This window comes from Podarcis bocagei (genome assembly GCF_964188305.1).
Source record: "Podarcis bocagei genome assembly, chromosome: 16".
NCBI classification, from domain to species: Eukaryota; Metazoa; Chordata; class Lepidosauria; order Squamata; family Lacertidae; genus Podarcis; species Podarcis bocagei.
The window spans coordinates 25,902,842-26,024,737 of NC_138142.1; the positions used below are offsets into that span (position 1 = coordinate 25,902,842).

At 43.8% G+C, this 121,896-nt stretch overlaps 3 protein-coding genes, 1 long non-coding RNA gene and 1 pseudogene across 13 annotated transcripts; 4 read left to right on the forward strand and 1 right to left on the reverse strand.

Annotated features, from left to right (window-relative positions):
- Nucleotides 1-1,243: 1,243 nt before the first annotated feature.
- Nucleotides 1,244-17,117, forward strand: LOC308576335 (arylacetamide deacetylase-like 4; annotated as a pseudogene). The gene is made up of 4 exons (XR_014013442.1): nucleotides 1,244-1,445; nucleotides 4,369-4,585; nucleotides 6,607-6,670; nucleotides 16,343-17,117. The product of XR_014013442.1 is annotated as an arylacetamide deacetylase-like 4 (transcript).
- Nucleotides 17,118-25,220: 8,103 nt separating this feature from the next.
- Nucleotides 25,221-86,310, forward strand: LOC308576323 (arylacetamide deacetylase-like 4). 7 transcript variants are annotated; one of them, XM_081175567.1, is made up of 8 exons: nucleotides 25,324-25,480; nucleotides 28,367-28,583; nucleotides 30,118-30,181; nucleotides 52,022-52,128; nucleotides 54,905-55,121; nucleotides 57,082-57,145; nucleotides 58,907-59,607; nucleotides 85,564-86,310. In XM_081175567.1, exons 2-8 carry the CDS (start codon nucleotides 28,554-28,556, stop codon nucleotides 85,638-85,640), a joined length of 1,260 nt encoding a protein of 419 aa, XP_081031693.1. In that variant the 5' UTR covers nucleotides 25,324-25,480; nucleotides 28,367-28,553; the 3' UTR covers nucleotides 85,641-86,310. The 7 variants fall into 7 exon arrangements, with proteins under 7 accessions (XP_081031698.1, XP_081031699.1, XP_081031695.1 ...); XM_081175568.1 differs by having other exon boundaries at nucleotides 25,325-25,480; nucleotides 28,440-28,583; XM_081175570.1 differs by lacking the exons at nucleotides 25,324-25,480; nucleotides 57,082-57,145 and adding an exon at nucleotides 56,805-56,841 and having other exon boundaries at nucleotides 28,401-28,583.
- Nucleotides 86,311-86,452: 142 nt separating this feature from the next.
- LOC308576357 lies at nucleotides 86,453-88,278 on the reverse strand. The gene is made up of 2 exons (XR_014003187.1): nucleotides 87,881-88,278; nucleotides 86,453-86,645 (listed from the first exon to the last, which is right to left on the reverse strand). It is a non-coding gene; the product is annotated as an uncharacterized lncRNA (long non-coding RNA).
- Nucleotides 88,279-91,630: 3,352 nt separating this feature from the next.
- On the forward strand, nucleotides 91,631-102,071 carry LOC308576347 (arylacetamide deacetylase-like 4). 3 transcript variants are annotated; one of them, XM_081175621.1, is made up of 3 exons: nucleotides 91,631-91,646; nucleotides 92,874-92,937; nucleotides 100,648-102,071. In XM_081175621.1, exons 2-3 carry the CDS (start codon nucleotides 92,885-92,887, stop codon nucleotides 101,420-101,422), a joined length of 828 nt encoding a protein of 275 aa, XP_081031747.1. In that variant the 5' UTR covers nucleotides 91,631-91,646; nucleotides 92,874-92,884; the 3' UTR covers nucleotides 101,423-102,071. The 3 variants fall into 3 exon arrangements, with proteins under 3 accessions (XP_081031747.1, XP_081031746.1, XP_081031745.1); XM_081175620.1 differs by lacking the exon at nucleotides 91,631-91,646 and adding an exon at nucleotides 91,668-91,682; XM_081175619.1 differs by lacking the exon at nucleotides 91,631-91,646 and having other exon boundaries at nucleotides 92,535-92,937.
- An 8,447-nt stretch (nucleotides 102,072-110,518) lies between these two features.
- Nucleotides 110,519-119,991, forward strand: LOC308576333 (arylacetamide deacetylase-like 4). The gene is made up of 4 exons (XM_081175588.1): nucleotides 110,519-110,793; nucleotides 113,303-113,519; nucleotides 115,057-115,120; nucleotides 119,123-119,991. The coding sequence occupies exons 1-4, from the start codon at nucleotides 110,617-110,619 to the stop codon at nucleotides 119,895-119,897; spliced, it is 1,233 nt and encodes a 410-aa protein (XP_081031714.1). The 5' UTR covers nucleotides 110,519-110,616; the 3' UTR covers nucleotides 119,898-119,991.
- The last annotated feature ends 1,905 nt before the right edge of the window (nucleotides 119,992-121,896 follow it).

Consider the following 121,896-nt stretch of genomic DNA (forward strand, 5'->3'; position numbering starts at 1 on the left):
TTAAGTTTTCTGTATCCATTCTTCCTTTGCTGGGACTTCTACTTCTGTCCCGATAATTCCCAAAAGAAAAGCTTCTGGGCTTTTTACAAACATTATTTTAAACATCCTTTTCTATTCATGATATATCATTTCCCAGTAAGCTTTAACCTTACTACAAGACCACCACATGATAAAAAGAACCTTCTTTCTTTTTACATTTCCAACACTTATTTGATTTAGATTTATACATTTTTGCCATTTTTGCCAGTGGTTAGGTACATTGATAGATCGTTTTCTCTTAAACCATAACATGCTATAAATTTTATATCCATATTTCACAATCGTCCCCATGCTTCCATGTCTATATTATGACCAATTTCTATTGCACAATGTATCATTGGGGATTTTACTTTCTCACCCTTTGTCTCCCATTCCAATAATATTTTATACATTATAGACAGCACTTTTACATTCCATTCCAACAGGTCTCTCTCCAGTTGTGATATTTGTTCCCCAGTCCCTTGTAGCCTTTCTTTCTTAAATACTCCATTCAAATGATGATATTGTATCCATGTTGTTAGTTTTCCTGATAATTCCTTATTTTTTATAAATTTATACTTTCCTCCCACTTGTTTTAATAAATTTTTGTAAGTTGTCCACCATTCTATCATATTGTAATCCTTTTATGTGAACCGCCTTGGACCTCTGGGTATAGGGTGGTATATAAATTCAATTATTATTAATTTCTCCATAAGATTTCTTCATAATCCAGCGGATGTTTGCAATTTGGTCCCTGGTTCCTCTGCCCCTTCGAAATTCGTCAGCCTGCACAGCGCCAAACCTCTTTCCTCACCACACTGTTCTGGAAAGTTGCAGTGACCCTCCTGTTGGGAGGCTGCCATTGCAGTGTCGTGCAAGCCAGCCCCACCTGCATTGATGTGCAGTCCCTTTTAATTACCCCTGATAAACTCCTCAGGGAGGGAAGAGGCACAATGTGGGAGGGCAGGCAAACTCCTATGCACGACTTCCCTTGGGAGGAGAAGATAGGCAAATTCACACCCACCAATGTGTATCCACACCCTATGCGAGGAACAACAGTGTCTTTCAGGAATCCAGGATAGCTGCAATGTTTTACTCAATTACTAAACTATTTGTTTTATTCTCAACTGAGAACTATATGGGTTGGCCTAGGGTGTTCTTTTCCACATGGCATAGATTGTTCTCCTATTAAAGCCACTAGCTTTGTCCAAGGCGAAGTCCTTGTCTCTGTGCCTCTGAGTTTAAGGGAAATGGCGTTTGGTGAAACTCTGTGGATGCTGATATTATATACAACAATTTTCATTCATTTCTTGCTGTTAGTGTGGGGAGTTTCTTATCGTCTTACCAGGACCCACCTGCCTCGAGGACTGTCCTATCGCCCAATAATGCTGCTTCACGATTTCTTAGTGGGATATGGATTGGCACTAGTAAGTATATTTTACATATATCATGGGGATGAAGACACCTCTATAAAAGGGGCTGCAGCCCTTTAGAGTCAATAAAATAATTTAGAATAATTCTTTTAAAAAATGCTCATTAATTTGAAAATATTGAAAAATGCTCATTAATTTGAAAATATTGAAACCAATCTGATACCCATTCTTGAATTTCTTCTAACTTTTTCATTTTACATGCATTACCAGAAAAACACAGTATGTCTCTATAAGTACCCCAATTCTCTTGAATGTTTAATTTCCTTAGTGCACTGGCTTCAATAGGAGATAATCATAAAAGTGATTTCCGTTCAAGTAAATTTTGATATCTGGTCCACTTTCCACAGTGTTTTTATCTCCCGCCCTCTGCTGCCCACTACTTTCTTTCTCTTATAAAAGAAAATCACCAAGCTGCTTTATTGCTTCCAGTACCTTAACCACATTTTTCATCAGGTTTTCCATGAACAGTACCACATCATCCGCAAATGCCCTCAGTTTGTAAGTTTGAAGACTCACTTGGAGGCTTCGTATATCATTTTCTCTAATAACCCCACACAACACTTCTAAAACCAAAATAAACAATAATGGTGAAAGTAGATAACCTTCTCTTGTTTCCTTGCCAATAATGCATTTTTCCTATAAAATTCTGTTTACTGTTTGCAAATCGCTCTGTATATAATGTATTTATTCCTCTCACAAATTTCTCCCTGAACCCCATTTTATCTAGTAATTCCCACCCCCAACCCCAAGAAGCATTACACTGGGTAACAATTTTTTACTTTTTGAATGTTGTCTAGATTTCTACAACTGATTTAGGGTATTTTTGCACTGCTGAATCAGGAAATGGCATCCGTTTCTCTCCATCAGGTCAGGTTTACTGTAAACTGAATGATGGGCATTGATAAAGGTAAGTACACGTAAATTGCATGTTGCTTCACCATTTTTCAAACTTCAGGGCTTGAACTTCCGTTTCTTGGAACTCCTGGAATGCTCAGCAGCAGGGAGATTTCTCTTCAGAGTCCAACAGTACTCAGCCATCATGACTGTCCCAGCGACCCTGATACCTGGTCTCCATCTCTTTCATGTCCTGATGGAATCTCTCCCCCTGCTCGTCATTGAACCCAGTTTCTCAGGAAACTGGTCCATATGTGAAAATAGGTGCATCTTGACGCTCATGTTGCAGCCCAGGTTTCTGAAAGCAGTCAGCATGCTGCTGTCAATGAACAGTCTCCAATCTTTGGGTTCGTACTGTGGCACTCCAAGCTTGAGCAGAAGCTGCGCAATATCTGCACAGTACACCACGTCTTTCTCTTCCGAGAAAAAACGGAGGTACTCTTGATGCCTGTTGCGGAAGAAGCTGATGCAAGCACTGTCAGAGAGGAGGTTTTTTTCCTTCAATCTGGATGCCAACAGTTCGGCAGAGTCCTTTACAAGCTGAAGTCGCGAACTAGATCATTCAATTCCTTTTGTGAAAATGGATGTGGGAGCATCATCTTCAAGAACCACTTCTTCTTCTTCATGTCCTTCAACACTGGAGGTATCTTCGTCACTAATGTCAGGAAGATCTCCGAAGATAGGCACTGGAATTTCATCACAATGAGCTACAGGACGATGTGCTGATTGAAGATCAGGATACTTGAGGCTGCTCCAGTTCTTTCTGTTGATCCCAGCCGCACCAATTTATGGAAGATTTCGAGGTTTTATGACTTCAAACTGAACCCTTTTCCAAATAATCACCCAGAACTATCGGACCTGAATACTTCTTGTCATTAAAATAATCATTTCCAATCAAAACAATTATTCAACATGGCATTTTACCCCCACCAACTTCTTCTAAAATGCTCCACACAAGCGTACATGTGAACAAAAACATAAAAAGACATGTGGCCATAGCTCAAAAACTTGACCTGATTGAGCAAAACCAATGTGATTTTTGGATTCAGCGCATCTGATTCGTCCTAAATCAACTAAAAAAATGCAGACAACAAATTTGTTGTAGACCAGTGAATTATCAAACACTTTCTCTGCATCTAGAAAAACCATGGGTAATTGCTAATCATTTCTTTTTTCAAAATATTCAGTAGCATTTAATGCAATTGCAACATTATCTTTTAACTGCCTCATTGGCAGAAATGCTGTCTGGTCTTCATGTATTAAGTTTCCTAACACTTGTTTGAGACTTCTTGCTAATATTGCTGCAAACCATTTATAATTATAATAAAGCAAAATAATAGGTCTATAATTATTGACTTGGGCTGGGTCATGATCTTGTTTTGCTCTCAATGTGATATTGGCATACTAATAATAATACAAATTTTATTATTTGTATCCCGCCCATCTGGTTGGGTTTACCCAGCCACTCTGGGTGGCTTACAGCATATATAAGCATAATAAAACATCAAACATTAACAAACAGAATATCTTATACAGACTAAAATAAACCTATAAATCAATATATAATAATAATAATAATAATAATAATAATAATAATAATAATAATAATAACAATAATAATAATAATAATAATAATAATAATAATAATAACCAAATTAAAATAGCTGCCAATCCCAACAAAACAAAAACAAAACAGGGGAACTAAAATGAAAGATTTAAAAAAATTTTGGCCAATTGCCACATCCCAAGAGTTGTTCCAGCAATGCCCCTCTGGCCTCCCAGCATCCCCTTTTAGCTGTTCAAGGTGAGTCTGGGCCCTGCCCCCTAGGCCAGGTAGAAATGGGCCTTTCAGCAGGGAATGGTCTTACAAGTATCAGGTATCTCACCCTGTGTCAAAGTACTGGTCATGATCATTTCTTAAGGCTGGATTAGACGGTCCCAAAATACTTTTTTAAGTATTAAAAAATTGCAAGTGGAAAATGCTAATGCTAATTATGCATGCTAAATGTTTTGTTTTAAACAGGCAGGAATTCTGGAAAAAATGGGCATCTGCCATAGATATTCCATAATCAGGGCCATGTGCCTATTCATTCCGATAATGAAGGACTCCAAACTGATCATAAAGGACCTGGTTTTTGATGGGGTGCCTGTGAGGGTGTACTGGCCCAAGACATCACCTGCTGGGAACAGGAAAGGAATCACCTTTCTTCATGGAGGTGCTGCGGTGGCTGGAAGCATTCGTAAGTTCTGTGAAATGTGTTGGAAATGGTAGAACCTCTTTACAACCGCCACCACTCGCGGACATTCTAAGTTGCGACCACAGCAAACCCGGAAGTAAGCGGTGGTTTGCTGCCGTTCGCGCCTGCACAGAAGCGGGCAATTGTCGTCCGTGCCTGCGCACAATGGCGCCTCTCCCAGTGACCCGTTTCGCCATAAGGACGGTGTGGCGATCACACAGGGCCCCCGGACGTTTCACGGTCTATTGACCCTGTGCCACCACTGTGGTTGCTTTCTTCGCTGCCACCACCCCGCTTCTCACGGGGACACACGGAGTCCAGACAGTTGTTAACATAAACAAATAATCAAGTTTATTTTTAAGAGCAGGAATTATTCCCAACTATCTATCTAACTCCCTAACAATTCCTCTCACTCTCTCACAATACAATTCAACCAACCCACTGCTAATCCACCCTCTTCCTTCTCCAACACCCAAGCCTCAACTCCCAACTGACAAACCTCAACTCCCAACTCCCAAACCTCAACCGACAACCCCCAGACCTCAACTGACTTTTCAAAACCTCCCACTCTATCTTTTAATCCCCCCTTGCATTCTCACTGGCCAATCACCTCACACCCATTTTAACCCTTTCCTTCACACATTCTAGGGGGCAAACGCCACAGACGGGCCTCCAGAACGGATTGTGGTCACTAGTAGAGGTTCCACTGTATTGTTAGAAGACAATTTGTCATTGTAATTTAATGTAAAGATCCTGCAATGTTTGCCGTGGACGGGGGTGAGGTGGGGGTGATTTGTGCAGCCTATACATGGTTGTTGTTGTTATTTTCTACGAGAAAGTAGCATACATATATTATGAAATAATAATAATAATAATAATAATAATAATAATAATAATAATAATAATAATAATATATTTATACCCTGCCCATCTGGCTGGGTTTCCTTAGCTACTCTGGGGGGCTTCCAATAAAATATTAAAATACAATAGTCCTTCAGATATTAAAAGCTTCCCTAAACAGGGCTGCCTTCAGATGTCTTCTAAAAATCTGGTAGGTGTCTTTTCCTTTGACATTTGGTGGGAGGGCATTCATAGAATCATAGAATCATAGAGTTGGAAGAGACCACAAGGGCCATCGAGTCCAACCCCCTGCCAAGCAGGAAATACCATATAGAATCATAGAGTTGGAAGAGGGTGGGCACTACTACAGATAAGGCCCTCTGCCTGGTTCCCTGTAACTTTGCTTCTTGCAGTGAGGGAACTGCAAGAAGGCCCTCGGTGCTGCACCTCAGTGTCTAGGCAGAACTATAGGGGTGGAGATGCTCCTTCAGGTATACTGGATGGAGGCCGGTTAGGGCATTAAAGGTCAGCACCAACACTTTGAATTGTGCTTGGAAACGTACTGGGAGCCAATTTAGGTCTTTCAAGACCGGTGTTATGTGGTCTCGGCGGCTGCTCCCAGTCACCAGTCTAGTGGCTGCATTCTGGATTAGTTGTAGTTTCCGGGTCACCTTGAAAGGTAGCCCCACATAGAGCGCATTGCGGTAGTCCAAGCAGGAGATAACTAGAGCATGCACCACTCTGGCGAGACAGTCTGCGGGCAGGTAGGGTCTCAGCCTGCATTCCAGATGGAGCTGGTAAACAGTTGCCCTGGACGCAGAATTGACCTGTGCCTCCATGGACATTAAAAACAGACATTTATGACACAGCAATATTAGTCATATCCAGTCCTTTTTTTTCTAGAAAAAGAGGTGCCAGTACTCACCATGAAGTTGTTAAGGTAACTGCCACACTTTTAAACAACAACAACAAAGAGGTGCCGGTACTGCATACCCTTGTGTACCCCCTGGGGGGGAAAGTATTGGTCATATCTGTTAATTTCAACTGTTTTACTTTCAGTAGGACTAACTCACAGTGGATTCAACTCACAGTGATTTCAATGTGAACGACCAAGGAAATGTGTAATGGAGCGTAACAAATAATTGCTCACAGCAGGCAGTATGTGATGTGTTTTCCCCCCCTAGGAACCTCTGAAATGATCTGCCGTTCCATTGCCCACCAAACTGACTCAGTGGTTATGTGTACTGAGTAAGTATCTTCATGCTTGTTGTAGCAGAAAAAAGAGTATTTCCCCTCAGTTTCTAACTCTTATGGCGGCCAAGAGGGCCAAAATGGAGCCCAGCAGGCTTTCGCTGCGCATGCAGCTCCTTGCCGATCACCAAAACATCCTCCTGCCTCTTTGGCCGGTTAGCAGAGCGATCACAGCGGTCAGAAGCGATTGCAGTGTGTGGGTAATAAACCAGAACACACACAAGGTGTTCTCTTATCTTCTTAGCCTTTAATCGTGTAGCATAACATTGTAAATTACACCCGGCGAAAGCTCGCACATCTTTCCTCTCGCAGAGCGTACGAGAATGAAACACTCAGAGTAAACCACTCCCGTATGTGTCTTGCAGCCCCGCCTCAAGATGTGAGACGTCACTCAGAACTCTTTAACCCTGTAAGTTCTGAAACCCTTAACACCCCCTCTCGTCTTGCATCTTGAGGGAAACTGTGAACATCTATTTACAGACCTCTTTGAGTTCAACTCACCTCCCATTGCCTTTTGCTTTCCTCTGGCATCTGTCCCAGGCAACTGTTGAACCCCTTCAACACTCCCAGAATCACACTGTGCGAAACCAACCCACGCACTGGTGACCTCAAACCTCTCAGGTGGAATCCCCTTTGTGGTGCGTGTTGACCGTCTGAGCATGAACTCAGGTGCTCCTCCTGACCCACTGGGGTCAGCAAGCGTGTCTCCTACATCAGAAGACTCCCCCTCTGACTTGCTGCGTCTTCAGGCCTTCTGGACTTCGCTAACAGGAGATGAAGGCTCACTCTTGGGTTCTCTCTTAACAGCCTGCGAAGAAACCCAACCCTGTTCCTGACCCTCATCAGAGACTTGGTCCTCAGCAACAGGTTCAGCCTCTGCCTCTCCTTCCTCAGAATCAGACAGACATTCTGAGAGAACGTCAGGACCATCACTAAGTCTTGACCAACCATCCTGCTCACAGAACTCAGCTTGCTTACTGACCAGAAGCTTGGTCTGATCACCCCCTGGGTATGCAAACTTCCACCCATTTGTCGCAGGTTCATACCCACAGAAGATCATTTCCTGGTACCTTGGACCACCTTCCTTCCGTTGAGCTGTTGGTATAGGCACCCAAGCCCTGGAACCATACACACGGAAGAAATGCACCTGTGGCTTTTTCCGGTGCAACAGAAAAAACGGTGTGTCACCTATAACATGGTTATAGGATCTGTTAAATGTAAAGCTGGCAGCTTTCCAAGCTTCACTCCAAAAGCTCTGAGGCAACCCAGAGTCACACAGTAGAACCCTGACAGCTTCAGCCAGTGTTTTACTCCTGTGCTCTGCCACGCCTCTCTCTTGAGGAGACTTAGCACCCGTCACCTGGTGACGAATTTGTTAGAGTCGGAACTTAAGAGGTTAAGTTGTTCCCATGATGCCTCAACATTCTGACGTCAGCTTTGGAAGCTGGGAGGAGTTTTCTCTGTTGTTCCTCTCGGTCTTTGAGGGAGAAGGACGCAGTTTGTCATGGCTGCGAGAAGTCCTGGAGTTTTCTGAGAAATGGCGCAATAAACAACTGTAAATGGACAATCTGGTACTCTGTGTATTTGTCTGAAGCTAAGTGACAGCTTTGCCGCTGTGTTTTACTCTGCTAGGCGTGACTGAACGGAGCAGAATGCGCAGCTGATTGGAAGCGCGCCGGACCGCTGTAAAGAGCTAAGTTGGATCGTAAATCAATTAGCAGGTCACGCCCTAATCAATAAATCCCACAGGTTATGGAGCCTTAATTACCGCTTGTAAAGCTGTCGCTGGAGGCTGCCGGAATGCTTTGAAGTCTGCGTTCTGAGGCAGTGGAGCTGGCGGAGGCGGAGGTCTGACTCTGAGGCAAGCAGCTAGCTGAAAGAAGCAAATGTTTGCCTGTGCTGGAATGCAGCAGTGCTGAGGGCAGCAAGGAATCGTTTCTCCACGGACAGGAGCCGGAAGAGCTGGTGATCAGTGAGTACAGCTTGGGGCGCCTTGGGAGAACGGGAGACCATGGCAGAAGGCCACGATTCATATTCCGTCCCTTTCGAAAAATTGGACGGCAAGAATTGGCAAGAATACAGCAGGAGGCTGAAGGCATGGCTGGTGGCGAAGGGTCTGTGGGACGCTGTCCAGGGACCCCCACTTCCCACACCAGGGGCTGGAGCTACAGCAGCTGAGATAGCAGATGCCCATAATTCTCAGAGGAGAAATCAAAAGGCCCTGGGAGCAATCGTGCTTAGCCTGGATGGCTCGCAGCTTCCTTTGGTTGAGGGGCTGGAGAATGCATGTGAGGCCTATCAAGCGTTGGAACGGGTGCACTACAGAACCACGGCTGGGGCAAAGATCCACACCACCAGACGCTTGTTTGAGATGAAGTTACGTCCTGGGGATAGCATCAGGAAGCATGTAACTGATATGCTGGCCGTGTTTAACCAGCTGCGACTATTACAGGTTGACTTTTCAGAAGAGCTGAAAGTGTACATTTTGCTCAGCTCTCTGGACAAGAGTTATGACAATCTGTGTCTAACTCTGGAGTCTATGGATCCGCAACAGCTGACGCTGAATTACGTGGCGGGTCGCTTGCAGGACGAACAAGAACGACGCCAGGAAGAGGGCAGAGCTGGCACCGGGAGCTCTGGGTGTAAGGGCGGAGCCAAGCGAGCAGAATGCACGGTCCAGGCTTTTTCCGTTCGTCGCTGTTACGTTTGTAATTCGACGGAACATCTGCGTCGCAATTGCCCCCACCGGAGCAAGGAGGCAAGGCAGGATGTTGTCAAGGTCAACTCCCATGGGAACCAGTCGGGTTTCCATGGCAACCAGCCTGGGAGAACAGCCAGGCGTGGGACTGAATCAGGTGGACGTGACAAACACCATGAGGAGACTTATCAACTCACAGCCAGTCTGGCATTGTTTGAGGACAGCGCATTGTTTGAGAAAGGCTCAGAGCTTTGTTTTGTAATAGACTCTGCAGCTAATTGCAATTTGATTCCAGAGACCCCTGCTGTCGAGATGTGGAATTGCAGGGCAGTTCCGGCCGGAAAAACTGTATTTTTCGCAAATGGACAGAAACGAAATGTAACTAACGTTGCAAATGTATATGTTTCTGTTTTGCAGGAGCAGTTGGAGTGTTGTACCGTCCCAGGGATACACCACTGTCTTTTGTCTGTCCCTTATTTGTTAAAGAAGGGGTTTAAGGTTTGCTTCGAGGATGATGTCTGCACAATCTCCAAAGGAGAAAGGATACTTGCCAAGGTTAAAAAGGAGCAGAATGATCTCTTCATTCTTAAAACGCCTTTGGAGGGTGAGGGGAAGGTTGAGAAAGCACAAGCCCTGTGTGCTACAGTTCCCACTCATGTGTCATGTGCCCATGTTTGGCATGCTAGGACAGCTCATGGTTCTTTAGAAGAACTACAGGCGCTGCCTGAGGTCGCCAAAGGTTGTAACATTATAGAATGTGGATGTGCCATAAAATGTGAAGCATGCAGACAGGCAAAGGTAAAAGGGTGCAGTTACCCAAAGGTGGAGAGGGTACACACCAAACCCTTTGAACTGGTTCACATAGATCTATTGGATCCCGTAAAGGAACCAAGTCTGGGAGGGTCCAGGTTTCTGCTGACGATGCAGGATAGCTTTACGCAGAACACCTGGACTCATGGTCTCAAATCCAAGGAAGATGCAGCACAGCTGATCAAAGGTTGGGTTGAGGAGGTGGAACTAAGGTTCTCCACCAAAGTGCAAGCAGTCACCAGGGACAGAGGTGCTCAGTTTACAGGATCTGCTTTGCAGAAGTTCTTTCGCAAGAAAGGGATACGTCACACAGTGACTTCACCCAATCAGAGGGGGGTGGCAGAGCTTAGATGTGAGGCTCTGGTCAAGGCTGCAAAGGTGTTGCTGGCAGATTCTGGGTTGCCACCAAAGTTTTGGCTGGAGGCAATCAGGTATGTGGGCTTCACCTGGAATCGTACCTACAATTCAATGATAGGTGACACACCCTTTGGTTTGTTGCATGGCAGGAAACCCCAGATTCATTTTCTGCGCACGTTTGGTTCGAATGCATCTGTGCCGGTGCCTAAGGCTTTGCAAGGGCCAGATGGATCCAAGTTCCGGAAAATGATCTTCTGTGGGTATGAGCCAGCAGCGCGTGCATGGAGGTTTGCGTTCCCATCAGGTGATCAGAGTAAGGTGCTGATCAGCAAACACGCTGAGTTCTACGAACAGGAAAGGTCAAAGAATCCTGTCAAGCGTGATGTTCTATCAGAATGTCTTTCTGATTCAGTGCAGGAAGGTTCTGAGGAGGAGGAAGGAGAGGCTGAGTCTGCTGATGACGATCAGGTCACTGACCAAGGTCTGGAGCAGGGTGGGGCATCTCCACAAGTTGTTAAAAGAGTGGCCAAGAGTGAGCCTAGTTCTCCGGTGAGTGTGATGGAGAGGATTCGAAGTCGTTTTAAGTCAGAGGGGGAATCCCGCGATGCTGAGGACACACCTGCTGGTGATGGTGTGTCAGGGGAAACATCTGGGTTTGTGCCCAGACGGTCAAGTCGCACAACGAAGGGTATTCCACCTGAAAGGTATCAGGCCACAGGTGCGTGGGTAAGTTTCGCGCAGTGTGAATCTGAGAGTTATGTGGATGTTCCACAGGTCTTGTCAGAATGTGATGCAAGAGGGGGTGTTAGAGTCGGAACTTAAGAGGTTAAGTTGTTCCCATGATGCCTCAACATTCTGACGTCAGCTTTGGAAGCTGGGAGGAGTTTTCTCTGTTGTTCCTCTCGGTCTTTGAGGGAGAAGGACGCAGTTTGTCATGGCTGCGAGAAGTCCTGGAGTTTTCTGAGAAATGGCGCAATAAACAACTGTAAATGGACAATCTGGTACTCTGTGTATTTGTCTGAAGCTAAGTGACAGCTTTGCCGCTGTGTTTTACTCTGCTAGGCGTGACTGAACGGAGCAGAATGCGCAGCTGATTGGAAGCGCGCCGGATCGCTGTAAAGAGCTAAGTTGGATCGTAAACCAATTAGCAGGTCACGCCCTAATCAATAAATCCCACAGAATTCCCTTTTGCTTGAAAAACTCCTTCAGAGCAGACCCAGTAAACTGTGACCCACGGTCGCTCTTGAACCCTTGCACCTTGGTGGAGAACCTCAGTTCCACCTCCGCAACCCAATCTTTGATCAGTTGCGCCGCCTCCCCTTGGGTTCTCAGCGAGAAAAACCAACCGTTCTGACTAAAATCGTCTGTCAGCGTCAGCACAAACCTGGCCCCTCCCAGACTTGGACACTCCATGGGTCCTGCAAGGTCTGTGTGTACAAGCTCAAAAGGTTTTGTGGTTACCCTCTCCACCCTGGGATAACTGCACCTTTGTACCTTTGCCCTTTTGCATGCCCTGCACTCTAGGGACTTTCCACATGCTTAGAGTTTGCAACCCTTAGTGCAGCTGGGCAACTTTTGAACATCTTCCAAACTGCTGTGCAACATTCTCTTGTGCCATAAGTGAACACAAGAATCATGGCTGGGAACACTAGCACACTGCGCCTGTGCTCTTCCGGCATTCCCCCCACCCTCCAGAGGTGTCTCCAGAACAAAGAGATTGTTCTTGCATTCCACGTTGACAAGCTGTTTCCCCCCTCTGGAAATGGAACAGACATCATTTTCAAAGCAAACCGTATACTGTAGGAATGAAAAATCACGGGAGACGAGAGAGGCAGGTGTAACATGAGGCGTCTGTCAGGGCGGACCTTGAGAGCCTCTTTTATTGAATATTACAAGCATTGCCACAGGTGGGCCTGTGGCTGATTGGTTGACACATACACAAAGAAACTTGTGATTGGTTAACATAACTACTAAGGCGGGAATTACATGTGAGAGGTGGGGATTACATGTGATCATTTATCATTGATGGAGTAAAGGCTGGGAATCGGAGCTAGAACTAGACAGGCATGAAGCCTCCTAATTAAATTGTAACTAGAGATTAATATGGCACGAAACAATATAACAATCAAGTTCTGTAGATGTGGTCAGCTAGGCATGGAGAGCAGGTACAGTTTGTTTTCCATGAGCTTAGGATGTCTGTTACTAATGATTGATCATAGCATGAAACAATGTAACAATCAAGTTCTGTAGATGTGGTCAGCTAGGCATGAAGAGCAGGTTCGTACAGTGTGTGCAAAAGCAGGGAAAAGCCTACAAGCAAAACTTCTCAGAAAGCAAGAGAAAGGAGGAACAAGGCTTCCCCATAATGGAGCAGTTCTGTGCAGAAAGAAGACTTCCCTTTAGTATACCCTTCCTTTACAAGAGCAGGTACAGATAACAGACAACAATGCATCTCTGGCACAACGTAGACTTCCAGCTCCGCCTGTAAAAAGGAAACATAAACATTTGCAACGTTAGACACTGGCCTTTGTGACCCATTAGCAAACAGAACAGTTTTCCCAGCTGAAACCACCCTGCAGTTCCGCAGCTCGCCAGCAGGTGGCGCTCTAATCAGGTGATGACTCGCTCCCGAATCTATTATCCAGCGCACCATTGTGTCCTTGCTGGAGTTGTTCTTAAGCGTTGCCATGGCAACAAACTTCTCGCTGCCCCTGTCCTTGGCAGCTTCCGTAGCCGCAACTCTCTCAGTTGCCCTGAAGACTGGACTTATCTCAGCGTTCTCACACAGCTCTGCAGCACTTATCTCCATATGCTGCAGGTGGCTGACCTTGAAGCCTCCAGCTCTATCCAGCTTCCCAGGCTTCGACTCACGACGCAAACAACTCTTGGCAGCCTTTGGAAAAAGAGGCTTCTCAGAGCTTTTACTGCTCACTGCCCCCCCCACTTCTCTCAGGGCTCCCAGGACGCTTTCCTGCACCCCCTCTGATGGGTAAAGGGCTCCCAGCACTTTGCCTCTTTCCAGGCTCCTCACGCAGACACGTTGCAGCCTCACAGCAGCTCTCAGACTCTGCAAACGTAGCAGCAGCAGCAGCAGCAACAGTCCCTTCACCCCCCTCAGGGGCCCCACAGCTTTTCCCAGCTGTGCACCGGCTTTCACGAAGGTGGCCAGCGCCATCTTGCCTCTCCTGTTCTGATGCAGCCATTTCCTGGCCCTTGCTTCCGACCCCAGCTTCACAAGCTTCTTGGAGTGCTAGCCAAGCAGCCTCTGGCCTCTTTGCACCCAGAACAACAGGCACCAGATCAGCATTCACGTTCTCAGCCAAAAACGCAAGCACACGCTTCTCAGCTTCACGTTGCTCTGCAACCGTCCCAGCTGCCTTAGGTGCCGGCTGGACAACCTCCCACAGCCTGGCTCCGACTAAAAACAGCTCTGCTTCGAAGCTCCACTCCAACCACGTTTGGCTAGTCAGCTTCTGACATGGCAGCTTAAGCTCAAAGCCATGAGCCTGGGACTGAGCCATTTCCTCCCCCGGGGCTGAGCGTACTCACGAACAACAGCAGCTCCCTCCGGCTCCCGGTAGATCAGCTTCTCCTCCCAGCGAGCTCCTTTCAGCATCAAAGAAAGCAAAGCTCTAGCTGGCTCCAGCGTCTCCCCAGCTGGCTCCCCCACACATGGGACGTCTCTCCTGCAACAGCTTCAAAGCTTTGGCTAGCTTCCATAACCTATGGCGGCCAAGAGGGCCAAAATGGAGCCCAGCAGGCTTTCGCTGCGCATGCAGCTCCTTGCCGATCACCAAAACGTCCTCCTGCCTCTTTGGCCGGTTAGCAGAGCGATCACAGCGGTCAGAAGCGATTGCAGTGTGTGGGTAATAAACCAGAACACACACAAGGCGTTCTCTTATCTTCTTAGCCTTTAATCGTGTAGCATAACATTGTAAATTACACCCGGCGAAAGCTCACACATCTTTCCTCTCGCAGAGCGTACGAGAATGAAACACTCAGAGTAAACCACTCCCGTATGTGTCTTGCAGCCCCGCCTCAAGATGTGAGACGTCACTCAGAACTCTTTAACCCTGTAAGTTCTGAAACCCTTAACAGCTCTTCCACATGAGCCCAGAAAAAAGCTGATTTTGCCAACATGGTGAATTTGCCAACCTTTAGAATGGGTGTTCACCTTTGTATTTTGATTTTTATGCCTTTGGACCCAATCCCTCTGGCTTTAATGATAAGAAGAGCTCTGCTGGATCAGGCCATTAAACTACTTTTACAGAAAACCACCACATCAACCCATAAAAAGCCATTAGGATTCTTCTCCTAAGGCAAAATGGCCCTGTGGTTAAGAGGGAAAGTGCAGCTGGAGTTAAGGTGAACTTCTCTTTGGCAAATAAGCTCAAGCTGTTCCCAACTGTCCCGTCAGCCACACTTACTATCCAATGAGAGCAGTGGTACATTGGGCAATGGGAGAAGTGTCATTTGCCAGGGCTTCAGAGCCCTTTACAAGGCAAGCCTTCCTGACAGTAATGGACATCATCTCTCCCAATGGCTGCCCTCACTGCCTTAATGCACCTTTGGTGCATGATCTGAAGCCTCCTGGCCAAGGTGGGTGAACTGGAGTTCTTGGCTTTAAGGCCATATGGTTTAAAGTGGGCAGAAAGAGTGGGAAGCACTGATCTCAAGAAGGCATGGTGGGACATACTGGAGGTGATTCAGAACTGGGGTTGTTTTCCTGAGATGGAAAAGGAAATCAAGGAAACATTCAAAATATAGAAGTTGGTTATATTAGGCATGTCATGTGGAAAGTGGCCTGGGGAAATGTGTTTGTCGCTCTCTCTGAACTCTAGAACATGTGGACATTCAATGAAGCTGAATGCTAGAAGATTCAGATAAAAGAAAGTACTTATCCATACAGTGCAAAGTTAAACTACGGAACCAATTCCCACAGAAAGCAGAGATAGCTTCCAATGTGGATGGCTTTGAAAAGGGATTAAATAATTGGGCAGAGTATAAGGCTACCAGTGGCTCCTAGCTATGCTGGCTATAGTCTGCCTCTATGGTCGGAATCAGATTTGACCAGTGGCTACTGAGAATGGGATGCTGAACGTGCTAGTTTATATTTGGGTGCAGAGCATCAGCCACAGGGGCTGAATGTTGCACTCTGGGCCTCTTCATTTCCCCTCTGACCCCAGACCCCACCCCTGCACCATTGCCCCTCTTTTGCACCATCCTTGAGTGGCATCAGACTGGTGTGAATGTGTCTTGCTTGGTTGGTTGGAGAGTAGAGAAAGGTGTGTGGCTGTGTGTAGGAACCAACCTACTTGTCCAGTGGGAAAGTTCGCATTTGCTTTCCATTTAGCTCTCTGGTCCCACCCACAGCTGATATGTGGCCCCCAGGAAGGTTGCATAGAAAGGAATGTGGCCCTAGGGGTGCCACCCTTGCAATATGCCATTGCAGGAAAATGCTGCAAAGTGTATGATGTGTTATGTACTGAAGTTCTCACCCTGGGCCAGCAGGGGGATACTGTAGATAGTTATGCAAATGAAGGATTGAATGTGACGTTCAGTGATTGGATAGTTTGTATGCAAATGAAGGATTGAAAGTGACGTTCAGTGATTGGCTAGTTACAGAAAATGGTTACTGTTGCATTCTAGTGGAGCTCTATATATGCAGGCTGACCGGGAACCTCAGTTCAGTTCTGTTCCAGCTTACTAATAAAGAGCTGCTTTGGAAGAATCGCTGTGTCGTCTGATATGTTCGCCCACGACTTAACATGATGAATGCTGATGACATCTTGCCTTCTCTTTAGGTATCGCTTAGCTCCTGAGCATCCGTATCCAGTCCCTGTACTGGACTGTTTAACTGCTGTAATATACTTTATGAAAAATGCAAAGGAATATGGAGTGGACCCCAGCCGCATTGCCATTGCTGGGGAGAGTAGTGGAGGCACTTTTACTGCAGCCATTTGCCAAGAACTGGTGACCAGAGAGGACCTCCCAAGAGTGCGAGCTCAGGTCCTCATTTACCCATTCCTCCAAGGAATGGACTTCAATCTGCCATCCTATCAGCAAAACCATTCAGTTCCTCCTATGTTCCAGAAAAGAACTGTCAGTTGGTTTGACATATCTCACTGGGAAGACAATGAATGTAGATGGAGTTCTGAAAGGCGCCCATGTCCCTCCTGATTTGAGAGAGAAATACCAAAAATGGATAAGTGCTGATAACATTCCAGAAAAATTTAAAGCTAGGGGCTATGTTCCTGTAGCACCTGCTCCATTTTCAGAAGAACTTTATGAACAAGTTAAAAGAGGTACTGAGACAATGTTTGCCCCCCTTCTAGCAGAGGATGACATAATCCGCCAGCTCCCGGGGACTTTCATTCTAACCTGTGAATATGATGGATTCCGGGACGATGGGCTGTTGTACAAGAAGCGGCTAGAGGACCACGGTGTGCCAGTGACATGGTATCATGTTCAAGATGGATACCACGGAATAATGGCCTTGGCTGGTTGGGGGCCACTTGCATTCCTGAACACACAGAAATGTTTGCAGAGTGTAATACAGTTCTTAAAAGGTTTATAGAAATGAATCCAGTAGTAGATAGGTAGCCGTGTTGGTCTGCCATAGTCAAAATAAAAAAATTCCTTCCAGTAGCACCTTAAAGACCAACTAAGTTAGTTCTTGGTATGAGCTTTCGTGTGCATGCACACTGTGTATCTGAAGAAGTGTGCATGCACACGAAAGCTCATACCAAGAACTAACTTAGTTGGTCTTTAAGGTGCTACTGGAAGGAATTTTTTTATTTTGACTATAGAAATGAATGACCTTGCTGGAGTGCAAATATCCAGAGTGTGGGGTCAGGTGGGACTACCATGAAGTATTATAAAATATGCATCAAGTCATTGTGTCCACGATGAATGCATTGTGTTGACTGGGTTTAATTCATTGACAATAATTTCTGACCAAATCCCACAACCCTCTGCATCTCTGGCCATTTCCTCTACTGCTCATCTCTCTTGCTTGACAAGTCACTTACACAGCCCAGTTGCTTCGCCAGGCAGGCATCCTGGGTCATTAAAGACAGTGGGCAGTTTCTTTGATGTAGCTTTTCTAATGTTAATCTTAGGATGTTAATCTTATGGCCAGGAAACAGATCTCACCTGAAGGTTATAATGATCGCTGTCTTCCTGGCCATCCTCCTTATCATGTATATTGCTTGTTTATGACCTCAGGGGTTGCCAAATGTACTCCTTTGTAGTTCTGTTTTGTTTCCCCCAGAAATATGTGTGCTTAATTAGTTTTGGTAGATTAATTTTGTCCCCATATGGGGTTTGCTGAAATGCTCAGAGGAAATCTGATTGGTTCTTACGAACACTCTGTAAAAGTTCTTTTGTGAATAAAACGACCTGGGCCGAGGGGTGGACGCATGCAGAGATTATTATACGCACCCTTTCCCAGAGTCATGCTGGTTCAAGCCTCTGTGTATTCTTATTAATCAGAGTTCAATCCTTCCTTTACTTTGAGAACACCTCAAGTGGTGCTCCAGGTGAGGCAAACCTAAAAGGGAAACGTGTGAGGCTTGGGGGGACGGGGGACGGGACCTCAGCATGTGAGGCAAAGCTAAAAAGAAAACCTCAGCATTTGAGGCACAGCAAAAGGAAACCTCAGCAAAAGGAAACCCCCATGATTGGACTCTCCTCGGAGCTAGCAACCTGCTATCCCTCAGTCGCGGTGGATCATCTCCTGCAAAACGATTCTTGGACTTAGGATCTCATTTGCTGGGAATGAGCCCCAAAGACGCGCGCCTATTACCCTTCAGGTGAGATCATGAGAAGCAAGTTTTCACATGTGCAGGAAAAGCATAGGAATAATTCTTCCGATAGATTTATTGCTTTATTGTTTGGCGCCCAGCCACGCTTCCCCTGCGGGCCTCTACAGCTTCTGTTTACGCAGTGTGGCTTTGGAGCGGTCGTAAAGCAATTAGCAGAATTACACAGCATCTGTGTGTCGAAAGCGCAGTAAATAAGACCAAACGTTTCTTCTATCCTAATATCTCTTTATTGGGAACAAAATAGCATATTTACAATGCATAACAGCCATCAGAGTGGAGCTGCATTTTCTCTGCGTCCTTCTCTCTCAGTGCAGCGACGCAACAACCTGCTTTCGATTTTCACTCAGCTCACAGCATTCCAAGCTGCTTTCGTCACGTCCTGGCGTACTTCCCTTGTACGCGCCTCCTCTCAGGCTCGAGACACAAAAGGTTAACCCTTCACTACACCCAACAATAATTTATTATTTTTTGCTAGCTCAGGAAGGGCATGATAAGCATTTAGCACCCCAGTAGAATAAATGTTGTTAGAGATTGCTAGACTTTGCCCCTGGTTTCCAGAGGGGGGTACTTATGACATTAACAAATGGAATGAGCTGGGAGATGCACTCCATAGACATCCTGAGGCATCTCTACAAGTCTTGCACACCTGGCATTTGTGTAGAGATGCAGCTGGAAGGCTCTCTAACCCTTTGCTCCAGCCACCAGCTGTCTCTGTGAATGCTCCCACATTGTTGTAACCCCTAGCTGCTTTTAAAAATGCCATAATATTGTTACCTCCATCTCAGCCTCTAGATTTCAAACCTCTCTCCTCTGAGGTCATGACAAAGGTAATTCCATTGGCACCTTCCTTTGCCAAAGATTTGCCTGGGTCGAATGTAAATTCCATGCCACCTTCTTTGGTGGACCAATGCCTGCAAGGGGCTCAGACCACAGTGCAAAAATTGACTATTCCAAATATAGCAGAAGGAAGCAGTGAAGAAAAAACAGCTGACACCTTACCATTATTAGCAGTCTCTCCTGTTGTTCAGAATGCACAGGAACAGAGAGCCCATGAATCATTGCCCTTTGCAGTTTTTTAAAAATTGAAGCGAAGTGTGACAGAAAATGGCTTGCATGGTATTCTTGATGGGCTAGGAGCAGCCAGTACTTTAATTCCAAACCTTGACGCCTCTGAAGTTTCAATGAAACAATTGGCTTATGAAAATGAAAATGCTGATTGCAAGACTGCTCTTAAAGCGATGTACCAGAAGCCAGAAACAGATGTTGCTCAAATGAGTAAGCCTTGCCAGAATATTGACACCGAGACTCACAAATCTGCCCTCCTAGCAGCAGCTTTGTCTCCTTCAGTGCATCCTGCTAAAGACAGGCAATGCCACAATGGATGGCCTTCCAGCCTGAGTTTAAATGGGAAAACAAAGACTGTTGTGCCAGCTGCTTGTCAGTCTTTTATTGAAGCTAAATTAGCAGAGCCAGCTATTGCTTCTAACACAGTTGCTTTGAACACACAGTCTCCTGTGACAAATCTGCGCCATGCCGCTAAGGGCAGTGCTGGTTTGAATCTAATGAGAGCAGAACTTGCTACTTTTCCGTTCCAGTTCCCTATGGTGGTGTATACAATTAAGACATAGCACACAGGTCTGATTCCACCTCAGACAGTGAGACTCATTCTTAATCGCTTTTTGCAGACTGTTTTTTCTCCTTTCCTCCCTGACTTAAAATTCCTAATGACATTACTTTACAGCAGTTGCAGAGTTTGGGGGTTACTTCATACGCATGATTCTTTTAATACAATGCTTTCACCTACAGGACTACTTTTTCCCCAGACACTGCTGACAGAATAGTGATTTTAGAGTGGCTACACTCTGAATTGCCTAACACTGGATTTGATATTGCTGCTTGTTATTTGCTTTTTTCTAAACAGGATCAGGAGTCCCTAATGAGTTCTTTTCTTTCCTATCTGTTTGCATTTACTGATTAACTTGGGTTAGTTTATTTTAACCCTCCTAAAGATTCACGCCTAGTTTAATTCAACAGGTACCCTGAAAATTGGTTTCTGTCCAAAAACAGGTTCCTATTCAACACCTCTAGAGTGTTTTAACGCATAAAGATTCTGAAAATAACTAGCATTTTTTTTTTTTGCAGCTAATCAGAAAACTGACAGAGACCAGCCTACACTTCCACTGCATTTTGTGATTTTTGTGTGAAGTGGGATATCTTTTTATCACATTTGGCTAATTCCTGTCTTTCTCCTATGCTAGATTTTAATCTACTCTTTGATCTCAACACTGAAATATCTCTTAATGCATAGAACTATCCCTTTCTATGCTGCTCACATTTTGCTCCCATACAGAATTCAAGGATATATATATATATATTTAAATAATCTTTATTGCTTTTAAAACTTACGAGAAAAGAAAAAAGAAGAAAATAAGCGAAAGAAAAAGACAAAATAGAGCAGAGAAGAAAAAAAAGAGAGAGAAAAGAAAAAACAATACAATAAACAATACAAAACACAACCTTAACACACTAAACTAAACAAAGCAAAAGAACAGCAATTTAAAAACATATACCATACCATTTCATTACTCTATCTTTCATTCCCTTATTTCATCGACCTCCTCTCACCTCCCTTTTTGTATTCCACTTCTATTACTTGTTTCAGCAATTCCTTTCCATCTTTCTCTATTTTTATCATTATGAATATCTTCACATATTTTGTACCTTATTTTCCATTAATACTGAAATACTTATTTATACCTAACTCCTTATAACATTTCTGCTAAAGCCATAAAATTTCATTCCAACAATTTTCTAACACTCACTAAATTTACAATATTTCTATAAATAAACTTTAAACTTTCCCAATCTTCTACCACCATCTCTTCTCCCTGGTCTCGGATTCTGCCAGTCATTTCCGTCCATTCCATACAGTTCATCAACCTGGAGATCTTCCGTCCGAGGCTCTTAAATCTTTTCCAAGTCCCTTCTGCAGTTTTTCTTCATGTTCTTTGATGCTGAGGGTGCTGAAGTGCAGGTCTTGGGGAGGGGGGCTCAAGGATATAATTTCAGAAGGAAATCAACATGCTGATTCTGCTCTGAAATCCTTCTGTCCATTGTTTTCTAATCCAATTGACAGCCATGCATTTTTACACCAGGGAGCTAAACAGCTGGTTTTAAACTATTTTTTCATTTCTCTGACACAAGCTAAGGATATTGTTGATGGATGTCCTTCCTGCGCTTTAACTTCTGTCAACTTTACCTTAAATTAACTGTTTCCTTTCCTAATAAATTTTCTCCTATGGATCGCCATTGTAGGGAAGAGGTACCTCTGGAATGCCCTCTGGAATGCCCTCTAGTGATGTACCAGCAGCTCCCCAACCCGAAGTGAGAGGAACCTGTTCCTTTGCTTACCTAGGGGCAGGGGTGCACTACTGTTCTTACTTTCTCAGGTCCTGTGTGGATTCCAAGTCGCTGTATCCATCCCTATTGGCCAAGACATGAGCTGGCACCAAGGCCTGCAGAATCCCCTTCCAGACTTTGCAAGGACCATGACCCTGACTCCGCATCTACAGGCTCAGCAGCCCCGTGCGAAAGTCCATTGCACCCATCCTCATCCTTGAAAGGCTGAGGGATGCCCGGAGGTGACATGGGGAATGCTGAAGACCTTGACCTCTGATGCCAAGACACAATTTCAGCATTATGATGTTCCAACGGAATCAGAGACCTTTTTAGTAGCTCTAATTACTCAGCCACGTATGAACCCTATGCTGATTTTAACATGTATATTATTTGTTTTCTTGATACCTAGTACTCACTGTATCTATCTTCCTCCTGACACTTCTTCTAGTCATAGCTATAATATGTGGATGCATTTAGCTGCAGTTGCTAATGTCTCTCATTTTTGTCTGAGTGAAACTGCCTTAGGACATTGTATAATCCCAGTTTGTACACAGCCTTTCACATGCCACATGCCACACACATGGGAAAGTGGTTTTCTAAATGGATTTCTAAAGGTATCATTAGTTGGGGAAAGGTAACACAAAAGATACCCCTGGATACAATACACACCTAGAGTTGCAGCACCGCCAGACACCTCTTGTGCTCAGATTGTGAATTGCAGTAAGGAAGCAACTCGCTGTCTGAACACAGGAAGGCCAACTTGGAATTGTTCACGTGTTCAGCAGATTACTTTTAATTATGCTCATGTGCACTTACCAGATGGCTGGTTTTTTACATGTAATCAAAGAAGTTATAACTACATTTCTGCCAATTTATCTGATGCTCAATGCTGCCTTAGCCGATTGACGTTAGTTATGCCTAGTCGCTCAATTTTTGAAAAAAACAGGCAGCAGCATTCAAAAGCGCCCTCAACCTCATGCTGAAAGATTAACTAACATGTGTGACTCCAATCTACAGGTTTTTTTTCCAAAGCAGAGTATATTTCCTTGGCTTCTTCCTTAGTGGGAGTCCCTGCTTTGGCTATATACAATGCTTGCATGGGTGCTCACCTGGCCTGTTCTTTGACAAAATCTATAAATCATACCTCACGTGCTTTAGCTCTTTTAAATCAAGAACAGAAGATTTTAAGAGAAGCTGTTATTACACTGAAAGCTTCTGTAAGACTATCTCTTGCTACACCAGCATCTAGGATGTCAAGTTGTGTCTAATCTTTGCTGTTTTAATTTGACTGATGATAGTTACCATGTGCAAACTCAAATTGATCAATTGAGAGCACTAGCACACAACATCACACAGGATGTTCTTCCTTCCTGATGGGACACTCTGTGGTCTTGGTTATCACAGACTGGGTGGTTTCGAACCCAGCTCATGTATGGGTTGCTAATCATTGTTGTCTTAATTGGAACATCTTGTTTTTTACAATGTATCCCTTCCTTGTTCTCTCTCTGCACTACATTTTTTCCACGCCCTGCTTCAGGAATGTCTGATAAAGAAACACATGCAGGAAGATTATGAGGACACAATGCCTCTCCTCTCTTAAGCTTCTCTGTACACAATAAAATAAAAAATAAAAAAAAATGGTGAGATGTAGGAATGCAAATATCCAGAGATGTAGTGATCAGGTAGGATTGCTATGAGGAATTATAACAGATATAGAGTAAGCCATCTGCGTCAGCAATGAAAGCATTGCGTTGACTGGGTTTAAACTATTTTGATATCATTCTTGATCAATCTACACCCCTGCATCCCTGTTCAATTCCTCTCTTCCTCACATGTCACGTACACAGCAGTTGCTTTGCCAGGCAGGCATCCTGGGCCATAAAGACAGTGGGCAAGTTCCTTTGAAGTAGTTTCTTATATATTAATATTGGGATGTTAATCTTAGGGCCTGGAAATAGTTTCACAGGAAGGTGATAATGATGCCTATCTCCTTGCCATCCTTCCATCCTCTCTGTCTTACTCCTGTTTGTGATCTCCGGAGTTTCTCTAGTCCTCTTTTATTTACTCTCAGATTAGGTATGCATGCTCAGAGTAGTAGTCTTTGTAGTTAAAAGAATTTCTTTTGATTTAACTTTGTCCCAACATAGGTTTGTGGAAATGCTCAGAAGAAATCTGATTGGTTCTTAGGAACACTCTGTAAAAAGCTTTTTTGTGAATAAAACTACCTGGGCCGCGGGGGGGGGGGGATTATACGTACCCTTCCCAGAGTCTTGCTGGTTCAAGCCACTGTGTGTATTCTTATTAATCAGAGTTCAATCCTTCCTTTACTTTGCAAACGCAACACCACAGGAATGTTGGCTTTCCTTCCTTGACCCCATCACCTCCACCCTATGGTGTCATGTCATTAGGTGCTGGCCTGCAGCATTATCTTGAGGACAAATCAACACTGATTACTTTCCATTTGGATTACTGCAACAGTTATGCAAGGAGTTGAATTTGGAAATGGTCTGGAAACCTGAGTTAGTGCTAATAATGACTACAGGGACATTGATTGGCACTTGACGGGAGTTTAGGCAAATTCACACCAACGAACATGCACCCACACCCTGTGTGAGAAATGTTAGAAGTGGGTGTGAGACTCAAAATCTGAACAAAATTGATGAAGCAGCAGAGAGTTTATCGATTACAAAATAACGTACTTGCAACATCAGGTGTCCAAAAGCAGACACATTAACAGAAGTGGAATACAAAAAGGGAGGTGTGAGGAGGTCGTGGAAATAAGTGAATGAAAGATAAGATATTGAAGTTGTTTGATTTACTTTAAACTGTTTTTGTTTTGTTTTGTTAGTTTAATGTGTTTAATGTGTTTATGTTATGTAGTGTTTTTGTACTGTATTGTATTGTATTGTATTGTATTGTTTTTGTAGTGTTTAAATTGTTGGAAAAGTAATAAATATTAATTTTAAAAGAAACAAAAGCAGACACACCCAAAAATAGTAAGACCAAAGCTTATATCCCTTATACCCGAGGCAGGTTCCCTCCTGTTTCCCCATTGGCTGGGTATGTGCAGGGTTTACAGCCTATCACATCCGCCCAATTAAAATACTAAATCCCCCCCTTTGTTGACATCTCCCATTACTCTGAATTTGATGACCATTCCTCCTAATTTCTTTCCTCCTCCTTTGGTCAGTGTTCCTATGCTTTTACACATTGACTCAAGCAATAAAGCCACATACTGACAACCCTTAGGCTTAAGCAAGCTCTATATTTGCTGAAGCATGCGTCCATTTCAGCTGTCAGCCAACCTGTTTTCGGGCATTCTAATCACGAGTCATTCTAAAGATAAGCTGTTAAGCCAGTCTATGGTTAGCCTGCACTATATCACCACATTCCTAAACAATTTGTTTTATTCTCAGCTGAGAGATTAAGTGGGTTGGCCGAGGATGTTCTCTTGCAGGTGACACGGAGTGTTATTGTATAAAAGCCACCAGCATTGGCTAAGGCGAAGTCCTTGTCTCTGTGCCTCTGAGTTGAAGGGAAATGGCATTTGGTGGAACTCTGTGGATGCTGATATTATATATGACCATCTTCATTCATCTCTTGCTGTTGGTATGGGGAGTTTCTTATACTCTTGCCAGGACCCACCTGCCTCGAGTAATGGGCCGTCCTACATCATTGATAATTTTAAATCTCTTAGTGGGGTATGGATTTGTACTGGTAAGTTCATTTTACATATATTACAGGGATGAAGCGACACCTCTATAAAAAGGGCTGCAACATTTGAAATAGTTTAGAGAAAAGGCAAGTAAGAGGTGACGTGATAGAAATGCTTAAGATTATGGAGGAAATAGAGAGAGAAAGGTTTTCCTCCGTCTCTCACAACAGTAGAACTTGTAGACAACCCAATGAAGCTGAATGTTGGAAGATTCAGGACAGATAGAAGAAAGGACTTCTTCACACATAATATGTTCAATCCATTGAAGTCACTCTCACAAGAGGCAGTGATGGCTGCCAAGTTGAATAGCTTCCAACGAGAAATAGAGAAATTCCTGGAGGCAATAGCTATGGATGCTTATTAACCATTGTTTGCCCTTGCAAACAATCGCGGCACCCTCTTTTCATGTTTCAGTAATTTTGCTTCGGTCTCTTGTAATGTGCTGCCACCCACTGGCCTTCCTGGCAAATTGCATCAGGTAATTCAGAGGTGGATCCCAACATAACCTTTCCTTGCTTCTCCTTGTGTCCCGCTGACCGTTGCTTTGTAAGTGCTGCAGTTACTTTCCATAAGCAGACCTTTCTCCTTTCCCCAGACCAGCTCCGTCAGGGCTATTGCTCACTTCCAAGCCTCAATATTACCACACTGTCACCTCTCCGCTGGGAAGCGCTGAGCAATGGCGAGTCCCCAGGCAACGCGGCCGATTTAATCGGCACAAGGCCAATTCCAAATCACATTAGTTTCAAATTATACAGCCAAATTTTTAAAATTTTATTGGGGGTACCCATACTTCGCGCTCCGAAAGGGATCCAAACATCGCTCTTGCTGCTGCTTTGATTTCACAGTGCTATCCAGTTCTGTCCAGATAGTCTCCTTATTATTTTCCTCATCTTCTTATTGTAATCATATATTCCTTTCTTTGTGAACTCTGATAATCTTCACAAGCGGGTTGAAAACAAACATATCCTGTGTGGATTTTACACTCTCCAGGAGCCATATCACATAAAGGACAGCCACCATTTCCACACCTCCATAAAAAACATTCATACAGTCTGTCTGTGATTTCCACCGGCCTGCGAATCTGTATCTCAGGGGGCTCTGCCGGGTCAAATTCACATTCCGATAACCATACATTCACATTCCGATGACCACGGTCCCCCCCCATCCTCCTGTGGGCAAGCCGACTTGACGAATCTCCATTTGAAACTGCGTCACAAAGCTTTCCTTCCATTCCCGATATTCCCACCAGCCTCTCTTTGATCAATAATTCATTTCCACACAGCTTTTAATCTCCAGTTTGTGATTATTAATTTACAACGAATCTTACTCTCTGGGAGGGAGGATGATTGGGTACTCACATAAGACCAAAAAAGTTTTTTCCTCCCCCCCCCTTTCCATTTCAGTCCGACATATCAGTCTTTTAATGATGAGTCTTCACTTGATTTATTGTCCAGCCCGTCGCTCCTCACACAGAGATCCCATTAATCAGCAGTCTTTACACCCGATCTTCACATGAAGTATGTGCATTTGCTTCTTTATCGAATTATATATTTCAAAGTAATGCAAACCAGTGCGCGATCAGAGACAGTGTCCGGGAGAGCGGCCCCACCCGAGGGCTTTGTGCCAAAGTGCCCGTTCACCCCCTTCTTTCGAATCCGGGGGTGAATTATGGGCACAGCTGGCAAGGCAGTCCCCCCCATTCCCTTGGGGGGGCAAGGGAAGCTGCATACTCCCATATCAGCCTCTTAATTGCCTCGTGTGGGTCGGAGAGATGTTATTGTCAGCCATCTTCCAATGTGCCCCCTGGTGGCCCCCAACCTTTCCCTTTCCTTGCTTCTCATTCCGCCCCCCTGACTGTCTCTTGTAATGTGCTGCCACCCACTGGCCTTCCTGGCAAATTGCATCAGGTAATTCAGAGGTGGATCCCAACATAACCTTTCCTTGCTTCTCATTGTGTCCCGCTGACTGTTGCTTGGTAAGTCCTGCAGTTACTTTCCATAAGCAGACCTTTCTCCTTTCCCCAGACCAGCTCCGTCAGGGCTATTGCTCACTTCCAAGCCTCAATATTACCACACTGTCACCTCTCCGCTGGGAAGCGCTGAGCAAGTGCGAGTCCCCAGGCAACGCGGCCGATTTGATCGGCACAAGGCATGCAAGCTCCATCCCACAGTCGTTCTTAGACTCCTTACTGGGTGAGCAACGGAGCCAGGCAACACAGCTGGAGCCGCCCTCCTCCCTGGCTGGCAGGGAGGGAGGGAGAGGAGCTGCTTCTTTGGAAACCTGGGAAATTTAAGGGACATCATCAATCCAGGACAGCAGCGGGAAGCGGCGCTGGGATAAGGGAGTTTCCCGCTGCGATGCCTGGCAAAGCAACGGGCAGCTGGGCTGTGTACGCAAGCAGAGAGAAATGGACAGTAGAGGAAATGGCCAGAGATGCAGAGGGTTGTGGGATTTGATCGGAAATTACTGTCAATGAATTAAACCCAATCAACACCATGCTTTCACAGCTGACACAATGGCTTGATGCATATTTTATAATTCCTCATAGTAATCCCATCTGATCCCCACACTCTGGATATTTGTACTCCTACACTGCTTAGGTTCTTATGCACTCCAGTGGATTTATCCTGAGTAGTACTAGCACTGAATACCCCCAATTTGTGTTGCATCTTAAGGTTTGAAATAACAGGAAGCGTACTAGGAAAGGGGAGTGGGCAGGGGCTTCACTTCTGGGCTGCTCAAAGAGAATAAGTTTCCATCCCAAGAGGAAGGAAAGGATAAACAGCACAGTCATCTCCCATGCACGGTTTCTGTTCCATAGGCAATACATATATGCAATACATATATCTAATGCTGATTTAAAATGCTAAATGTTTTGGTTTAAACAGGGAGGAATTCTGGAAAAACTGGGCATCTGCCATAGATATACCACACTCAGGATCCTAAACCTATTAATTCCAGAAGTGAAGGACCCAAAAATGATCACAAGGGACCTGGTTTTTGATGGGGTGCCTGTGAGGCTGTACTGGCCCAAGACATCACCTGCTGGGAACAGGAAAGGAATCATCTTTCTTCATGGAGGGGTTGCACTATTTGGAAGCATCCGTAAGTTCTTTGAAATGTTTTTGAAATGTTTGTTGTTTGTGGAGAATTTGGGGTGATACTTTAATGTAAAGGTCATGAAATGTTTGCTATGGAGGGGTGGGGGTGGTTTGTGCTGCCTCCGGGTATTTATTTTTATCTTTATGAATACTGCTACAAAAGTTGGGTACCGCCTCTCTGCCAAACCAGTAGGATGGGATGATGAGAATTGTAGTTTAAGAACAGTTGGAGACCCAAGCTTGGGAAACACTGCTCTAAAGACACTCTTTTCCTGAAAACTCAACCCCCCCCCCCATTGCCATGAGTCTGACAACCTCTTTCTGCTCAGGCCCAAGGATTCCTCGCATATGTGCCAACAACCCCTTTTGTCAAGTTAAGGCCTCTATCCAATTGAGGCACTGACTTGGAAAGTGTTTTTTCCGCTGGCCTCCAATCTTCCCTTCAATACTCCAAATCAGGTATAGGCAAACTCCGGCCCTCCAGATGTTTGGGACTACAATTCCCATATCCCTAGCTAACAGGAGCAGTGATCAGGGAGGATGGGAATTGTAGTCCCAAACATCTGGAGGGCCGGAGTTTGCCTATGCCTGCTCCAAATAATAATCAAAATCCTACCACTTACTAATTTCTAAGGTTTAGGGTGGTCTCCCCCCAAATCTATAACAATACAAAGAATAACAACAAACAATGTCAATAACCTGTGGCTACACACAGTTTAAAAGGCCGTCTATTGGTTAATTAGCCAAAGGCACCTGACAATATGAAACGAAAGGCGCCAGGTGGGTCTCCTGGGGGAGAGCATTCCACAAACGGGGAGCCACAACAGTTCTGGGCTTGGGCCCAGAAACAAATTGGCAGCCAATGCAGTCACACCAGGATTGGCATTATATACCCAAACCACGGTGGGCAACCTGGCTGCTGAATTCTGCACCAGCTGAAGTTTCTGAACTGTAGGCAGCTTAACATGGCAGGATGGGATTGTGTGGTAAGAAAACAGGGCTGAGCCTTCCTGTTCCAGAGATGTCTGGTTCTGTATTAATTCCTAATGTCAAGGTCAATGAAAAATGCCAAAGAAGGTATTTGTGCTTCGTACTTCAATGGACTTCTATGAAAGGTCTTCCAGAGATGGTCAGAATTAATTTGAAAAAAGCCAAAAAATGTGGTCTGAGGTTTGTTAGGTCCTGTTCTGACTTATTCACGTATTTACACGTTCATTCTGCATGGAGGGAGTCCATGGTCATCTCAAGGAGGGCTTGTTCCCACAGCTGTGCAGCACTGGAGTCAAGGCATCTTTCCCAGCCAGCCTTTAGCTAGCCAGTCTAAAATGGATCCCAGTCTTCGTTCTTCCTAGCACACCTTGCTTTAAAAGTATGGATTTTTTGGTTCTATTCTGAGTTTTACCCATTGAAACTGCTGATCAGGAGGGAACAAAATGTACATAATGGTTTTCAACTAGTGATGCCCCATTTATAAAGGGTTCAGTTCAACTTAGTTGTTGCCAAAGGAGACTCGTTAAAGGTTATGTGCCCTTTTCCAGGAACTTCTGAAAGGATCTGCCATTCGCTTGCCCACGGAACCGACTCAGTGGTTATGTGTGTTGAGTAAGTGTCTCCACGCTTCAGTTTCTAACCCTTCCACATGAGCCCAGAAAACGGCTGATTTTGCCAACATCGTGAATTTGCCAACCTTTAGAATGGGTGTTCACCTTTGTATTTTGATTTTTATGCCTTTGGACCCAATCCCTCTGGCTTTAAGCATAAGAAGCTGGATCAGGCCAAAGGGGGCCCAACATCCTGTTCTCACGGTGGCCAACCAAATATCCCAATGAAAAGCCCACAAGCTGGACCCAGACACAGGGACGCGGACTTAGAAAAAATATTGGGGGGGGGGGCGGGAAAGCTCATGAATAATAAATAAGCTCATGAATATGCAAATAAAGTGGCTCCGGCCCTAAATAGGGCAAGCCACGCCCCCCAGCCAGCCGATTGGCTGGCTGGGAGGTGTGGCCAGTCGGGATTCCCTGTTCTCGCGGGATTTCCGGCAGTGCCTCCGATTAGGGCGCGCGGCTGGCTGGCTGGCGAAGGAGCAGGCGGAGGGAGGAGGAGGCGGGGGACGGCGGCGGCGCTCTGCTTAAAGGGCGCCCGCCCGAGATTATTGGGGGGGCTGAGCCCCCTCAAGCCCCATGGAGTCGGCGCCTATGCCCAGACACAGGAGCACTACTCCCAGTTGCAATGTACATCATCTGGTATTCAGAAGCATTACTGCGGGGATTTGAATCGCTGACCTTACGATCAGCAAGTCCTGGGCACTGAGGTTTTACCCACAGCGCCACCCACGTCCCATGAGAAACTGGAGTCTGGTCCTTCTACAGGTTGGGAAAAGCAGGGTAGGGGTTAGTGATAAAGCAGGATATCAAATCCAAACTCCTCTTCTTCCCTCTGAAATCACCGCAGACCCCCACCTCTGCACCATTGCCCCTCTTTTTCACCCTCCTTGAGTGGCATCTGCCTGATTGGAATTTGTCTTGCTTGCGTGAAGGCAGGGGTGCCAACTTGAGTAAATATTGCCCCCCCCCCGGTAAGTCCCATATTGCATAAATGATCACATGACGTGGAGCACATAACCATTTGAATGGAAATGCCAATCAGCTTAGGGGGACCAGCCTCCTTGGGGGTGCTGAAGGTACCTCAGCCCCAAGTATGATGTCAAATGTTGATGATATCTTGGTTTTTCTTTAGATTTCGTTTAGCTACTAAGCATCCGTATCCAGTCCCCGTACAGGACTGTTTAACTGCTGTAATACATTTTATGAAAAATGCAAAGGAATATGGAGTGGACCCCAGCCGCATTGCCATTGTTGGGGAGAGTAGTGGAGGCACATATGCTGCAGCCATTTGTCAAGAACTGGTGACCAGAGAGGACCTCCCAAGAGTGCGAGCTCAGGTCCTCATTTACCCATTCCTCCAATCAATGGACTTCAATTTGCCATCCTATCAGCAAAACCATTCAGTTCCTCCCTTGTTCCGGAAAAGAGCTGTCAGTTTTGGTTTGACATATCTCGCTGGGAAGACAATGAATGTAGATGGAGTTCTGAAAGGCGCCCATGTCCCTCCTGATTTGAGAGAGAAATACCAAAAATGGATCAACGCTGATAACATTCCAGAAGAATTTAAAGCTAGGGGCTATGTTCCTGTAGAACCTGCTCCATTTTCAGAAGAACTTTATGAACAAGTTAAAAGAGCTGGTGAGACAATGTTTGCCCCCCTTTTAGTGGAGGATGACATAATCCATCAGCTCCCAGAGGCTTTCATTCTAACCTGTGAATATGATGTTCTCCGGGACGATGGGCTGTTGTACAAGAAGCGGCTAGAGGACCACGGTGTGCCAGTGACATGGTATCATGTTCAAGATGGATTTCATTCAATAATGACCATAGCTGGTTTGAAGGCAATTGAATTTCCGAGCACACAGAAATGTTTGCAGAATGTAATACAGTTCTTAAAAGGTTTATAGAAATGAATGACATTCTTTGTCTTCCTATGGCAGTCTTCCCCTTCTGTGGAGGGAAATATCGTTCCTCATTGTGCCAATCCTGAAGTAAAAAGAAAAAATCTGATCAAAAATTCCACTCTGTTTAATTTATTAAAATCACCATGGGCTCTATGAATACATACGCAAAGCCCTACTGGATCAAGCCATTGGCTCACTTCACACAGCATCTTGTTCTCTTTGTGTTACATATTTTTTAAATTAATTTTCATACAATTTAACAAATTCAATTCAGTTTCAATACAATAATCCCTCAACATTTTGACTCCTCATCCTTCCTTCCATGATGTTTCTGTTCAAATCCTTTGTCTACTAAATGTAATACTCATTTCTATAGCAAATATCCAACATTAGATTCCTTTATCATTCTCCTTCCTTTGCTTATATTTCCAGTCCTGCCTGTGTTTTCATTTGACTTTAATATTTTCTCAGATATTCTGAAAAGGATCTCCACTCCTCCACAAGCATTTCGTCTTTTTGGTTTCTTATTTTCGCCTTCCCCATATAGTCCAATAGTTTTAAAGTCCACTCCTCTTTTGTTGGAACTTCTTCATCACTTTTTTTATATTGATTTTCCAGATTTTAACCCAATTATAAAAATTATAACAAATTAATACAATTCTGTGTAAGTGACTTCCTGCATGCCGTCCTTGATCCGTCCTTATCTTCCAATGTTACTGACTGCGTTTTCATACTCTTATTGAAGTAAATAGTATAACAGACCCTGAGGATTGTCACACCCCTTGTTACTGGTTTGGGAGTCTTCTCTTTCTAGAATATCTCTCCCCTCCTGACTAGAATGAGACCCATGTGTTACGGCTAAAATCTGGGTGCGGGGTTACTCTGCCACCCAGCTCATCGGACTAAGTCCGTGGGTCCCTGCGGAAGAAAATGAGCTCAGCCGGACGCAGGAGCAAACTGCAGAAGATCCAAGTTTATTGCGCAACAGGTTCAAGGCGAGATTGAACCCAGAGAAAGGGGTGACATGAACTTTTGAAATTTCCCTCCATATCCCAGAATACAGTGCATGAAACGTCACGAATACATTATGGGAAGGTTGGGTTTCACAAGTTACATCATGAATATACTTTACACGTCATGAATACATTATGAAAAGGTGGGATTACATTAATTAGCATTTTCGGATGAGGGAGGGGGGATATGCGGAGCGGGAAATATACATAGATACACATTTATTGAGTACCGGTGGTGGCAAGACAATGGGTCAGAGATATGCATCGTCTGCCACCTAATATTGCCTAGAGGGAAGGTTTGGCAAATTAAGAAGTTCCTGCGTACGTGACCTGCCGCTTCGGGGATTATGGAAGTAGGGATAGCATCATGGAGTCCACGGGGAACTGAGTTGAATGACACTGAGAGCGAAGAAATTGGAGTTACGGTTGATTTTATATCAATTTCTAAAGATTTCAATGATTTCAAACCCATTCTGTACTATAGGGCAAAAGCAGAAACAGAATGGATACATTGTAACAGGAGGTCCCTGGTTTCGGATCCATTGTTCTCGCCGTGGGGGGCCGTCAGCAGCTTGCCAGGGGTGAAATGAGGCGTGCAGGAGCTCCCTGAGCTAGCTTCTGCAGGACGAATGCATGGCTGTGATTGGCTAAAGCGGGGCCATAGGAATAAGCGGGGCCTCGGATGTTCCTAGAAGGAAGGGGGAAAGGAGCCCCCCCCCTTCCGTTCCGTATCAGTCCCCCATTCGGAGATAGATTTGCATTAAAGTTCTGTAAGAACTTGCAAATCTTTTCTCCGCACCCTAAATCTCGGTGAATGGGATGTGTGGCTTTATGCAAACCTGAAAGGGACTTGCAAGCCATGCCTCTTACGGTCATTTGCAAGTATAGCAGTGCAGGTAGCTGCATATAGGGTATTATATAAAGAACACCTCTTGTATTTTGTTGCTAAATTACTTGTGGCATTCTCAATAGTGTTTTATGCTTTACACCTAGCAGGAAGGTCTAATTGACTGAAAAATGCAGTTGGTGTTTTGTCCTTCGCCATTTTTGTGTATTTCTCAGGTGTCAAGCTAGCTCTTCTGTGGTCTCACACTGACATAGTGCTACAGCAACACATCCTGTCTGTTGAATCCCCTCGGGGCTTTCATTTAACCATGTTGCCTGGCATTCACCATAGCTGGCACAGGTTGGACATCTCGTGAGGGAGAGGTCTTCGCCTTGGCCTTCCTATGGGATTCTATTATAGGCTGTGGTTTTGCACGCATGGGGGTTGCTCACTTGCACTTAAAGGACCAAAAGGCTAATTGCAGCCTGGATACACTTGCCCAATTCAAACTGAGTCCAATTTGAATTTATCTTGCCCCATGGTTCTCAACTCTTCAAACCAATCTGTTAAAAGAAAACCATTCTTAACAAGGGCAGTTGTCCAAATAAGTCAATTCAACTCTATAAGGGATCATTCCTGCTAAACCAAAGCATATGCACCTTCATGTACCTGGTGTTTTATGGATCCAGAAGCTTGTCCTTGGCAAAACGAGGTTTAACACATTTTAAAATGGATAGGGAAAGATTGGCATAGTGTCAGGTGGGACAATGAAATGTGGTTATCTAAACATTGAACTACACAATAGTGTGAGCTATTAGAAAGTATAAAATGCATGAGAATTCTCCATTGGTGTGTAAGCAATAAGACATTAAACATAAAAACAATTACACACAAAAATTGCCCCCCTTTGTGGAAATCACACTGTCAGACACATTTCAACATTCTTACATAATAACACATAATACAAAACAAACTAATTAAATATCAGTTACATATCTTGACACAATTGTGATCTTTTATGCATGTATCTTTTGAATCCTGGAGCACAGTCTTAAGGTTCAAAAGTGAGAAAATGTCCTTGCAATTCAACTCCTCCCCTTAGCCATGAGGGGTTGTTGCTGCTTTTCATCATTGCACATCTGTAGAAGTGATATCCTGTAAGGGGCAGGGTTTTGGGGCTTAAAGACAGTTAGAAAAGGGAGGGGGCAAAAGGCGAAAAGGATGTGATGTCCTTCGGTTTCTGTTGGAAGTTGCAAATAATAAAATCTTAGCGAATTAAGCGTTTCATTCATTCCAATATTATTATCACATTTTCCTATAACTACTGTTATTATAGGGACGCAGGTGGCGCTGTGGGTAAAAGCCTCAGCGCCTAGGGCTTGCCGATCGAAAGGTCGGCGGTTCGAATCCCTGCGGCGGGGTGCGCTCCCATCACTCGGTCCCAGCGCCTGCCAACCTAGCAGTTCGAAAGCACCTCCGGGTGCAAGTAGATAAATAGGGACCGCTTACCAGCGGGAAGGTAAACAGCGTTTCCGTGTGCGGCTCTGGCTCGCCAGAGCAGCGATGTCACGCTGGCCACGTGACCCGGAAGTGTCTTCGGACAGCGCTGGCCCACGGCCTCTTGAGTGAGATGGGCGCACAACCCTAGAGTCTGGCAAGACTGGCCCGTACGGGCAGGGGTACCTTTACCTTACTGTTATTATCTGCTAAGTTTGTTTGCTTTTCTTCACTTAGTTTTTGTTGTTGTTGTTCTTTTCATATTATAAAATAAAAAATTACTCCACATGTATAGAAAGAGAACTGTAAAAAATACAAAGGTTAAAAAATAAAAAGGAAGCAAAAAAAATTAGATTACCAGTTAGATGAAAATGGACTTGACACAAAGACATCAGATTCAGAAAATAACTATTATTAAATAGTACAAAGATATTATCAAAACCACACATATTACTACTGGACTGAAAAAAAAGGGAAAACAATGGGGAAAACTTAAAATTCACCATGTGCTATCCAATAAAAGAACTTCATGAGACTGACTTTCAACATGTGATGAACATGTCCCCAAAGTAAAACACAAACACACAAAATGAGCTATGAGGAACCAAAAATAAATAAATGCTAAGACACACAATTAATAAGTAATCTGTTTTGGCATTCTAACATCCCAAATGAAAATAAAAGTGTTTCTTGATGTGACATCATCAGCTGTAATGTTAATACTGGGAAATGAGTTAATACCAAGAAAAAATGAATGGCAATTTAAAGTTGTGTAAGTACCTTGCACTAGCCAAAATGACAGAATTAATAAGAGATGCTCAGGCCGAAGGTAAACAAGTACCATTCCACAAACAATGTTTGGTTGTGCTTCGATTAACTTCATAGACATCATGGAGAAACGGATTAAATAAATGAAAACAGATTATTTGTAACTTTAAAAAAGTGTCAAAGCCACAAAGAGATGGAAGTCACTAATATAGCAGGGATTCAGACGTGTTTCACAAAACAGAAAGAAAGTTGCTGTGGGAGGAAAAAGGGACAAACACTTTGTTATCGGGGTTCACATATCCTGTTAAAAGGGAAAATTATTTCATGTGAGAAGCCTGTCAGGAAATGCTGTTCCTAAAATTCCCATTGAGGGGGGGAAATGCTTTGATATTTACCTGTGAAAAGAATTTGGCATGTTAAGATTTGGAACCTGGAAAACTCTTGACTTTTGATGGGCTAGTTGTTTTTTTTAGCCTTTTGTCTTAAGTAGCCCCTGGAGCAAAGACAGATTAAGGGTGATTTCCTTCAATGGTTCCGACTTTTCTTTTACATTTGGAAGAAACCTCCTCTCCCTCCTTACAGTTCCCCCCCCCCGTCCTCTCTCTCTCTCTCTCTTCTTTAGCTGATCTAGCCTCTGTGCATGTGCAGAGTTCATGTCTCAGCAAACCTTTTGTACTATTGAAAATGTTGCATCCTTTGGCTAAATTAACATTTGAATAAGGGAAGGGAAGGGTATGGAGTAGATTTTGAGAACAGGGTTTGATTTTAAACAAAAAAGAGAAACTCAGCAATTTAAGTATTCACCAAAGCTAGCGATTTCAGCCCAAGCAAACGAGACTGCTTCCTTTATGTACAGGAAAGGGCTAATATCCCTCTGGCCATTCGCGGAACAATCAACCGCTCTCTTATTTATGAGTAAAAATGGCCAGAGAGTTAGAATTCATAGGATTTTATTTTTTTTTTAACATTCTCAGTCATTTCGGCCTTACCATTTGCAGACAAATGGATTGGTCAAGGCTAATTCTACTTGATTATCCATTTGTATGTGCTTAAACTTTGAGTAGACTTTTAAGTCTAATTTTTGTAAATAATAGACAAAATGATAAACACTGTAATCACTTAAATGCCTGATATCACCAGTTCTGCTTCAAACATCATGGCTTTCACCTGTCATCACACCTTTTAAAAAAACAAAGAGCCAACCTGGGCTGAATTTCAACTCATCAGCCACAAATTGGGAAAGTTGAAAGGGACCTGGGGTCATCTAGTCCAACCCTAAAATACAGGGTTCGTAGCAAGATTTGTACTACCAGAAACACACACATACCTATAGAAATTATCTTTAAAGGAAGATTGAACTTAACATTTTTCCTAAGATAGGGAGAGGATCTTTTATAAAGCAAAGTTAATTCAATTGATATAACCACTCACAAATAATTACACTCACAAATAATTACATCAGCCATAGATTTGACATTTTTGTTGAACTTGCAGAGCAATAGTAAGCCTAATCTATGCCCCCCCCCTTGCAGTTTCCTTTAAAGGAAGCTTACTCAGGAGTAAATTTACCTGGCACAGAATAAGAAGGAGAAGGGAAAAAAAACCCTGAAAGAGACAGAATGAAACAAGGGGGGGGGGCATTTTCTAAGAAAAGAGGCCAGGAAGTCTTATAGAGACTGATATCAGGAGCCTTACAATAACTCTTCTGTCCAACCAAATCAAAGTTAAACCTGGACTCAGATATTTTTCTTAGAAGGAACACCATACTTTCATAGGCATATGCTTAATGAAATACATACACTGCATTTTAGCTTGAGAGCAGTTGGCTCAACTAGGCTTTTGCAGCAGAAACATTAGGTTATCAGCACCTTCCAAAATAAGACTGTAGACTCACAATCTCAAAAGTTGGGGCAAAGCAAGAGGTGGGGTAAACATTTGCACACTTCATTCTCATTTTCTCTTATTTAGGACTGCTAAGATCCAGCATGGCTTCCTTAGATTTAAATTTTGAAGCAAGCTTGCAGTTTAAACTATGCACACTTAAGAAAGGCAGTCTGCCAGAGACAGAAGGAACAGACAACACACATAACGGACAACATGTAAACATACATATTCTCATATATGTATTAACAGACAACACACATAACAGACAACATGTAAACATATATATTCTCATCCTTTAGTTGGTTATTGCAAGGAGATGGGCCACTACCTTTGGCTTCATTAAGTGAAATTAGTAGGAAGGTCCCACATGGTTTTATGAGCCTCCTTGCCTCTTCAAACACACCACCAGGTAATCAGACTGGTAGGGCTCACAACGCTTGGTTGACTGGGTACCCCTTTATAGATGCATGCGTTGCTGTTGTTGCTCTTTTGCTTTTTCCTTTTTTTGGGGGGGGGTGTCTGGGATAGAGAAGGGGAAAAAGAGGGGTTGATTAGGATTGGTATGTCTAGGGGTTTGGAATGCTTAGTACAGGGACGTATAGTAAAGAGGAGAAGGGGCTTCTAGTTGCCTGGCAACTTCCTTAGTGGGTTTTAGAGAGCTCTAGCTATCCGGTTCCTTGCGTTCCCTTTCCTATTTCCTATTTCCTTATTTCCTTATTTCCTTATTTCCTATAACCTGGGGTCTCTTTCCACTCTGCCGGTCCTGCCCAATTCCTCATGGGCTATCCCTCCTGGCAACCTCCTACCTATCGTCACATCTCAGGAAAAGGGGCCCTACTGGACGCCCGCGCCATGCGGTGCCAGATCGGGTGGTCCCTGGATAGAATTTTGAACTGAAAATCCCCCTTGCTTTTGGAAGCGGGCTCACACACGGTTACGTGGCACCGACCAGTGCGGCTGGGATTGGGATAGAAAGCCAGACCCCTTCCTGCCCCCTCCGTAAGGGCGCTCGGGAAGTTCGGAAAGAGAGCTCCAACCCCTTGCTTTCAACTGGGATGCCCGTTGCGGAAAGTCGGCTGTCTTTCCAAGCCGGGTCTCACCGTCTTACTTTCGGACTCCCAATTGGTGCGGCTGGCTGGAGATTTTAAGGAAAAGAGATAGAGCTCAGAACCCCCCTTTCGGGTTGAGCAGCGGTCCACGGTCTCTCTCACTAACCGGACCAAGAGAAAGGCAAGAAGGAGCGATAGAGAGGAGGGCAGAGAATTCAGTTGCCAGGAGATTCCACCCCCTTCCCACCAGTGCACTGGATTTTCCTTTTTCCTTATACTCACGCGTCTTCTATGATGATCCCGGGATCGATGAATAAGCCGGCTGGATCCCTCTTTTGCTCCCCGGCTGAACTCCTAGGGCTTTCGATTACCGCCCGGAAGATGGCTGGGGGTCCAAAAGGATCTTCCCAGGCAAAATGGCCCGGAGCCGGCTGAAGATTTCGGGGCCCCCAGTCAGCAGCTCGGGAGAACCACAAGCCCCACGTTGGGCGCCAACTGTTACGGCTAAAATCTGGGTGCGGGGTTACTCTGCCACCCAGCTCATCGGACTAAGTCCGTGGGTCCCTGCGGAAGAAAATGAGCTCAGCCGGACGCAGGAGCAAACTGCAGAAGATCCAAGTTTATTGCGCAACAGGTTCAAGGCGAGATTGAACCCAGAGAAAGGGGTGACATGAACTTTTGAAATTTCCCTCCATATCCCAGAATACAGTGCATGAAACGTCACGAATACATTATGGGAAGGTTGGGTTTCACAAGTTACATCATGAATATACTTTACACGTCATGAATACATTATGAAAAGGTGGGATTACATTAATTAGCATTTTCGGATGAGGGAGGGGGGATATGCGGAGCGGGAAATATACATAGATACACATTTATTGAGTACCGGTGGTGGCAAGACAATGGGTCAGAGATATGCATCGTCTGCCACCTAATATTGCCTAGAGGGAAGGTTTGGCAAATTAAGAAGTTCCTGCGTACGTGACCTGCCGCTTCGGGGATAATGGAAGTAGGGATAGCATCATGGAGTCCACGGGGAACTGAGTTGAATGACACTGAGAGCGAAGAAATTGGAGTTACGGTTGATTTTATATCAATTTCTAAAGATTTCAATGATTTCAAACCCATTCTGTACTATAGGGCAAAAGCAGAAACAGAATGGATACATTGTAACAGGAGGTCCCTGGTTTCGGATCCATTGTTCTCGCCGTGGGGGCCGTCAGCAGCTTGCCAGGGGTGAAATGAGGCGTGCAGGAGCTCCCTGAGCTAGCTTCTGCAGGACGAATGCATGGCTGTGATTGGCTAAAGCGGGGCCATAGGAATAAGCGGGGCCTCGGATGTTCCTAGAAGGAAGGGGGAAAGGAGCCCCCCCCTTCCGTTCCGTATCACATGGAAGCTGTATCCACACAGCTTCTACTTCTCCTGGCTCAAAGTCAGCCCTCCAGCCAGCTCCTGGCGTAAAACTCTCCCAAGACACTCAAACCAAGCCCAGTCTAAAAACTCCCTCAGAAACTGCTCCTTTTATTTTTCTCCTCCCACTCTGCTTAGTACTCATTCAGAGAGGCTCCAGCCCTCTGGTGGAATTCTGAGGGACTGCATCACCAAACTCTGGTCTGGCTTTGCTGTCCACCACAGAGGTACTAAGCAGGGGTCAGCAAACTTTTTCTGCAGGGGGCCAGTCCACTCTGTGGTTTAACCCACAGCGCCACCCGCGTCCCTTACAGAGGGTGGGAGGCTGGCCCAAATCTGAAAACACGATGCTACTGTCCCTTAGAGCAGCTTGTTATTGGTCCTGGGGAAGGCTGAGCGGAGGTGGGGAGGGGAAATGGGGAACTTTCCTTGGGCAAAGCCAGTTTGAAGAAGAGTCCGCCTGCGCCCGGCAGGCAAGGGAAGGGGGTGGGAGTGGAAGCACCCAAACACAGACACGAGGCTTAATTTTTATTATTAGGAGGCATCCGGGGCGTAGGAAGAGGGTGTGCGGTGGCGGCAGCCCGCCCTGTGTGTCATCCCTGAGGTGGGGTGACAAAAAGGCACACTGCAGGGGGCTCGCCCTGCTGCCCCATGTGCAGCGGCTTGAGTTGCCACCACTGCCCACAGCAGATCACCGCACACGCCCCCCCCCCAGCTCGCCCTGCCCCCTCCCGGTGCACAGCATGGCTGGTGCTCTGGGCGTCTGTGCAGCTAACTCCACCAGTGACTGAAATTGTTGCCCCTCGGCCCTCCAGCTGTTTTGTGAATACAACTCCCATCATCCCTAGCTAACAGGACCAGTGGTCAGGGATGGTGGGAACTCTAGTCTCAAAACATCTGGAGGGCCCAGTTTGCCTATGCCAGAGTTATGCTTTACCAGCCTTTTGCTACACTACTCCTTGTCGTCCATACAGGGTAATCAAAACAAAAATAACAAGGTAAATTGGCTATAATCCCAGCAATTAATCTGTGTTTTTGTTTTCATTGTGGAGTTATATACAATGGCAAGGGCAATTTTATTCTGGTAAATATACGTTGCTAGAATTACTTTGTACCAGGTTTCCTTTCAACATCTCATTAATTTGACTTTCTGCACCTCTTTCTTACCTCTGCACCTCTAGGAGCCATACAGCTTCGCTGCTCCTGGGACTTGTTAAGTTGTGGGCGAACATATCAGATGACACAGCAATTCTTCCAAAGCAGCTCTTTATTTGTAAGCTGGAACAGAACTGAACTGAGGAGCTCAGGTCAGCCTGCTTATATAGAGCTCCACTAGAATGCAACAGTAACCATTTTCTGTAACTAGCCAATCACTGAACGTCACTTTCGATCCTTCATTTGCATACAAACTATCCAATCACTGAACGTCACTTTCGATCCTTCATTTGCATAACTATCTACAGTATCCCCCTGCTGGCCCAGGGTGAGAACTTCAGTACATAACAGGACTCCCCTCTCCCTTTGGGCGTACTTGTCTGCAGCGGCGGAGGAAGCCGCTCAGGCACCTGGGGTGGCGTGTTCAGGAGCCTGTTTCCTCCCACTCAACCGCCCTACATCTGGGGGAGAGGCAGCGGGCGGACCGTTTGGGCAGTGCAAAGCCTGCGAGACGCATGACTTGGGCGCACTGCAGGTGCCACGATGAGTGCCGCCCGGTATTTTGTCACCCCCTCAGTGGTGACACCCGGGGCGGCTCCTTGCCTTCCTTATCTGCTCCAGGCATCCTGCTGCCACTGGATAGAAAGACAGAGGGGGACAGAAAGAAGCAGCCTGCAATGTGTTATGCAAGGAGTTGAATTCTGAAACTTCACTTAGTACCAATAGTGACTCTTGGGACATAGATTGGCACTTGGCAACAGATCCATATCTCATCTGGGCCTGGGTAGATCCCAGTCTGTTTTCAGATGTGCACGTCTGATCTGAATAGGCCCACGTGCGGAGTTCCTTCAGGTATCATGGCCCTAATTTGTGAAGGGTATAGATACCCTTGGGACACGGGTGGCGCTGTGGGTTAAACCACAAAGCCGATCAGAAGGTCGGCAGTTCGAATCCCTGCAACAGGGTGAGCTCCCGTTGCTCAGTCCCTGCTCCTGCCAACCTAGCAGTTCGAAAGCACGTCAAAGTGCAAGTAGATAAATAGGTACCGCACTGGCGGGAAGGTAAACTGTGTTTCCGTGAGCTGCTCTGGTTTGCCAGAAGCAGCTTAGTCATGCTGGTCACATGACCCGGTCACACGACCTGTACGCTGGCTCCCTCGACCAGTAAAGCGAGATGAGCGCCGCAACCCCAGAGTCGGCCACAACTAGACCTAATGGTCAGGGGTCCCTTTACCTTTTTTATAGACACCCTTGGCCTTCCTAGCTGGACCTTAGGATTGTGGGTCCTTCTCTGGGAGCCCCCTGCAGATAGGGTGCAGCAGAGGGCTGCCCTGACCACCCACCTCTTAACACCTGATCTGAATATACTGCTTGCACCTGTTTGTTCACTGACTTATTGGCCTGGATGACATTTCAAGGTTCTCCTTGGCAGCTCAAAGTATGAATTCAAGTGATCAGAGGATGGTGAGATCCAGTGGCATCTTCTTGCTTGTTGGCCTGATATGGAGAGAGCAGCATAATGTCTTGCCTTTTGTGTGTCCGGGTATCTGGGTTTGACTAGAATTCTGTCGAATGTGGGTATAATGAAATGGACCCATTGCACTCCAAAGGACTTGGCTTAGCTTTTTGCACAGATGTTTCTCGTTGCTAAATCTTCAAACTCAAGCAGATATTATGTAGCAACATCTGCCTGGAGTTATGATGTGACAATTTTGGGACTTCACATTGAGAAAGAGAGAGAGAGAGAGGGAGGAAGGGATATTTATTTTTAATATCTTCTGCATTTTCAAATTAACTTAATTTATTCTTCTACTTTAAATATATACTCTTTTGAAACTGCAGGTTGTAACAATAATCCTGCCAATGTTCTTATCTGTTTACAATGTATCTGTAAATATTCAATAAACCATTTTCATTCTTTTATATAAGTTTGCTATCTGGGTTTTTTATTTTTCTGGTAAGTTTTGCCATTTCTGCATATTCCTTAAGTTTTCTGTATCCATTCTTCCTTTGCTGGGACTTCTACTTCTTTCCATTTTGGGGCAAGTAGCATTATTGCTGCTGTAGTAGCATACGCGAACAAGTTTCTATATAGTTTAGGTAGTTCTGTCCCGATAATTCCCAAAAGAAAAGCTTCTGGGCTTTTTACAAACATTATTTTAAACATCCTTTTCTATTCATGATATATCATTTCCCAGTAAGCTTTAACCTTACTACAAGACCACCACATGATAAAAAGAACCTTCTTTCTTTTTACATTTCCAACACTTATTTGATTTAGATTTATACATTTTTGCCATTTTTGCCAGTGGTTAGATACCATTGATAGATCGTTTTCTCTTAAACCATAACATGCTATAAATTTTATATCCATATTTCACAATCGTCCCCATGCTTCCATGTCTATATTATGACCAATTTCTATTGCACAATGTATCATTGGGGATTTTACTTTCTCACCCTTTGTCTCCCATTCCAATAATATTTTATAAATTATAGACAGCACTTTTACATTCCATTCTAACAGGTCTCTCTCCAGTTGTGATATTTGTTCCCCAGTCCCTTGTAGCCTATTGTGATGGGATGATGAGCTGTTTGTGCGTAAAATCGTAGTCCCTCAGAGTTTGTTCAAGTCCACAAACCTCTGTCTGTGACAGAGCCCCTCAGACATGGCTGCTCTAGTCACTTGCAGATTCCGACAGTGGTTGCTTTCGGAATCGCTTCCAGCATAAAAGCTCCTTAACGGAAACACGTCTTCTGGACTCGCGGCGTGACAGTTTCCGGCGAGGAGTGGGTCTCCCTATGGGAGGTTCAGAAACCTCCCCACTGTTCTCACTGGACGTGTCCCTGAGCCCTCCCTCTTGCTCGCTTTCCCTCAGAGACCCACCTCTCCCCCTGCTGGTTCCTGCTTCAGCTGCTGGGTCTCTCCCAGCCTCCGTGAGCCCTTCCACCACCTGTCCCTCCGATGGCAGTTCCCTGACATCCACCTCCCCTCCAGCACCCCCGTCACCCCCTCCCGTTCCCTCTCCTCTGGGCGGTGAGGAGGTAAAACCCCTAAAAGAATCCTCTTCATCTTCAGACGTCTCGAACATTTCCCTCCATCGGTCGCCGTTCCGGGTCGCTAAATCCTCCTCCTCCTCGGAATCTGTGAACCCCTCCAACTCCTCTTCCTCATCTGTGGTAGCAAAGTATTCCCTCCGGAACCTCGCTACAGGCTGAGGTTTACGTGGGAACCTCTGATGAAAAGTTTCTATTAAGACCTCGTCATTGACATCCTCTGCCATGACCCAGGTGTTTTCCGACTCCGGCTCCCCTTCCCACATTACCAAATACTCCACTTGATCTCCCTTCCACCTGGAATCGAGGATCTCCGCCACATGGTTGCTGTGTTCCCTTTCCTCCATTGCTGGTCCCCGAGTGAACCTCCCTTCTCTGTCCCCTTTATACGGTGACAGCAACGACCTGTGGAAAACTGGGTGCAGCTTCATGTGGTTCGGTAACCGGAGTCTGAAAGCCACTGGGTTGACCTGTTGCGTGACTTCAAATGGGCCCAATCTTTTGGGTCTTAACTTATTACAACCCCCTTTGAATGGTAACCCTTGGGTTGACAGCCACACCTGGTCCCCCACCCTAATGGTTTCACCTTCCCTTCTGTTTTTGTCTGCCTGCCTCTTATACTCCTCCTTGGCCCTGTCTAAGTTAAGTTGGAGCTGGCGATGGATCGCTTCCATTTCTTCTACGAACTGTTCGGCAGCCGGGACACTCCATCTCTCCCCTTCCCCCCCTGGGAAAGCCCTGGGATGGCACCCGTAATTAGCCAAAAAGGGGCTCATCCCTGTGGACACGTTCTCCGCATTGTTGTAGGCAAATTCCGCCAACGCCAGCTTCTCCACCCAATCATTCTCTCTGTCATTGACATAACACCTCAGGTATTGCTGGAGGATGCCATTGGCTCTTTCCGCCTGCCCGTTGGTTTCAGGATGCCGGGCAGTCGAAAAATTGACCTCTACATGCAGTAAGCTCATGAGCTTCCTCCAGAACCTGGAAGTAAATTGTTTCCCTCGGTCTGAAACCACCCTCAAGCGGGCGCCATGCAACCTAAACACATTTTCTACAAACAATTTCGCTGTTTCTTCTGCCGTGACAGCATGTGAGCAGGCTATAAAGTGGGCCATTTTGGTTAACAGGTCTACCACAACCATGATGGCTGTTTTCCCTCTGGACTTTGGCAGATCAGTCATGAAATCTATTGACACTGCTTCCCATGGTCTTTCAGGTGTGGGTAGCGGTTCTAATAACCCTGCCGGCGCCCGCCTCTCCCCTTTGGCTCGCTGGCATTGGTCACAACCCCTCACATACTCCCACACATCTTCCCTGACCTTGGGCCACCAAAATTCCCTGGTAACCAGCCACATGGTTTTGTGTTGCCCAAAATGCCCCGCTGTGGGGCTATCGTGCAGCTGCTTGAGTACCTTCCCCCTCAACTCTCCTTCAGGTATATACAACGCTCCCTTGTAATACAACGCCCCGTTTCTCTCCTCAAAACCTCCGGGTTTATCTCCCTCCCTCCTGAGACCCCGGAGTTTGTCCTGGGCGTATTCATCATTCTCCGTTTCCTCTACCAGTTCTCTTTGCCCCACCAATGCCGCCCCACACACCCAGCGGTCCTCTGGAATGACATGTCTCTCTTCGGGTGCTCCCTCCCCCTCCAAATATTCAGGTTTGCGTGAGAGAGCGTCCGCCCTAATGTTCTCTGGTCCTGGCACGTAACAAATCTCAAAGTTAAATTTGGAGAACTCCTGGGCCCATCTCACTTGCCGTTGGTTGAGCACTCGGGCCGTTCTCCAATACTCTAGGTTAGCAGATGCCTCCATCTCCGGAACGCCTCATGAATGGCGAGTAGTTCTCGGTCATACACCGTGTAGTTCCTCTTGGATTTGTTCAGCTTTCGCGAAAAAAAGGCACACGGTCTCCACTCTGACTCCTCCTTCCCTGTCTGCAGAAGCACCGCCCCGATCGCTCTGTCTGATGCGTCAGTTTCCACTCTCATCGGTTTTTGTAAATCCACATGCAGGAGTTGTTCTTCAGAGGCGAAGGCCCTTTTTAATTCCTCAAATGCTCGCTCCGCCTCCTCAGTCCAAACGAATTTCTTCTTACTGCTGAGACAGTCCGTAATGGGCGCCGTCAGGTGGGCAAAGTTTCGGATGAACTTACGATAGAAGTTCCCAAACCCTAGGAACCTCTGCACATCCTTCTTTGTTTTGGGTGTTTTCCATTCCAGCACTGCCTGGACCTTGCCGGGATCCATGGCCAATCCCTTGTCTGAGAGGCAGGAATTCCACCTCCTTGGTATGAAACTGACACTTCTCCAGTTTCACCCACAGCTGGTTGGCTTGCAGCCTGCTCAACACTTCTCTGACGTCTCTCACATGCTGCTCCTCATTCTCAGAATACACCAACACGTCATCTAGGAAGGCCACACAATTCTTGTAAAGCAAAGGCCCCAGTACATGGTTCATAAACGATTGAAAGCACGCCGAGCCTGCTTGTAGGCCGAAGGGCATAACTAAATATTCAAATGCCCCCAAAGGGGTGAACATGGTGGTTTTCCATTCATCCCCCTTCCTTATACGTATCAGGTTGTACGCCCCCCTTAGGTCCAGCTTTGTAAAAATCTTTCCCTTCCGCACCCTGGTCAAAATGTCGTCAATCCTGGGCATAGGGAAGGCCACTGGTTCTGACACTGCGTTTAAAGCCCTGAAGTCACACACAAGCCTCGGCTTGTCCGTGTTTTTTTTATCCACAAAAAACACTGGGCTACCTCCCACCGCTCTGGACTCTCTGATGAAACCTCTCTTCAGGTTAGCTCCTGCATCTCTCTGTCTGACATGGCGTACAGCTTGCCTACAGGGAGCTGTGCCCCAGGGAGTAAATTGATTTGACAGTCAAAGGGTCTATGCGGGGGTAGTTCGTCAGCTTCCCTTTCGCTGAACACGTCGCTGAGATCTGCGTATTGTCGTGGTACCTTCACTTTCTCTGTTACTTCCGTCCCTGCTAGGGTGGCTTGGGCCCCTGCTGAACCCTTTCCCTCTTTGCAGTGTTCTAAGCAATGTGCTGAACCAAAGGAAACCACTCTCTGATGCCAGCCCACCAGCGGATCATGTAACGCTAGCCAGCTCATCCCCAAAATAATGGGAGCCCCTCCCAAGGTGGCCACATTAAACGCTATCAGTTCGGTGTGCCTTGCCACCTTCATTATCATTGGGACGGTCTGCAAGCTGACTTCTCCTCCCAACAGCTGCCTGCCATCGATCGTGGTTACCTGCAGGGGGTTGCTTAAAGAGATCGTCTGTATCTGGTGTTCAGCTGCAAACTCTTTGCTCATGAAATTGCAGGAGCTGCCTGAGTCCAACAGCGCCTTTATCTTTAGAGGGTGTCCGTTTTGCAACTCTAGCGACACTTCTATCACTAGGGCAGGTTTAGGAGGTTCTGGCGTGGGCACTTTCACTGCTCTTTGGCCTGGCTGCTGTGCCCCGACGGTGGCAGCCAGGCGTTGGCTTTTACTTGCTCCGGTATTTCTTCCTCTCTTCCCTCAACAGCTCCCACCATCCCTTGCCATTCCTTCCTCTGGGGGCAGACTCTGGCAAAGTGACCTGGCTGTTGGCAGAGATAGCATTTCCGGGCGCCTTTTCCCTCCTTCTTTCCCCCCTCACTGGGCTTTGAAACTGCGCGCGCGCGCGCTGTTCCAATTTCCATCGGCTCTGCTGGCGGGAAAGTTGGCTCTGGAATGTCTGGAATGCAGAACTCCTTCCAACGTTCCCCCTTCCCTTCCCGCCTCTCCAAGGCTCTCGCCTCCTGGCGCGCTCCTATGGTCAGCGCAGATTTGGTCAGCTGGTCCATAGAATCCGCCCTGGGCCCCCGGGAAAGTTCGTCTTTCACAGCCGAAGCAAGCCCTTCTTCAAAAAGCATTTGAATGGGTTCCGCCGATAAGTCCCACCCCAATCTGTGAACCAGCATGGTGAATTCAGTCCAGTACTCACGGACAGATCGGCTCCCGTGTTTGCAAGCCATTAGCTGTCTGCGCACCACTCCCTGCTCAATATCGCTGGAAAACATCAGATCCATGGCACGAAAGAACCTCATTGTGTCCTTTAGGACGTCATTATTCGTTGCCATCAGGGGTCTAACCCAGTCTCTCGCCCCCTTTTCAAGATGCCCAACCACGAAAGCCACTCGCGATTCCTCATCAGGGAATTCATCAAACTGCAAATTGAGGGCATATTGCATCTCTGTCCGAAAGGCATGATAGTCCTTGGGCTCCCCCCCAAACTTCTGCACCAATCCTGGTACCTTTCTGGTGAGCTGGGTAGCTTTCCCCTTTTTGTCTGCATCCTGAGCCCTTCTCTCCTCGAGCCTCGCCGTCTGCAGCACTAGCTGGATCTCCAACGCCCGGTACCTTTCTTCCAGGCTTCGACCCGCTCCCGCTCCTGCTTCTCCGGTTCCGGCTGGGTCGCTCATGATGCCTTCTCCTGCACAAACTGCTTACAGAGACTGTCGGAATGCTGTGATGGGATGATGAGCTGTTTGTGCGTAAAATCGTAGTCCCTCAGAGTTTGTTCAAGTCCATAAACCTCTGTCTGTGACAGAGCCCCTCAGACATGGCTGCTCTAGTCACTTGCAGATTCCGACAGTGGTTGCTTTCGGAATCGCTTCCAGCATAAAAGCTCCTTAACGGAAACACGTCTTCTGGACTCGCGGCGTGACAGTTTCCGGCGAGGAGTGGGTCTCCCTATGGGAGGTTCAGAAACCTCCCCACTGTTCTCACTGGATGTGTCCCTGAGCCCTCCCTCTTGCTCGCTTTCCCTCAGAGACCCACCTCTCCCCCTGCTGGTTCCTGCTTCAGCTGCTGGGTCTCTCCCAGCCTCCGTGAGCCCTTCCACCACCTGTCCCTCCGATGGCAGTTCCCTGACACCTATCTTTCTTAAATACTCCATTCAAATGATGATATTGTATCCATGTTGTTAGTTTTCCTGATAATTCCTTATTTTTTATAAATTTATACTTTCCTCCCACTTGTTTTAATAAATTTTTGTAAGTTGTCCACCATTCTATCATATTGTAATCCTTTTATGTGAATCGCCTTGGACCTCTGGGTATAGGGTGGTATATAAATTCAATTATTATTAATTTCTCCATAAGCTTTCTCCATAATCCAGCGCATGTTTGCAATTTGGTCCCTGGTTCCTCTGCCCCTTTGAAATTCGTCAGCCTGCACAGCGCCAAACCTCTTTCCTCACCACACTGTTCTGGAAAGTTGCAGTGACCCTCCTGTTGGGAGGATGCCATTGCAGTGCAAGCCAGCCCCACCTGCATTGATGTGCAGTCCCATTAGCGATATGAAGCTCTTTCTGAATGAGTCTCAAGCCAACATTCATGCCCCCCGCCTAGCCGATTTCCGCTGCCCTTTGCTCCTATACGCCGATGATGCAGCGATCCTTTCCTACTCTAGAGTCGGTTTATGCAGAGCTCTAAAGATTTTTGCGGCTTATTGCAAACTCAACCATCTGACAATTAATCATGGGAAATCTAAAGTCCTGGTCTTTACCAGGTCTCGGAAAACTTACAGCTGGAAGTTAGATGGAGTCCAATTAGAACAGGTTTTCAAATTTAAATACCTGGGAGTCTTTTTTCACTACAACCTAAGCTGGAAGCCACAGATACAGTATTTACTAAACAAAGGGAAAACAATACTTTATGCTCTACTCCAATTTTTTGCGGCTGACGGAGCCTCCCACATCCCCTCTGCATTGAAGGTATACTACGCAAAAGTGGTTTCCACCCTCTGCTATGCTGCCCCGCTCTGGGCCCCTGGGTCCAATTTAACATCGCTGGAGACATTGCAGAATCAGTTTCTCCGTCGCCTCCTGAAACTCCCCATGTGTGTGAGCAACGCAGCCATACGTCTGGAGTTAAGGATTGCAACATTGGAGACTGTCATCTGGAAGCGAGTCTTTGGCTATTGGCTGTCCAGCTGGCATAGGCTTCCCGACCATTACCTTTTTCAGTGCCTCTGGCGGGACGAATTTGTTAATCCGTGGGTAGGAAAAATCCATGCCAAACTTCTGAGCATCGGAATCTCCCCAGCGGACTCCTTAAAGATGAACTTACGCTCAGCTAAAAGCCTCATTGAGCAAAGATTAGCAGACATTGAAAATCAACACAACCTTGCCAGAGGTGGGGGTGTCTGCTCCCCCAGGTATCACGGAATAACCCCACCACTTGACCTTCCATCATACATGTCATCTCTTTCATCAGTACCTCACCGACTTGCATTTATTCGTGCAAGGTTCAATGTCCTTCCATCGAACCTGCTGAGCCACAGATTTTCCAAGGGTTTGGTGTCTCCGCTATGCGTGTGTGATGGGAAAACTGTTGAATCTCTTCCACATATAATGTTCAACTGTCCCCTACATAGCATAGCCAGGACTAAATTCCTGGGCCCTGCTTTACTGCGCTTGGTTAGCAGGCCTGTTGAGTCACACGCCGCACTGCTTTTGCAGGATACAGATCCTTCTGTTACTCTGCAGGTGGCAAGATTCCTGAATGCGGTTATCTCACACGCAAAAACCACCAAAAAACAACAACAACAACAACATCAAAATCTAATCGGACAGTTATGATGAGAGTGCATGTCGGATCTCGTCTTCAGTTTTCCTTTTTCTGTGAACCGTCCCTTGGAGCTCTCCGGGCCACATCCTATTATTTGGCTCTGCCCAATGACCCACCCTTGCATCGCAGTGTTCATCTTCTGTTGCCAGATATTTCGGTTTTTAAGCCTTTGTGCTTTTTTATGTTTGTACATATTTTATGGGCTAATAGCCGTAAATAAATAAATGAAATGAAATGATGTGCAGTCCCTTTTAATTACCCCTGATAAACTCCTCAGGGAGGGAAGAGGCACAATGTGTGAGGGCAGGCAAACTCCTATGCATGACTTCCCTTGGGAGGAGAAGATAGGCAAATTCACACCCACCAATGTGTATCCACACCCTATGCGAGGAACAAGTGTCTTTCAGGAATCCAGGATAGCTGCAATGTTTTACTCAATTACTAAACTATTTGTTTTATTCTCAACTGAGAACTATATGGGTTGGCCTAGGGTGTTCTTTTCCACATGGCATAGATTGTTCTCCTATTAAAGCCACTAGCTTTGTCCAAGGCGAAGTCCTTGTCTCTGTGCCTCTGAGTTTAAGGGAAATGGCGTTTGGTGAAACTCTGTTGATGCTGATATTATATACAACTATTTTCATTCATTTCTTGCTGTTAGTGTGGGGAGTTTCTTATCGTCTTACCAGGACCCACCTGCCTCGAGGACTGTCCTATTGCCCAATAATGCTGCTTCACGATTTCTTAGTGGGATATGGATTGGCACTAGTAAGTATATTTTACATATATCATGGGGATGAAGATACCTCTATAAAAGAGGCTGCAGCCCTTCAGAGTCAATAAAATAATTTAGAATAATTCTTTTAAAAAATGCTCATTAATTTGAAAATATTGAAAAATGCTCATTAATTTGAAAATATTGAAACCATTCTGATACCCATTCTTGAATTTCTTCTAACTTTTTCATTTTACATGCATTACCAGAAAAACACAGTATGTCTCTATAAGTACCCCAATTCTCTTGAATGTTTAATTTCCTTAGTGCACTGGCTTCAATAGGAGATAATCATAAAAGTGATTTCCGTTCAAGTAAATTTTGATATCTGGTCCACTTTCCACAGTGTTTTTATCTCCTGACCTCTGCTGCCCACTACTTTCTGTCTCTTATAAAAGAAAATCACCAAGCTGCTTTATTGCTTCCAGTACCTTAACCACATTTTTCATCAGGTTTTCCATGAACAATACCACATCATCCGCAAATGCCCTCAGTTTGTAAGTTTGAAGATTCACTTGGAGGCTTCGTATATCATTTTGTCTAATATCCCCACACAACACTTCTAAAACCAAAATAAACAATAATGGTGAAAGTAGATAACCTTCTCTTGTTTCCTTGCCAATAATGCATTTTTCTTATAAAATTCTGTTTACTGTTTGCAAATCGCTCTGTATATTTATTCCTCTCACAAATTTCTCCCTGAACCCCATTTTATCTAGTAATTCCCACCCCCAACCCCAAGAAGCATTACACTGGGTAACAATTTTTTACTTTTTGAATGTTGTCTAGATTTCTACAACTGATTTAGGGTATTTTTGCACTGCTGAATCAGGAAATGGCATCCGTTTCTCTCCATCAGGTCAGGTTTACTGTAAACTGAATGGTGGGCGTTGATAAAGGTAAGTACACGTAAATTGCATGTTGCTTCACCATTTTTCAAACTTCAGGGCTTGAACTTCCATTTCTTGGAACTCCTGGAATGCTCAGCAGCAGGGAGGTCTCTCTTCAGAGTCCAACAGTACTCAGCCATCATGACTGTCCCAGCGACCCTGATACCTGGTCTCCATCTCTTTCATGTCCTGATGGAATCTTTCCCCCTGCTCGTCATTGAACCCAGTTTCTCAGGAAACTGGTCCATATGTGAAAATAGGTAGTGCATCTTGACGCTCATGTTGCAGCCCAGGTTTCTGAAAGCAGTCAGCATGCTGCTGTCAATGAACAGTCTCCAATCTTTGGGTTCGTACTGTGGCACTCCAAGCTTGAGCAGAAGCTGCGCAATATCTGCACAGTACACCACGTCTTTCTCTTCCGAGAAAAAACGGAGGTACTCTTGATGCCTGTTGCGGAAGAATCTTCAAGAACCACTTCTTCTTCTTCATGTCCTTCAACACTGGAGGTATCTTCATCACTAATGTCAGGAAGATCTCCGAAGATAGGTACTGGAATTTCATCACAATGAGCTACAGGACGATGTGCTGATTGAAGATCAGGATACTTGAGGCTGCTCCAGTTCTTTCTGTTGATCCCAGCCGCACCAATTTATGAAAGATTTCGAGGTTTTATGACTTCAAACTGAACCCTTTTCCAAATAATCACCCAGAACTATCGGACCTGAATACTTCTTGTCATTAAAATAATGATTTCCAATCAAAACAATTATTCGACATGGCATTTTACCCCCACCAACTTCTTCTAAAATGCTCCACACAAGCGTACCTGTGAACAAAAACATAAAAAAGACATGTGGCCATAGCTCAAAAACTTGACCTGATTGAGCAAAACAAATGTGATTTTTGGATTCAGCGCATCAGATTCGTCCTAAATCAACTAAAAAAATGCAGACAATAAATTTGTTGTTGACAAGTGAATTATCAAACACTTTCTCTGCATGTAGAAAAACCATGGGTAATTGCTAATCATTTCTTTTTTCAAAATATTCAGTAGCATTTAATGCAATTGCAACATTATCTTTTAACTGCCTCATTGGCAGAAATGCCGTCTGGTCTTCATGTATTAAGTTTCCTAACACTTGTTTGAGTCTTCTTGCTAATATTGCCTCAAACCATTTATAATTACAATTAAGCAAAGTAATAGGTCTATAATTATTGACTTGGGCTGGGTCATGATCTTGTTTTGCTGTCAATGTGATATTGGCATACTAATAATAATACAAATTTTATTATTTGTATCCCGCCCATCTGGTTGGGTTTACCCAGCCACTCTGGGTGGCTTACAGCATATATGAGCATAATAAAACATCAAATATTAACAAACAGAATATCTTATACAGACTAAAATAAACCTATAAATCAATATAAAATAATAATAATAATAATAATAATAATAATAATAATAATAATAATAATAATAATAACCAAATTAAAATAGCTGCCAATCCCAACAAAACATTTAACCAACCCCAACCCAACAAAAACAAAACAGGGGAACTAAAATTAAAGATTTTAAATTTTTTTAGCCAGTTGCCATATCCCAAGAGTTGTTCCAGCAATGCCCCTCTGGCCTCCCAGGATCCCCTTTTAGCTGTTCAAGGTGAGTCTGGGCCCTGCCCCCTAGGCCAAGGGGAAATGGGCCTTTCAGCAGGGAATGGTCTTACAAGTATCAGGTATCTCACCCTGTGTCAAAGTACTGGTCATGATCATTTCTTAAGGCTGGATTAGACGGTCCCAAAATACTTTTTTAAGTATTAAAAAATTGCAAGTGGAAAATGCTAATGCTAATTATGCATGCTAAATGTTTTGTTTTAAACAGGCAGGAATTCTGGAAAAAATGGGCATCTGCCATAGATATTCCATAATCAGGGCCATGTGCCTATTCATTCCAATAATGAAGGACTCCAAACTGATCATAAAGGACCTGGTTTTTGATGGGGTGCCTGTGAGGGTGTACTGGCCCAAGACATCACCTGCTGGGAACAGGAAAGGAATCATCTTTCTTCATGGAGGTGCTGCGGTGGCTGGAAGCATTCGTAAGTTCTGTGAAATGTGTTTGAAATGGTAGAACCTCTATTTACAACCGCCACCACTCGCGGACATTCTAAGTTGTGACCACAGCAAACCCGGAAGTAAGTGGTGGTTTGCTGCCGTTCGCGCCTGCACAGAAGTGGGCAATTGTCGTCCGTGCCTGCGCACAATGGCGCCTCTCCCAGCGACCCGTTTCGCCATAAGGACGGTGTGGCGATCACACAGGGCCCCCGGGCGTTTCACAGTCTATTGACCCTGTGCCACCACTGCGGTTGCTTTCTTCGCTGCCACCACCCCGCTTCTCATGGGGACACACGGAGTCCAGACAGTTGTTAACATAAACAAATAATCAAGTTTATTTTTAGGAGCAGGAACAAGCATGTGGTTGCAGTTTATTTTCCTCTGGTCAGTTTCCTAATCTTAGTTCCTACAACTTCAAACTGAATTATTCCCAACTATCTATCTAACTCCCTAACAATTCCTCCCACTCTCTCACAATACAACTCAAACAACCCACTCCTAATCCACCCTCTTCCTTCTCCAACACCCAAGCCTCAACTCCCAACTCCCAAACCTCAACGGTCAACCCCCAGACCTCAACTGACTTTTCAAAACCTCCCACTCTATCTTTTACTCCCCCCTCGTATTCTCACTGGCCAATCACCTCACACCCATTTTAACCCTTTCCTTGACACATCCTAGGGGGCAAACGCCACAGACGGGCCTCCAGAATGGATTGTGGTCGCTAGTAGAGGTTCCAGTGTATTGTTAGAAGAGATTGTAATTTAATGTAAAGATCCTGAAATGTTTGCCATGGACAGGGGTGGGGTGGGGTGGGGGTGATTTGTGCAGCCTATACATGGTTGTTGTTGTTTTCTACAATCAAGTAGCATATATATTTTATGAAATAATAATAATAATAATAATAATAATAATAATAATAATAATAATAATAAAATTTATACCCCACCCATCTGGCTGGGTTTCCTTAGCTACTCTGGGCGGCTTCCAATAAAATATTAAAATACAATAGTCCTTCAGATATTAAAAGCTTCCCTAAACAGGGCTGCCTTCAGATGTCTTCTAAAAATCTGGTAGGTGTTTTTTTCCTTTGACATCTGGTGGGAGGGCATTCCAAAGGGTGGGCACTACTACAGAGAAGGCCCTCTGCCTGGTTCCCTGTAACTTCGCTTCTTGCAGTGAGGGAACTGCAAGAAGGCCCTCGGTGCTGCACCTCAGTGTTGGAGCAGAACTATAGGGGTGGCGATGCTCCTTCAGGTATACTGGATGGAGGCCATTTAGGGCTTTAAAGGTCAACACCAACACTTTGAATTGTGCTCGGAAACGTACTGGGAGCCAAAGTAGGTCTTTCAAGACCGGTGTTATGTGGTCTCGGCGGCTGCTCCCAGTCACCAGTCTAGTGGCTGCATTCTGGATTAGTTGTAGTTTCCGGGTCACCTTGAAAGGTAGCCCCACATAGAGCGGATTGCGGTAGTCCAAGCAGGAGATAACTAGAGCATGCACCACTCTGGAGAGACAGTTTCGGGCAGGTAGGGTCTCAGCCTGCATTCCAGATGGAGCTGGTAAACAGTTGCCCTGGACGCAGAATTGACCTGTGCCTCCATGGACATTAAAAACAGACATTTATGACACAGCAATATTAGTCATATCCAGTCCTTTTTTTCTAGAAAAAGAGGTGCCAGTACTCACCATGAAGTTGTTAAGGTAAGTGCCACACTTTTAAACAACAACAACAAAGAGGTGCCGGTACTGCATACCCTTGTGTACCCCCTGGGGGGAAAAGTATTGGTCATATCTGTTAATTTCAACAGGTTTACTTTCAGTAGGACTAACTCAAAGTGGATTCAACTCACAGTGATTTCAATGTGAACGACCAAGGAAATGTGTAATGGAGCGTAACAAATGCTCACAGCAGGCAGTGTGTGATGTGCTTTTCCCCCCTAGGAACCTCTGAAATGATCTGCCGTTCCATTGCCCACCAAGCTGACTCAGTGGTTATGTGTGCTGAGTAAGTATCTTCATGCTTCTTGTAGCAGAAAAAAGAGTATTTCCCCTCAGTTTCTAACTCTTCCACGTGAGCCCAGAAAAAAGCTGATTTTGCCAACATGGTGAATTTGCCAACCTTTAGAATGGGTGTTCACCTTTGTATTTTGATTTTTATGCCTTTGGACCCAATCCCTCTGGCTTTAATGATAAGAAGAGCTCTGCTGGATCAGGCCATTAAACTACTTTTACAGAAAACCACCACATCAACCCATAAAAAGCCATTAGGATTCTTCTCCTAAGGCAAAATGGCCCTGTGGTTGAGAGGGAAAGTGCAAATGGAGTTAAGGTGAACTTCTCTCTGGCAAATAAGCTCAAGCTGTTCCCAACTGTCCCATCACCCACACTTACCATCCAATGAGAGCAGTGGTACATTGGGCAATGGGAGAAGTGTCATTTGCCAGGGCTTCAGAGCCCTTTACAAGGCAAGCCTTCCCGACAGTAATGGACATCATCTCTCCCAATGGCTGCCCTCACTGCCTTAATGCACCTTTGGTGCCTGATCTGAAGCCTCCTGGCCAAGGTGGGTGAACTGGAGTTCTTGGCTTTAAGGCCATATGGTTTAAAGTGGGCAGAAAGAGTGGGAAGCACTGATCTCAGGAAGGCATGGTGGGACATACTAGAGGTGATTCAGAACTGGGGTTGTTTTCCTGAGATGGAAAAGGAAATCAAGGAAACATTCAAAATATAGAAGTTGGTTATATTAGGCATGTCATGTGGAAAGTGGCCTGGGGGAAATGTGTTTGTCGCTCTCTCTGAACTCTAGAACATGTGGACATCCAATGAAGCTGAATGCTAGAAGATTCAGATAAAAGAAATTACTTATCCATACAGTGCAAAGTTAAACTACGGAACCAATTCCCACAGAAAGCAGAGATAGCTTCCAATGTGGATGGCTTTGAAAAGGGATTAAATAATTGGGCAGAGTATAAGGCTACCAGTGGCTCCTAGCTATGCTGGCTATAGTCTGCCTCTATGGTCGGAATCAGATTTGACCAGCGGCCACTGAGAATGGGATGCTGAACTAGCATTATATTTGGGTGCAGAGCATCAGGCACAGGGGCTGAATGCTGCGCTCTGGGCCACTTCATTTCCCCTCTGACCCCAGACCCCACCCCTGCACCATTGCCCCTCTTTTGCACCATCCTTGAGTGGCATCTGACTGGTGTGAATGTGTCTTGCTTGCTTGGTTGGAGAGTAGAGAAAGGTGTGTGGATGTGTGTAGGAACCAGCCTACTTGTCCAGTGGGAAAGTTCGCATTTGCTTTCCATTTTGCTCTCTGGTCCCACCCACAGCTGACATGTGGCCCCCAGGAAGGTTGCATAGAAAGGAATGTGGCCCTAGGGGTGCCACCCTTGCAATATGCCATTGCAGGAAAATGCTGCAAAGTGTATGATGTGTTATGTACTGAAGTTCTCACCCTGGGCCAGCAGGGGGATACTGTAGATAGTTATGCAAATGAAGGATTGAAAGTGACGTTCAGTGATTGGATAGTTTGTATGCAAATGAAGGATTGAAAGTGACGTTCAGTGATTGGCTAGTTACAGAAAATGGTTACTGTTGCATTCTAGTGGGGCTCTATATAAGCAGGCTGACCGGGCTCCTCAGTTCAGTTCTGTTCCAGCTTACAAATAAAGAGCTGCTTTGGAAGAATCGCTGTGTCATCTGATATGTTCGCCCACGACTTAACATGATGAATGCTGATGACATCTTGCCTTCTCTTTAGGTATCGCTTAGCTCCTGAGCATCCGTATCCAGTCCCTGTACTGGACTGTTTAACTGCTGTAATATACTTTATGAAAAATGCAAAGGAATATGGAGTGGACGCCAGCCGCATTGCCATTGCTGGGGAGAGTAGTGGAGGCACTTTTACTGCAGCCATTTGCCAAGAACTGGTGACCAGAGAGGACCTCCCAAGAGTGCGAGCTCAGGTCCTCATTTACCCATTCCTCCAAGGAATGGACTTCAATTTGCCATCCTATCAGCAAAACCATTCAGTTCCTCCTATGTTCCGGAAAAGAACTGTCAAAGTTGGTTTGACATATCTCACTGGGAAGACAATGAATGTAGATGGAGTTCTGAAAGGCGCCCATGTCCCTCCTGATTTGAGAGCGAAATACCAAAAATGGATAAGTGCTGATAACATTCCAGAAGAATTTAAAGCTAGGGGCTATGTTCCTGTAGAACCTGCTCCATTTTCAGAAGAACTTTATGAACAAGTTAAAAGAGGTACTGAGACAATGTTTGCCCCCCTTCTAGCAGAGGATGACATAATCCGCCAGCTCCCGGGGACTTTCATTCTAACCTGTGAATATGATGGATTCCGGGACGATGGGCTGTTGTACAAGAAGTGGTTAGAGGACAATGGTGTGCCAGTGACATGGTATCATGTTCAAAATGGATACCACGGAATAATGGCCTTGGCTGGTTGGGGGCCACTTGCATTGCTGAACACACAGAAATGTTTGCAGAGTGCAATACAGTTCTTAAAAGGTTTATAGAAATGAATGACCTTGTAGGAGTGCAAATATCCAGAGTGTGGGGTCAGGTGGGACTACTATGAGGTATTATAAAATATGCATCAAGTCATTGTGTCCACGATGAATGCATTGTGTTGACGGGTTTAATTCATTGATAATAATTTCTGACCAAATCCCACAACCCTCTGCATCTCTGGCCATTTCCTCTACTGCCCATCTCTCTTGCTTGACAAGTCACTTACACAGCCCAGTTGCTTCGCCAGGCAGGCATCCTGGGTCATCAAAGACAGTGGGCAGTTTCTTTCTTGTAGCTTTTCTGATGTTAATCTTAGGATGTTAATCTTATGGCCAGGAAACAGATCTCACCTGAAGGTTATAATGATCACTGTCTTCCTGGCCATCCTCCTTATCATGTATATTGCTTGTTTATGAGCGCAGGGGTTGCCAAATGTACTCCTTTGTAGTTCTGTTTTGTTTACCCCAGAAATATGTGTGCTTAATTAGTTTTGGTAGTTTAACTTTGTCCCCATATAGGGTTTGTTGAAATGCTCAGAGGAAATCTGATTGGTTCTTACGAACACTCTGTAAAAGTTCTTTTGTGAATAAAACGACCTGGGCCGAGGGGTGGACGCATGCAGAGATTATTATACGCACCCTTTCCCAGAGTCATGCTGGTTCAAGCCTCTGTGTATTCTTATTAATCAGAGTTCAATCCTTCCTTTACTTTGAGAACACCTCAAGTGGTGCTCCAGGTGAGGCAAACCTAAAAGGGAAACGTGTGAGGCTTGGGGGGGGGGCGGGACCTCAGCATGTGAGGCAAAGCTAAAAAGAAAACCTCAGCATTTGAGGCACAGCAAAAGGAAACCTCAGCAAAAGGAAACCCCCATGATTGGACTCTCCTCGGAGCTAGCAACCTGCTATCCCTCAGTCGCGGTGGATCATCTCCTGCAAAACGATTCTTGGACTTAGGATCTCATTTGCTGGGAATGAGCCCCAAAGACGCGCGCCTATTACCCTTCAGGTGAGATCATGAGAAGCAAGTTTTCACATGTGCAGGAAAAGCATAGGAATAATTCTTCCGATAGATTTATTGCTTTATTGTTTGGCGCCCAGCCACGCTTCCCCTGCGGGCCTCTACAGCTTCTGTTTACGCAGTGTGGCTTTGGAGCGGTCGTAAAGCAATTAGCAGAATTACACAGCATCTGTGCGTCGAAAGGGCAGTAAATAAGTCCAAATGTTTCTTCTATCCTAATATCGCTTTATTGGGAACAAAATAGCATATTTACAATCCATAACAGCCATCAGAGTGGAGCTGCATTTTCTCTGCGTCCTTCTCTCTCAGTGCAGTAGCAACAACCTGCTTTCGATTTTCACTCAGCTCACAGCATTCCAAGCTGCTTTCGTCATGTCCTGGCGTACTTCCCTTGTACGCGCCTCCTCTCAGGCTCGAGACACAGAAGGTTAACCCTTCACTACACCCAACAATAATTTATTATTTTTTGCTAGCTCAGGAAGGGCATGATAAGCATTTAGCACCCCAGTAGAAAAATTGTTGTTAGAGATAGCTAGACTGTGCCCCTGGTTTCCAGAGGGGGGTACTTATGGCATTAAGAAATGGAATGAGCTGGGAGATGCACTCCATAGACATCCTGAGGCATCTGTACAAGTCTTGCACACCTGGCATTTGTGTAGAGACGCAGTTGGAAAGCTCTCTAACCCTTTGCTCCAGCCACCAGCTGCCTCTGTGAATGCTCCCACATTGTTGCAATCCCTAGCTGCTTTTAAAAATGCCATAATATTGTTACCTCCATCTCAGCCTCTAGATTTCAAGCCTCTCTCCTCTGAGGTCATGCCAAAGGTAATTCCATTGGCACCTTCCTTTGCCAAAGATTTGCCTGGGTCGAATGTAAATTCCATGCCACCTTCTTTGGTGGACCAATGCCTGCAAGGGGCTCAGACCACAGTGCAAAAATTGACTATTCCAAATATAGCAGAAGGAAGCAGTGAAGAAAAAACAGCTGACACCTTACCATTATTAGCAGTCTCTCCTGTTGTTCAGAATGCACAGGAACAGAGAGCCCATGAATCATTGCCCTTTGCAGTTTTTAAAAAATTGAAGTGAAGTGTGACAGAAAATGGCTTGCATGGTATTCTTGATGGGCTAAGAGCAGCCAGTACTTTAATTCCAAATTTTGATGCCTCTGAAGTTTCAATGAAACAATTGGCTTATGAAAATGAAAATGCTGATTGCAAGACTGCTCTTAAAGCGATGTACCAGAAGCCAGAAACAGATGTTGCTCAAATGAGTAAGCCTTGCCAGAATATTGACACCGAGACTCACAAATCTGCCCTCCTAGCAGCAGCTTTGTCTCCTTCAGTGCATCCTGCTAAAGACAGGCAATGCCACAATGGATGGGCTTCCAGCCTGAGTTTAAATGGGAAAACAAAGACTGTTGTGCCAGCTGCTTGTCAGTCTTTTACTGAAGCTAAATTAGCAGAGCCAGCTATTGCTTCTAACACAGTTGCTTTGAACACACAGTCTCCTGTGACAAATCTGTGCCATGCCGCTAAGGGCAGTGCTGGTTTGAATCTAATGACAGCAGAACTTGCTACTTTTCAGTTCCAGTTCCCTATGGTGGTGTATACAATTAAGACATAGCACACAGGTCTGATTCCACCTCAGACAGTGAGACTCATTCTTAATCGCTTTTTGCAGACTGTTTTTTCTCCTTTCCTCCCTGACTTAAAATTCCTAATGACATTACTTTACAGCAGTTGCAGAGTTTGGGGGTCACTTCATACGCGTGATTCCTTTAATACAATGCTTTCACCTACAGGACTACTTTTTCCCCAGACACTGCTGACAGAATAGTGATTTTAGAGTGGCTACACTCTGAATTGCCTAACACTGGATTTGATATTGCTGCTTGTTATTTGCTTTTTTCTAAACAGGATCACGAGTCCCTAATGAGTTCTTTTCTTTCCTATCTGTTTGCATTTACTGATTAACTTGGGTTAGTTTATTTTAACCCTCCTAAAGATCCACGCCTAGTTTAATTCAACAGGTACCCTGAAAATTGGTTTCTGTCCAAAAACAGGTTCCTATTCAACACCTCTAGAGTGTTTTAACATATAAGGGTTCTGAAAATAACTAGCATTTTTTTTTTTTTTTTTTGCAGCTAATCAGAAAACTGACAGAGACCAGCCTACACTTCCACTGCATTTTGTGATTTTTGTGTGAAGTGGGATATCTTTTTATCACATTTGGCTAATTCCTATCTTTCTCCTATGCTAGATTTTAATCTACTCTTTGATCTCGACACTGAAATATCTCTTAATGCATAGAACTATGCCTTTCTATGCTGCTCACATTTTGCTCCCATACAGAATTCAAGGATATATATATTTAAATAATCTTTATTGCTTTTAAAACTTACGAGAAAAGAAAAAAGAAGAAAATAAGCGAAAGAAAAAGACAAAATAGAGCAGAGAAGAAAAAAAAGAGAGAGAAAAGAAAAAACAATACAATAAACAATACAAAACACAACCTTAACACACTAAACTAAACAAAGCAAAAGAACAGCAATTTAAAAACATATACCATACCATTTCATTACTCTATCTTTCATTCCCTTATTTCATCGACCTCCTCTCACCTCCCTTTTTGTATTCCACTTCTATTACTTGTTTCAGCAATTCCTTTCCATCTCTCTCTATTTTTATCATTCTGAATATCTTAACATATTTTGTACCTTATTTTCCATTAATACTGAAATACTTATTTATACCTAACTCCTTATAACATTTCTGCTAAAGCCATAAAATTTCATTCCAACAATTTTCTTACACTCACTAAATTTACAATATTTCTATATATAAACTTTAAACTTTCCCAATCTTCTACCACCATCTCTTCTCCCTGGTCTCGGATTTTGCCAGTCATGCTGAAGCGCCCTCAACGTCATGCTGAAAGATTAACTAACATGTGTGACTCCAATCTACAGTTTCCCCCCCAAAGCAGAGTATACTTCCTTGGCTTCTTCCTTAGTGGGAGTCCCTGCTTTGGCTATATACAATGCTTGCATGGGTGCTCACCTGGCCTGTTCTTTGACAAAATCTATAAATCATACCTCACGTGCTTTAGCTCTTTTAAATCAAGAACAGAAGATTTTAAGAGAAGCTGTTATTACACTGAAAGTTTCTGTAAGACTATCTCTTGCTACACCAGCATCTAGGATGTCAAGTTGTGTCTAATCTTTGCTGTTTTAATTTGACTGATGATAGTTACCATGTGCAAACTCAAATTGATCAATTGCGAGCACTAGCACACAACATCACACAGGATGTTCTTCCTTCCTGATGGGACACTCTGTGGTCTTGGTTACCACAGATTGGGTGGTTTCGAACCCGGCTCATGTATGGGTTGCTAATCATTGGAACATCTTGTTTTTTACAATGTATCCCTTCCTTGTTCTCTCTCTGCCAGGGGACGCGGACTTATAAAAAATATTGGGGGGGGCCCGGGAAAGCTCATGAATAATAAATAAGCTCATGAATATGCAAATAAAGTGGCGCCGCCTCCTCGTGAGCGAATAGGGGAGAGCGTGCTGCGCCTATTAATCAGCTCCGGAGCGGAAATTGGGTGGAGCTTTTGCTCGGGAGGGAGGGCAGGAGGCATGCAGCCCGACCCTGTGCATTTTGGGCTCGGGCCCCCTCAAGCCCCATGGAGTCGGCGCCTATGCTCTCTGCACTACATTTTTTCCACACCCTCCTTCAGGAATGTCTGATAAAGAAACACATGCAGGAAGATTATGAGGACACAATGCCTCTCCTCTCTTTTTTTTTATAATCATATTTATTAAAATTTCCAATAATAACAGAATAGAAAAAATAAAAAAGATAAAGAAAAGAAAGAAAAAGAAAGACCAATTTTAAACCCTTATTTTCATAACCTTCTTTCTGGGACTCCCTCCTTCCCCTCCCGACTGTATTCCCCTTTCCCTACGTTGGTTCCACAAGTTCTCATTCCTAGTTTAAACCTAATATGTTGTACCTATTAGCCAATTTAAATTACAATCCTAACATCACTCCTCATCTTTAACAAAATAAAGCAAAGATTTCCCCCCCAAGATCTGCCCTGTTTCCTTCCACGAATTCCCCCTTTTTTTCCCAAAACATGTTAAATCAAAATACCAAAGTTATATAGAAAGTGTTGTAAAATTTGTCTACGGCCATAATACCCTGAACACGCCCGATCTCGTCTGATCTCGGAAGCTAAGCAGGGTTTTGGGGAGACTTAAAAACACAGTTAGACAAGAAGGATGTCCTCCAGTTTCCATGGGAAGCTGCAAATAATAAAAAATCTTAGCACATTAAGCATTTTATTTATTTCAATATTATTATCACATTTCCACATAATTACTGTTATTATCTGCTAAGTTTGTTTGCTTTCCTTCACTTAATTTTTGTTGTTGTTGTTCTTTTCATATTATAAAATAAAAAATTACTCCACATGTAGAGAAAGAGAACTGTAAAAATACAAGAAAGGTTAAAAAATAAAAGGAAAGCAAAAAATTAGATTACCAGTTAGATGAAAACAAACTTGACACAAAAACATCAGATTCAGAAAAGAACTATTATTAAATATATTACAAAGATATTCTCAAAAACCGCACAGATTACTCCTGGACTGAAAAAATGGGAAAACAATGGGGAAAAACTTAAAATTCACCATGTGCTATCTGATAAAAGAACTTTATGACACTGACTTTCAACATGTGATGAACATGTCCCCAAAGTAAAACACAAACACACAAAATGAGCTATGAGGAACCAAAAATAAATAAATGCTAAGACACACAATTAATAAGCAACCTGAAGTAACCTGAAATAATCTGTTTTGGCATTCTAACATCCCAAATGAAAATAAAAGAGTGTTTCTTGATGTGACAACATCAGCTGTAATGTTAATACTGGGAAATGAGTTAATACCAATAAAAAAATGAATGGCAATTTAAAGTTGTGCAGGTACCTTGCACTAGCCAAAATGACAGAATTAGTAAGAAATGCTCAAACAATGTTTGGTTGTGCTTCGATTAACTTCATAGACATCATGGAGAAACTGATTAAATAAATGAAAACAGATTATTTGTAACACAAGGAGATAGATGGAAATCAACTAATATAGCAGGGATTCAGACTTGTTTTGCTGAACAGAAAGAAAGTGACTGTTTGCCTTTAAGGGAAGAAAAACAAAAAGAGAAACAAATGCAATTACTTTTTATAGAGTATTTAAATCACTGTTTGCATCCCCTCATTATCATTTGTGCTGTGGGAGAAAAGAAAGGACACTCTGTTAAAAGGGAAAATTATTTCATGTGAGAGGTCTGTCAGGAAATGCTGTTCCTAAAATGCATAGGCATATACACACCTGTTGAAAGGGAAAATTATTTTATGTGAGAGGTTTGTCAGGAAATGTTGTTCCTAAAATGCATAGGCATATACACATACACACACATATACACACACACACACACACACACACACACACACACACACACACACACACACAAAACTGTTATAAAATTTAAATTCCATGGGGGGGGAGAAACTACTCAAGAGAGGAACTCACAGTGGGAGTGCTTTGATATTTACCTGTGAAAAGAATTTGGCATGTCCAGTACTTAACTATTGTCTTCCTGGAGCAAAACACATTAAGGATGATTTCCCTTAATGGTTCCAAGTTTTACATTTGAAAGAAACCTCCTCTCCCCCCTTACAGTTCCCCCCTTCCTCTTTCTCTCTTCTTTAGCTGATCTAGCCTCTGTGCATGTGCAGAGTTCATGTCTCAGCAAACCTTTTATACCATTGAAAATGTTGCATCTTTTGGCTCAATTAGAATAAGGAAGGGAAAGGTAAGGAGTAGATTTTAAAAATAGGGTTAGATTTTAAAACAAAAAAGAGAAACTCAGCAATTCAAGTATTCACCATTCAGCCCAAGCAAACTGAGACTGCTTCCTTTATGTACAGGAAAGGGCTAATATCCCTCTGGCCATTCGCGGAACAATCAACCGCTCTCTTATTTATGAGTAAAAATGGCCAGGTAAGGAGTAGATTTTAAAAATAGGGTTAGATTTTTAAAACAAAAAAGAGAAACTCAGCAATTCAAGTATTCACCAAAGCTAGCAATTTCAGCCCAAGCAAACTGAGACTGCTTCCTTTATGTACAGGAAAGGGCTAATATCCCTCTGGCCATTCGCGGAACAATCAACCACTCTCTTATTTATGAGTAAAAATGGCCAGAGTTAGAATTCATAGGTTTTTTTTTTTTTTTTTTAACATTCTCAGCCATTTCAGCCTTACCATTTGCAGACAAAAAATATTATTATTATTATTAATATTATTATTTCCTGCCCTTTATTTACAGGAATGGTCAAGGCTCATTCTACTTGATTATTCATTTGTATGTGCTTAAACTTTGAGTAGACTTTTAAGTCTGATTTTTTTTTAAATAGTAGACAAAATGATAAATACTGTAATCACTCAACTGCCTGATATCACCAGTTCTGCTTCAAACATCATGGCTTCACCTCACACCTTTTAAAAAAACAAAGAGCAAATCTGGGCTGAATTTCAACTCCATTACCACACCAGAATTTAAGAATTACCCTCCAATGCTTGCAGACACATGGTCTTCCACACAGCCACAAATTGGGAGAGTTGAAAGGGACCCTGGGGTCATCTAGTCCAACCCTAAAATACAGGGTTCATAGCAAGATTTGTACTACCAGAAACACACACATTCACCTCTCACCTTTAAAAACAAAGAGCAAATCTGGGCTGGATTTCAACTCATCAGCCACAAATTGGGAAAGTTGAAAGGGACCTGGGGTCATCTAGTCCAACCCTAAAATACAGGGTTCATAGCAAGATTTGTACTACCAGAAACACACACATTCACCTCTCACCTTTAAAAACAAAGAGCAAATCTGGGCTGGATTTCAACTCATCAGCCACAAATTGGGAAAGTTGAAAGGGACCTGGGGTCATCTAGTCCAACCCTAAAATACAGGGTTCATAGCAAGATTTGTACTACCAGAGAGACACACACATACTTATGTACACAGACACAACTGGGGAAGAGACCACAAGCCATGCGCCTATCATGTACTAAGGAAGAGGAAAATAAAAGTACCCAACCCTTTTAGCAGATCTTGAAGCTAGTTTGAGTGAGTGTTTACTTCCTTAGACTAAAGAGTGAAAGTTCCTAGATAAATTATCTTTAAAGACTGAAGTGAACATTTTTCCTAAGATAGGGAGAGGATCTCTTATAAAGCATAGTTAAAACAGCCATAGATTTGATTTAAAAGGAATACAAAAGTGACAATTTTTCCTGAACTTGCAGAGGAATAGTAAGCCTAATCTATGCCCCCCCCCTTTGCAGTTTCCTTTAAAGGAAGCTTACTCGGAAGTAAATTTACCTGGCACAGAATAAGAAGGAGAAGGAAAAAAAAAACTGAAAGAGACAGAATGAAACAAGGGGGGGCATTTTCTAAGAAAAGAGGCCAGGACGTCTTATAGAGACTGATACCAGGAGCCTTACAATAACTCTTCTGTCCAACCAGATCAAAGTTAAAACTGGACTCAGATATTTTTTTTAGAAGGAACACCATACTTTCATAGGCATATACTTAATGAAATACATACACTGCATTTTAGCTTGAGAGAGCAGTTGGCTCAACTAGGCTTTTGCAGCAGAAACATTAGGTTAACTTAGACTGGAACACAGGTGTACTCACAAACTCAAAAGTTACAACACAACATCATTTACCATTAGACTTAAAATCACACCCCCCCCACTGAAACTAGAGAAAGGAGGTGGGGTAATCCTCCTTTCAGAACACAAGTAGCACGCATACAGGATTTTACCACTTGGGAGAAAAACTCTCTTTTAGAGCCTCTTTAACAAACATTTGCACACTTCATTCTCAATTTTTGTCTTGTTTAAGATTGATAAGGCTTCAACATGGCTTCCTTAGATTTAGAATTGGAGCAAGCTTGCATTTTTATTTTAGATGGTACATTTAATATAAGCAGCTGCTGGATGTTGCCTAAGCACAATTTAAACACTGGAAAAACGTTTCTTAAACACAAATTGAAGGGGACTGTCAGAGTCCAGGCGGGAAGTAAGCACCAACTGGGCTTCTTTCCCATCAGGAGTCTGTGGGTTCATTTCTTTTGATTGAGGTGCACCCATTTTAAGAATTTTTTTAATAGCGCTAGCTTTTACTTTTATACTGCAGTCAGGGTTTTATCCCCACTTTTCAGGAAACACAATAAATAACCCACAGTACACTCAATTTGGACAACTCCGAGAATTAGTACTGTGACACACCGCCGTTCGTCTGGCCTGACTTACTAGGCTGGTACAGCTGTTGGCCTTTCCTGGCTACTAAGCTAACAGTGCGGTCAGCGATCTCAAACCCCCCCTTTGGTCATTACTCAGCCAGGGAGCCCACAGCAACCTCCTGCCTCTTACAATCTAACCTGAGAGTTCCCTACTGGACGCTTGCGTAGCGCAGTGCCAGATTGGGACTCAGAAATGACAAAGAAGGAAAGGAATCAGGTGCCCTTGCTTTCTCTGCTCACAGGTCATCTCTAACAAAGATCGCCATGGCAGAGGTGCGGCTACACCTGGGAGTTAAATAGTTTTCAGTACAGAAGAAAAAGCACGACCTTTTTCTGGGCAAAACTCCGAAGGAATAGGTCGGCATATAGACTGTAGAAGGGAAATGAAAGAAGTCACACACAACTTTTGCCTGGGCATACTCCGAAGGGCTAGGGCTGGTGTTGAGATTGAGGGGACAGAAAGGAGAAGACAATTTTTAGATGAGGAAAAAAGTAGAAATTTTAGATTTGAAGGGAAAAGGGAGAATTAAAGAATTTTGGTTGCTGTGGTTTAGAGACCCCAACCCACTACCCGTGTTTCCTACTTAATACTCACTTCCGCATGCGCTGTTCCTGGTGATCCCACGATGTCTTGACTGGTTGTTTAAGGCCGGCCTGATCAAGATTTGCTTCCTCTGGTTAGCCCCGCTGAACTCCAAGTTATTGCCAGACCCTGGGACCGATGGAAGACTGGTTATTCCTCCTGGCAAACTGCCTGGTGCGCGCTGGATAACCAGTCCTTCCTCGTTTCCAGAATCCGGGTAACCAAAAGTCCCTTCGTGGTCGCCATCTGTTGTAAATAAAAAATATGCCCTTTTCCCTTATGGGGTATCCAAGAGCCCATATAGAGTCCTTACATAGGTTCCCTATTGGTAGGAGAAAATAACAGAGGCCAACCAGAGAATATTGAGAAGCAAAGCAGCTAGTAAGCTTGATCTTTATTGATCTGTTGCAACAGGGTACTCCCCTCACACACAGGAGAGGAAGAGGACCCAGAACAATGGCCTGCAAGGCCTTATAAAGACTTTTGAAATTCCCCTTCTCTAGATCAGGACCACCCCCAGAAACATTATGCATACATCACAGAAGGGGTGTAACCTAAGACCACCCCTCAGATACATCCCACCTACATCACAGAAATTTAAATGTTGTTTTTCTCTTCTCCTTGTTTATCTCCTGTCTAGCAGGTTACTTGATTGGATTTTCTGGGGAGCCTGGCCATTCTTTTGTAATGCTAAAATACTTATTTCCTGGGCCAGGTCACAGGCTCACACCTTATTCAAACACAGATTAAAGAAAGAGACAATGGGGAGGCTTTTCCATTTTTAACCTTGCAGAGAAAGGATTTGGTCAGTTTAGGAATCAAAATGGTTCCACGTTGGCCTTCCTGTACTGATCTATGTATGTGCAGTTATGAACATTACTATATATCTAAAACCATAAAATTCCTATCACAAAAGATAAAAGATAGAAGATAGAAGAAGATTCCAAAAGTTGGTTACATAGCCTTTGGATTCTAGAATTCCCCCTCCCTTCCCCGGTTTGGATTCCCCATGTCCATCAGTCTGTATGTTGTCAGCCTGGAGGTCTCAAGTCCACTCACAATGCCTCTCCTTTCTTAAGCTTCTCTGTACACAATAAAAATAAAAAATAAAATAAAAATGGTGAGATGTAGGAGTGCAAATATCCAGAGATGTAGTGATCAGGTAGGATTGCTATGAGGAATTATAACAGATATAGAGTAAGCCATCTGCGTCAGCAATGAAAGCATTGCGTTGACTGGGTTTAAACTATTTTGATATCATTCTTGATCAATCTACACCCCTGCATCCCTGTTCCATTCCTCTCTTCCTCACATGTCACCTACACAGCAGTTGCTTCGCCAGGCAGGCATCTTGGGCCATAAAGACAGTGGGCAAGTTCCTTTGAAGTAGTTTTTTATATATTAATCTTGGGATGTTAATCTTAGGGCCTGGAAATAGTTTCACAGGAAGGTGATAATGATGCCTATCTCCTTGCCATCCTTCCATCCTCTCTTGCTTACTCCTGTTTGTGATCTCCGGAGTTTCTCTAGTCCTCTTTTATTTACTCTCAGATTAGGTATGCATGCTCAGAGTAGTAGTCTTTGTAGTTAAAAGAATTTCTTTTGATTTAACTTTGTCCCCACATAGGTTTGTGGAAATGCTCAGAAGAAATCTGATTGGTTCTTAGGAACACTCTGTAAAAAGCTTTTTTGTGAATAAAACTACCTGGGCCGGGGGGCTGTGAAAAAAACACGGACAAGCACAGAGAGACACGATTATACGCACCCTTCCCAGAGTCTTGCTGGTTCAAGCCTCTGTGTATATTCTTATTAATCGGAGTTCAATCCTTTCTTTACTTTGCAAATGCAACACCACAGCAATGTTGGCTTTCCTTCCTTGACCACATCACCTCCACCCTATGGTGTCATGGCATTAGGTGCTGGCCTGCAGCATTATCTTGAGGACAAATCAACACTGATTACTTTCCATTTGGATTACTGCAACGTGTTATGCAAGGAGTTGAATTTGGAAAGTCTGGAAACCTGAGTTAGTGCTAATAATGACTACAGGGACATTGATTGGCACTTGACAGGGGAGTTTAGGCAAATTCACACCAACGAACATTCACCCGCACCCTGTGTGAGGAATGTTAGAAGTGGGTGTGAGACTCAAAATCTGAACAAAATTGATGAAGCAGCAGAGAGTTTATCGATTACAAAATAACGTACTTGCAAGATCAGGTGTCCAAAAGCAGACACATTAACAGAAGTGGAATACAAAAAGGGAGGTGTGAGGAGGTCGTGGAAATAAGTGAATGAAAGATAAGATATTGAAATTGTTTGATTTACTTTAAACTGTTTTTGTTTTGTTTTGTTAGTTTAATGTGTTTATGTTATGTAGTGTTTTTGTACTGTATTGTATTGTATTGTATTGTATTGTTTTTGTAGTGTTTAAATTGTTGGAAAAGTAATAAATATTAATTTTAAAAGAAGCAAAAGCAGACACACCCCAAAATAGTAAGACTGAAGCTTATATCCCTTATACCCGAGGCAGGTTCCCTCCTGTTTCCCCATTAGCTGGGTATGTGCAGGGTTTACAGCCTATCACGTCCACCCAATTAAAATACTAAAATCCCCCCCCTTTGTTGACATCTCCCATTACTCTGAATTTGATGACCATTCCTCCTAATTTCTTTCCTCCTCCTTTGGTCTGTGTTCCTATACTTTTACACATTGACTCAAGAAATAAAGCCACATACTGACAACCCTTAGGCATAAGCAAGCTTTATATTTGCTGAAGCATGCGTCCATTTCAACTGTCGGCCAACCTGTTTTCGGGCATTCTAATCACGAGTCATTCTAAAGATAAGCTGTTAAGCAAGTCTATGGTTAGCCTGCACCTTATTACCACATTCCTGAACCATTTGTTTTCTTCTCAGCTGAGAGATTAAGTGGGTTGGCCGAGGATGTTCTCTTGCAGGTGACATGGAGTGTTCTTGTATAAAAGCCACCAGCATTAGCTAAGGCGAAGTCCTTGTCTCTGTGCCTCTGAGTTGAAGGGAAATGGCATTTGGTGGAACTCTGTGGATGCTGATATTATATATGACCATCTTCATTCATCTCTTGCTGTTGGTATGGGGAGTTTCTTATACTCTTGCCAGGACCCACCTGCCTCGAGTAATGGGCCATCCTGCATCATTGATAATTTTAAATTTCTTAATGGGATATGGATTTGTACTGGTAAGTTTATTTTACATAGATTACAGGGATGAAGCGACACCTCTATAAAAAGGGCTGCACCATTTTAAATATTTTAGTTTAGAGAAAAGGCAAGTAAGAGGCGACGTGATAGAAATGTTTAAGATTATGGAGAAAATAGAGAGAGAAAGGTTTTCCTCCGTCTCACTAGAACTTGTAGACAATCCAATGAAGCTGAATGTTGGAAGATTCAGGACAGATAGAAGAAAGGACTTCTTCACACATAAGATGTTCAATCCATGGAAGTCACTCTCACAAGAGGCAGTGATGGCTGCCAAGTTGAATAGCTTCCAACGAGAAATAGAGAAATTCCTGGAGGCAATAGCTATGGATGCTTATTAACCAGCTCTGGCTCTAGAGATGGAGGCAGCAATGCCTCTGAACACCAGTTGCTGGAAAACACAGGAGGGGAGAGGGCTCCTGTGCTTGGGTCCGGGTTTGTGGGTTTCCCATTGGGGCAGCTGGTTGGCCACTGCGAGATGCTGGCCTAGATGGGCCATTGGCCTAATCCAGCAGGCTCTGCTTTGAGGCGTTCCCAAAGGAAAGGAAGGATTGAACTCTGGTTATGAAAATACACACAGAGGCTTGAACCAGCAAGACTGGTTGCGTATAAATACACACAGAGGCTTGAACCAGCAAGACTGGTTGCGTATAATAATAATTCCTGTCCACCCTCCAGCCCAGGTCGTTTTATTCACAAAAGAACTTTTGTCACCGTGTTCGTAAGAACCAATCAGATTTCCTCTGAGCATTTCAACAAACCCCACGTGGGGACAAAGTTAACCTACAAAAACTAATTACTGTAAGCATGCATATTTCTGGTGTAAACAAAACAGAACTACAAAGGAGTGCATCCAGCAACCCCAGAAGTCACAAACAAGCAATATACATGATAAGAAGGAGGCCAGGAGGACAGGGATCATTATCACCTTCATGTGAGATCTGTTTCCTGGCCCTAAGATTAACATCCTAAGATTAACATATCAGAAAAGCTACAACAAAAAAAAGCTGCCCACTATCTTTCACAGCCCAGGATACATGCCTGGCATAGATGTCAACTTTCAGATTTGAAAAAATGGGATCAGTAGCCAAAATAAGGGGTGACAGGTCCCAAAGTAAAGAGCTCAGCTAATTTGTAGGTGGGCTTTTGCCCTTGCAAATAATCGCGGCACCCTCTTTTCATGTTTCAGTAATTTTGCTTCGGTCTCTTGGTAATGTGCTGCCACCCAGTGGCCTTCCTGGCAAATTGCACCAGGTAATTCAGAGGTGGATCCCAACATAACCTTTCCTTGCTTCTCATTGTGTCCCGCTGACCGTTGCTTGGTAAGTGCTGCAGTTACTTTCCATAAGCAGACCTTTCTCCTTTCCCCAGACCAGCTCCGTCAGGGCTATTGCTCACTTCCAAGCCTCAATATTACCACACTGTCACCTCTCTGCTGGGAAGCGCTGAGCAATGGCGAGTCCCCTACACTGCTTAGGTTCTTATGCACTCCACTGGATTTATCCTGAGTAGTACTAGCACTGAATACCCCCAATTTGTGTTGCATCTTAAGGTTTGAAATAACAGGAAGCGTACTAGGAAAGGGGAGTGGGCAGGGGCTTCACTTCTGGGCTGCTCAAAGAGAATAAGTTTCCATCCCAAGAGGAAGGAAAGGATAAACAGCACAGTCATCTCCCATGCACGGTTTCTGTTCCATAGGCAATACATATATGCAATACATATATCTAATGCTGATTTAAAATGCTAAATGTTTTGGTTTAAACAGGGAGGAATTCTGGAAAAACTGGGCATCTTCCATAGATATTCCATACTCAGGATCCTAAACCTATTAATTCCAGAAGTGAAGGACCCAAAAATGATCACAAGGGACCTGGTTTTTGATGGGGTGCCTGTGAGGCTGTTCTGGCCCAAGACATCACCTGCTGGGAACAGGAAAGGAATCATCTTTCTTCACGGAGGGGTTGCACTATTTGGAAGCATCCGTAAGTTCTTTGAAATGTTTTTGAAATGTTTCACTTTGTTGTTTGTGGAGAATTTGGGGTGATACTTTAATGTAAAGGTCATGAAATGTTTGCTATGGAGGGGTGGGGGTGGTTTGTGCTGCCTCCGGGGATTTATTTTTATCTTTATGAATACTGCTACAAAAGTTGGGTACCACCTCTCTGCCAAACCAGTAGGATGGCATGATGAGAATTGTAGTTTAAGAACAGTTGGAGACCCAAGCTTGGGAAACACCGCTCTAAAGACACTCTTTTCCTGAAAACTCAACCCCCCCCCCATTGCCATGAGTCTGACAACCTCTTTCTGCTCAGGCCCAAGAATTCCTCGCATATGTGCCAACAACCCCTTTTGTCAAGTTAAGGCCTCTATCCAATTGAGGCACTGACTTGGAAAGTGTTTTTTCCGCTGGCCTCCAATCTTCCCTTCAATACTCCAAATCAGGTATAGGCAAACTCCGGCCCTCCAGATGTTTGGGACTACAATTCCCATATCCCTAGCTAACAGGACCAGTGATCAGGGAGGATGGGAATTGTAGTCCCAAACATCTGGAGGGCCGGAGTTTGCCTATGCCTGCTCCAAATAATAATCAAAATCCTACCACTTACTAATTTCTAAGGTTTAGGGTGGTCTCCCCCCAAATCTATAACAATACAAAGAATAACAACAAACAATGTCAATAACCTGTGGCTACACACAGTTTAAAAGGCCGTCTATTGGTTAATTAGCCAAAGGCACCTGACAATATGAAACGAAGGCGCCAGGTGGGTCTCCTGGGGGAGAGCATTCCACAAACGGGGAGCCACAACAGTTCTGGGCTTGGGCCCAGAAACAAATTGGCAGCCAATGCAGTCACACCAGGATTGGCATTATATACCCAAACCACAGTGGGCAACCTGGCTGCTGAATTCTGCACCAGCTGAAGTTTCTGAACTGTAGGCAGTTTAACATGGCAGGATGGGATTGTGTGGTAAGAAAACAGGGCTGAGCCTTCCTGTTGCAGAGATGTCTGGTTCTGTATTAATTCCTAATGTCAAGGTCAATGAAAAATGCCGAAGAAGGTATTTGTGCTTCGTACTTCAATGGACTTCTATGAAAGGTCTTCCAGAGATGCTCAGAATTAATTTGAAAGAAGCCCAAAAATGTGGTCTGAGGTTTGTTTGGTCCTGTTCTGACTTATTCACGTATTTACACGTTCATTCTGCATGGAGGGAGTCCATGGTCATCTCAAGCAGGGCTTGTTCCCACAGCTGTGCAGCACTGGAGTCAAAGGCATCTTTCCCAGCCAGCCTTTCACTAGCCAGTCCAAAATGGATCCCAGTCTTCGTTCTTCCTAGCACACCTTGCTTTAAAAGTATGGATTTTTTTGGTTCTCTTCTGAGTTTTACCCATTGAAACTGTTGATCAGGAGGGCACTTCCGGAGGCGGCGCGAAACAGCAATGGCGGTCCTCTTCATGCTCTGAAGAGGGGCTCCGCGGAAAAGGGTCGTGCGCTGCGGCACAGCGACAACCCATGAAGAAAAACCACGGGCAGAGTGAGCCCATGGCCGTGGGACTCGGCGGGCACCAGAAGCAACCCCAGAAATGGAGAAGGAACCCCGTAAGGGGCTCCGGAACGTGGAAGGGGGAGCGGTGCTGTGAGTTCATTGCTCTTTCCGTGGAAGCGAAGCCGTGCGGCTGCTGCTGATGAGCGCTGACCTTTCTTCTTGAAACATAAGGCTTCAAACTACATACTCGTGAGTAAGGATTAAATTTTCGGGACTAAAAGCTTTAAAATTTGGCTGAAAACGGGAGACGCAAAACAGGAAGTCCGTCTTCCGACCGTGCTTTAAAGATCAAAAGCAAAGACTTTGACAAGCGGAAAGCACTTTAAAAGGGATTACAAAAGTTGGGACTATCGTGTATTGACTGAACTGGCTTCTAAGGGGAAAAAAGGATTTGGTTTTTAAATTTACTGGACTTTAAATGGGACTTTCCTCTCTTTTGTGGATTATAAAGGATTAAGAAACCAAAGTCCCGGACTGCCAGGATATAAGAGAACTGTCAAATTGCGGAAACTGTATCTAAAAGTGAAAGTGTCACATTTGAGCGTCATTGGCAGGATACAAATAGGGAAACTGTTTCTTGCACCTTTTTTTTGAGACTTTGTTCTAACTTGGGAAGAGCTCTACACGTTAAAAAGGAGATTGAAGGACCCTTTGTAAACTTTTTGGGACTGCAGGGACTTTAATGGCGGAAAAAGTTCTTTCTTTCTTGTGAACTACAGTGGTACTCCCCCTAGTGGACTTTGGATTTATAATTGTCTGGGAACAACATTTTATTTTCTTTTCAACATTTTTATTTTATTTTATTTTCTGCTGCCTTGTTGTTTACACTTTGGAACTGTCTTTCCCATGGGACAGCACACAATTTGACCTTGACACATAGACAGGTGTGGAATGAGTGGCTCAGGGAAAACAAGATCGGCCAAAACGAAAGCAAAACAAGTTCAACTTGTTCAAACAACCTTGACTTCCCAATCACGCAGATCATCCGTCCCAGCTGTTTTGGGAGTACAAGAAGGGGAAGTTGAGCAGCCAGCATCAGAGGATATGGCTACAGGAGGATCTGAAACTTTTTTAAAACAGATTTTGGAACAATTGGCAATTTTGAACCAGAAGGTGGATGATCAATCGACAAAAATTGATCAAGCCACAACCTCTATTAGCAAACTGACTGACCAAGTGGCTCAACACACACAAGTAATTGGGAATCTCAAGGAAGCAACTGTAGAAAATCGTAAATTGGCTGAGGAAGCCAACCAAAAAGCAGAACAAGCCAATCAGAAGGCTGAGGCAATAAAAGGGGAGGTAAGGCCGTTACACAAGCAGATTAGTGAACAGCAGGCCTACCTGTCTATGGTGGAGCTGAGAAATCGGGAAAACAATCTGAGATTGAGAGCTATCCCAGAACTTGAACAAGGAGATCTGATTGGTTATTTGACATCAGAAATTTCAAAGTTCTGGGGCATAGAGGAAGAAAAGGACTTTAAAATTGTCACCGCTTTTAGATTGGGAAGAGTGGTAAGGAAGGACAGATCTAGAGATTGTTTGATCATCTTGAGATCCAGGCAAGAAAGAGACAAAATATTAGGCCTACATTTTGAAAAATCACTGGTAATTCAAGGCAACAGAGCAGAAATTTACAGAGACATACCGAAACAACTTTTGGATCTTAGAGCTACATATACAGAACTAGCAAGACTATTGAGAGGCAACTCAATTTCCTATAGGTGGGAGTTCCCCCAAGGACTATCTTTTAACTTCAAAGGAAAGAAAGTTAAAATTAGAACAGCAGAAGACCAACAAAAGTTTTTGAACGATCACGGAGAGGACCTTCAGAAGGGAGCAGCAGCAGCTTGGCCACCACCTCCGCCTGTACCTGCACCAACACCTGTACCCTCGGGATCAGAGGAAAAGGAAGAGACGCCACTATAAGACCAACAGATTGATCCAGGATGTCTCTGCAACTACTTAGCTGGAACATTAATGGCGGAAATTCCCCGGAAAAAAGAAGAAGAATCTTTCATATATTGAAAAAAGAACAATTGGACATTATTTGTTTGCAAGAAACTCATGTGACTAGGCTCCATAGGAAAGTGTTAATCAATAAAAGATTAGGCCAAGAATTCATTTCATCGGACAGAGTTAAGAAAAGAGGAGTGGTGATTTATGCAAAGGAGAGCCTGTCACCTAAATTTTTATTTAAAGATGAGCAAGGAAGAATTATGGCAATTGAAATACAGACACAAGGAGAAAAATTTTTGATATTAGGAATTTATGCACCAAATGAGGGGAAATCAGAATTTTATAAGAAGCTGCATGAGACAATGCTGGACTATCTAGACTACACTAACATCATTATGATGGGAGACATGAATGGGGTGGTCTCTACAAATATGGATAAGTCACAAAATCAAAATTTAACAAAAGATGGCAGACTGCCTAAAACTTTTTTTGAACTAACTGACAGTATGGATTTGATTGACATTTGGAGGACAAAGAACCCCCTAGGTAAAGAAGGAACATTCTTTTCTGAGGCCCACCTGTCATGGACAAGAATCGACCAAATATGGACAACTAGAGGGCTGGCACCTAAGACTAGAAAAGTGGAAATCTGCCAAAAACTTGCTCCGACCATAATGCAATGAAAGTGGAATTGAGACTCACTCCAATCGGTTCTTTCCGATGGAAAATGAATGACACCCTACTAAGAGATCAGGAGACTGTGAAAAAGGCCCAAAAAATTTTAAAAGACTATTTCGAAATAAACTTGAACACTTCGGTGGAAAAGAGAACAATCTGGGACGCAAGTAAAGCAGTTATGAGAGGGTTTCTGATACAACAGAACACGATCAAGAAAAGACTTTGGAATGGAAAAAAGGATAAGATCTTAGAGAAGATAAGAGATGGAGAGAAAAAATTGAGATTAAAACCAAAATCAAAAGAGGTTTTGAGAGAAATTAAATTCCATCAAGCACAATATGCGAAATTGATAAATCAAGAAGTCAAATGGAAGATTAAGCAGATGAAGCAAAGATCATTTGAATCAGCGAACAAGTGTGGAAAACTGCTAGCATGGCAGTTGAAAAAAAGACAAAAAATGAATTTTGTTATCAATTTAGAGGTCGAAGGAAAAAACATTCAGAAACCAGAAGAAATTAGAAAGTGCTTCCAGAGATATTTTAAAAAACTCTACACGCAAGGGCCGCAGGAAGAGACTGAGATAGACCAATTTTTAAAAATCAATGGACTATCAAAGCTATCTCAGGAAAAGAGAACAATCCTGAATTACAGAATAACACAACAAGAAATTGAGGGTGCCATTCAGAATATGCAACTAGGTAAATCTCCAGGCCCAGATGGACTTACCTCCAAGCACTACAAGATATTGAAAGACTTCTTGATACAACCACTAATGGAGGTTTGCAACCAGATTATGGAGGGGAAGAAGGCACCGGAATCGTGGAAAGAAGCTTTCATCACATTGATACCTAAACAGGAATCTGAAAAGACTCAACTTAAGAACTACCGTCCTATCTCACTCCTTAATGTGGATTACAAAATTTTTGCAGACATCTTGGCAAGTAGATTTTAAAAAGTGTTAAATGAAGTAATTCATAAAGACCAAGCAGGCTTTCTCCCAGGTAGACATTTGTTTGACAACACTAGGAATATTATTGATATTCTGGAACTTTTGCAAACCAATATCAACACGAAAGCAGTGTTAATTTTTATTGATGCGGAGAAGGCCTTCGACAACATTTCTTGGAAATTCATGAAGAAAAATTTGGAAGGGATGGGAGTGGGACGGGGGTTTCAAAATAGTATAGAGGCAATCTATTCAGAGCAAAAAGCTAAACTGATAGTGAACAATGTGGTGACAGAAGAGTTTAAAATTGAAAAAGGAACACGACAGGGGTGCCCCTTATCCCCTCTGTTATTTATCTCAGTCCTGGAGGTACTTTTGAACATGATTAGGGAGGACCGATTGGTGCAAGGAATACAGGTCGGAGGGAAACAATATAAACTGAAAGCTTTTGCAGATGACTTGGTTTTAACATTACAGGAGCCAGAATCTAGTACAAAAAGAGTTTTAGAATTGATTCAGGAGTTTGGTCGGGTGGTGGGATTTAAGTTGAATAAGCAAAAAACCAAGGTTTTGGGGAAAAATCTGACATCTTTAGAAATGGATGGGTTTCAGAAGGAGACAGAGTTAAATGTGGTCAAAAAAGTGAAATACCTAGGGGTAAAGTTGTCTGCTAAAAATCTGAACTTATTTAAAGATAATTATGAAAAATGTTGGTCAGAAATCAAAAAAGATTTAGAAACTTGGTCAAGATTGAAACTTTCCTTGTTGGGTCGAATTGCAGCTATAAAAATGAATGTATTGCCGAAGATGTTGTTTTTGTTTCAAACCCTACAGATCGTGGACAGAGTGGAATGTTTTTGAAAATGGCAGAAAGATATTTCTAAGTTTGTCTGGCAGGGCAAAAAGCCCAGGATAAAATTTAAGATTCTAACCGATGCAAAGGAAAGAGGGGGGTTTGCCCTTAAGGTTATATTATGAAGCTGCAGCTTTCTGCTGGATGAAGGATTGGTTTCTTTTAGAAAACACTGATGTCCTAGATCTGGAAGGGTTCAATAATGCTTTCGGATGGCATGCATATTTGTGGTATGACAAGGTAAAGATTCACAAAATGTTCAAAAACCATATTGTCAGAAAAGCAATATTTATTGTCTGGACCAAATATAAAGACTTATTAGAAAATAAGACCCCGAGATGGTTATCACCAATGGAGGCCAAGGCCCGAAAAAGACTCAATATGGAGGCCGGTTGGCCGAAATATTGGGAGATATTAGAAAAAATTGGAGACAATTGGAGGTTGCAGAGCTTGGACAAATTAAAGAATAAGGTGCGAGATTGGTTACATTATGCTCAAATTCAAGAGGTTTTTAAAATGGACAAAAAAATAGGATTCCAGGTGGAAAAATCGAAGTTAGAGACAGAATTGTTGGAACCAAAGACCAAGGTACTTTCGAGAATGTATAACTTGCTGCTTAAATGGAATACTCAGGATGAGACAGTCAAATCAGCCATGATAAAATGGGTGCAGGATATTGGGCATAACATTATGTTTGAGGACTGGGAAAGGTTATGGACCACCGGAATGAAATTCACGGCATGTAATGCCTTGAAGGAAAATATTATGAAAATGATATATAGGTGGTACATGACCCCAGTCAAGCTTGCAAAAATATATCACCTGTCTGATAACAAATGTTGGAAATGTAAAGAGGCTGAAGGGACATTCTTTCACCTCTGGTGGACATGTCCAAAAGTGAAGACCTTCTGGGAAATGATCTATAATGAGTTTAAAAAGGTATTTAAGTATACCTTTCCTAAGAAACCGGAGGCCTTCCTCTTGGGCATTGTCGGCCAGAAAGTGTTAAAGAAGGACAGAACTTTTTTCATGTATGCAACCACAGCAGCAAGAATACTCATTGCAAAATATTGGAAGACACAAGATTTGCCCACCCTGGAAGAGTGGCAGACGCAATTGATGGACTACATGGAACTGGCTGAAATGACTGGCAGAATCCGAGACTTGGGAGAAGAAACGATGGAAGAGGACTGGAAAAAATTTAAGGACTATTTACAAAAATATTATAAGTTATATGAATGTTAAGAATTTGCATGATTTGGGAAATCTAGCTTCAGCAACCAGGATTTGGAGATACAGGAACCTAAGTTATAAATATGAAAGGGTTAAAGTTTAAAGTAATATCATATCTAATTTAAGGTATAAGTAAATTGATAATAAGTATCTTAAACTCAAAACATAATATTTGAAAAGTACAAAGGAATGCATGAAACAAGGTAATAATTTGCTGATATTTTTATTGTAAAGAATGCAGGGTGAGGGAGATGTGGGGAAGTCCGGTTGGTTATGAAAAAATGTCTTGGAATGTTGGATTTCTTTTTTCTTTTTTCTGTTACTTCTTTCTTATATCTGACTTTATATCTGTACCTGAAAAATGCAATAAAAAATATTTTTTTTTTTTAAAAAAAGAAACTGTTGATCAGGAGGGAACAAAATGTACATAATGTACATAATGGTTTTCAACTAGTGATGCCCCATTTATAAAGGGTTCAGTTCAACTTAGTTGTTGCCAAAGGAGACTCGTTAAAGGTTATGTGCCTTTTTCCAGGAACTTCTGAAAGGACCTGCCATTCGCTTGCCCACGGAACCGACTCAGTGGTTATGTGTGTTGAGTAAGTATCTTCACGCTTCAGTTTCTAACCCTTCCACATGAGCCCAGAAAACGGCTGATTTTGCCAACATCGTGAATTTGCCAACCTTTAGAATGGGTGTTCACCTTTGTATTTTGATTTTTATGCCTTTGGACCCAATCCCTCTGGCTTTAAGCATAAGAAGCTGGAACATCCTGTTCTCACGGTGGCCAACCAAATATCCCAATGAAAAGCCCACAAGCTGGACCCAGACACAGGAGCACTACTCCCAGTTGCAATGTACATCATCTGGTATTCAGAAGTATTACTGCCTGTGATAGTGGAGATGGCCCATCCGCCTTGCGACTAGTATTCATGGATAACCTTATCCACCATGAGAGGCTGATATGGCTTCTCAATCAATGCCAGTTCTATCTGTTGCGATTATCTCTATCCTGCCTTTCAGGACAAAACTCCTTCCAAGGCGAGATATAAGGAACATTAAACTACTTTTACATAAAACTGGATAAATGTTTTTGTCCCTCTCTCTTAACTCTAGAACATGTGGACATTCAATGAAGCTGAATGCTAGAAGATTCACCTAAAAGAAAGTACTTCTTTACGCAGTGTGTAGTTAAGCTGTGGAACTCGTTCCCTCAGGAGGCAATGATGGCCTCCAACTTGGGCGGCTTTAAAAGAGGATTAAACAAATGCACACGGTATAAGACTACCAGTGGCTACTAGCCATGATGGCTATAGCCTGCCTTTGCAGGTGGAGACAGTGTCCTTCTGAATGCCAGTTGCTGGAAGCTGTGGGAGGGAAGAGTACCACAGGACTCATGTTCTGATTGTGAGTTTCTCCAATGATTGACCACTGGCCACTGAGAACAGGATGTGAACTAGCATTATATTATCATGGAAAACCTCAGGCACTGGGGATCAATGCTCCACTCCAGGCCTCTTCAGTTCTCCCTGAAGAGCCAGTGTGGTGTAGTGGTTAAGAGCGCTGGACTCGTAATCTGGTGAACCGGGTTCGATTCCCTGCTCATCCACTTGCAGCTGCTGGGTGACCTTGGGCTAGTCACACTTCTTTGAAGTCTCTCAGCCCCACTCACCTCACAGAGTGTTTGTTGTGGAGGAGGAAGGGAAAGGAGAATGTTAGCCCCTTTGAGACTCCTTAAAGGTAAAGGTAAAGGTACCCCTGCCCGTATGGGCCAGTCGTGACCAACTCTAGGGTTGTGCGCTCATCTCACTTAAGAGGCCGGGAGCCGGCGCTGTCCGAAGACGCTTCCGGGTCACGTGGCCAGCATGTTGAAGCTGCACTGGTGAGCCAGCACCAGTGCCGCACACGAAAACGCCGTTTACCGTATTTTTTGCTCTATAAGACTCTCTTTTTCCCTCCTAAAAAGTAAGGGGAAATGTGTGTGTGTCTTATGGAGCGAATGCAGGCTGCACAGCTATCCCAGAAGCCAGAACAGCAAGAGGGATCGCTGCTTTCACTGCGCAGCGATCCCTCTTGTTGTTCTGGCTTCTGAGATTCAGAATATTTTTTTTCTTGTTTTCCTCCTCCAAAAACTAGGTGCGTCTTATGGTCTGGTGCGTGTTATAGAGCGAAAAATACGGTACCTTCCCGCTATAAAGCGGTACCTATTTATCTACTTGGACTTGAGGGTGCTTTCAAACTGCTAGGTGGGCAGGAGCTGGGACCGAACGATGGGAGCTCACCCCGCCGCGGGGATTCGAACCGCTGACCTTACAATCAGCAAGTCCTGGGCACTGAGGTTTTACCCACAGCGCCACCCGCGTCCCATGAGAAACTGGAGTCTGGTCCTTCTACAGGTTGGGAAAAGCAGGGTAGGGGTTAGTGATAAAGCAGGATATCAAATCCAAACTCCTCTTCTTCCCTCTGAAATCACCGCAGACCCCCACCTCTGCACCATTGCCCCTCTTTTTCACCCTCCTTGAGTGGCATCTGCCTGATTGGAATTTGTCTTGCTTGCGTGAAGGCAGGGGTGCCAACTTGAGTAAATATTGCCCCCCCCCGGTAAGTCCCATATTGCATAAATGATCACATGACGTGGAGCACATAACCATTTGAATGGAAATGCCAATCAGCTTAGGGGGACCAGCCTCCTTGGGGGTGCTGAAGGTACCTCAGCCCCAAGTATGATGTCAAATGTTGATGATATCTTGGTTTTTCTTTAGATTTCGTTTAGCTACTAAGCATCCATATCCAGTCCCTGTACAGGACTGTTTAACTGCTGTAATACATTTTATGAAGAATGCAAAGGAATACAGAGTGGACCCCAGCCGCATTGCCATTGTTGGGGAGAGTAGTGGAGGCACATATGCTGCAGCCATTTGTCAAGAACTGGTGACCAGAGAGGACCTCCCAAGAGTGCGAGCTCAGGTCCTCATTTACCCATTCCTCCAATCAATGGACTTCAATTTGCCATCCTATCAGCAAAACCATTCAGTTCCTCCCTTGTTCCGGAAAAGAGCTGTCAGTCTTGGTTTGACATATCTCACTGGGAAGACAATGAATGTAGATGGAGTTCTGAAAGGCGCCCATGTCCCTCCTGATTTGAGAGAGAAATACCAAAAATGGATCAATGCTGATAACATTCCAGAAGAATTTAAAGCTAGGGGCTATGTTCCTGTAGAACCTGCTCCATTTTCAGAAGAACTTTATGAACAAGTTAAAAGAGGTGGTGAGACAATGTTTGCCCCCCTTTTAGTGGAGGATGACATAATCCGCCAGCTCCCAGAGGCTTTCATTCTAACCTGTGAATATGATGTTCTCCGGGACGATGGGCTGTTGTACAAGAAGCGGCTAGAGGACCACGGTGTGCCAGTGACATGGTATCATGTTCAAGATGGATTTCATGCAATAATGACCATAGCTGGTTTGAAGGCAATTGAATTTCCGAGCACACAGAAATGTTTGCAGAGTGTAATACAGTTCTTAAAAGGTTTATAGAAATGAATGACATTCTTTGTCTTCCTATGGCAGTCTTTCCCTTCTGTGGAGGGAAATATCGTTCCTCATTGTGCCAATCCTGAAGTAAAAAGAAAAAATCTGATCAAAAATTCCACTCTGTTTAATTTATTAAAATCACCATGGGCTCTATGAATACATACGCAAAGCCCTACTGGATCAAGCCATTGGCTCACTTCACACAGCATCTTGTTCTCTTCATGTTACATATTTTTTAAATTAATTTTCATACAATTTAACAAATTCAATTCAGTTTCAATACAATATTCCCTCAACATTTTGACTCCTCATCCTTCCTTCCATGATGTTTCTGTTCAAATCCTTTGTCTACTAAATGTAATACTCATTTCTATAACAAATATCCAACATTAGATTCCTTTAGCATTCTCCTTCCTTTGCTTATATTTCCAGTCCTGCCTGTGTTTTCATTTGACTATAATATTTTCTCAGATATTCTGAAAAGGATCTCCACTCCTCCACAAGCATTTCCTCTTTTTGGTTCCTTATTTTCGCCTTCCCCATATAGTCCAATAGTTTTAAAGTCCACTCCTCTTTTGTTGGAACTTCTTCATCACTTTTTTTTAATTGATTTTCCAGATTTTAACCCAATTATAAAAATTATAACAAATTAATACAATTCTGTGTAAGTGACTTCCTGCATGCCGTCCTTGATCCGTCCTTATCTTCCAATGTTACTGACTGCGTTTTCATACTCTTATTGAAGTAAATAGTATAACAGACCCTGAGGATTGCCACACCCCTTGTTACTGGTGTGGGAGTCTTCTCTTTCTAGAAGATCTCTCCTCTCCTGACTGGAATGAGACCCATGTAGGCTGTATCCACACAGCTTCTACTTCTCCTGGCTCAAAGTCAGCCCTCCAGCTAGCTCCTGGCGTAAAACTCTCCCAAGACACTCAAACCAAGCCCAGTCTAAAAACTCCCTCAGAAACTGCTCCTTTTATTTTTCTCCTCCCACTCTGCTTAGTACTCTTTTTTTAAAAATAGTATTTATTAAAGTTTTAAGTTTACAAAAAGACAAAAGAAAAAACACCAAATTAAACAATAACAATACCAATACATCACAATAAAAAACAGAAAAATAAAAACAATTAAAAACAAAGGAAAAAAGAAAAAAGAAGAAAAAACAAATCGAACCTTCCCATAACTTATCTTTCATTTGCTTGTTTCCCTGACCTCCTCACACCTCCCTTTTTTGTATTCTAAGTCAATTATCCATTTCAGCAAATCGTTTCCCTCTCTTCAAAATTTTTATCCTGAAAATTTATCTTGATCTTGATATAAGTTTACTTTCCCTCTTTTCACCAATTAACAGTCTATTTTCCTTAAATCTTTGATACATTTTTGCTAAAATCACCTAGATTCATTCCAACATCATTTTAACATTCATTAATTTTACAATGTTTCTGTAAATAGTCTTTAAATTTCTTCCAATCTTCCTCCACCGACTCTTCTCCCTGGTCTCGGATTCTGCCCGTCATTTCCGCCAGTTCCATATAGTCTATCACCTTCATCTGCCATTCTTCCAGAGTGGGTAGATCTTGTGTCTTCCAATACTTTGCAATAAGTATTCTTGCTGCTGTTGTGGTTTACATGAAGAAAGTTCTGTCCTTATTTGGCACCAATTGGCCAACTATGCCCAGGAGAAAGGCCTCTGGTTTCTTCAGAAAGGTATATTTAAATACCTTTTTCATTTCATTATAGATCATCTCCCAGAAAGCCTTAATCCTTGGGCATGTCCACCAAAGGTGAAAGAATGTACCTTCCGTCTCTTTACATTTCCAGCATTTATTATCGGGCAAGTGATAAATTTTCGCAAGCTTGACTGGTGTCATGTACCACCTGTATATCATTTTCATTATATTCTCTCTTAAGGCATTACATGCTGTGAACTTCATACCTGTGGTCCATAACTGTTCCCAGTCAGCCATCATAATGTTATGTCCGACATCTTGTGCCCATTTAATCATAACAGATTTTACCGTTTCATCCTGAGTATTCCATTTCAACAGCAAATTATACATTCTTGACAAATTCTTAGTTTTGGAGTCTAACAGTTCTGTTTCCAATTTTGATTTTTCCACCTGGAAGCCAATTTTTTTATCCAAATTATATGCCTCCATTAACTGATAATAATGAAGCCAGTCTCGCACTCTATTTTTTAATTTTTCAAAACTCTGCAGTTTTAATCTGTCTCCCTCCACTCTGCTTAGTACTCATTCAGAGAGGCTCCAGCCCTCTGGTGGAATTCTGAGGGACTGCATCACCAAACTCTGGTCTGGCTTTGCTGTCCATCACAGAGGTACTTAGCAGGGGTCAGCAAACTTTTTCCGCAGGGGGCCAGTCCACTGTCCCTCAGACCATGTGGTGGGCCAGACTATATTTTGAAAGGGGGGGGGGATGAACGAATTCCTATGCCCCACAAATAACCCAGAGATGCAATTTAAATAAAAGGACACCTTCTACTCATGTAAAAACATGCTGCTTCCCAGACCGTGTGTGGGCCGGATTTAGAAAACTTCATTGGGGGAGAGGGGAGGGTGGAGAAAAAGCTTTGCAGAGGGATCAAGAGGCGAGAAACTGGAGTCTGCTCCTTCTACAGGTTGGGAAAAGCAGGGTAGGGGTGGGTAAAAGGTAAAGGGACCCCTGACCATTAGGTCCAGTCGTGGCCGACTCTGGGGTTCTGGCGCTCATCTCACTTTATTGGCCGAGGGAGCCAGAGTACAGCTTCCGGGTCATGTGGCCAGCATGACTAAGCCGCTTCTGGCGAACCAGAGCAGCGCACGAAAATGCTGTTTACCTTCCCGCTGGAGCTGTACCTATTTATCTACTTGCACTTTGGCGTGCTTTCAAACTGCTAGGTTGGCAGGAGCAGGGACCGAACAACGGGAGCTCACCCTGTCGCGGGATTCGAACCACCCACCTTCTGATTGGCAAGTCCTAGGCTCTGTGGTTTAACCCACAGCGCCACCCGCGTCCCTTACAGAGGGTGGGAGGCTGGCCCAAATCTGAAAACACGATGCTACTGTCCCTTAGAGCAGCTTGTTATTGGTCCTGGGGAAGGCTGAGAGGAGGCGGGGAGGGGAAATGGGGAACTTTCCTTGGGCAAAGCCAATAGGCATTGCTAGGCATTCGTCTTGCGGGGCACCACTGTATCTTCTTTTTGCTTTTTGGCAAAACTTGAGGTTTGACTTTTAGTCAAAGGAAGTAAAAAGGTGTCTTTTCTTTCCTCACACTGATCATTCCCTTGCTGTCCTTCAGCATTGTCTGCCTCTGCTACTGTATCCACCCCCTCAGGATTAGGTGACTGTGGACTCCCTTTTGCTCTGGTAACTATGAAAGTACTCTGCACATGTTCTAAAATGTCCCAACCAATGAGCACAGAGGCGGGGATTTCTTCCGACAGGGCTACCTGCCACTTCCCTGCCCAGTTTTTGAATCTGACATCTATTTCCGCCACCTTTAGGATTTCTGCTTGTTTCAAAATTCCTTTTAATTTCATTACTTTTCCTGGAATTATGGCATCATCCCTGATTATATCCGGGTGGACTATGGTGACTTGCGATCCCGTGTCCTTTAACCCGAGATATCTTTTTCCGTCTATCCAGATATACTCTCCAGCATTCTTTAACAAGAGATTATCTTGTTGAATCACATAACAGTGCAGGACTTTGGCCTCTGCTACCTCAGCAGGCCCAGGCCTAGTTAGCATGTCTGTTTCCTTGACAACCTGGCTAGTTGGGCTCTGCTCCACAGACTGGATACAATATGTCTGTTTCTGTGTGGTACTATAACTAGATGTTTCTTTTCCTGTTTTACAATAAAAATGTTTATGACCTAATTTCCCACATCTCCAGCATGAAATGTCTTTGGGTCCTGCATAACTTGTTTTATTTACTTTTCCCTCAGTAAACTCTGTATGGGTGTGTGCCTTCTCATGTGGGCTTCCCGATGAGGGGCTGCCTCTCTTATTGGTTTCTGAGGTAAACTTTCCTTTGGTTTGCTGAAAGTTATTCTTGTTTGTTTCCCAATATCTCCCACCAAATTTTGGCCCATCAAATCCATGGTCTCAGATTTCATTTATTTTATCAGCTAAACCCGCTGCTTCCTCTATTGTCTTGGGGTTTCTTTCTTTTATCAGGTACTTCAATTGGCCATTTATTGTGTCGTAAAATTGCTCCAACGCCATCACTTCTCTAATCTTAGGTACTGTGTCTGCATTCTCTTGCTCTAACCATATTGTGAGGTAAGTTTTTATCTTTGCACCCATCTGCGCATAGGTTTCCTCCCTCACCTTTGTCACACTTCTAAATTTTTTCCTCAACTGCTCTGAGGTAATCCCAAAGCGTGTATATGTTAACTGCTTGTACACCTCAAAATTTCGGGATTGTTCCTCAGTCATTTGAGCCTATAATTCGGCCAGAGGACCGCTTATTCTAGCTCTCAAGATCATCATTTTATCTTCCTCTCTTACTTGAAAATCGTGACAGGCTCTCTCGAAGGCTACTAGAAATGCTTCTGGGCTATCCCTATCTCTAAATTCAGGAAAGCGTTTTAAATCTATCTTCATTTGATTCTGCCCATCAGTGTTATTTTCTGTTTTCTAATACCATTAGTTCCAACCGTCTCATCTCTAACTGAAACCGCTGCTGTTCCCTTTCCTGCTCTGCCCTCAATTTTTCTTTTTCCAATTCTTTCTCAAGCCTCAATTGTTCAGTTTCTTGCTCAACTCTCAATTTTTCAGTTTCTTGCTCAGCTCTCAATTTTTCTTTTTCCAATTCTTGCTCAAGCCTATTTTTATCAAGCTCTAATCTCAAGTTATATTCTTGTACTAATTTCCACTTTTCAAAATCCTCTGAAAACCGTGGAGCTTCTACTTCAAGTGAGATTTTAGTCATCTCTTCTATTCTGGTTTCTCCCCCCTGGGGATTCCCATTCTCTTCTCCAGAGCTTTCATGTGGGTTTTCTCTCACTGGGTGCTTGGTCTTCTTGGGTGGCATTATGGTTGAGTCAGTATTTTGCACTAATTAAATAAGAGACTTTTACTCTCAGCACTGTTCCTCCCGGCTTGGCTTTCCAAGACCCCGGTCCCCAAAGTATAGCTTTAGGTTTTTCCCTCTAACCTTTCAAGCTTACTTCCTCTGACCCTGAGGCTAAGACTCCGCCAAAACAGTCTTTTGAGATCTCTTGCTCTTATTGTTATCTCAGCCAAATGGCAATCTGGGGTTTATACTCAATCACACCCTCAGGCCAGGTAATCTCTTCACCGGTTTTACCCTTCCCCTCTCCAGGTGTATTGTTTCCCCTCACAGGCACTTAGACTTATCGAATCCCGCTGCTGTCGCCAATTTTGTGGCGGCAGGTACGGTTGTTATCCCACCGCTGCACCACCAATTTTGTGGCAATCACACAGGGCCCCCGGACATTTCACGGTCTATTGACCCTGTGCCACCACTGCGGTTGCTTTCTTCGCTGCCACCACCCCGCTTCTCACGGGGACACACGGAGTCCAGACAGTTGTTAACATAAACAAATAATCAAGTTTATTTTTAAGAGCAGGAACAAGCATGTGGTTGCAGTTTATTTTCCTCTGGTCAGTTTCCTAATCTTAGTTCCTACAACTTCAAACTGAATTATTCCCAACTATCTATCTAACTCCCTAACAATTCCTCTCACTCTCTCACAATACAACTCAACCCCCACTGCGTATTCCACCCTCTTCCTTCTCCCACACCCAAGCCTCAACTCCCAACTGACAAACCTCAACTCCCAACTCCCAAACCTCAACCGTCAACTCCCAGAGCTCAACTGACTTTTCAAAACCTCCCACTCTATCTTTTACTCCCCCCTCGCATTCTCACTGACCAATCACCTCACACCCATTTTAACCCTTTCCTTGGCACATCCTAGGGGGCAAATGCCACAGACGGGCCTCCGGAACAGACTGTGGTCGCTAGTAGAGGTTCCACTGTATTGTTAGAAGACAATTTGTCATTGTAATTTAATGTAAAGATCCTGAAATGTTTGCCGTGGACGGGGGTGAGGTGGAGGTGATTTGTGCAGCCTATACATGGTTGTTGTTGTTATTTTCTACAAGAAAGTAGCATACATATATTATGAAATAATAATAATAATAATAATAATAATAATAATAATAATAATAATAATAATAATAATAATATATTTATACCCTGCCCATCTGGCTGGGTTTCCTTAGCTACTCTGGGCGGCTTCCAATAAAATATTAAAATACAATAGTCCTTCAGATATTTAAAGCTTCCCTAAACAGGGCTGCCTTCAGATGTCTTCTAAAAATCTGGTAGGTGTCTTTTCCTTTGACATCTGGTGGGAGGGCATTCCAAAGGGTGGGCACTACTACAGAGAAGGCCCTCTGCCTGGTTCCCTGTAACTTCACTTCTTGCAGTGAGGTAACTGCAAGAAGGCCCTCGGTGCTGGACCTCAGTGTCCAGGCAGAACTATAGGGGTGGAGATGCTCCTTCAGGTATACTGGATGGAGGCCGGTTAGGGCTTTAAAGGTCAGCACCAACACTTTGAATTGTGCTTGGAAATGTACTGGGAGCCAATTTAGGTCTTTCAAGACCGGTGTTATGTGGTCTTGGCGGCTGCTCCCAGTCACCAGTCTAGTGGCTGCATTCTGGATTAGTTGTAGTTTCCAGGTCACCTTGAAAGGTAGCCCCACATAGAGCACATTGCAGTAGTCCAAGCAGGAGATAACTAGAGCATGCACCACTCTGGCGAAACAGTCTGCGGGCAGGTAGGGTCTCAGCCTGCATTCCAGATGGAGCTAGTAAACAGTTGCCCTGGACGCAGAATTGACCTCTGCCTCCATGGACGTTAAAAACAGACATTTATGGCACAGCAATATTAGTCATATCCAGTCCATTTTTTCTAGAAAAAGAGGTGCCAGTACTCACCATGAAGTTGTTAAGGTAAGTGCCACGCTTTTAAACAACAACAACAACAAAGAGGTGCTGGTACTGCATACCCTTGTGTACCCCCTGGGGGGGAAAGCATTGGTCATATCTGTTAATTTCAACAGGTTTACTTTCATTAGGACTAACTCAAAGTGGATTCAACTCACAGTGATTTCAATGTGAACGACCAAGGAAATGTGTAATGGAGCGTAACAAATAAATGCTCAGAGCAGGCAGTGTGTGGTGTGTCCCCCCCCCCCAGGAACCTCTGAAATGATCTGCCATTCCATTGCCCACCAAACTGACTCAGTGGTTATGTGTGCTGAGTAAGTATCTTCATGCTTCTTGTAGCAGAAAAAAGAGTATTTCCCCTCAGTTTCTAACCCTTCCACATGAGCCCAGAAAAAAACTGATTTTGCCAACATGGTGAATTTGCCAATCTTTAGAATGGGTGTTCACCTTTGTATTTTGATTTTTATGCCTTTGGACCCAATCCCTCTGGCTTTAATGATAAGAAGAGCTCTGCTGGATCAGGCCATTAAACTACTTTTACAGAAAACCACCACATCAACCCATAAAAAGCCATTAGGATTCTTCTCCTAAGGCAAAATGGCCCTGTGGTTAAGAGGGAAAGTGCAGCTGTTTCCGGAGGCGGCGCGAAACAAGTAATGGCGGTCCTCTTTGCGCTGCGAAGAGGGGCTCCGCAGGAAAGGGTCGTTCGCTGCGGCAAAGCGACGACCCATTAAGTAAAACCACGAGCAGAACGAGCTCGTGGCCGTGGGATCCGGCGGGCACCAAGAGCGACCCCCAAAACGAAGAAGGGACCCCGTAAGGGGCTCCGGAAGCGCGGAGGGGAAGCGGTGCTGTGGATTCATCGCTCTTTCTGCGGGAGTGAAGCCGCGCGGCTGTTACTGATGAGCGCCGACCTTTCTTCCTTAATATTGGATTACAAATCAACTACTCGTGAGTAAGATTTACTCGGAATTGGATTACAAATTTATGAATTTGGCTGAAAGCGGGAGACGAGAAAAAGGAAGTCCGTCTCCCGGTGGTGCTTAGTGATCAAAGGCAAAGGAACTGACAAGCTGGAAGCAACAGGAAAAGGCTTTAAATTCGGAAATACATGCGTCTGGTGAAGCTAGCAATTGAAGGGAAAGGCAAGTAACTTTTACTTTTTTTTGACATAGTGTTTACTTCAAGTGGGGACTATCTTCTTTATTGGACTTTAAAACTTCGAAAACCCCAGCCTCGGACTTGCAGGGGGTAAAAGGCTTCTTTGCGGATACAATTACAAAGTTGAAATGGATATATAGAGGCAGCACTGGTGGATACAATTTAATAACTGTATCTTGCACCTCAAGACAAACTACTGGCAATATTGAAAGGGCTCTGCTAGAGGGGAAAAAGTCTTCTCTAAGGACTATTGCTTACTTATTTAACTGCAGAAACTTTAATGGCGACTGAAACTTTCTTCCTTCTTTCTTGAATTGTAACAATACTCCCTCTAGTGGGCTTGGGATTTACAACTCTCTGGGAACCAACTTTGTTTTGACTCTCTGTGGCTTGGTTGTTTACTTTGAAGCCTGTCTTTCCCATGGAACTTTTGACAGTTTGACCTTGAATCTAAAGACAGGTGTGGAATGAGTGGCCCACCAAGAACAAGAGCTTCATCGAAAGCAGGGAAAGGCCAACTGGTACAAACAACTTTGATTTCTCAGGCTCGCAGATCTTCAGTCCCTGCTGTTCTACAGGGAGCTGCATCAACAACAGCAGCTCCATCCAAGGAAGCTGATCAGCCAACAGCTGAGGACATGGCAGCAGGGAGCACCAACACTCTCCTAGAGGAAATGTTACAACAATTTGCAATTTTGAATAAAAAGGTTGATGACCAATCGGCAAAAGTTGATTTAGCCATATCTTCAATTACCAAACTTTCTGAACAGGTGGCTAAGCATTCACAAGATATTGGAAACTTAAAGGACGCCACATCTGAAAATCGGAAGTTGGCCGAGGCTGCGAATGAAAAAGCAGGTGAAGCAATTCAGAAAGTGGAGGAATTGAAAGGAGAGGTAAGGCCGCTACACAAACATATTAGCGACCAGCAAACCCACCTGGCTTTAGCGGAACTGAGAAACAGGGAAAATAATTTAAGATTACGTTCCATCCCAGAGATTGAGAAAGAGGACCTGATTGGTTTTTTGACAGCAGAATTTTCTAAATTCTGGGGTATAAAGGAAGATACGGATTTTAAAATAACAACTGCATTCAGACTGGGAAGAGTTACCAGGAAAGACAGGCCCAGAGACTGTTTGATTATTTTAAGGGCCAAGCAGGAGAGAGACAAGCTACTGGACCTACATTTTAACAAAGCACTCGAGATCCAGGACAGAAGAGCACAAATTTACAAGGATATTCCTAAACAATTATTGGATCTCAGATCTAACTACACTGACCTAGCTGGACTGTTGAGAGGCAACGGAATACCGTACAGGTGGGAGTTTCCACAAGGTATATCATTCAACTACAAAGGAAAGAAGATTAAAATCAAAACGAAAGAGGACAGCCAGAAGTTTCTGCACGACCACGGAGAAGACCTGCAGAAAGGAACAGCAACTCTTTGGCCTCCACCAGAGTCTGGAAAAGAACCAGCACCCTCGGATTTGGACAAAAAAGAAGACGCCCCATAAGAGCAACAACAGATTGATACAGGATGTCTCTGCAGCTGTATAGCTGGAACATTAATGGCGCAAATTCCCCGGAAAAACGCAAAAGGATATTCCATATTTTAAAGAAAGAAAATTTGGACATAATATGTTTACAAGAAACACATGTGACCAGGCTCCACAGGAAGGTGTTAATAAACAAAAGACTAGGCCAAGAATTTATTTCATCAGACAGAGTCAAAAAGAGAGGCGTGGTGATCTATGCAAAGGAGAATTTATCACCAAAATTCTTGTTTAAAGACGAACAAGGAAGAACCCTGGCAATTGAAATACAAATCCAAGGAGAAAAAGTTTTGATTTTAGGAATCTATGCACCGAACGAGGGGAAATCAGAATTCTACAAGAAGCTACATGAGACATTACTGGACTATCTGGACTATTCTAATATCATTATGGTGGGAGATATGAATGGGGTCGTCTCTACTCTTATGGACAAGTCACAGAACCAGAATCTGACTAAAGATGGAAGACTACCAAAAACCTTCTTTGAACTAACTGACAATATGGATTTGATTGATTTATGGAGGATGAGAAACCCCCTAGGTAAAGAAGGAACTTTCTTTTCTGAGGCCCACCTGTCATGGACAAGAATCGACCAAATTTGGACAACCAGAGGGCTGGCACCTAAGACTATAAGAGTAGAAATCTGCCCAAAGACTTGCTCCGACCATAACGCTCTGAAAATGGAAATGAGATTTACTACTGCCGATTCCTTCAGATGGAAAATGAATGACAACCTGCTAAGAGATCAAGAGATTGTAAAGAAGGCCCAAAAAGCTTTAAAGGACTACTTTGAAATTAACTTGAACACCTCGGTGGAAAAAAGAATAATCTGGGACGCAAGTAAAGCTGTTATGAGAGGGTTTCTGATACAACAGAATACGATTAAGAAAAAATTCTGGAATGGGAAAAAGGATAAGATACTAGAGAAGATAAGAGAAGGAGAGAAAAAACTAAGATTGAATCCAAAATCAAAAGAGACTCTAAGAGAAATCAAATTCCACCAATCACAATATACGAAATTGATCAACCAAGAAGTGGAATGGAAAATCAAACAAATGAAACAAAGATCTTTTGAATCTGCGAATAAATGTGGGAAACTGCTAGCTTGGCAGTTGAAAAAGAGACAAAAATTAAATTATGTTACCAATCTAGAAGTTGAAGGGAAAAATATTCAGAAACCGGGAGAAATTAGAAAGTGCTTCCAGAAATATTTTAAAAAACTTTTTACACAAGGGTCCGAGGAAGTAATTGAGATAGAACAATTCTTGAAAGACAATGGCCTACCAGAATTATCCCAAGAGAAGAGATCAATCTTGAATTGTAAAATAACACAACAGGAAATTGAGGATGCCATTCAGAATATGCAGCTAGGCAAATCTCCAGGCCCTGATGGACTTACCTCCAAGTACTATAAGACGTTAAAAGACTATTTGATACAACCATTAATGGAGGTTTGCAACCAGATTATGGAGGGAGGAAGGGCACCAGATACGTGGAAAGAAGCATTCATCACACTGATACCTAAAGTGGAAACTGAAAAGACTCAACTCAAGAATTACCGTCCCATCTCACTCCTAAACGTGGATTACAAAATATTTGCAGACATTTTGGCAAATAGATTTAAGAAGGTTTTAAATGAAGTAATTCATAGGGACCAAGCAGGCTTTCTCCCAGGTAGACATTTGTTTGATAACACTAGGAATATTATTGATATTCTGGAACTTTTACAAACAAATATTAACACTAAAGCAGTGTTAATTTTTATTGATGCGGAGAAAGCCTTTGACAATATTTCTTGGAAATTTATGAAGAAAAACTTGGAAGGGATGGGAGTGGGAAGGGGGTTTGAGAACGGAATAGAAGCAATCTATTCCGAACAAAAAGCTAAGTTGATAGTGAACAATGTGGTGACAGAAGAACTCCAGATTGAAAAAGGAACACGCCAGGGGTGCCCCCTGTCCCCTTTATTGTTTATTTCAGTCCTGGAGGTTTTGCTGAACATGATAAGGAAGGATCGGCAGGTACAAGGAATACGGGTCGGAGTGAAACAATATAAACTGAAAGCATTTGCAGATGACTTGGTTTTAACATTAGAGGAGCCAGAATCTAGTACAAAAAAAGTACTGGAACTGATACAGAAATTTGGTCGGGTGGCGGGTTTCAAGTTGAACAAACAAAAAACTAAGGTGTTAGGGAAAAATTTGACAGCTACTGAAACAGAAGGGTTTCAGAAGGAAACAGAACTAAACATTGTTAAAAAAGTGAAATACCTGGGGGTTAATCTCTCTTCCAAGAACCTGAATTTATTTAAAGATAATTACGAGAAATGTTGGTTAGAAGTTAAAAAAGATTTAGAAATTTGGTCAAGACTGAAGTTATCCTTGTTAGGCCGAATTGCAGCTATAAAAATGAACGTTTTGCCAAAGATGTTGTTTTTGTTTCAGGCCTTGCAGATTGTGGACAGAGTGGAATGTTTTGGAAAGTGGCAGAAGGATATCTCTAAATTTGTCTGGCAGGGCAAAAAGCCCCGAATAAAGTTTAAAATACTAACTGATGCAAAGGAGAGAGGGGGATTTGCCCTGCCGGACTTAAGGTTATATTACGAAGCTGCAGCCTTCTGCTGGATGAAAGATTGGATTTTGTTGGAAAACACTGATGTCCTGGATCTGGAAGGCTTTAATAACTCGTTAGGTTGGCATGCGTATTTGTGGTATGACAAGGCAAAAACATATGGAATGTTTAAAAACCATATTGTCAGAAAAGCAATATTTATGGTCTGGAAAAAATACAAAGACTTATTAGAAAGCAAAACTCCGAGGTGGGTATCACCAATTGAGGCCAAAGCTCGGAAAAAACCCAATATGGAGGCCTACTGGCCGAAATATTGGGAAATAATAGAAAATATTGGAGGTAAATGGAGGCTGCAGAGCTTCGAAAAATTACAAAGTATGGTGCAAGGTTGGCTACATTATGCCCAAATTAATGAGGTTTTTAAGCTAGACAAAAAAATAGGATTCCAGGTGGAAAAATCGAAACTTGAGACAGAGCTGTTAGAACCAAAGACCAAGTTATTATCGAGAATGTACAACTTGCTGCTTAAATGGAACACTCAGGATGAGACAGTTAAATCAGCTATGATAAAATGGGCTCAGGACATTGGATATAACATCATGTCAGAAGACTGGGAGAGGTTATGGACCACCGGTATGAAGTTTACTGCATGTAATGCTTTGAAAGAAAACATTATGAAAATGGTATACAGGTGGTACATGACCCCGGTCAAGCTGGCTAAGATATACCATTTGTCCGATAACAAGTGTTGGAAGTGTAAGGAAGCTGAGGGGACATTCTTACACCTTTGGTGGACCTGCCCAAGATTGAAGGCCTACTGGGAAATGATCTACAATGAGTTAAAAAAGGTGTTTAAATACACCTTCCCTAAGAAACCAGAGGCCTTCCTTCTGGGCATTGTCAGCCAGAAGGTGTTAAAGAAGGACAGAACCTTTTTTATGTATGCTACAACAGCAGCAAGAATTCTTATTGCTAAGCATTGGAAGACTCAAGATTTGCCCACACTGGAGGACTGGCAGACGCAATTGATGAACTACATGGAATTAGCCGAGATGACTGCAAGGATCCGAGACCTGGGAGAAGAAGCGATGGAGGAGGATTGGAAAAAATTTAAGGACTATTTGCAAAAGTATTATAAATTATATGAATCTTAAGATGTCGCATGATTCGGAATGTCAGCCCCAGCAATATAAGCAGATTATTTATGAAAGTTGAATTATCTATGGAAGAATCAAAGTTTAAATGGGTAAAAAAGAAACATTGTAAGATTTTTAAAACAATTGGAATATAAGAGATTTAAACTTGAATAGTAATTGAAAATACAAAAAACACACGAAACAAGGTTATAACTTGCTGATAACTTTATTGTCAAGAATGCATTATGGGGAGACGCGGGGAAGTTCGATAGAAATTTGAAATAAGTTGATGAAATGGTCTGGTTTTATTGTTCTTGTTTCTTCTTTTTTCTTTTCTTTTTTTATTTGCCTTTTCGTGTTCTTTTTTTTTTTGTTTACTTTTTGTTATTGTTATATCTGTAATGTGGAAAAAGACGCAATAAAAATTATTATAAAAAAAAAAAAGAGGGAAAGTGCAGCTGGAGTTAAGGAGAACTTTTCTTTGGCAAATAAGCTCAAGCTGTTCCCAACTGTCCCGTCAGCCACACTTACCATCCAATGAGAGCAGTGGTACATTGGGCAATGGGAGAAGTGTCATTTGCCAGGGCTTCAGAGCCCTTTACAAGGCAAGCCTTCCTGACAGTAATGGACATCATCTCTCCCAGTGGCTGCCCTCACTGCCTTAATGCACCTTTGGTGCATGATCTGAAGCCTCCTGGCCAAGGTGGGTGAACTGGAGTTCTTGGCTTTAAGGCCATATGGTTTAAAGTGGGCAGAAAGAGTGGGAAGCATTGATCTCAGGAAGGCATTGTGGGACATACTGGAGGTGATTCAGAACTGGGGTTGTTTTCCTGAGATGGAAAATAAAATCAAGGAAACATTCAAAATATAGAAGTTCAAAATATTCGAAATATAGAAGTTGGTTATATTAGGCATGTCGTGTGGAAAGTGGCCTAGGGAAATGTGTTTGTCGCTCTCTCTGAACTCTAGAACATGTGGACATTCAATGAAGCTGAATGCTAGAAGATTCAGATAAAAGAAAGTATTTATCCATACAGTGCAAAGTTAAACTATGGAACTAATTCCCACAGAAAGTAGAGATAGCTTCCAATATGGATGGCTTTGAAAAGGGATTAAATAATTGGGCAGAGTATAAGGCTACCAGTGGCTCCTAGCTATACTGGCTATTGTCTGCCTCTATGGTCGGAATCAGATTTGACCAGCGGCCACTGAGAATGGGATTCCGAACTAGCATTATATTTGGGTGCAGAGCATCAGCCACAGGGGCTGAATGCTGCGCTCTGGGCCACTTCATTTCCCCTCTGACCCCAGACCCCACCCCTGCACCATTGCCCCTCTTTTGCACCATCCTTGAGTGGCATCTGACTGGAGGGTAGAGAAAGGTGTGTGGCTGTGTGTAGGAACCAGCCTACTTGTCCAGTGGGAAAGTTCGCATTTGCTTTCCATTTTGCTCTCCGGTCCCACCCACAGCTGACATGTGGCCCCCAGGAAGGTTGCATAGAAAGGAATGTGGTCCTAGGAGTGCCACCCTTGCAATATGTCATTGCAGGAAAATGCTGCAAAGTGTATGATGAATGCTGATGACATCTTGCCTTCTCTTTAGGTATCGCTTAGCTCCTGAGCATCCGTATCCAGTCCCTGTACTGGACTGTTTAACTGCTGTAATATACTTTATGAAGAATGCAAAGGAATACGGAGTGGACCCCAGCCGCATTGCCATTGCTGGGGAGAGTAGTGGAGGCACTTTTACTGCGGCCATTTGCCAAGAACTGGTGACCAGAGAGGACCTCCCAAGAGTGCGAGCTCAGGTCCTCATTTACCCATTCCTCCAAGGAATGGACTTCAATTTGCCATCCTATCAGCAAAACCATTCAGTTCCTCCCTTGTTCCGGAAAATAACTGTTAAAGTTGGTTTGACATATCTCACTGGGAAGATAATGAATGTAGATGGAATTCTGAAAGGCGCCCATGTCCCTCCTGATTTGAGAGAGAAATACCAAAAATGGATAAGTGCTGATAACATTCCAGAAGAATTTAAAGCTAGGGGCTATGTTCCTGTAGCACCTGCTCCATTTTCAGAAGAACTTTATGAACAAGTTAAAAGAGGTACTGAGACAATGTTTGCCCCCCTTCTAGCAGAGGATGACATAATCCGCCAGCTCCCGGAGACTTTCATTCTAACCTGTGAATATGATGGATTCCGGGACGATGGGCTGTTGTACAAGAAGTGGTTAGAGGACAATGGTGTGCCAGTGACATGGTATCATGTTCAAGATGGATACCACGGAACAATGGCCTTGGCTGGTTGGGGGCCACTTGCATTGCTGAACACACAGAAATGTTTGCAGAGTGTAATACAGTTCTTAAAAGGTTTATAGAAATGAATGACCTTGTAGGAGTGCAAATATCCAGAGTGTGGGGTCAGGTGGGACTACTATGAGGAATTATAAAATACACACCAAGCCATTGTGTCCACGATGAATGCATTGTGTTGACTGGGTTTAATTCATTGACAATAATTTCTGACCAAATCCCACAACCCTCTGCATCTCTGGCCATTTCCTCTACTGCCCATCTCTCTTGCTTGACAAGTCACTTACACAGCCCAGTTGCTTCGCCAGGCAGGCATCCTGGGTCATCAAAGACAGTGGGCAGTTTCTTTCATGTAGCTTTTCTGATGTTAATTTTAGGATGTTAATCTTATGGCCAGGAAACAGATCTCACCTGAAGGTTATAATGATCGCTGTCTTCCTGGCCATCCTCCTTATCATGTATATTGCTTGTTTATGACCGCAGGGGTTGCCAAATGTACTCCTTTGTAGTTCTGTTTTGTTTACCCCAGAAATATGTGTTCTTAATTAGTTTTGGTAGTTTAACTTTGTCCCCATATGGGGTTTGTTGAAATGCTCAGAGGAAATCTTACGAACACTCTGTAAAAGTTCTTTTGTGAATAAAACGACCTGGGCCGAGGGGTGGACGCATGCAGAGATTATTATATGCACCCTTCCCAGAGTCTTGCTGGTTCAAGCCTCTGTGTATTCTTATTAATCAGAATTCAATCCTTCCTTTACTTTGAGAACACCTCAAGTGGTGCTCCAGGTGAGGCAAACCTAAAGGGGAACCGTGTGAGGCTTGGGGGGGGGGGACCTCAGCGTGTGAGGCAAAGCTAAAAAGAAAACCTCAGCATTTGAGGCACAGCAAAAGGAAACCTCAGCAAAAGGAAACCCCCAGGATTGGACTCTCCTCAGAGCTAGCAACCTGCTATCCCTCGGTCTCCTTCTGTGTGTAATATGCAGATGCAGAAATGAGTTTATATTTAGTCAGCATGAGTTGCTTATTCCTCCTGTTTAATAGGAATACCCTTTCTGACTGTCATCAGATGTTTTCTTATAAGAAAATTTAGCCATACAGCAGGTAGCACTTAACTTATTGTTGTACTATAATTATAACTGAACCACTGTCTCAAGTCAATTAAGTATGTGAATATGTATATCAAGATTAAATCATTTGCAGATAAATAACAGATAATAATAGGGGAAAACTGGGAAGGACTGTCCTACAGTTTATTCAAAAGGTCAATCAACTTTCAAATGCAGCCCAACAGAACACCCTTTCTCAGTGAATATTCTGCAGAAAGAATTTAAAACAGAAGCATATCTTAAGAGGCAAAGGTAGGATAATCATGGTAATGTGCTACCCTCCGAGAGGATCTCATTCTTTTGTGATTTAATTTCTGCTTGCAATTTGTGTGTATGTGCTACAATCACATTTAACCCTGGAGAAGAGAGCCAGCATCTGGTACATGGTTTTTTTGTGTGTTTTTAAGCTTTCTGTTTGTGTGAATGATTTCAGATGCCAGATCATCACCTGTGTTACCTTGTTAACGTACTTCATCTTTGTGTCAGTGTCACACACACAAAAGAGAGAGAGAGAGAGAGAGAGAGGATGAGAGGGGGAAATGATGTTGGGATTGAATAATTTAGAGAGGACTTAAGAAAAGGAGGTGAAGTAGACAAAAGGACAGTACAAAAGGGTGTTTCAGTATATAAGATCATATAGCGATAAAGTGGGCGTAGCGCCTTTGGTCCTGAGGGCAGCAGAGTACAGAGATGGGAATTGGCTGAAGAAACAGAAGACATTAATGGGGTAATGGGGCCCTTTGGATGTCCAGCAGTCCTTTGTTGGGCTCAAATTGTTGTTTTCTTTTGTGTATTGAATATATGCTATATGGTGATTTGTGGACCTAGTAGGTATCCAAAGCCATTTGCACATGGCAAAATATGTTTTTTATCAAGGTAATTTTATCAAGGTAATTGTTAGACCCTTGTGATGACCAACCCATAGCCTATTTGTCTGAAAAATTAACCACTACGAAACAAGGTTTGCCTCCCTGCATGCGAACAGCAGTGACTGCTGCCACTCTGATTACAAAAGCTGACAAGTTCACCTTTGGACAGGAAACCACGTGCGTCACTCCTCATGCTGGGCCAGCATTGTTGGACATGAAAGGAACTTATTTTTCTATCTCCCTTTGCCAAGCACTGCTCATGCACCCGCAGTTGCAGCTTCGAGTTACTGAGGTTCTTAACCCAGTTACGCCATCACCTATGGGAGAGGATGGGCCTCCAACACCTGACTGCATATATTCCAGCAGGCCTAATTTGAAGGATGAAGCAAACCCCAAGCAGTATCAGATTGGACTTGCGACGATTGATCTACACCAACCCCTTCGACTCACCATCCCTCGGTGCCCTACAGACGCCGCCTCACGCTTCTCCTCACCGCATCGGCTCGGCGCCCACCAGACAACCGCCCTGCTGGTGCCACCCCTGGAAGCTGGCATCTCTGCGCACGGCAACAGAAAAATCCAGCGTGGACTAAAAGAGGACATTTTCTTTTCTTTCCCTTTGAATATATAGCTTTGTATATAGGTTTGCCTAACACCCCAGGTGTTAGAAGAAGAAGGTATTAGGAAATAGATATATCCCTGTGCCCAAATGATGCAGGTAGGGCTGTGGGGGGGGGCATGGTTTTAGCCGGGATGGTAGTCTTCTGATTTCTGGCCATCGCCGCGCCCACACCACTTAAGGTAACCCAGTGGCTAATGAGAGAATGGGGGGCCCGCAACACGTAGAAACGGAAGCCTATTCTGCAAAACCGAACCAATTGCACGGTCTGCACCCGGAACCTCTCGCACTCTGTGACCTACAAATGCTTTGGGAGGAGTACCCCTCCTCCCTGTGCCTTGGAATAAGTCCTCAGTTACGGCCCCGATTTTAGGTTCCGCCGGATTTTGTGCTGCGTTAAATTTGACAGAAGGAGCCTGTTGCTTTAACATCTCTGACCATGGTGTAGCTATTCGACACCTGGCAACAGAAAGAGAGAAAGTAGCCCATGTTCCTGTCCCAACCTGGAACAGATGGGACATGTCTTGGTTGACTCAGTGGCTTCTGAACCTTGGGTGGCTTAGAGGACTTGTAATGATGTTAATGGACTAATCTTGCTTCTTTTCTGCTTCTGTATACCCTGCTTAATGAAATGCTTGCAAAATATGATGCGTAAAATGATGTCATGAATGATTCGGCCCCAGATTATAGCACTGACACGAGAATACCAGCCAGTGCCTTGGGACGAGCCGTAAGGCTGTCCAAAAGAAGAGGAGGGAATGAAGGAATGGGTTTCTGTGTAGTAAGTTTAAAAACTGACTCAACCCCCCCCCCTTTCGTTCTTTCAAAAGAGAGCACTTTTAAATGTGTAAAACTTGAACTGTTGAGCAAAACCATAATAAAGACACAACTGCATAAACAGTTCTGTCCTTTATCAGGACAGGCAAGCGATGGCCTTGGCTCTCCAGGGGAACAAAGAAAACACGTCAGAACTTTATCTTATGTGCTGACCACAAAATACACGCAAGACCAATGTCCGGGGAAAACGCCAAAAGCGTGTTCCCAGAGATTATGACGTCTTCCCAGATAAGAGTAGAAAGAGGAAGATCCTTTTATGGTCAGAAGTACAGGAAGGAAGATCCTTTTATGGTTGAGAGTACCAGAGCAGGAACATATGTGATGTCAACCTGCGTATACAAGTTGACGTGGCTGGGGAAGGGGGAGAGGATGCCTGGAGGATATATATACTGCATGAAACTTGTCATTTCTTTGGACTTGCTGTGGACTCACCACGCAAGTGCCTTCTGCTATCCGGAGAGCAGAATAAACTCTTTCTTTGAACCAACTCAGTGTCATTTTGACTTTCTTCCTCCTGTCCCGGAGCAACGCAGACCCAATCGGTGAACTCCAATAAGGCTACACCTGGACACTTCCCGATGGGCGCCTCATAATGCCCAAAGCATGGGTCCCCAAACATTTGCGTATCCTACATCAATGCACGCATTGGGGGCAAATAGGCTGGCCGATAGTCTCCTTAGACACTAGTACGCCCCAGGCGCTCACCAACATGCAAAGGCTGTTTCAAAGAACTGCCTCCTATGCCATCCTGGGACGAGCCATATACACCCTTGAAGATCCATGGATCTGCTTGGTCTGTCACAATGGAACTTACATCCAAGCTGAATGGGGAAAGGTCATCAGGCACTATCAACCCTCTGAAATCGGCAATGGACTTTGGGAAAGCTACACAGATTCCATGTACTACAAACATTGGACTTACGGATTTTATTGCACCAATCAAATGGCTACTTCCACCTACCAAGGTATTTGTGTCCGAAGATTCTGCTGTATATGGGACCTGCACACAACTGACTGGGTAGGAAAAGCGTATCTTGAAGGGTGGTTGCATCCTGTGGGTGGTGGGAAAACCTTGGAATGGGATCCTGAGGGACCGCAGCGATGTGGGGGAATAGCAACTGACCCAATGCTCCTCAAGTCCCAGGACCCTGTCCACCCCATAGGAACTGCCCCGAGACATGTTAAACTCTCAGAAATAACACCTCCCCCCTCCCAGCCCGCAGACTATCATCATGGGAAGCAAACTCTTATGTACAACTTCTACAGAATGTAGTACAAACCACAAATCTTTCACAGTGCTGGATCTGTGCACACGCCCCATCACACATTGATGAAGGGATACCCTTCATAAGCACACCCCTCACACTAGATCAATACAGATCTAGTTACCTGCTTCAACGCAACCTAACTTTCCTGAAACCCAGCTCCCAATATATTTATCTGAGTGGCCAAACCTTTGGACCAGTGTGCAAGGAGTTCTCGGGAACTGGAGACCAGGTAGGCTCCAGCGCCTGTAATGTTACCATCAAAACCAACCCCGAGGGACTCACCACACTGGTTCACAACCACTCCCACACCCGCTCATTCAAATCTCTCAGCGATGCTTTGACTGCAGTACTGACACCCTTCACTCGAGAAAAACCTATGCCAGACCTCATTACTGCCTTCCACACCGGGCGTATAGAAAAGCCGCTGGGAGGACTATTTTGGATCTGTGCGCAAAGAGCTTATACATGGGTCTCTATTCATATGCAGGGGTCCTGTTACCTCGGCCACATTCACCCAGGGTTCAGAGTTACCCTAGCTCTACCTGACGGCCACTTGAGAAACAGGCGATCCCCCATTCCCACGACACGCCCACAGCCAAAACCAAATGGGGAAACGTGGCTCCGAGCCCTCCTCCCCGCTTATGGAACCTTCTCAAATCACCTAGACATTCTTAGGCTTGCCGATGTCCTGTTACAATTCATGAAAGAGTCAGAAGCTACTACACGTTCTGTCCTTACCGAGCTCACGGAAGTACGCAAAATGTCCATTGAAAACCGTTTATGTCTGGACTATTTATTGTCATCCCAAGGAGGTGCTTGTAAATTAATCGGGACAGAATGCTGTTCCTTTGTGTCAGACCAGATCCTCAATATCACTGGACACCTTGATACCATAGATTCCCTAACTGATACTCTGAAGAAGATCCCCCATGAAGGTCTTTCCGACTGGGATCCTTGGTCATGGCTACCTCAAACCTCTTGGCTCCGCGAATTAGCGAGAGGCATACTGATTATATTCATTTCCCTGATTGTCTTCCTTGGCATCCTGTGCTGCTGTGGACAATGTATTCCTATCCTTATGTCCACCTTCCGTTCAACCTTACCCCACACTCCCATTCTTGCACCCTTGCAACCCGATCACACCCTTCCCCAGTATCACCTTGGAGAAGGAGAGTATGTAGCAATGGATGTGAGGCAATAATTTTTTCCCAAAAAAATTAAGCCTCAGAGAGGGGAAATTGTCATAAGAGAATCAGGGTCAGAGAGGGGAATAAAGGAAAAGTGATCCTAATGATATCATCCTACCCAAAAGTCCCACAACAATAATAAACTGTGCCTTAAAGAACGCATTGTTGGGAATATGTCATCTTACTGTGTCTTTTCACGTATCATTGAATGTAATATAATGTGTGCCTTTTCCATTTTAATGCATCATCTTAATGTAACGTGCCTGTTGCCATTCCTGTCTCACTGAAATGAGTCTAAATGTATTCTTCCTGAGATGCCCTTACTGAAATGAATCTTTTCTCTACAAAGTGTACCTCTTTGAAGTGTACCTCTTTCTCCATGAAGCTATCCTTTTAAAATGTATTTGTGAATGTATCTTTAATGAAATGCCGTAGTATGCTGTACTTTTCTGAATGTATCCAAAATATAGTTTTTAAAGAATGTAACAATCTATGTATTTCAAATGTATGTACTTGACTCGATATTGTATCCAAAAGGCTGCCAAAACTCTCTCTCCCACACTGCCACCTACTGGGTCTGCAAACCATACCATGAATACACACAGATATGAGCTCAAAATAAAGCAGTCTTATTTTCCAAAAAGTATGCAAACACCCGAATTGATAGCAACGCAGAATAGGATTTCACATTAACATTTAAGTCATTTCCTGAACATCTTCTCAAACATCCAGCCCCACATCTGCATGCTGATTTATCAGCAGTTGCGAAGGTTTTCCTGTAGATAAAGGAAAAGCCATTTTAAGCAGATCCAAAATTAAATAACACGAAGATCGACACATATCACCTGAGCCCTTCAGCAAATTGACACCTCCAGAAAGTCTTTCAGCATCCTGCTCACCTTATGTTAATCCACTCTTCACACCACTCATGTCGCTTCCCCCCACCTCCTTGCTATTGATCTGAATGAAAATCAAAAGGTATAAGAATCAAGGCAGTCCTTTTGTTGGGGTCTCTGACTCCGTGTCATTGCGTGAGCGGGGACCCTGTTGCAACAGTTTTTTGTGTTGTTGTTTTTCTGTTCTTTCAATAAAGATCAGGCTTTGCTTTTTCCAAATCCTGGTGTGGTCTCTGTCTTTTCCCGACCGGTACAGAGCCTTCACTTGCACTCCTTCCAAGGTCCTGCTCCTCTTTCTGAGGCAGGGGCCCCTTGGGGAGGCAATTAAATATTTATTTCACAGGGATGCAGGGGTGTAGATTGATCAAAAATCATATCAAAATAGTTTAAACCCAGTCAACTTTCATTGCTGACACAGATGGCTTACTCTATATTTGTTATAATTCCTCATAGCAATCCCACCTGATCACTACATCTCTGGATATTTGCACTCCTACCGCCTTGGACATTAGCAGGCAATCTTCAAGGCTGTCTTTTTTGGGTGGTTTCCCCCACCCCCCGCTTTTGAGGGGAGCTGCCATGCCTGCATGAGGGGTGGGGTGGGCAGTGGATTAACTGGTCGGCCTTGGCCCCCATAGGTGATACTCTGCATTATCACTCCCCACCAACTGTACTGTTTTTTTACTCACCAAATAACAAACCCATGTGGGAAAAAGACGTGCTCCTTGCCTTTGCTCTGTGTATGGAGATATATTTTTCTTTTCCATCTATTCTTTTTAATGAGTGGTTTTAAGGCAAGGGAAGGCACTTGGGTGTCATGGCCGCCAAGTAGTCTTTAAGTGATCTTCCCCACCACCACTACTTATGGGTGAGGGGCAGGATTGTGAGGTTTCTCTTTTAGAAGTCCCCAGACCCAGCGGACAATCCATATTGCCTTCCCCAAGTGTCACGAGTGGGGCTCCTCAACCATGCTTAGGTATCCCTGCCTTCTGAGGTGTGTCATAGCTGTTATAGCTTTGCCGGTTGCTTCTGCCACCCCAGAACAAGATGGCCGCCCAGGAGGGGACAGGTCAGACCCCAATGGCTTCTTCTCTGACAGGGCCCGGTGTTTTGAGGCAGGGACATCTCATTCACCCACTTATGCTACACGTGGATGAGTAATGCTCCTTTCTGTGTCAACTGAGTTTTTCCTTCTTCTCATGGGTTTACAAAGAGGCAAGGGACTCCTTCCCTCATAGTAAAGACAGAAGGGGGATTTCCTCTTCACAGAAAGCCCATAAGAGAAAGAGTTGGCACCATCCAGGAGACGTACGAGAAGGAGATCATGGCTACCCAGCATGGCCAGTGCTCAAGGATGATGGGAGTTGTAGTTCAAAAACATCTAGGGACCCATGGTTGAGACCCAAAGAACACCGAGGGGCCAAAAGTTCTCCTCCCCCCAAACACTGAAAGTGAAGAGTGCTAGTAAGACAATCCTTTCTGATTCAAGCAAGGCCTGTCACAAGGGAGCTCGTCTTCTGTGCCCTTTCCCCCACAGCAATGTTGGCTTTCCATCCTTGACCCCATCACCTCCACCCTATGGTGTCATGGCATTAGGTGCTGGCCAGCAGCATTATCTTGAGGACAAATCAACACTGACTACCTTTCATTTGGATTACTGCAACGTGTTATTCAAGGAGTTGAATTTGGAAATGGGCTGGAAACCTGAGTTAGTGCTAATAACGACTGCAGGGACATTGATTGGCACTTGACAGGGGAGTTTAGGCAAATTCACACCAACGAACATACACCCACACCCTGTGTGAGGAATGTTAGAAGTGGGTGTGAGATCCTCAAAATCTGAACAAAATAGCTGAAGCAGTAGAGAGTTTATCGATTACAAAATAACGTCCTTGCAAGATCAGGTGTCCAAAAGCAGACACACCCAAAAATAGTAAGACCGAAGCTTATATCCCTTATACCCGAGGCAGGTTTCCTCCTGTTTCCCCATTGGCTGGGTATGTGCAGGGTTTACAGCCTATCACGTCCGCCCAATTAAAATACTAAAATCCCCCCCCCTTTGTTGACATATCCCATTACTCTGAATTTGATTACCATTCCTCCTAATTTCTTTCCTCCTTTGGTCTGTGTTCCTATGCTTTTACACATTGACTCAAGCAATAAAGCCACATACTGACAACCCTTAGGCTTAAGCAAGCTCTATATTTGCTGAAGCATGCATCCATTTCAACTGTCAGCCAACCTGTTTTCGGGCATTCTAATCACGAGTCATTCTAAAGATAAGCTGTTAAGCCAGTCTATGGTTAGCCTGCACCTTATTACCACATTCCTAAACAATTTGTTTTCTTCTCAGCTGAGAGATTAAGTGGGTTGGCCGAGGATGTTCTCTTGCAGGTGACACGGAGTGTTCTTGTATAAAAGCCAACAGCATTGGCTAAGGCGAAGTCCTTGGCTCTGTGCCTCTGAGTAGAAGGGAAATGGCATTTGGTGGAACTCTGTGGATGCTGATATTATATATGACCATTTTCATTCATTTCATGCTGTTAGTGTGGGGAGTTTCTTATACTCTTGCCAGGACCCACCTGCCTCGAGGAATCACCCGTCCTGCACCATTGATACTTTTAAATCTCTTAGTGGGGTATGGATTTGTACTGGTAAGTTCATTTTACATATATTACAGGGATGAAGCGACACCTCTATAAAAAGGGCTGCAACATTTGAAATATTTTAGTTTAGAGAAAAGGCAAGTAAGAGGTGACGTGATAGAAATGTTTAAGATTATGGAGAAAATAGAGAGAGAAAGGTTTTCCTCCGTCTCACTAGAACTTGTAGACAATCCAATGAAGCTGAATGTTGGAAGATTCAGGACAGATAGAAGAAAGGACTTCTTCACACATAAGATGTTCAATCCATGGAAGTCACTCTCACAAGAGGCAGTGATGGCTGCCAAGTTGAATAGCTTCCAACGAGAAATAGAGAAATTCCTGGAGGCAATAGCTATGGATGCTTATTAACCAGCTCTGGCTCTAGAGATGGAGGCAGCAATGCTTCTGAACACCAGTTGCTGGAAAACACCGGAGGGGAGAGGGCTCCTGTGCTTGGGTCCGGGTTTGTGGGTTTCCCATTGGGGCAGCTGGTTGACAACTGCGAGATGCTGGCCTAGATGGGCCATTGGCCTAATCCAGCAGGCTCTGCTTTGAGGCGTTCCCAAAGGAAAGGAAGGATTGAACTCTGGTTATGAAAATACACACAGAGGCTTGAACCAGCAAGACTGGTTGCGGTTGTGAGTCCTAGCAAGCAGTATTCAGCGGCATACAACCCACAATAGTGCAAACATACCTATAGCCTCCTCCATGAATTGGCCTAATCTATGATTAGATGGGCTCAAGATCTTGGCCATAATACAGAGATGTCCCAGTGGGGAAACTTTTGGAGGGTTGAGGCATTCACAAACTAAATGAAGGGTTGAACTCTGATTAATAAGAATACACACAGAGGCTTGAACCAGCAAGACTCTGGGAAGGGTGCGTATAATCGTGTCTCTCTGTGCTTGTCCGTGTTTTTTTCACAGCCCCCCCCCCCCGGCCCAGGTAGTTTTATTCACAAAAAAGCTTTTTACAGAGTGTTCCTAAGAACCAATCAGATTTCCTCTGAGCATTTCAACAAACCCCACTTGGGGACAAAGTTAACCTACAAAAACTAATTACCGTAAGCATGCATATTTCTGGGATAAACAAAACAGAACTACAAAGGAATGCATCCAGCAACCCCAGAAGTCACAAACAAGCAATATACATGATAAGAAGGAGGCCAGGAGGACAGGGATCATTATCACCTTCATGTGAGATCTGTTTCCCCGGCCCTAAGATTAACATCCTAAGGTTAACATATCAGAAAAGCTACATCAAAAGAACCTGCCCAGTATCTTTCACAGCCCAGGATGCATGCCTGGCATAGGTGTCAACTTTCAGATTTGAAAATAAGGGATCAGCAGCCGGAATAAGGGATCACAGGTCCCAAAGTAAAGAGCTCAGCTAATCTGTAGGTGGGCTTTTGCCCTTGCAAACAACCGCGGCACCCTCTTTTCATGTTTCAGTCATTTTGCTTCAGTCTCTTGGTAATGTGCTGCCACCCAGTGGCCTTCCTGGCAAATCGCATCAGGTAATTCAGAGGTGGATCCCAACATAACCTTTCCTTTCTTCTCATTGTGTCCTGCTGACCGTTGCTTGGTAAGTGCTGCAGTTACTTTCCATAAGCAGACCTTTCTCCTTTCCCCAGACCAGCTCCATCAGGGCTATTGCTCACTTCCAAGCCTCAATATTACACACCGTCACCTCTCTGCTGGGAAGCGCTGAGCAAAGGCGAGTCCCCTTGCAACGCGGCCGATTTAATCAGCACAAGGCATGCAAACTCCACCCCCCAGTCGTTCTTAGACTCCTTATTGGGTGAGCAACGCAGCCAAGCAACACAGTTGGAGCCTCCCTCCTCCCTGGCTGGCAGGTAGGGAGGGAGAGGAGCTGCTTCCTTTGAAACCCGAGAAATTTATGGGACATCATCAATCCAGGACAGCAGCGGGAAACGGCTCTGGGATAAGGGAGTTTCCCGCCAAATAAGGGACGGTTGACAGCTGTGATGCCTGGCAAAGCAACGGGCAGCTGGGCTGTGTACGCAAGCAGAGAGAAATGGACAGTAGAGGAAATGGCCAGAGATGCAGAGGGTTGTGGGATTTGATCAGAAATTACTGTCAATGAATTAAACCCAATCAACACCATGCTTTCACAGCTGACACAATGGCTTGATGCATATTTTATAATTCCTCATAGTAATCCCATCTGATCCCCACACTCTGGATATTTGTACTCCTACACTGCTTAGGTTCTTATGCACTCCAGTGGATTTATCCTGAGTAGTACTAGCACTGAATACCCCCAATTTGTGTTGCATCTTAAGGTTTGAAATAACAGGCAGCGTACTAGGAAAGGGGAGTGGGCAGGGGCTTCACTTCTGGGCTGCTCAAAGAGAATAAGTTTCCATCCCAAGAGGAAGGAAAGGATAAACAGCGCAGTCATCTCCCATGCACGGTTTCTGTTCCATAGGCAATACGTATATGCAATACATATATCTAATGCTGATTTAAAATGCTAAATGTTTTGGTTTAAACAGGGAGGAATTCTGGAAAAACTGGGCATCTTCCATAGATATTCCATACTCAGGATCCTAAACCTATTATTTCCAGAAGTGAAGGACCTAAAAATCATCACAAGGGACCTGGTTTTTGATGGGGTGCCTGTGAGGCTGTACTGGCCCAAGACATCACCTGCTGGGAACAGGAAAGGAATAATCTTTCTTCATGGAGGGGTTGCACTATTTGCAAGCATCCGTAAGTTCTTTGAAATGTTTTTGAAATGTTTCACTTTGTTGTTTGTGGAGAATTTGGGGTGATACTTTAATGTAAAGGTCATGAAATGTTTGCTATGGAGGGGTGGGGGTGGTTTGTGCTGCCTCTGGGTATTTATTTTTACCTTTATGAATACTGCTACAAAAGTTGGGTACCACCTCTCTGCCAAACCAGTAGGATGGGATGATGAGAATTGTAGTTTAAGAACAGTTGGAGACCCAAGCTTGGGAAACACCGCTCTAAAGACACTCTTTTCCTGAAAACTCAACCCCCCCCCCATTACCATGAGTCTGACAACCTCTTTCTGCTCAGGCCCAAGAATTCCTCGCATATGTGCCAACAACCCCTTTTGTCAAGTTAAGGCCTCTATCCAATTGAGGCACTGACTTGGAAAGTGTTTTTTCCGCTGGCCTCCAATCTTCCCTTCAATACTCCAAATCAGGTATAGGCAAACTCCAGCCCTCCAGATGTTTGGGACTACAATTCCCATATCCCTAGCTAACAGGACCAGTGATCGGGGAGGATGGGAATTGTAGTCCCAAACATCTGGAGGGCCGGAGTTTGCCTATGCCTGCTCCAAATAATAATCAAAATCCTACCATTTATTAATTTCTAAGGTTTAGGGTGGTCTCCCCCCAACTATAACAATATAAAGAATAACAACAAACAATGTCAATAACCTGTGGCTACACACAGTTTAAAAGGCCGTCTATTGGTTAATTAGCCAAAGGCACCTGACAATATGAAACAAAGGCGCCAGGTGGGTCTCCTGGGGGAGAGCATTCCACAAACGGGGAGCCACAACAGTTCTGGGCTTGGGCCCAGAAACAAATTGGCAGCCAATGCAGTCACACCAGGATTGGCATTATATACCCAAACCACGGTGGGCAACCTGGCTGCTGAATTCTGCACCAGCTGAAGTTTCTGAACTGTAGGCAGCTTAACCTGGCAGGATGGGATTGTGTGGTAAGAAAACAGGGCTGAGCCTTCCTGTTCCAGAGATGTCTGGTTCTGTATTAATTCCTAATGTCAAGGTCAATGAAAAATGCCAAAGAAGGTATTTGTGCTTCGTACTTCAATGGACTTCTATGAAAGGTCTTCCAGAGATGCTCAGAATTAATTTGAAAGAAGCCCAAAAATGTGGTCTGAGGTTTGTTTGGTCCTGTTCTGACTTATTCACGTATTTACACGTTCATTCTGCATCGAGGGAGTCCATGGTCATCTCAAGGAGGGCTTGTTCCCACAGCTGTGCAGCACTGGAGTCAAAGGCATCTTTCCCAGCCAGCCTTTCGCTAGCCAGTCCAAAATGGATCCCAGTCTTTGTTCTTCCTAGTACACCTTGCTTTAAAAGTATGGATTTTTTGGTTCTATTCTGAGTTTTACCCATTGAAACTGCTGATCAGGAGGGAACAAAATGTACATAATGGTTTTCAACTAGTGATGCCCCATTTATAAAGGGTTCAGTTCAACTTAGTTGTTGCCAAAGGAGACTCGTTAAAGGTTATGTGCCTTTTTCCAGGAACTTCTGAAAGGATCTGCCATTCGCTTGCCCACGGAACCGACTCAGTGGTTATGTGTGTTGAGTAAGTATCTTCACGCTTCAGTTTCTAACCCTTCCACATGAGCCCAGAAAATGGCTGATTTTGCCAACATCGTGAATTTGCCAACCTTTAGAATGGGTGTTCACCTTTGTATTTTGATTTTTATGCCTTTGGACCCAATCCCTCTGGCTTTAAGCATAAGAAGCTGGAACATCCTGTTCTCACGGTGGCCAACCAAATATCCCAATGAAAAGCCCACAAGCTGGACCCAGACACAGGAGCACTACTCCCAGTTGCAATGTACATCATCTGGTATTCAGAAGCATTACTGCCTGTGATAGTGGAGATGGCCCATCCGCCTTGCGACTAGTATTCATGGATAACCTTATCCACCATGAGAGGCTGATATGGCTTCTCAATCTATGCCAGTTCTATCTGTTGTGATTATCTCTATCCTGCCTTTCAGGACAAAATTCCTTCCAAGGCGTGATATAAGGAACATTAAACTACTTTTACATAAAACTGGATAAATGTTTTGTCCCTCTCTCTTAACTCTAGAACATGTGGACATTCAATGAAGCTGAATGCTAGAAGATTCACCTAAAAGAAAGTACTTCTTTACGCAGTGTGTAGTTAAGCTGTGGAACTCGTTCCCTCAGGAGGCAATGATGGCCTCCAACTTGGGTGGCTTTAAAAGAGGATTAAACAAATGCACATGGTATAAGACTACCAGTGGCTACTAGCCATGATGGCTATAGCCTGCCTTTGCAGGTGGAGACAGTGTCCTTCTGTTGTTGTTTTTTAAATGATATTTATTAATATTTCACAAACAATAAAAACAAATTCCAACAAATTCCAACATTCAACCTACAAAAGCAAAACAAATAAGATACAGAGTAGAAAAACAGTTGATAGAAGAAAAGATAAAAAATAAAGAATAAAGAATAAGAACAAAGAGTAAAGTCAAAAATCAAAACTGAAAAATAGATTAATATTTTCAAATCTTATATTTTCTTCACTAGTTTCTTGACCTCCTCACACCTTCCATTTTGTATTCCACTTCAAATATTAAATTCAGCAAATCCTTACCCTCTAACATTCATCCTTACTCCATATGTTAACCTATTATTATAAATATCCGTTTCCAATGATCAATCCCTATTTACATTTTCTTAAGCATCTCTTTACCAGTACCACTTATTTTCACTCAAACGTCATTTCAACATTCCTTAATTTTACAGTGCTTCTGCAAGTAATCTTTAAACTTCTTCCAATCTTCCTCCACCGACTCTTCTCCCTGGTCACGGATTCTGCCAGTCATCTCTGCCAATTCCATGTAGTCCATGACCTTCATCTTCCATTCTTTCAGTGTGGGTAGCTCCTGTGTCTTCCAATATTTCGCGATGAGTAATCTTGCTGCTGCTGTTGCATACATAAAGAAAATTCTATCCTTCTTTAACACCAATTGGCCGACAATGCCCAGGAGAAAGGCCTCTGGTTTCTTAAGGAAGGTATATTTAAATACCTTTTTCAATTCATTATATATCATTTCCCAGAAAGCCTTAATCCTTGGGCACGTCCACCAAAGGTGAAAGAATGTACCCTCGGTTTCTTTACATTTCCAACATTTATTGTTGGGCAAATGATAGATTTTTGCAAGCTTGACTGGTGTCATGTACGACCTATAAATCATTTTCATATTCTCTCTAAGGGCATTACATGCCGTGAATTTCATACCCGTGGTCCACAACTGTTCCCAGTCAGCAAACATAATATTATGACTAACGTCCTGTGCCCATTTAATCATAGCAGATTTGACTGTTTCATCCTGAGTATTCCATTTTAACAGCAAGTTATACATTCTTGAAATTATCTTAGTTTTGGGGGTCTAACAATTCTGTTTCCAACTTTGATTTTTCCACCTGGAAGTCGATTTTTTTGTCTAAATTTTATACCTCTCTTATTTGAAAATAATGAAGCCAATCTCACACTCTATCTTTTAATTTCTCAAAACTCTGCAGTTTCAATTTGTCTCCTTCTTGCTCTAAAATCTCCCAATATTTTGGCCACTTGGTCTCCATATTGAGTTTTTTTTTGAGCTTTTGCCTCCATTGGTGACAACCACCTTGGGGTTTTGTTTTCAAGTAAGTCTTTGTATCGTGTCCAGACATTGAACAGTGCTTTCCTGACAATATGGTTCTTAAATGCCTTATGTGCTTTAACCTTGTCATACCATAAGTATGCATGCCACCCGAAAACATTATTGAAACCTTCTAAATCCAAAATGTCTGTGTTCTCAAGAAGCAGCCAATCCTTCAACCAGCAGAAAGCTGCTGATTCATAATAGAGTTTAAGGTCTGGAAGAGCAAACCCCCCTCTTTCTTTTGCATCGGTTAATATTTTAAATTTTATTCTGGGTTTCTTGCCCTGCCAGACAAATTTAGATATGTCTCTCTGCCACTTCTTGAAACAGTCCATTTTGTCCAAAATTTGTAACGATTGGAACAAAAACAACATTCTTGGCAATACATTCATCTTGATAACAGCAATTCGGCCCAACAAGGAAAGCTTCAAATTTGACCATATTTCTAAATCCTTTTTAACGTCTGACCAACATTTTTCATAGTTGTCCTTAAATAAGTTCCCATTTTTAGCTGTCATGTTTATCCCCAAATATTTAACCTTCTTGACCAGTGTTAAACCTGTCTCATTCTGAAACCTCTCTCTTTCAGTCATTGTTAAGTTTTTCTCAAGAACTTTGGTTTTTTTACTTATTCAACTTAAATCCTGCCACATGACCAAACTCCTGGATCAGTTCTAATACTCTTTTAATGCTAGATTCTGGCTCCTGTAATGTCAATACTAAGTCATCTGCAAAAGCTTTCAATTCGTATTGTTTGGCTCCGACCGTTATGCCTTTAATCAAATGGTCCCTTCTTATCATGTTTAACAAAACCTCCAGGACAGAGATAAAAAGTAATGGGGAAATTGGGCAACCTTGTCGTGTCCCTTTCTCTATCTTAAATTCCTCAGTCACCACATTGTTGACTATTAATTTAGCCTTTTGTTCTGAGTAAATTGCACTTATACCATTTTCAAACCCTTGACCGACCCCCATTCCCTGAAGATTTTTCCTCATAAAACTCCAAGAAATATTGTCAAAGGCTTTCTCGGCATCTACGAAAATTAAGAATGCTTTGGTGTTAATATCCTCTTGCAGCTTTTCCAAAATATTAATTATATTCCTCGTATTATCAGACAAATGTCTGCCTGGAAGAAAGCCAGCTTGGTCCTTGAGACAGTGTCCTTCTGAATGCCAGTTGCTGGAAGCTGTGGGAGGGAAGAGTACCACAAGACTCATGTTCTGATTGTGAGTTTCTCCAATGATTGACCACTGGCCACTGAGAACAGGATGTGAACTAGCATTATATTATCATGGAAAACCTCAGGCACTGGGGCTCAATGCTCCACTCCAAGCCTCTTCAGTTCTCCCTGAAGAGCAAGTGTGGTGTAGTGGTTAAGAGCGGTGGACTCGTAATCTGGTGAACCGGGTTCGATTCCCTGCTCATCCACATGCAGCTCTGGGTGACCTTGGGCTAGTCACACTTCTCTGAAGTCTCTCAGCCTCACTCACCTCACAGAGTGTTTGTTGTGGAGGAGGAAGGGAAAGGAGAATGTTAGCCGCTTTGAGACTCCTTAGGGTAGTGATAAAGCAGGATATCAAATCCAAACTCCTCTTCTTCCCTCTGAAATCACCACAGACCCCCACCTCTGCACCATTGCCCCTCTTTTTCACCCTCCTTGAGTGGCATCTGCCTGACTGGAATTTGTCTTGCTTGTGTGAAGGCAGGGGTGCCAACCTGAGTAAATATTGCCCCCCCCGGTAAGTCCCATTTTGCATAAATGATCACATGACGTGGAGCACATAACCATTTGAATGGAACTGCCAGTATACTTAGGGGGACCAGTCTCCTTAGGGGTGCTGAAGGTACCTCAGCCCCAAGTATGATGTCAAATGTTGACGATATCTTGTTTTTTCTTTAGATTTCGTTTAGCTCCTAAGCATCCGTATCCAGTCCCTGTACTGGACTGTTTAACTGCTGTAATACATTTTATGAAAAATGCAAAGGAATACGGAGTGGACCCCAGCCGCATTGCCATTGTTGGGGAGAGTAGTGGAGGCACTTTTGCTGCATCCATTTGCCAAGAACTGGTGACCAGAGAGGACCTCCCAAGAGTGCGAGCTCAGGTCCTGATCTACCCATTCCTCCAAGGAATGGACTTCAATTTGCCATCCTATCAGCAAAACCATTCAGTTCCTCCCTTGTTCAGGAAACGAGGGGTTAAATTGGGTATGACATATCTCACTGGGAAGACAATGAATGTAGATGGAATTCTGAAAGGCGCCCATGTCCCTCCTGATTTGAGGGAGAAATATAAAAAATGGATAAGTGCTGATAACATTCCAGAAGAATTTAAAGCTAGGGGCTATGTTCCTGTAGAACCTGCTCCATTTTCAGAGGAACTTTATGAACAAGTTAAAAGAGGTTATGAGATAATGTTTGCCCCCCTTTTAGTGGAGGATGACATAATCCGCCAGCTCCCAGAGGCTTTCATTCTAACCTGTGAATATGATTTTCTCCGGGACGATGGGCTGTTGTACAAGAAGCGGCTAGAGGACCACGGTGTGCCAGTGACATGGTATCATGTTCAAGATGGATTTCATGCAATAATGGCCATGGCTGGTTTGAAGGCAATTGAATTTCCGAGCACACAGAAATGTTTGCAGAGTGTAATACAGTTCTTAAAAGGTTTATAGAAATGAATGACATTCTTTGTCTTCCTATGGCAGCCTTCCCCTTCTGTGGAGGGAAATATCGTCCCTCATTGTGCCAATCATGAAGTAAAAAGAAAAATTCCACTCTGTTTAATTTATTAAAATCACCATGGGCTCTATGAATACATAAGCAAAGCCCTACTGGATCAAGCCATTGGCTCACTTCACGCAGCATCTTGTTCTCTTTATGTTACTGTAATGGGTTTAGGGGTTGCTCGTGCGTAAGTTGCCGCCACTCCTGGCTAGGTTACCTGGTTAACCCTTTCTGACTGAACAGCCTCCAGCATCGTGACTGTCTCAGTCGCTGGCAGAATCCGTCAGTGGGCGTTTCTTAAACTTCTTCCAGCACAAAAGTTCCTTGATGCCAAGTCTCCTCCTACTCTCCCTGCGTGGAAGTCTTCTGCTCAGGGAGGGTGTGGGCAGTGGAGTACCCGTACTCTCTCCGCTGGTCTCCGGCGAGGAGTCTTGGAGCCTCCTCCCCGATTCCCCCATCTGCCCCCCTTCTCTACTGGTGTTACGCTGATTTCCTTCCCCAGCAGATGGGCTCCCTCTCTCCCTACTTGGACCCTCTCCGCCATCCTTTTGGAGCCTTCCCTCCGCTTCCAGCTCCGATGGCAGTTCCCTGACAGTTACATATTTTTTAAATTAATTTTCATACAATTTAACAAATTCAATTCAGTTTCAATACAATATTCCCTCAACATTTTGACTCCTCATCCTTACTTCCATGATGCTTCTGTTCAAATCCTTTGTCTACTAAATGTAATACTCATTTCTATAACAAATATCCAACATTAGATTCCTTTATCATTCTCCTTCCTTTGCTTATATTTCCAGTCCTGCCTGTGTTTTCATTTGACTATAATATTTTCTCACATATTCTGAAAAGGATCTCCACTCCTCCACAAGCATTTCCTCTTTTGGGTTTCTTATTTTCGCCTTCCCCATATAGTCCAATAGTTTTAAAGTCCACTCCTCTTTTTTGGAACTTCATCACCACTTTTTTTATTGATTTTCCAGATTTTAACCCAATTATAAAAATTATAACAAATTAATACAATTCTGTGTAAGTGACTTCCTGCGTGCCGTCCTTGATCCGTCCTTATCTTCCAATGTTACTGACTGCGTTTACATACTCTTATTGAAGTAAATAGTATAACAGACCCTGAGGATTGTCACACCCCTTGTTACTGGCTTGGGAGTCTTCTCTTTCTAGAATATCTCTCCCCTCCTGACTGGATGGGAGTAATACCTTCTGAGTAATACCCCTTCTGAGTAATACCCCTCCCCACCTTCTCACTATATAGAAGGATCTGGCAACTTCTGTTTCAGTGTATCTGAAGAAGTGTGCATGCACACGAAAGCTTATACCTAGAACTAACTTAGTTGGTCTTTAAGGTGCTACAGGAAGGATTTTTTTATTTTGACTCCTGACTGGAATGAGACCCATGCAGGCTGTATCCACACAGCTTCTACTTCTCCTGGCTCAAAGTCAGCCCTCCAGCCAGCTCCTGGCGTAAAACTCTCCCAAGACACTCAAACCAAGCCCAGTCTAAAAACTCCCTCAGAAACTGCTCCTTTTATTTTTCTCCTCCCACTCTGCTTAGTACTCATTCAGAGAGGCTCCAGCCCTCTGGTGGAATTCTGAGGGACTGCATCACCAAACTCTGGTCTGGCTTTGCTGTCCACCACAGAAGTACTTAGCAGGGGTCAGCAAACTTTTTCCGCAGGGGGCCAGTCCACTGTCCCTCAGACCATGTGGTGGGCCAGACTATATTTTGAAAGGGGGGGGGGAATGAACGAATTCCTATGCCCCACAAATAACCCAGAGATGCAATTTAAATAAAAGGACACCTTCTACTCATGTAAAAACATGCTGCTTTCCAGACCGTGTGTGGGCCGGATTTAGAAAACTTCATTGGGGGAGAGGAGAGGGTGGGAAAAAAGCTTTGCAGAGGGATCAAGAGGCGAGAAACTGGAG

Coding starts and splice junctions, on each gene's coding strand:
- LOC308576323 (XM_081175567.1), top strand. CDS start 28,554: ATGGAGGGGTTGCACTATTTGGAAGCATCC. Junction 28,584..30,117: donor TGCACTATTTGGAAGCATCC/GTAAGTTCTTTG, acceptor GCCCTTTTCCAG/GAACTTCTGAAAGGATCTGC. Junction 59,608..85,563: donor CGGAATAATGGCCTTGGCTG/GTTGGGGGCCAC, acceptor TAATGACCATAG/CTGGTTTGAAGGCAATTGAA.
- LOC308576347 (XM_081175621.1), top strand. CDS start 92,885: ATGATCTGCCATTCCATTGCCCACCAAACTGACTCAGTGGTTATGTGT. Junction 92,938..100,647: donor TCAGTGGTTATGTGTGCTGA/GTAAGTATCTTC, acceptor CCTTCTCTTTAG/GTATCGCTTAGCTCCTGAGC.
- LOC308576333 (XM_081175588.1), top strand. CDS start 110,617: ATGGCATTTGGTGGAACTCTGTGGATGCTGATATTATATATGACCATT. Junction 110,794..113,302: donor TGGGGTATGGATTTGTACTG/GTAAGTTCATTT, acceptor TGGTTTAAACAG/GGAGGAATTCTGGAAAAACT. Junction 113,520..115,056: donor TGCACTATTTGCAAGCATCC/GTAAGTTCTTTG, acceptor GCCTTTTTCCAG/GAACTTCTGAAAGGATCTGC.